The sequence below is a fragment of the Crinia signifera genome, chromosome 9, assembly GCF_055691185.1.
Source record: "Crinia signifera chromosome 9, ASM5569118v1, whole genome shotgun sequence".
Lineage (NCBI taxonomy): Eukaryota > Metazoa > Chordata > Amphibia > Anura > Myobatrachidae > Crinia > Crinia signifera.
This window is the reverse complement of record NC_139225.1, coordinates 131,477,660-131,590,101: the sequence shown is the minus strand read 5'-3', so window position 1 is coordinate 131,590,101 and position 112,442 is coordinate 131,477,660. Positions and strand designations below refer to the sequence as shown.

Below are 112,442 nucleotides of genomic sequence, written 5' to 3'. Positions count from 1 at the left end.
TGCGTGATAGGCCTTGCTTGCCAGGCTGTGACTGCCTTCTGTACTCTTAGCAGTGTCCAGGTCGCAAAGGGGTAGGGGTACTGTCCTTACGCACTATCACCAGGATGGGCCTCTGGGACAGGCGTCTCAATGTGGAGACAGACTATGTGTCTTACTCAGCGGGCAAGTGGCTGCTAAACGGTGCCCTTTGGGGAAAGTTGTCACCAGTATACCGCGGCTGGGTGCCCAGAGGGCTGACTTACAGTTGGCGTCTTCATAGAGGGACAAGATGGCGGCCAATGCGATCAGCGGGGTATAACCTGTCTTGCGCTCTCTCTCTATATCACTCTGGTTGGGACAGCGGAGGTCGCAGGGATCACCACCTTCTCTGCGGCGTGTCTTAGGCTGGACTGCACACTCTGCTGGCTGCTTCTGTCTCCTTTGATGGGTGCCGGCGTGGGTAGTATGCCTCCACGCTGCTTTCTCTCTCAGCCTGTCTCTGGGGGCGACGGGTGCCTCACGCTCTCGAGCGCCGCGTCACAGGTCCGGCACGGATACTGGAGGTCGGCGGGGGTCACTCACCCGCCCTCCGTTATGTCTCTCCCCGGCGCGCATCTGTCCTGCTGCCCGCGCTGCCGGTCCTCGCCTCCACGCTCCGCCATGCTGTTCCTGCACGCGTGTGTCCGGCCTCTTACTACCTCCTCCTTCCTTCCGGCTCCCTCCTAGTCTCTCTCCTCCAATCAGGTACGCTCCCTGACCTGTCCATCACGGGCTGGCGCCGGATTAACTCTATTTGCGCTGGCACTGACAGTTCTGGGGTTTACAGATGCACATGTGTCTCGTGTGCGCGCATCCCCTTCCGGCAGCTGGCGGTGACTGGTGGCTATCGAATCTACCACCAGCCCCTGCCTGAATGAGAGGAGGTCCATCTGTACATCAGAGGCAGCCATCTCCAGTCCTCGAGAGTTACCAACAGTTTTCCAGAACTCCTTTACAGAATCACACGTTAAGTAATTATCTCTACCTGTGGATCTTTTGTCATTTGGCAGTGAGTAAAAAGTGCACCTGTGCACCTGTTAGGTGGTCTGGAAAACATGAACTGTTGGTAGCTTCAAGGACTGGAGTTGGCTACCCCTCAGCTACATAAAATACTCCGTAAACAAATGTCATTGCACATAGTTTAATGCATGTCTTTGTTTACATTTAAAGCACATATAATGCTCTGCAATAATTATACAAAGTACAGTAATGATATACTGTAATGTAACACTGGTAAAGTCACAACCTTGCTGTACCTTATACCCTTCCCACAATTCTAGTCCTATCCTGTATAAAGAGTGAACTGCAAAAGACTCAAGAACTCCACCCGGATTCACCAGACAATTTATTGCACAAGGATGTATCTGCCAGAGGATGTCACTCTCCTCCTCGCATCGGCTTTTTTCATTATTATTGTGAGTATTAAACTACTCTGGAGAAGACGGAACCTACCACCAGGACCTACCCCTCTGCCTATATTGGGGAATGTTCTACAGTTAAGCAAAGGTGACATCGTACAATCTCTGCTGAAAGTAAGTGTCACTGGGAGTACTGCATTATATTGGGTATAGCACTGGCTGAGTGAAGCTGTCACCTTAGTGTTTTTGAGCCTTGTTGTCACTTATTTAATTATTTTATTATTATTTTCATTATTGTTTAGTTATATGGCGCCACAAGGGTTCTGCAGCGCCTGATAATAATGAATTACAGTACAAGGCAATTTAGGACAATTACATGGTAATTAAGGATAGCTGAATCAGGGGACAGGACACTGATGCACCTATCAGGGTGGCAGAGATGGTTACGGTACAAATGGTAGACAATAATAGGTCTACAATACACACTGAGCAATAGGCACCTAGTCATAAATGACATACTGTAGGCAAAACTTGTGATTCTGTGAGAGGAGACCTGCAGAACATGCAATGTATCCGGACATGTGTCCGGGCAGCCTCCTACTGTGCTGCCCGGACCAGTGACCTCTTCCTCCCTAGCCCCGTACTTCCCCTTCCAGGTGCAGGGAGGAGGAGCCAGCGGAGTTCCTGACCCTGCAGCAGCCTTGTAAGGGAAGGGGGAGCTGCCGGGGACCCGCTGCACATCACCGGCTGCATCGTCCGTTCAGTTGAATGGCCAATATATATGCCAGTGTGTAGGCACCTTAAAACAAACCCTGTAGAATAAATTATGGTTAGAAAGCCCTGTTTCAGTACATTGGGCCTGATTCAGGTCTGAGCACATGGCTGTGATTTTCATAGCATGGGCAATTATCAAATGGGCGCACATGCACACATCCACCATCACAGGCTGCCGACAGAGTGATTGACACCCTGCCGACAGAGTGATTGACACCCTGTGGGCATTTGGAGATGGTAACACAGTGGCCTTCTTCTCCCCGCTGTCATCGCTTTCCTGAGATAGTCAAACTGTACAAATAGAATGTATTCATTGTGGGAAACTGTATACAATGACCTGATAATATTTACAATTTTCAATTCAGTTAAGTGCCAAATACGGAGAGGTGTTTACCATTTACCTGGGGTCCCGTCCGGTCATTGTGGTTACTGGATACAGATCTGTGAAAGAAGTCTTGGTGGACAGAGGTGATGATTTCTTAGCTCGGGGAGACATGCTTTCATTCAATTATTACTACGATGGATACGGTGAGTAGTCTACATCTATGCTTTTGACTCAGGGCTGGTGGTGTATTATATGGGTCCTGTCTGTCGCTGTTGTATGAAGAAACACCTTGATGTATAAATTTATCATGAGGGGTGTGCAGGTGTATATGGGGTGTGGCAAACAAAGGGGCAAATATTTAATGGGTTCTAAGGTGTTATGGTGTTGTTAGGTGGACCAATTCTGGTTGCTTGGCAATAGGTCAATACCTTAAAAAAGGATGACATACTTGGTCAAAAGGTCTACACCAGCAAATGGTGGACATGAAAAAGGTGGACATAAAAAAGGTCAACATTAGTTTTTTTGTCCTTCCCAAAAAAGGACTTGTTCATACTGTACCATCCTTCATTCTTTTTGTTAGTAAAAAAAAAAAAAAACCACACAAACAAAATGGCAAAATGGAATACTGTAAATAGGGGAAAAACACAACCTCCAAACATACTGACTGTCAGGAACCCCGGTTCTCACACCGCTCGCATGCGCCCCTTACCGGCACGCTGGGGTAATATTCTCCGTAGATCAGCTGCCGGCACAGTCGGCAATCCCTGGCGTGATGTCTCCTGCTTCCAAGTCGCCCCTGCGTCACTGTGAACTCCAGATGTATTCCCAAATCAAACTGCGGGTCACATGATCCAGGTAAGCTCCAACTCACTTCCTGGTCTGTGAGCTGCTGCTGCGGCTAATCCCATCACCTGCGTCTGATTCCCTAATCACCTGGAGGGACAGTGGCGGAACTAGAGAGTTGTGGGCCCAGGTGCAAAAAATGCTTTGGGCCCCCATATATATATATATATATATATATATATATATAAGTGGATGCGGCCTGGCACACCCTCAGCCAGTGTCTATATGCCCTGGTGTGTATATTTTTTTCACAGAATTGTACAGGGAATGGTTTGATTTATTAATATAAATATAACTTTTTCTGTGCCCCCTGATATTTTCAGCAGCAGCCTTGTGCAGTGCGGCCCCCAGCCCCTGTGTTTATCTGTGCTCAGCGTCAGTTGTGCGGCCCCCAGCCCCCGTTTTTATAATGTGTGCGCTGTGGCACTGCAGTCCCCAGCCCCTGTTTGTATCTGTGCTCAGCCGTCAGCTGTGCGGCCCCCAGCCCCTGTTTTTTTTTAATGTGTGCGGCCCCCAGCCCCCGTTTTTATAATATTTGCGGCCCCCAGCCCCCGTTTTTATAATATTTGCGGCCCCCAGCCCCCGTTTTTATAATATTTGCGGCCCCCGTTTTTTTAATATTTGCGGCCCCCAGCCCCCGTTTTTATAATATTTGCGGCCCCCAGCCCCCGTTTTTATAATGTGTGCGCTTTGGCACTGCAGCCCCCAGCCCCTGTTTGTATCTGTGCTTGTGCTCAGCCTCAGTCGTGCGGCCCCCAGCCCCCGTTTTTTTAATGTTTGCGGCCCCCCCAGCGCCGTTTATGTGTGTGCTGCACTGCGGCCCCCAGCCCCCCGAAATTGTACTTACCTAGAGTCTGGGTGCCTGTCCTGGTGCTGGTGCTGTCGCTCCTCCGCTCCGCCTGCATGCTGCTCAGCCTCAGAGCAGAATAACTTCCTGTTCCTGCTCGGAGTCAGAGCAGCAACAGGCAGCCGTGCGATTGGCTGCCTGTTGCTAGGCTACCGCAGTACACCAGTCCCGGGCCGGAATGACGTGCAGGCAGGGTGCTGCTGTTGCATCCATCCATTCCTGTATACCCCGGCGACTGAGACAACAAGCTGCTGCTGCTGCCTGCCACTCAGCCGTGAGTGACACCCGTGATCCCCGCGCTGCCCGCTTACACTGTCTCCTGGCTTTCCCCACATACGGCGCACCGCGCGCAGCACACATAAAAAAAAAATAATTAAATGTCATGCCGGGCAGACGGCGGCATCGGGCCCCTTTAACCTCTTGGGCCCCGGTGCACCGGCGGTAGTTCCGCCCCTGTGGAGGGATAAAAGCCTGGTTCACAGTCTCCTCGTTGTCTTGAACAACTCGTCAGTTTACCTGTGAGTTCTCCAGCGTCAGCTCCTGTCAAGACTCCCCACTTGCTCCAGAGGTCCGGTTCCCTGAGTCCGCTGTCACCTGTGCTATTCTCAGCGTCCTGGTTATTTCACTCCTGCCAGAAGTCTCCACAAGTTCCATCTGCAGTGTGATCCTGTCTTCTCGTGCAGTCCAGGTTATCTACTCAGCGTCCGGATATCAGTGGGTCCTATGCCCGTCTCCCCTCGGCTCCCAGGCCGCTCCAGCGATCCCCAGTGATCCCCAGTATCGGCTCCCAGGCCGCTCCAGCGATCCCCAGTGATCTCCAGTATCGGCTCCCAGGCCGCTCCAGCGATCCCCAGTGATCTCCAGTATCGGCTCCCTAGCCGCTCCAGCGATCCCCAGTGTCTCCAGCGTCTTCCTGTGCTATCCTCGCGTCATCCCCGGCTCCCAGGCCGCATCTCATGGTACTCAGTCCCCCAATACTGTGTACTCCCTGCTATTCACATCCCTCCGTACCCTCCGTGTTGCTGTATAGCATTCAGTGCCATCGATCACCATCGATGGTTTAAGTACCCCTCGAAAGACTCTCGTATTCAAACCCTGCCAAAGCCACAGGGGAACCTGGGCAGAGGGCCGCGACCTGGTCGGCAGTTGCAGCGAAGTCCATATCCCCTTGCGGGGGTCCCTGGTGAATACCACTGTCGGCTTAGACCCCGCACCTCTGCTTTAGGTCTCAGCCAATCCTCTGTGTCCCCGGCAGGTCGTCTTCTTCCAGCCTCCGTGCATGAGCTCCAGCTACCTCAAGCCTCCTCGCTTCCAGTTCCCTGCGCCCTCCACTGGCGCACCCAGGTCAGTGCCGGGGACACAGACAGTCCAGGCCGTGACACTGACTCTTGCAAAGCAGTCCCGATTTCGAGTTCTATTCCATGTACCACCTGCCTATTGCTCTGCATAGCTGATTGGATGATGCGCACATGGACAGTGCATGTAAATTATTAAAGGGAGCTGCTAAGGGTCAGACCATGATAGAGGGTTAGGCTGTGTGGGTGGCGGTTAGACTGCATGAGGGAGGGTTAGGCTGTGTTGGCGAGGTTAGACTGGGTGAAGGAGGGGTAGTCTGTGTGGGGAGGTTAAATTGTGTGAGGGAGGTTAGGATTAGGCTGTGTGGTGGAGGTTAGACTGCATGAGGGAGGGTTAAGGTGCCCATACACGTTACAATTATTGTATACAATATTGTATAGAATATCGCTTCTCATTGCATCTCGGTTTTGCGATGAGATGATATCTAGTACAAGTAGTATGTGCTGCACATACTTTTTGTACTAGGTCTCATCTCATCGCAAAACCGAGATGGGATGAGAAGCGATATTGTATACAATATTGTGTACAATAACTGTAACTTGTATGGGCACCTTTAGGCTGCATGGGTGGAGGTTAGACTGCACGAGGGAGGGATAGGCTGTGTTGGGAGGTTAGACTGTGTGAATGTGGGTTAGGCTGTATTGGGGAGGTGAGACTGCGTGAGGGTGGGTTAGGCTGTGTGGGGGAGGTTGCAGTTAGGTTGTAGACTGCGTGAGGGAGGTTTAGCTTGTGTGGGGAGGAGGTTAGATTGTGTGAGGGATGTTAGGGTGTGTGGGGAGGTTAGACTGCTTGGGGGAGGGTTAGACTGTGTCGGGAAGTTTAGGGTTAGGCTGTGTGGGTGGAGATTAGACTGCATGAGGGAATGTTAGGCTGTGCGGGGCGGTTAGGGTTAGTCTGTGTGGGGGAGGTTAGACTGCGTGAGGAAGGTTTAGGCTATGTGGGGAGGTTAGGGTTAGTCTGTGTGGGGGAGGTTAGACTGTGTGAGGGAGCTTTAGGCTGTGTGGGGAGGTTAGGGTTAGGTGCCCATACACGTTACAATTATTGTTTACAATTTCGCATCTCATCACATCTCGGTTTTGTGATGAGATGACATCTAGTATAAAAAGTATGTACAGCACATCCCATCTCATCGCAAAACCGAGATGCGATGAGATGTGATATTGTATACGGGGTGGGGTGGAATTTAGTTCCACCACCTGTAATGATGAGGTGAAAAAAGTACAACCTCTTCCTTGGCCCTGCACAATAATGCCAACAGAAAAACATTGTAATTTGCGGGAGGGTGTCAAAAGCCTACAGCTGGCTCTGCCTAATGGGGAGAGGGAAGGGTGGGGAGGGGGGGGGGGGGTAGTTAGGTGGCAGAGGGGAATGAGTTTCAACACCTCTCTGGGATCACTTTAAGCCCTGGCAGGGGCCATTACTGGATGTGGGTCATTAGGTTGACATGCACTGGGTTGCCCACTGAAGATCAACATGGCTTAGGCTGACACATGAAATAGGTTGACATGACTATGGGTTGGATGGTATACCCAATTACTTAACCATCTTCACCTAAACCTATTGTTATTGTGTCTAATCGGTAACTGTAAAAGTCGAGTTGCATGTACACCACAATAGAATGGTATGGTCGCCATCTTGGTTCGCAGAGTTACACAAACAAAGTATCGGAACAAAGTTTTATAATAAGGCAAACCACGTGCGCAGCCATACCGATACACATAAATTCATATTCCACACTTACATACTAATAAAATATAGATAACTATTTTTAATCCACAGCACATATTTTAAATGGTAAAACACAATCTTTCTTGTACATATTCCGCAGCTGTGTGTTCCGTCTCTCATGCGCAGCGCTCCGGTTCTGGTTTAAAGTTCACAACTTGTAACAGCAAAAAGTTATGGAACAATCACATATTAAATGGTCATTTCACCATGAAGACAGTGTAACTGGAAGATCCAGATGTAACCGGTTTCACAGACAAAGAGACTTAGGTGCATTCCCCTGCACCAATCCAATAGAAGCGACAACCGATCTTCTGACCACGGATGACCCTCACTGCCCCCCTCTACCTAAACACTATAAGAGTTCAAGCACATCCTAAACTGTCTCTCTGTCCCTCTTCTATTTTGTAGTGTGGCTGATTGTAATGATATCGGTTGTTTTTCCCTTGTTAGCTTAGATTCCATTGTTTTATTGTATTACAGAGTGTATATCTTGCTGACCTTAATCCAGTGCCCTATGTGCACAAGGTATCTTTAGGTCATCTGCTTCCTCTTGGACAGGTAAATACTGTAACAATAGCCTGGTCTCCTCACCTCTATAAGGTCCCCCGCTGAGGAGACCAGGCTATTGTTACAGTATTTACCTGTCCAAGAGGAAGCAGACGACCTAAAGTTACCTTGATGTGCACATAGGGCACTGGATGAAGGTCAGTTAGTAGGGTCCCATCATAAAACTACTAGACAAGGGGATACCATACAGAGAAGTTGGTGTACTTGACCAATTACCAAAAGGGATACAGCGCCTATGATTTTCCAATTTTTTGCATTGTATTTGTTCTAAGATTAAAGGAGTCTTCTGGATAATCAAGGGCTGCAGTATTTAGGCGCAGTCATTATTCTTAATTGTATTTCCAGAGTATATATCTTGTTCTGTACATTTATATATATCTGTAACCCCCTGTTGTCCGCTAGGGACCAAAATACTTGGTACATGGACTTTATCCCCTTATTCCGTAGCTTATAACGAGTCTTGGCTTTTATTCGCATTTAAAGACAAAGGGTTATAAGGAAATTGTCCTTAAAATTGTACTCACATTTGGGCACTAAGTACTGCGAAAAGATACCGCTTCATAGGTATCGGTATAGCGTGTTTTATACATGGACGAGGTTCGCTACGCTTTGTTCGCACGTAGCTAGGAATAAAAAGGTTAGTGGTTCACGGACACAGTACGTAAACTGCGCACTTCACTTATTATCCATCTGGTTATTCTAATATTGACATTGATAGAACATAAAGGTAAACCATATTTACAGATATTTGCACATAAACTAATGTATTATAAGGACAACATTAAATGTACACATTCTGTGTGATACAGAGATCGATGTTTTACTCGTGGTGCTTTTATGTTTCACAAATCAGGAGTTGCTTTTACTAGCAACATTGATCGTTGGCGGGAACTCCATCATTTTTCCCTTGCTACAATGCGAGACTTTGGCTTGGGAAAGAAGAGCACGGAAACCCATATTCAGGAGGAAGCTCAGTGTCTGGTGACAGAATTAAGGAAGACAAAAGGTTGGTGCACAAAAGGACACACAAGACATCAAATATAGGGGCCGCTTCAGACCCCTTTGTATGTGTCCAAATTCTGCCCCTTTTCTGATGGTGGCGTGTAAATTATGCATGTGCAAACCCCCCTTTATATTGCTGTTTACACCACAGTCAGGTGTCCCTAATTCAGTTCTGGAGAGAAGCAATAAATGTGCTGATCCATTAGAATGTGGGATTGTGTTCTCAAATGCGGGCTGTTAGAACCGTAACACTTGGGACGTTATTTGCTAGAACCAGGTTACTTTGTAAACCAGAAGATGGGAAGTAACTGCTAGAAATGGGACACTTCGGAAGTTTGTGTTAGAACAAGACATTTGGAAAGTACTGCTAGAAACAAGACACTTGAAGTATGTGCTAGAATTAGGACATTTAGGAAAAATCTGTTCGAACCGGGACACTTGGTAAACTGTTTGCTAGAACGGAACACTTGGGAAGTATGTGCTAGAACAAGACACTTGGAAAGTATCTGCTAGGACTTGTACACTTGGGAAGTATCTGCTACAACCAGTACACTTGGGAAGTATCTGCTAGAACCGGGACACTAGGGAAGTATCTGCTAGAACGGGACACTTGGGAAGAATCTGCTAGAACGGGACACTTGGGAAGTATCTGCTAGAACGGGACACTTGGGAAGTATGTGATAGAACGGGACACTTGGGAAGTATGTGCTAGAATTGGGACACTTGGGAAGTATCTTCTAGAATGGGACACTTGGAAAGTATGTGCTAGAATTGGGACACTTGGGAAGTATGTGCTAGAATTGGGACACTTGGGAAGTATGTGCTAGAATTGGGACACTTGGGAAGTATGTGCTAGAATTGGGACACTTGGGAAGTATGTGCTAGAATTGGGACACTTGGGAAGTATGTGTTAGAATTGGGACACTTGGGAAGGGGCTCTTAATCTTTATTTCTAAATTTGAATTTTCTGTTTGTTCTGTGTCTTTTAGAATCATTTTTTGATCCTCGTCAGTGCCTAAACAAAGCGCCATGCAACATTATTTTTAGCATCATGTTTGGAAATCGCTATGATTACGATGATGAAGAGCTCCTTGATGTGTTGGCTTATATACATAATTCATTTGTTCTTGTCAGCTCAATCTGGGGGCAGGTAAGGACCAAAAAAAAAAAAATCATTAATATTAATTTCTAAGATCTATTTTCCAACACATGACCTTGCTGTGTTTTGTTAAGGAAATTAGAGATAATTGTTCCTTTTTTGCATATAATTTGGTGTGTTGGATTAAAACAATTAAAATACATTCTATTTCCTTTTTCAACACTCTAGAAAATGGGTTCCTTTTTATTTTCTTGACATTCAAAAACTGGATGTTCATAATGTTGATGTGAGAATGTGTACATGGTGGTAATGTTGACACTACACTGTGCCCCAGTGAACCACTTCCTTGTTGGTTTATTGAAGTATAACAAGTATATCCATTCTGATGATGGTAGAGCTTGAGCGAAGTAGATTCTATACAGCTTAAAGTTAGTGGTGCAGGATAGTTAAAACAGCTTTATATTACAGGTGTCTCTGGAGCTAAGAGGGAGAATTGTGTCACTACCTTGTCTATTCTCACATTGGGCGGTATTCAATGTGAATACCTGCGAGGTGCAGCGAATCCTTTTTAGGATTCGCTGCACATTCGCCACGTTCCGAAACCTTGCCGGCTCCGGTATTCAACGAGTCAGGGGCTCGCTGCCCCTGACCGGCGAATATGAGCTCCTGCGGCGAACGCCGCAGGGAGCCTGAGGACGGTGGCTGGCAGAGAGATAGAAGTCTCTCTGCCTGCCCCAGAGCGTTTGTGGGGGGGAGGTGGGCTCCCCGGGTGCCAGGCAGCACAGGCTGCCACCCGGGGGTGCCAGCAGGGGACCGGGATATTCACTACACCCGATCATAACGATCGGGTGCAGTGAATATATGAATATCTAATGAGCGGCTCGGCTCCGGCGCCCCCTGTTGGCTGCTTACAGCACATGAATAAAAATAGCATGCCCCTCCTCAGAATAAAATTCCTGATTTTTTTACACCAAATGTAAAAAACAAAACACTATTTTAAAAGTTCACATTCCACTTCTCCATAAAAAGATAGCGATTGCTACTCGGTGAATCATGATGAAAAAAACCTTCAAATGTATTCGCCATCTGGTCATTGAATAGGGTGATTCACCGTTTTAGTCAAAAATTCGCCAAACAGCACAAATTCGCCTTAAAAACCTGGCGAATTAGGCTCATTGAATACCGCCCATAGTCTAAATAAGTACTAACAAGATTTTGTCAGTCACATTTGCAACAGTACATCAGATTGGAGGACAGACCTCCCTGGCTCCTAGTGACCAGCATGTATGTGCAGTAGTGCAATTCTTTCTACCCCCCCCCCCCCCCCCTCCTTACTACAAGCTTCTCCATGTTATGCACACATTTTATTTCATCATTCTCATAGTGACTTGTAAGTAAGGTAGGGTCAAACATATAGGGTAAAAATAGGCTATGCTAAAACCTCCAAAACCAGTACTCAAAAGGTCAACAGGTAAAAAAAAGGTTTATACAGTCAAAAGGTCAACATGGAAATGATCAATACAAAAAAGGTCAGCACAGTTTTCTTTGTTTTTTTTGGATGCCATTTACCTGTTTAGTCAGAATGTAGCCCCAGTTAGTGTAACACAACCCCTTGCATGGCTCACTTTGCTCACCATGCTTCAGACAGGGTGCCTCCCTCTGCTACTGCTGCACTCGGCACCAGCTACTCCCCCACCAAATAAAATATATTGTGTTGATATGACCGTACGTGTGTTGACCATTGTCATGTTGACCAAATGCCAACTGTTTGCATGTAAACCTACAGTATGAACCAGGTTGTCCTAACACATCAATCTAGTGACTGTTGACCTAATTGGGAATTATGTATGTGCAGATGTGGTTGTTTGCAGAGCTCTATAGGCACACTCCAGTTTATGACTATATAACTTGCACAATGGGCCCATCCATCAGTGACTTCCAGCTTTCAAGGAGTGATTCCGGTGGTGAAAAACAGTACCCATAATCCTAAACCTAACCCTCCCTTCCTCCAGCTTACCCAAACCTTCCCCCTAGTGCAGGGCTGGGCAACACCGGTCCTCCAGATGTTAATGAACTACCGATCCCAGGATGCTTTGCATTAGTTTTGCTATGTGGCCATGCTGAAACTGATGCAAGGCATGCTGGCATGTGTAGTTCATCAACATCTGGAGGGCCGGTGTTGACCAGCCCTGCCCTAGGGCCTATGCCTAACCCTTCTATCCCGCAGCCTATGCAATCCTCCTCCTAGTGTCTGTGCCTAACCCTCCCTTCCCAATCCTTCCCCCTAGTGCCTGTGCCTAACCCTCCCATCCCACAGCCTAATCCCAGTCCTCCACTCCATGCAGAATTCAACATTTCACCCTTGGATAAATGTGCAGATAATTTTGAAATGGATTCTCTGATTTCTTCCTGTCCTGGAACTTACTATAAGAATTGAAAATGAGACCAACAAAAAAGTTGACGGTACTGCGTGCAACATGCAAAATTGCAGGTTCTTGAAACTACTGTACTCTGCAAGATAAATCTGCGTATGGTTTGAATGAGTTTTGAACATAGATTACCAAGATTCTAAAATATGTAGTACTCTGAAATACTGTTTTTTTTTTTTTTTACTAAGATCACAACACATTTGCATTCAGGTGGAACAGTCTACACAAACTTTGTTTAATGATTAACATTATAAACAATAGTACAAAAATATTCCCCAGGCTGTGTATATGTAAACATACTGTATATGCATTCGAGTGTCAGTTCCGGAGTTGGTGATGCAGCACAGTCCAAAATTCAAATGATGGAGCCATACCTACCGCCAGTGAGTCAGTTTGGAATGGCAGTTGATGGCACTTATTGTACCTCCCCCCAGTACGATACAGCTCCCCCTCCGGAACCTCCACTGATTAATTGTTTTTAGACTTGGGTCCAATCCCCATTATGGTATGCAAATATTCCAAAATCTGATATCCAAAATATTTCTGATCCCAAGCATTTAGGATATTGAAGTCATTGAAGATTGAAAATGGGTGAAAGTAGGGAAAATAACATTTACATTTTGCCAAAAAAAATACTGCTTGGTTGAACTTTGTTACTTGTGGATCAAAGACGAAAAGCAGCATGGAGAGAGAACAGCATTATACGTTTTTATGTGTTTTAATTATTTATGAAACTATAGTCATTATTAATTGGGCTACCGATTTAATATCTAATATTTTCCCTTTAGCTGTATGAGATGTTTCCCAAAATCATGAATTTCCTCCCAGGACAACACCAGAAGATTTTCTATTACATGAGAAAGCTTTTGTGCTATGTGAAACAGAGGGTTGAGATGAGTAAGAAGACATTGGACCCCAATAATCCGAGGAATTATGTTGATGCTTTCCTCATTAAAATGGAGAAGGTAAACAAGGGGCATTTATGGTATGTATTGTACAGGTGGTCAGTGGTCAAGTCACACAAATAGTCCTCAAACAACCTTATAGTAAGTATTTAGCAAAGTCGTAACTAGACTTTTTGGTAACCCGTGCCAGAAAGGGAATTGGTGCCCCCCCCTTGTTCCAATGGGGACATAAAAAAAGGTTGCCCTCGCGGGGAATGGGAATGACAAAACTGATCCCAAAGAAAGTCCATGCTATGATGCTTCTTTATATATATGCCTGATGATAATGCCGTTAGAGCATTGAAACGTTGCTGAATAAATAGCTACTGTTTTACCATATTGAATGTGTTATTCAGGGAGTGCCGCACCACATCGGTCACTTATATCTACATACTGTGCTGGCACCCGATCTACAAGCAGTCATAGGAGGCTGTGCCGAGCACCACACTCTGTCTATATATGTGTGTGTATATATATATATATATATATATATATATATATATATATATATATATATATATATATATACACACTGGGGTGTCAGCCTGGCACTCTCAAAAAGGTACAGCTGCCCCAGTGTCCTCCGGAAAAAGTAGATTTGTACAGGATGCCATCAAACTGCGGCACTCTGAGGACTTGTAACAGGTACAAGGTGTACCGACGTTTCGGGGCCTCTACGCCCCTTCTTCACCCTCACCTTGAAGAAGGGGCGTAGATGCCCCGAAACGTCGGTACACCTTGCATTTTTAATAAATGTCATATTCTTGAACCTGTTACAAGTCCTCAGAGTGCCGCAGTTTGATTGCATCCTGTATATATATATATATATATATATATATATATATATATATATATATATATATATATATATATATATATATATATATATATATATATATATATATATATATATATATTAGGGCGGAGTGAAAAAACTGAAATTGAGAAATTCAAAATCGGCTAGTGTGGAAAAGTTGTGACTTGACTTGAATAAGAAACGTGCAAAAGCTTTTTGATCTGAGTGAACATCTTCTGTTCTGGCAAGAGGCCTGAAGTTTCAATTTTTTTGGTGAAAATGACGAAAACTATGAAGATGCTCCGATCTAGTTAAAATTATGTCAGGATGTCTTAGCGTGGTTCATTAATATACTTTAGCATAGTAAAAGAGAGTATGAGATTGTCCTAGTGCAAAGTGACTGACTGGCGGGAGAAAAAATCCCTAATAATTGACCCATTTTCATGGTCACAATTGTGACTATTGTGTGTTTTCTCCTGAACGTGTTTATAATAGAAGAAGCACAAATACTCTAAATGGAATTTCGGTGACACTGTGTGAAATATAACACTGCATAATAGCCCTTAATCAGACCTGATCACAGTACAAATTTGTTCTCAAAATGGGCAAAACAAATGCTGCATTGCAGGTGGGGCAGATGTAACGTGCTGCGAGAGTTAAATTTGGGTGGGGTGTGTTGAAACTGAAATCTAAATTACAGTGTAAAAATAATGCAGCCGGTATTTATCTTGCACAGAAACAAAATAACTCACACAAATCTAAAGGTGGCCATACATCTACAGATCGATTGTCAGATTGAGCCGGTTGGAACAAACAACTGGTAATATCTGAATGACAGTTTTTCAGCATTTCAAAGCAAATGGTCAACTGTCATTTGCTCTCATCTTTTACTGGGATTTTGTTCCAACCAGACAGATCGGACAATAAATCTGTAGATGTATGGCCACCTTAAATCTCTCTGCACATGTTACATCTGCCCCACCTGCAGTCCAGCATTTTTTTGCCCATTTTGAGAACAAATTTGTACTGCGATCAGGTCTGATTAAGGGCCATTATGCAGTGTTATATTTCACACAGTGTCACTGAAATACATGAAATTGGATTTATGCTGCTCTCTTGCAGTGAATATACAAAGATAGACAATACTGTGTATATAAATAAGAAATAACTGTTGCAGTCTGTTATTGAAAAACAGTAACTGTTACAATAAGTATTACAAGTAAGTGTAAACTGCCTAATGTATCATTTTACATATCACTTCTGTTTATTGACAGAAAAACAGTGTTGCATCCCCTATACTGGGAACATGATTGGGCTGCATTACAGCATATAATTATGCCAAAGATAAGCCAATATATTAACTGTTAAATACGTTGAAGTGTATTATGATGTAATAAATTGTAAGCTTGCAGCAGGGCACTCTAACCCCCAAGTCTGTCTGTCATTACCCAGTTTGTTTTATCACTGTCTACTATTGTAAAGCGTAAAGGAATCTGCTGAGCTATATAAGAAACTGTAAATAAATAAACAAATACATCTAATGTTTAGGGGAAAAAAAACAAGAACATTGATTCTAAAAATAACAGGTTAATCATTCTATAAGTGGTGTCCAGCAGTACATATATGCCAATCACTGTGTTCATTTCTAGGCAGCAGGGCCGTCTTAACAGCAGTGTGGGCACCTGGGCAAAGCAATGCACTGGGGCCCTTACCAATTCTCCCCTCCTAGGGGCGGGGGGTGATATCAGCAGCAGCTTTGATGTCCCACGGGTGGCAGGGGGTGCTCTATCTTCCATTCAACATGTAGGACCTGAAGCAGTAACTTCTGCTAATTACTCCTTTACTGCACAGGTGGTGGGAGGGTGAACACTAACGTGTGGAAGGGGGCACTGAGCTGTATGAAGGGTCCCTTGTAAATGACTTCCAGGGAGGTAGGGGGTGTTTTATACACAGGGGACGGTTGGATAATGGAGTGGGCTTAATATTCGTCATTTTCCGGTGGAAGGGCAGCTTGTTTGACTGCAGATATCGCCATTATCTGGAAATAGATTTCTTAGCCTTCAATAGTATAAAAACCTAGAGTCCCAATTTTCAGGAGGTGCTGGGAACTTGGGTATCAGAGATCAGGAGCCAGAGCAATCCATTGACAAAAATATAAAACTACACCAGACGTTTGGAGCTGGAGCAGGGACCGGCTGCTTGAAGGCTGATATCTCTGGTTCTGGGCATGATAGAGACAAGCCGCTAGTGTCAGAGAGAACCTGAGAAATATGACTGGAAATTGTAATTAACAGGTCGGATGTGGACTGCTGCTTTGAAGTTGGATATCTGCAGTTCCCCAGGGCCGATTTTCAAAATTCTGGTATCCCTGGAAAAAGGGGATCCTCAGCTATCAACGTAGAGCCCTTATACGCCTGGGGCCCCTGGGCAAGTGCCCATTAAGCCCATACAAAAAGACAGCCCTGCTAGGCAGGATTGATCAGCAATACTTATTACAGCATAATGCACTTTAATGTATTTAACTGTTAATATATTGGCTTATCTTTGGCATAATTATATGCTGTAATGCAGCTGCAGGTGGGGCAGATGTAACATGTGCAGAGGGAGTTAATGTGGCCATACATCTACAGATTTATTGTCCGATCTGTCTGTTTGGAACAAAATACTGGTAATGGATGAGAGCACTTTGCTTTGAAATGCTGGAAAACTGCCAAAAACTGTCATTCAGATATTACCAGGTATTTGTTCCAACCAGCCAGATCTGACAATCGATCTGTAGATGTATGGCCACCTTTAGATTTGTGTTGAGTTATTTTGTTTCTGTGCAGGGTAAATACCTGCTGCATTATTTTTACACTGCAATTTAGATTTCAGTTTCAACACACCCCACCCAAATTTAACTCTCTCAGCACGTTACATCTGCCCCACCTGCAATGCAGCATTTGTTTTGCCCATTTTGAGAACAAATTTGTACTGGGATCAGGTCTGATTAAGGGCTATTATGCAGTGTTATATTTCACACAGTGTCACTGAAATTCCATTTAGAGTATTTGTGCTTCTTCTATTATAAACACGTTCAGGAGAAAACACACAATATTCACAATTGTGACCATGAAAATGGGTCAATTATTAGGGATTTTTTCTCCCGCCAGTCAGTCACTTTGCACTAGGACAAGCTCGTACTCTTTTTTACTATGCTAAAGTATATTAATGAACCACTCTAAGACATCCTGACATAATTATAACTAGATCGGAGCATCTTCATAGTTTTCGTTATTTTCACCTAAAAAGTGAAACTTTAGGCCTCTTGCCAGAACAGAAGATGTTGACTCAGATCAAAATGCTTTTGCACGTTTCTTATTCAGGTCAAGTCACAACTTTCCCACAGTAGCCGATTTTGAATTTCTCAATTTCAGTTTTTTCACTCCGCCCTAATATATATATATATATATAGCAATGTAGTAGGGGCGGCACTCCAAGCAGATGGTTTAAAACGAAACAGTTCAGCAATGATGCGTTGCCCTCCAGTATGTGACAGTGTTGCTGACACCGATGTATGGTTGTGGGGGACGGCGGCACTCGCAAAATGAAGACACAGTAGACCACTTTCTCACAACGTTTCGGGGCAACACAGCCCCGAAACGTTGTGAGAAAGTGGTATCCTGTGTCTTCATTTTGCGAGTGCTGCCGTCCCCCACAACGAGAGAGAGAGAGAGAGAGAGAGAGAGAGAGAGAGAGAGAGAGAGAGAGAGAGAGAGAGAGAGAGAGAGAGAGAGAGAGAGAGAGAGAGAGAGAGAGAGAGAGAGAGAGAGAGAGAGAGAGAGAGAGAGAGAGATGTACTAAAGGGAAAATGCGGTAAAACAGGGGTTTTTCCGCATTTTCCTATGTACCATTAGCCGTCCGCCCCGTCTCCGCCTATGGGCTTCTATTGCCGCCCACCATCCGCGCGACCCCCCCTCCCGTCCTCCATCGATCTCCTCCTCCCCCAGCAGGTGTCACAGCCAGGAGGACATCCGGCTGCAGGGGGAGAGAGAAGAGAGAACAGACTTTCAAGCCACAGAATTTATGAATATTTTACCTGGGCTGCCTGGCTTACAATTTCCCCTGTTGGATAGGGAAAGGATAGGATATAGATAGCAATTGTAAGATGGCGCCCTTTGTGATGACCTTAAGGATTAGATCAATGAATACTTTGAATGAATTTAAAATTTTCTAAAACAAATAAAGTAAAGACCATAAATTTCAAAAATGTATTACAAGTCTCTTTCTCCACTCTTTCTTTAAAATCATATAAAAATACAATACCAGCCTTTACAGGCCTTTGGTCATAACATAGGACTACCCCCTTGGTTTAGTAGATTTTCTTTTTAGCTGCAAGTTTCCAGATTTTAATCCAATGGTAAACTAACGTTTAAGAAGATTAGGTCTACAGCCATCTGGTGCTCTGTATGTGCTTGTTCCAAGTGTAGAATGCAGATACAATTTCATGTGCTTGATACATACATTGAGCACATTGCACCCACATAGATTACTATGGAATCAGTAATCCCCTTAAAACTGCATTTTTTGGGATTAATACATCCCACCCTAAATATTCAATATTGTTTATTTATCTCCTGTGTCTCCAGGAAAAGATGAATCCTAAAAGTGAATACCACCTCACCAACCTAGTGAACAGCACTTTACAGATCTTCTTTGCTGGTGTGGAGACTATGAGCACAACTCTGGCTTACTCTCTCCTTATTCTTCTGAAATACCCGGATGTCCTTGGTATGTAACATTTACACTTTTCATCTACTCTTTCCCTAAGAATATATATTAACATTTTTTTTTTCATTTTATAAGTTAATATAACATAACCTAATGAATATTGCTATATATAGGGGGTATTCAATGTCAGGCGCTATTTCCGACAGGGAAAATAGTGCCCGCCACCTATTCAATGCTGTCCTTTCCAACAGCATTGAAGGCAGGTTTTGTTAAAACAGATCCGACTTTTAAACCAGTCCAATCTGTTTTGTCAGAAACGGACATAAATTGTCAAATTCACGGCTGTTTCTTGACAATCCACAGCTGTTTTAGCTGATATGGACACTTTTTTGACACTCGACGAGTGAAACATTGAATTCTATCTGTCAAGTTGCAGGTGAGCGTTCTAAAAACGGCCCAGGAGTCAGACTGTCGGGATGGTCTGAGAGTCAGAATCCCACATTGAATGCACCCCATTGTCTACATCATCGTCCTCAAACTGCGGCCCTCCAGATGTTGTGAAACTACAAATCCCAGCATGCCTTGCCACAGTTTTGCTATAAGAGAGTGTTAAAACTGTGGCAAGGCATGCTGGGATTTGTAGTTTCACAACATCTGGAGGGCCGCAGTTTGAGGACCCATGGTCTACATGTTCAAGTAACTGAAAAAACAAATGATAAGACACATATTATCATTTCTGATTAATAGCCAAAGTTCATGAGGAGATTGACCAGGTTATTAGTCGAAACCGGAGCCCCAAGGTGGAAGACAGAAACCAGATGCCCTTCACAGATGCTGTGATCAGTGAAATACAACGATTCATAGACCTCCTCCCAATGGGTTTGCCACGAAAAACCACAGGAGACATCAAGTATAGAGGGTACTCTATACCCAAGGTAGATGTCCCACTCCAAAATGATGGTGCATATTTGTGAAACTTTCAGAAGTTACAAATAAACAGATTAGTGGATTACAAAATAGACAGAGTAGGCACTGGCCTATGGGCCTCTCAACCTTTTAGGGCCCCCTTGACACAAAAAAAAAATACTGTGTTAAAGTAATGTGCCTTATACACAAAACACAAAGTCGGTGCCAATACGCATTTCCCTAGGGCAGCTTCTTCAAGGCCCCTAGTTTCTGGCGCATGCTACAAATAGGGGTGTCAGACCAATCAAAAGTAAGCATTGCCTCCCATTTGTCCAATCACCTCTTCTCTCGAAGAGTTTGAATTTAACATGAGAGGCTCCCTGATTGTATAAGCAGGCTAAGCCATTTCATTAATAGGGATTAGTCCGTTGTTGAGACTAGTATGTCATTGAATTCCATATCTGGTTAACCAGACCTAACCAATCAGAGTCAGATCTCATCCTCCTGGGAATTCAGACTTTATTAGTTCCATATTGAGTATATTGCCAATGAATTTTGGTAGAACAGGAAAATTCTGAATGAAACAGAGAATAGCAAAAGGTTATTGAGTTCCAAAAACTATATACAGTATATACTGTATACTTTGTGTGTATATATAATGATTCTACTTACTGTATGGTCTTCTATATTTTTCAGCACACCAATGTGTTTCCAATGTTATCCTCGGTACTGAAAGACCCCACCTGTTTCCCATACCCAAATGAGTTCAATCCCAAGAATTTCCTTGACGAAAATGGAAAATATAAAAAGAATGAAGCCTTTATTCCTTTATCATCAGGTATAATGACTTGATAATAATATGATCCAACCATATATACCGTAAATAGGCTTGCACAAAGTCATATTAAAAATCATTAAAAAATTACCTTCAGTGTTTATGGATTTGGTGTATATATGATACATAAATACCTTTTGTGTTTAGACTTTGGTTTCATAACCAAGACATGTACTGTATTTAGGGTATGCAGATATTCCCAAATACAGAAAAAGCCTAAATCCAAAATACATCTGGTCCCAAGCATTTCCGATATGGGCCACTCTACTTGTATTCAAACAATAAGGGCAGTATTCAATGAGAATTTTGACGATGTACAGCGAATCCTGTTTAGGATTCGCTGCACATTCGCCACTGCCCGCCGCGTTCCGGAGCCTCGCCGGCTCCAGTATTCAACGAGTCAGGGGCTCACTGCCCCTGACCGGCGAATTTTAACTCCTGCGGCGATGCCGCAGGGAGCCTGAGGACGGCGGCAGGCAGGGAGATGGAAGTCTCCCTGCCTGCCCCAGAACGTTTGTGGGGGGGAGGTGGGCTCCCCTGGTGCCAGGCAGCACAGGCTGCCCCCCGGGATAGCCAACAGGGGACCGGGTATTCACTACACCCGATCGTGCATATGTAATGATCGGGTGCAGTGAATATATGAATATCTAATGAGCGGCTCGGCTCCCAGACCCCTGCTGGCTGCTCTGTGTAAAAAATAATAATATATATTTTTTTAAATTAAATATATATTCATGTGCTTACAGCACATGAATAAAAATAGCATGCCCCTCCTCAGAATAAAATTCCTGATTTTTTGACACCAAATGTAAAAAACAAAACACTTTATTTTAAAAGTTCAGATTCCACTTCACCATAAAAAGATAGCGATTGCTACTCGGTGAATCATGGCGATAAAAACCTTGAAATGTATTCGCCATCTGGTCATTGAATAGGGTGATTCACCGTTTTAGTAAAAAAATCGCCTTACAGCACGAAAATAGCACAAAAATCGCCGTAGAACATGGCGAATCAGCCTCATTGAATACTGCCCTAATAATCCGTTACTAAACATCATTTTCATTTGAGGAAGCCGTAAATGTGTAAAAGTCATGAATGATACATTTAGTAATACTGTATATTTTTATTTTGTTGCAGGGAAAAGGATGTGCTTGGGAAAGGCTTTGGTTCGGATGGAGCTTTTTATTTTCTTAGTTACAATTTTGCAACATTTTAACTTGAAGTCTCCCATTCCACCTGAGGAACTGGACATCAGGCCGAATGTATCCGGACTGGGGAATTTTCCGAAACCCTACATAATCTCTTTTATTCCTCGTTAACTATAAATATTTTAACTTTTTGCAGTCAAAAACATTTTTTATTCAAAAATGGTCTACATTGAACGATGAACGATGTTGGGAACTGGGTGTACTCCCTAATTGTGGAAGCTACTAACATTTGGCTACTTATATTGTCTTAACAGCTGGACTGAATTAAATAATTACTAATCAGTGATTGTTTAAAATGAATAACATGATTTTTTTCCTGATAGTCTTGGTCAGTATTGAAGTTAATTTATTGGACTCTTTTGCTAGAAATCTGTCATACAATAAGCCACTTGAAACTCGGACCAATACCGTATTCTTGAATACATTAATAACTATTTATATCTTCACAGTTGGGAAATGGCCTTTCTTTTACTAGTGCTGCTATTGTGATAGTTCATTCTTTTTATTTATATTTTTTTATTTAATTCCTAAATATCTCTATGTTGATTTTATAGAATACACTGTCCGTGTGAGTCAGATTTGTTTTGTATGTTTTGAGTTGTACTAAGCTAATAAATCTTCAGTGAGTGACAGCGCTCCTGATACTTTTTGATTCTGTTTGGCCATACTGGATACTTGTCAAAGTGGATGAGTTTCCTGCAGCCTCCCCGCTGCCGGGCACTTACCGTGCAAAGTGGTTAATGTAGGATGCTTGTTGATGCGATTCATACTGAATTCCATGAATGCAGCCCTGTCCCCAATTTACTATGTATAACACACCCCACACTACCCACTTAACACCCCTGCCCCATTTCTGGGCTGCTCGAGGGGGCAGACGCAAAGTCAGCAGGAATGAAGCATAAGTAATATACAGTAAAGGTTAAATTAAACTCGAAAAATGTAAGATTAGAAAATAACTCCAGACACGTACTCTTGTAAGTGAAGGTCAATCCGACTAAACTAACTGGTAGCAATGCTTTATCCCTTGCGAGCAAAAACAATTGGGGGCGGGTGCTGATATCATGCCAGGTCAGCTGGGCGGGAAGATACCCAATCCTTCCTGCCTGCACTACTGGTAGGCACAGTGGACAGGTGACACTCTCAGGCGTGCAGGCAGGGGAGGTTTCCGAGTATCTAGAAACTCCCACTGGTTGCTGATGGTCGGATGTATCATGTAGTGGTGGTGGTGTGATTTTTTTTTAAAGCCTAATGCCAGACAGAGCTAAGCGGCACCGGCACTGTCTGTGACTCCCTTCCTGGCTTCAGCTGCAGTCTCGGTAAGGGTGACATGCAGCCGATGGCAGAGCATCTTCTCTCAGGCTGATCTCACACGTGTACAGCCTGAGAGTAGGGAAGCAGCAGTGCCGTGTTCTTTCCACTAATGACACATGCTGTGAGGTGAGTGGTTATAGATATAGAGTGATTATAGTTCTACAAGGGATCGCACTATAGGGATCGTAGTATAGTTCTACATGTTTGGATCGCACAGCACACTGTGGGGGAGGGTGGGGAGTTGTATGTGCCTGCGATTTCTGCATAAAACTGAGTGTGGGACATACCTGTCTACTTTTGAAATCTCCTCTCTGGGAGAAGTCCGGAGAGGAGTGAAAGGGGGGCTGGAGAGGCTCCGTTTTTAGGGCGGGGCGAGGCTGATGGGTACTTGTTTAGTTTCACGGCGGCAGTATGGAGTTAATAGAGTTAATAGAGTTAATTTTAGATAGCGTGGCGAGCGCGCAGCGTGGGCGAGTGAAGCGAGCCCCGCAAGGGGACTCAGACGCACGGCCGCTGCCGCCGTGAAACTAAACAAGTACTGACTGATGTCACTAATCCCCGCCCCGACGACCAGCAGCTGCATTAATTTGTGGGTCTGTGGATGGGGGAGGGGCTAAATTATGCCAAATGACGCAAGTCGCGTCATTTTGCTCTGCCCCCTCCCTGCGGACCAGCAAAATTCAGAAATTTATACTGCGGGGAAGGGGGGATGCAGGGGCTGGGAGGGGGACCTGATTTGCGGGACCCTCCCGGCCATTCCGGGAGGGTAGGCAAGTATGGTGTGGGGGTGGAGGGGGGGGGGGGGTATTCCACTGAAATGTCCACCTGGAGGTGCTCTTTTGTCTATGGGGGGGGGGGGGGGTTGCTCTTCTGTCTATGGGGGGGAGTTGCTCTTCTGTCTATGGGGCGGGAGGTGCTCTTCTGCCTATCTACAAGGGGCTGTGCTGACTATCTACAGGGGGCTGATCTGTCTATAGGGGGGCTGTGCTGACTGTCTATGAAGAGCTGTGCTGTCTATGGTGGGCTATGCTGATTATCTATGGAGGTGCTGTACTAGCTATGGGGGGCTGTTCTGTCTATGAGTGGGACTGTGTGCTGACTATAGGGGTTCTGTTCTATCTATGGGGCTGTGCTTACTATCTATGGGGTCTGCCCTGTCAATGGGGGCTATACTATCTATGGGAGGCTGTGCTGTCTATCTATGGGGGAGCTGTTCTGACTATGAGGGGGGGGGGCTGTTCTGTCTATATGGGACTATGCTGACTATGGGCAGCTGTGCTGCGTTTCTTTGGGTGGCTGTGCTGACTATGCAAGGGCTATGCTGTCTATGGGGGGCTGTGCTCGCTATCTATGGGGCTGTGCTATCTATGAGTGGCAGTGCTGTCTATCTATGAGGTCATTCTGTGCTGGCTATCTATTGGGGGGCAGTTTTTACTGGTTCTATAACCAATTATTTGGAAACTCCCCTTTCAAAAACGGGTGTGGTATAGGGGTCCGACAGTTGGGATCCCGACGTCGGGATTCCGACTGGCCGGACCCAGACAGCATGGCGAGCGCAACAAAGCCCCTTGCGGGCACGGTGACTCGGTACACAAGCCACCAATTCTATTCTCCCTCTATGGGGGTCGTGGACTCCCACGAGGGAAAATAGCCGACGGCCGTCGGGAACCCGGTTGTTGGTGTTTTGACAGTCGGGATCCCAACGTTGGGTGAATGCCTGTCGGGACCCCGTCCGGCACCCTCAAAAACCTGGGTTTGCCACTAACTCTCCAGAGAGCCATCTTACTGCAGCAGAATCCCATCCAGAATTTGGAGCTGAAAGCAGAGGCCATGCCCCTGGTACCCACGCCACTTCATGGACCTGGAATACATTCTTAGCAGGCCATAGCAACAGCAACAGAGATTCTGTACAGCCCAGCAATCCTCTCTGGAGCTCTTTGCCAGACTCAGATGGCCAGTAACAGTTCCAGCAGTGCAAGCATCTAGCACTATGTTGGATTGGAATGATTTCAATCCACCCAGGACATAATATAACAATCAGCCATATGATGCCATTGTATCTGCTACTCTGGATCCTAAAAACATCAGCAAAGTGGGACAGGATGAGTGAAGAATACCTGTGATTGGGGGATATAGTGAAAAAAAATAGAAAAAATGAGGCTAAGGAAAGAGAGAAACATTGATAAGGGGATGCACTAATGCCTGGTACACACCAGGACGACTAGGGCCCGATCCCCTCAATCTAGATTCAATTCCAACCAATTGGATGTAGATTGTAGGTAGATTGGGCCCTTTTTTTCCCTGTTCTGGTCCGATCCCGATCCGATGCGCGGCCCCGCCAGGTAGGATCTTAAGAACGACCATACAGCCGGGTGCGGGTCGCAATCGAATCGGAACCGCTCATGGTGCACATCGTGAGCGGGTCGTGCCCCCCCCGCGTCACCGCGAGCGGGTCGGACGAGACACTAACAACCCCCTCATGATGTGCATCATGAGCGGGTCGTCGTGGTGTGTACCCTACATAAGCTTCAAAAGTGATAAAATGGAGGGTGATAAACCACCAGCCATGCAGCTCCTGCCTGACATTTTTCAAACACAGTCTGTGACATGGCAGGTAGAAGCTGATTGGCTGGCTGTTTATCACTCTCCATTTTATCACTTTTGAAGCTTAGTACATCTGGCCCTGAATATGATAAAAAAAACAAACAGAAAGATCAGAAGAAATACAAACCAATCACTTGCCTGTAGCAGCACACACTTGAGTGGATAGTTCACTGAAAATAAGTAGATCCCTGCTTGGATATAATATAAGACGTATAAACCCTCATGTCTAAACCTGCCTATACTTCAAGCAGAAAAAAACGAAACCAAATTAACTCTTGTGCCCTGACAGTCCTGCATGAATAGCTCAATCTCTCCTTAGCCTAGCACACTGGTTCCAAAACTGTGTGCCTAGGCACCCTGGTGTGCCTCAGGACACTTGTAGGGGTGCCTTGGGTTGGCGGACCAGGATCAATTCATATTATTTGTTGTCAATGTACCAGGCAAAACCATTGCTTGTGGCTGCCAATCATAATATATGAGGACAAACAGAAGCAAATCCTGTCCCTCACCAGATAACTGTGACATATAAACACAATGCACCTAATTTAATTTTTTTTTCTGAATTTCTTGATAAGAAGCATTTGGCCTAGGGGTGCCTTGAAAATATTTTGATGCTCTAGGGCGCCGTGATTCAAAAAAGATTGGGAACCCCTGGCCTAGCAGCATAAGGTCTGTTGTTCATCAGATCAAATATTTTTGCTAATTTATTTCCATTTTGATTTTAAAAAAACCTTTTGTACAACAACATAAATATTTAAAATCAGTGATGATATATATCCACCAGTATGCACTATTTAAATAAACCTCTTGCTGACAATATATTTAAGGATAAAATATTGGAAGACATCAAATGGGAAGCAGATTACTTATTTGCAACATGCACTGTCAAGGCATTATACACCTGCATAGATCATACAGAAGGGTGTAATACTGCCAGAATAATACTGGATTAGATGACAGATTACAACCAGTACAGATCAACTTTTTTGTAGAGGGGATATGATTTATATTGATTTACATTTTGTTTTGGTTCAGAGAAACATTCTATATACAAAACAATGAGACAGCCATGGGCGCAAAATGTGCCCCTTCATATGCGTATATATTTCTTGCACAGTGGGAGAAAATTCGAATTTAGCCAAACATTAATTACAGTGCAAACCTTGTATTATGGACACGTTATCTTGACATAGTAATCATCTGGTAGAAAGCAAAAGATATATATATAAAAAAAAAACAAATCTCTGTAATTAACTATAAGTAGGAAAAATCTATAGTTTACCAGTGAATTCAGCCGACATACAATCAACTTTCTAGAACTGACAGTCTACACTCAGGAGAAATACAAATAAACTAAAACTTTTATTAAACAGTTGATTGTAACCAGTGGCGGTTTGTATCTATGGGCTGCAGGGCTGTAGCCCCCCAGGTAAAATCTGCCACTGTTCCCTGACTAAGTGAAGCCAGATGCAGTCTGTGGGCAGTATTCAATGCCGCTGATTCACCGCTTATTACGGTGAATTTGTGCTATTTTCATACTCCATGGCATATCTTTTGACTGAAAAAGTGATTTGCCCTATTTAATGCTCAAACTTCGCCGACGGCGGACAGAGAATGACGGCCAATTCGACGTCTGTTAGTCGCCGCAAATCGCTGCTGTTTTCCAATGGAATTTTCACTGTGATTCGCCCTGATTTGTCGTGAGTGTATTCAATGCTAGAATGGCGAATTGCTTTCAGCGTGATTTTCGCTGTGCTTCACCGTGTAGCAATCGCCATCCTTTTAAGGTGAACTTTCCTTTTGAAAGTCCAACCTGCCAGTCACCCATGGCAGTCCCATTGAGAGGTGCTGCCTCCCTTCAGGATGCCTCTATATGGGCTGCTGAGTGGCAGACCATAAAAACCGGGTTCCGTGCATGCACAGTACGAGGACAATACTGCTCATGCGCTGGACCAGGGACCCTGAATATGTCTCTGGGGGCTGTTGAAAAAGCAGCCCATAGAGGCTGGGGTCCAGCGCATGTGCAGTACCGAAGAAGCTACTGCACATGCGCTGGCCCCGCGACGGGGGCCGGTACCTAGGACATGCGGTGGTAGCTGGAGGGGACCATGAGCACAGTAGCGGCAGTGGGGGAGGGGGCCTGCATCGTAGCTGCCCCACACCTCCGCAGAGGTAAGACAGAGTTTCCACTGATTGTAACAGTTACCTGTAAGCTGCAAGTAATCATCATAAGAGATGGATAGAGAACATTCCTGGGGTACAGCTAAGGCACCTCAAACAGAATTGTTTAAAAAGTATGGACTTCCAAAAGAGCAACCACACTTATATCGGACACTCTCCCTTCTTTAATTTGGCAGTGACACAGGCACAAAATAAAAGGGCTTTATGTAGCTGCTCCTAGTGATTACATTGGAAAATGAGACTGCAGTCTGAGGGATGGTAGAGAGCAGTGATAGGGCATAGAGTGGGTGGCAATGTGGTGTAGGGTGGTGCGGTCCGGTTCTTTTGGGGGGGAGGGGCAATTCACAGCAGCTGCATGACATCACACTGCATGACATCACACGCAGCTGCTGCAAGACAGAAAATGGTGGCTCTGCCTTGCATCACTTCAAAGAAAAAGCCCTGCTTGAGGGCAAAACGTGTTAGAAGCCAGCCATCCAGATTACCAGCCAACTTCTTGCTTGCCAGCAAAATACTGGGCGATTACCATCTGATATATCACTCCATCTTCATCGCCGTGCGTGGAACAGTGCATCCGCCAGCCCCTGTCCATTGTGCAGAGTGGAGAACGCCAGCAGGAGCCGACACAAGCACCCGTGAGTGAAAGTCACGGTGGTGCACTGCAGGACCCTAACATCTCCGGCAGCGTGGGTGAGAGACACGCATACCGGCCACTACATCCAGGTCCGCACTGTCATTCTCCTCAGACGGGACACTCCACCAAGCAAACACCGCACAGGACTCTTACCATCCGGCAGCACAGGTGATGTATGCGCTCACTGTGCTATGATCCATTGCTCCTAAAAAGGACATTGGGGCAGATGTATTAAGCTTTAACAAGAGATAAATGCAACGGTGATAAGGAGAGATAAACGCACAGCCAATCACCTGCTAACTGCCATGTTACAGCCTGTGTTTGAAAAAAGTCAGTAAGGAGCTGATTGGCTGGACGTTTATCTCTCCTCATCACCCTTGTATTTATCTCTTGTTAAGGCTTAATACATCTGCCCCATTGTTACTACCAGCATTCTACTAAAATATCCCCAGTATGGTCTGACACTAAACCCAGTCGACACAGTGTCAACATATGCAAGATTGTCAGTTTTTATCATTACCTTTTTTTTTTTTATCCAGAGCTAAACATTTAGCTTGTTTTTATGTGCACATTGGTATTATAGCATATGCTAATATACACGTTTAATTTTTTAGGTGGCCACCCTATAAATAGCTATATTTATGTATACTTTGTATGTTAATTAAATTGTTTTTTGATACATCAGTTTGAAGCAGTCTCCAGTCTTTTGCTATAAATGTGATCCCCTCCATGGTGCATTGGAATTTATTGTATATATTAGCGCAATCTTCCTATTTTTCCTTTTGGATAATATACATTTTGCTGTACAAGTTTGTGGTCCAGGCCATAGACTTCATACATATTTTGCACTGACACTAGTGCAATTTTTGAAGATTGCTGCTCATTTTTTCATAGAAAAACCCTTTTCCTTATAAGTGTTCATTCATTTTAAAGGGATATTAGCGCCCAAGTCCACCTCCGCTTTTGCGGATGGTAATAAAAGGAAAACAAATGGGAATTACTCCAATACTTCTTTGAGGCAAAGTCACTGGCTTAACTTAAGTTAAGCAGGTCCTTGCTTGCTAAAAGAATTTGGGGTGATTACTATAGGGGAACTGAGGATGAGAGAGGCTTGAGAATAATGATGGATGAAGAAGAAGGTTAGAGTTGATATGCGGAAGAAGAATGTTTATGGTGGCGAGATAATTGGATCCAACGATGATGTCACAGAGAAGACTGTAAATGACTGGAGTGAATCAGGAAGGTACTGTGAAGGTACGATGGGAACCCATTAGACAGGCCCGGAGAAAGCGAACTGGGTATGCTGTGGGCATGCAAGGAATATGAGTCCTAATGGAGATGACAGACAGGTAGAGCAGAGAGTAACAACAGGCACTAGGAAAGTCAGAGGTCTTCCCCAAGAACTGCATGGCTGAAAAGACTCTTTGTACTGACCCAGATCAGCCTAGGCAGATCCCCTAAGTACCCTAAGGGCGGTTGACATTGGCTGACTGGGCAGAGATGCAGGAAAAATTATGACCTGGCCCAATCACTTATTTGCCCACAACCAAGATGGCTTTGCTGGTCTCCCTGCGCCGCCTAGTGCTGTCAATCCCCCTTCTGCATGCCCCGACGTCCCCTGCTACAGCACAGCCCCGCTGAATCCATTGCCCCCCGCTTGCTGCTGGGAACCCATGGGAAACATGACAGCCGGTGATGGGCACGGACGGGTGAGTAGCATGCCCGCCGTGACCCGCCGCGGCTGCATGTGACAGATGAGTATGCAATGCTTGTGAGTGTATGTAATGTGTGCATGAGTGTAAACCCCCAGAGCTGGCCACTGGGAGAACTACATCCCCCAGCATCCCGTATTTATTAACATATTCCACAGCAATTTACATAGAATATTTAAATATTTACATCAATCCCTGCCCCAGTGGAGCTTACAATCTATATTCCCTACAACATGTACACACAAACACACACACACACACACACACACACACAGACATTCTAGGGTTCATTTTGTTGGGAGCCAATTAATCAGTATAGTTTTGGGTTGTGGGAGGAATCTGGAGCACCCGGAAGTAACACACGCAAGCTCGGGGAGAATATACAAACTCTGCACAGTAAGGGTCAAGGTGGGAATTGAACTCATGACCTCAGTGCTGTGCAACAAGAATGGTAATCATTTCATTGTTCCGTGCTGCCCATCCCTTCAATCTCCCAACACCCTGAAGCCTATCAGCAGACCCCACCCATTCCAGAGATGGAAGGGAACTGTGGAGACCACTTGAGACTCCTGAATGTTTTATTATATTTAATTTTTTCAGTGCTGAAAACCCAACAACCATTTTTTTTTCTAAATTAGATACTGCGGATATCAAGGGTGCACATACCCGTGCTAATCCAAAATTTCTCTCTCTCTTTTTCCCTATATACACTGTATATATTATAAATTAAATGGCCAGTGTTATTTAAAGAACTTTTTTAGGTAATAACTTTGATTGTTTTTATTTTTTAATTTATTTAAGATTGTGTTATTTTGCAAACTATTTGGATGATGATACTATAAATGACTAGGATATATCATAACTCAAATCCATGAAGAAGACGGTGATATGACGAAATGCATTGATGACACCTGTAACTAATTCATGCACACAGCCGAATGTTCTAAAGGAAATACTTGTCTCAAAAGCGCTCGGAGCGGACTTACAGTATAACACCTCTGGATGTTGCATGAGTTCAGTATTGTGTCCAGGCATTCAAAGTATGAGCAAATAATGACTTTATTCATTGTCTAATCATTGACCAAAGGTCTCATGTTTTGAGTGCTTTAGACGAAAGGGTATTATTAAAGGAATTGAAGTCCAAACTGTCTCAAATGTTTCAACAATTGAAACTAATATTGCCTGTTTTAAAAGAAGAAGATACAGCTAAATGTGTTAATAATGTCTAAGATGAGTTCAAGCATATATTTACTTTGTCTCTCTGTCTATCATTTATGATTTGTTGGATCCAGATGATAGATCTACAATAAAAACATCAAAACCATATGGGTATCATGCTTTAGGTCCAAAAGGTCAATATGAAACCTGAGGCGAGTGCAGCAATAGCTGAGTGATCTACCTTGCTCAAAGCAGTAGAGTGAAGGGAGTCCGTGAAGGTCTATGTTCCTACTGATGGTGGTCACAGAACATGAAATATACAAGATGGAGCCAAAGCAAACCAAAAAGTTTCAACCTTTCATTTGTAGACCTTTTTAAACCTAACAAAACACAATAATGTTCCTAATCCACCAATGTGTCTCACGAGATATGTGTGATGTATTTAAACACACAGTCTCCCGACCCACAAAGGGAAACAGAGAAGGAGTCACTAGATCGGGCGCACAAATAACAATAAGAACAGGTGTCAATTATTTATAGTGTCAATTGCAGCTCCCAATTGAGGACCTCTGTGTCTCTCAACATAGACCAAAATTTATACAGATTTAAACAATATCTTGTTTAAGAGAGCGCACATGACACTAATAAATTTCAAACAGGTTTGTTCATTTATTAATATACACAATCAATAATAAAATACCATAAAATGACTAGACAGAATTAGCCGTTTAACCATTTAATCCCCCCCACGGCTAATTCTGTCTAGTCATTTTATGGTATTTTATTATTGATTGTGTATATTAATAAATTAACAAATCTGTTTGAAATTTATTAGTGTCATGTGCGCTCTCTTAAACAAGATATTGTTTAAATCTGTATAAACTTTTTAAACCTGTTACCTAATTCATGTTGACAATATGGTTTTGACGTACTGACTTACTGTCTATACAATGTAGATCTTCTATACCACACCTGGTGTTGTCTGTATGTTTTCTCTCTATGGACGGAATGTAATGACACCTGAGTTAGGAATTATTTTTAAAGGGGCAATTACTTACAAGGCAAAAACGATGCCTTGTAAGTGATTGTCCCTTTAAAAAAGTCAGAGTACCTGGCCTCGGGCAACATTTAGATCCCGCATATATCTGAATATAAAACATTTTTAGTATTTACTGTGTTACAAAATAATCTTTGTTGTGTCTATTGTACATTATTTAACTATTGTGAATATTGCACTACTAGAAAGAAGGAAGATTATAGCAGCTCTTTGAATTATTATTTCTTGAACTGCTTGGATATTGTTCCACACCTACAAGTTCTCTCTTATATTGGTGAGGTTGACTGAACATGCTGTGTCTTGGCAGACTGTCAGTCGCACAGAGAACACACGCCAGTGGGAACTAACTCAGGATGGATCTACAACAAGATCTGACACTGCTACTGATTTTATGTGCCTCTTGCCTCATCTTGTATCTAAGTTTGAAGAGACGATGGAGCTGTCCGAACCTTCCTCCTGGACCAACGCCACTTCCACTGCTAGGAAATGTCTTAGAGATAGGATTGGGAGGTTTAGTGGACTCTCTGATGAAAGTAAGTTCTCTCTTAATTAATATTTTCTAATGTTTTGTAATATTACTCTATTGTAATATTAGATCACTTTTGCTAATTATTTCAGTCTTGTATTGCAAATGCAGAACTGAGTACAAGGTAAGGCAACATGATAGATGCTTGTAGGACAGAATGACTTGCCTACCACGATACTTTAAAGTACAAGCCTGGAGGAAGCTAGATGAGACACTCAGAAGTCACTCGTGATATCATTCGCTGTTTGTCATAACATGTGCCCACTATGGGGGTTATTCTATTTTAATCGTTCCCCTGCGCGTTCGCATGGGGGAGCGATTGTTCGCAACTGCACATGCTCATAGGTTTTTATGCGCATGTGCAGCCACTGTGTGCGAGCGCTCACTGCTCGCACACAGAGGTCCAGGCATGGAATGTAGGGTGGCGGGCCGGGGAATGTGCCTATGGGAACACCCAGTGTTTCATGGGTTTGCCCATGAGAACGTTGGGCATTCCCATGGTAAGTCCCCAATGATGCGGGTACGGGGGGTGGGCAGCTGACGTCAGCGGATGTTAGCTGCAAACCTGCTTCCCGCACAGGGCGCTCCCAGATCAGAGACAACATAGAGGTGTCTCGGATCTGTGAGTGCTGAAGAAATCATTTGATGGTCGACGATTGATTTCTCCCCGGCACCCAAGGCTGTGAATGGATGATTATGCAAATCATCCATTTGCATGCCTGTGGGAAGGGCCGCCAGCAGGGGGGTGTTCTGGGGACAGCTGTCCCAGGCCCTGGCTTCTGGAAGGAGCCGGGCTGCTCATTTTGCCCACCACAACCCCCCCACCGACTGCCTCCACTGTGCTGGCTGCTTCTTTAATGCAGGAAGCCGACGACCAATTAAAATGCTACACCGGCTTTTGAGCCAATCAGAGCTTGTGTACCATTAGCCAATCAGAGCAGCTGCCGGTACACAAGCTCTTATTGGCTCACCAGCCGGTGCTGCATTGAAGAAGCCTGTGCTTCGGGACCTGCAGCAGGATTCGTGCGGTAAGTAAAGGGAGGGGGGATGAGGGGTGGAGAGATGGGGAAGGAGATGAGGGGGTAGGAGGCCCCAGAGTGGAAATCAGTCCCAGGCCCCAAAATTCCTAGTGGGGTTTCAGGGGGGATGGGATGTGTGTGTGTGTGTGTGTGTGTGTGTGGGGGGGGGTGTCTGGGGGACTTACAAAGCTGTGAAATTTGCAGCCTTTGGAGTCAACCAGAATAAGGACCTATGTGTATTTGCAGTTCTGAGTATGGTCATTTGACTTTCATTGATTGCGCAGATGGAGGTGTGGGGTTTGATTGCGCAGATGGAGGTGTGGGGTTTGATGGCCTGCATGTGTTTAATATGCAGTTGTATTTAGTAACATTTGCCGGGCGCATGAAAATAAATTGTGAATCACTACACATATTTAAATAAACAAATCTGTATTACTAAAGAATTTTTAGATTATTCCCAGAGTGCTATACGTGAAAAGTTCCTTTTGGAATAATGTAACTTTTCTTCTCTTTCTTTCTTTCTTTTTCTTCAATAATTCCTCACGGTGTTATATGAAAAAAAGAAATGGACATATGTGTAGGATTGTCTAAAACAAAGCAAATTAGGATGGATGTTTTTCTATAGAGGGTAGGTAAAACATACCACACTCACACCAATGGATATTGACATACAATACCAATACACAATTATCCAGGATGGCAATATCTACTTCATAATCTGCAATGGTCTTTCCCTTTTGTATCATCTATGCGCAGTGGGAGTCTTTGCATGTCCAACCCTTCCTACGGCTGACCTAGCGTACCTGCTGGGAATGAGTTAGCATATGCACCAGCATGAGGGAGGGGGCAGAAGAGAGCAGGGCATAGGCCAGTGGGCAGGGCTTAAAAGGCTTCTTAGTACTCTAGACAAAACTTCAACCTAGTGATTGCCTCCCCTAAACACATGATAAGAAATCCTGACATAAATTAATATACAGTATGTTATCATTGTCATCCTTGCTGGCGGGTCGCCAGAACGTACGCGCTGGCGACCCGCCAGCAGCCACGCCAGCGAGGAGACTGAGACGCGCGTGCGTCTCACGCGCACGCGCGTCTCAGTCTCCGTCGCTAGCGCGACGGAAACCCTGTCCGTCTCCGCCTCAGGGAGACGGACAGGGTTAGGGGGGGTTAGGGGGGGGTACGGGCAGGTGGCGGGGACCCCGGGTTACCGCCGGCAAGCCGGCGGGGACCCGGGGAACGGATGGAAGCGCCGCCGGAAGGGGACGCGCCAGCGCCATCCCCTGCAAAGATGGGACCTGACCCATCTGTACTGGGGCAATTTACTTAGATGGGTATTCTATTTTAAATGGCATGTTGCTATGGGTTGCCACTCAGAATCTACTTCTTATTTAATTAGCAACTTCTAGAAGATAATACAATAACAATACGTATTGCAGCTGAGAACAATAGAATAGCCATGGCTAGCCATGGGTAAAGGAGCAAAGATGAAACTTGCTCCTACTGTAGTATCTGATTGGTTTCCCATAGCAACATCCCATCTGAAATATAACTCACATATTTGTAAATTTCCCCACGGAGTCATTCCAACTCACCGTCAATATTATCCATGCTGTGATGTCTGGAGAATAAAGGGAAAGGAAAGAGGAATTTTATTGCCTCTGTTGCCGTATCCGGGAAACAGACCTCTCCATTTTACTATTTACAGGAAGCATTTTTTTTTTAAAGTGGGTTTATCTTCTTTAGACAGTTGATCATGATTGTTTGCTATTAAAATACATTTTGAAGGAACTGGAAATTCCATTGAACATATTAACCTTCTATTCCAAAAACTAATATTTTATCTCATTTAGCTCAGTGAGAAATATGGTGATGTGTTTACCATCTATCTGGGGTCCCGTCGAGTCGTGGTGGTCACTGGATACAACCTAGTAAAAGAAGTCTATTTAGACAAAGGAGATGACTATCTGAATCGGGGGGAAATGCCGGCCTGGAAACCGTTCTACAAGGATTATGGTCAGTAACTAATCTCTCTTTATTATGGCATCTTTTTCCATATTGTGATGTGTGCAAGAATAAAACTTGCCAGTTACAGTTACTATAACTGTTAAAGAGCTATTTTCTTACAGGATTTAAATGATAGTTGCCTAACCCCCTTCATTCTGCAGGACACTGTTTGGTACAAGAGAGAAAAAAGGGACTGCTTTCTGGGGAGCGCACTGAAAAAATGGAATCATAAAATATAACCTTTATTATATTATCGTTAATATTCCCAAATTTGCTCAATTTCCCAGCACTTTACAAAGTACAGTAGTTCTTGCTAACTGCTTTGGGGCTCATCTACATTTGTATATAAGTAATTTAAAAAGATTCCTCTCAGATGTAGCAGTACACACCCACGCTTCTAGGTGCCACATTCACAATCTCTCCATAAATGGAACTAGACACGCCCTTTAAGTGGAGCATGACACACTCCCTCAATGGGGCGCCTTGCAAAATTCTACTACCAACTATAATCTCCCTGAAACTAGTTTTCAAAAGTAGGCAAGTATGATTTAAATATTAGGGCCTGATTAAGAAGGGTGGGGTGGGGTGGGAGGGGGGCTGCTGCTGCTTAGACTGCATACAGCTCAGTTCAAAGCAGCTCAAGAGACTGGCCTCATCAGTATCACATGACTCCCGTGCCGCTAATGAAGGACTAGGAAACTGCCCTGTGAAAGAGCACAGACCCAGATGCTATCATGGGAGAATTGCTTTACCCAAACTTCAGATCTCTCTGTTGAGTCATCTAGTAACAGCAACAGGGTAAAGCAAATGAATCACTCTCTATGTGCCTACACTGCTGCTGTCTCTTACCTTCTAATAAAGAAAGAAACAACAGCAGTGTAGGCACATAGGGAGCGATTAAACTGCTTTACCATGCTTCTTTCACTAGAATGCCCAACAGAGAAACTTGACATTTGGGTGGCCAAAACAAAATTTTAGAAGAGTTTAGCCATGCAAAGCGGGGTGTGCAACCAATGAGTGAGGAACAATTGCATTGCTCTGATGGACACATTTGGAAATCCACAAAACAACTGAATTCCCTCAAAGAATCAGATGCACCTTTTCAGTGATCTGTACCTAAGCATGTATAACCTTAAATCTGGACTTCATTGGTGGAGATTGGGAAACTCTGACCTCAAGGTTTCCTAGAATTTGGTAGATGTCACAGCAAACATATCTTGCATGGTGGGTATGCAGGGGTGTGGTATAGGGTACCGACAGTCGGGATCCCTACAGTCATTAGCCCAACGTCGGGATCCTGACTGCCTGGACTCAGACAGCATGGTGAGTGCAACAAAGCCCCTTGTGGGCATGGTGGCTCGCTACACTTGCCACCTATTCTTTTATCTCTCTCTCTCTGGGGGTCATGGACCCCCACGAGGGAGAATAGCTGGTGACCGTCTGGAACCTTCTGTCGGAGTTTTGACAGTCGGGATCCCGACTAAATGGCTGAAGGGATCCCGACTGTCGGGGGCATGTCCAGCACCGGGTATGCAGAGCCTTCATCAAAACGTCTAGGTCTACAGGCACACAACCTAGACTGCCTAATAAGAGATAATACAGTTAAGCAAGAGAGCATGGCATGGAAAAACACTGACTGAGGGAGCAAACACTTGGCAGGAGTCCTGACTCTGAGTCAGACAAGTGTGTAGTAATTAGAAATCTGGAGAAACCGGAAAGATCTAGTGTGCAACTTACAGTACAACAAAGAATCTACAGTACAACCATGCATATAATGAGTAGTTTATATTTCACTAAAATGTAAAGTTATTCCAACACAAGGTCCAAATTAAAACCAGTGATGCCAGAGTTAAAAAGTAGAATGTTTAAAGACAAGAATAATGCGTTTAACATTGTACCAGGTACATAATACAGTATAATGTGGGAAAGATTTTGAGTATTTCTCCCCTTTTCCAGTTTGTACCATAAATTGGGTCTTCTTTTCTTTTTGTGTTGAGTTACATATCTTTTAGATACCTATTTACTATATTGCTTCCCTGACGTATATTTTTTCTACTTCCTTCAGTTCAGGAATACATTTGTAATGGTTTAGATTTTGGGGTGCATACCGTAACTTGCCATAAAATATAATTGCACTGAAACTAGTAACACCTATGGGTCCTAATGAGTCACTAGATGTGAACATTGTAATTTAAGCCAATTTACAAATGCAGTTTTAACGAGTGATATTCTTGTTATCACTCATTGTAAATGTTAAACAATGCTCCAGCCAATTAGCTCCTGTCATTTTTCAAACACATGGCAGTTACTGAAGGTGTTGATTTGTTGGAACACCTTTTATCATTCACCTTTTATCCTCACTTTGTCTTTTCCTGTGGTAGATATGCAGACATATCATAAACTTTTTCAGCTATGACAGGGGCGGATTGGGGACTAAAAGTGGCCCTGGAAAATTTCTGGAAGTGGCCTCATGTCAGCGGCAACAAATCAATAATTGCCACTCATACATACATTCATACACCCGGTCCCTGCCGCTCTCATACATACATACATACATACTGCCGCTCTCATACATACATACATACATACATACATCCTGCCACTCTCATGCATACATACACCCTGCTGCTCTCATACATACTTACATACACCCTGATGCTCTCATACATACATACACCCGGTCCCTTCCGCTCTCATACATACATACATACATCCATGGTCCCTGCCGCTCTCATACATACATACACCCTGCCGCTCTCATACATACATACACCCTGCCGCTCTCATACATACATACACCCTGCCGCTCTCATACATACATACACTGGTCCCTTTCACTCTCATACATACATACATGGTCCCTGCCGCTCTCATACATAAATACGCCCTGCCGCTCTCATACATACATATATAGACCCTGCCGCTCTCATACATACATACACTGGTCCCTTTCGCTCTCATACATACATACATGGTCCCTGCCGCTCTCATACATACATACATGGTCCCTGCCGCTCTCATACATAAATACGCCCTGCCGCTCTCATACATACATATATAGACCCTGCCGCTCTCATACATACATACATGGTCCCTGCCGCTCTCATACATACATACATGGTCCCTGCCGCTCTCATACATAAATACGCCCTGCCGCTCTCATACATACATATATAGACCCTGCCGCTCTCATACATACATACACTGGTCCCTTTCGCTCTCATACATACATACATGGTCCCTGCCGCTCTCATATACACATACATACATACATACACCCTGCCGCGTTAATACATACATACGCCCTGCCGCTCTCATACATACATACAACCTGCCGCTCTCATACATACATACATACACCCTGCCGCTCTCATACATACATACAACCTGCCGCTCTCATACATACATACATACACCCTGCCGCTCTCATACATACATACATACAACCTGCCGCTCTCATACATACATACATGGTCCCTGCCGCTCTCATATACACATACATACATACATACACCCTGCCGCGCTAATACATACATACGCCCTGCCGCTCTCATACATACATATATAGACCCTGCCGCTTTCATACATTCATACACCCTGCCAGTCATACCACCACTTTTATACATACACTCATATATACATACATACAAGCACCCACCTCCACTCTCATCCATGTATATGGAAACATACACTGCCTCTCATTTATCCATCCAATCATATATACTTCGACACACCTCCTCCAGCTCCATTCATATATACAACAACCCCCCCCCCCTCCCCAACAAAACAACAAAATGCCAGTGCAGCACCATACACAATTACAAACACCAATTCCGCCCATTACAAACTTAGTGCGGGTTCATATGAATATAGTAATTCCCCACCCCACATTCACAGTCACACTGACACCACCTTCCCCGGGTGGTGACTTCAATCAGCAATCAGCCACTACTTCGGGGTGGGCCTCAGTTTGCAGAAATGGCTCATTACCTCCCTGCTAATGGCACTGCTTCTGCTTCTTACGATGAGGCACTGCTTCCCAATCCTGTATGCTCCCGGCTCCATAGCTCCATAGTCCTGCGGCACATCTGTGGTCTTGCTGTAGGGGGCGGGGGCTACAGTGGCACCTGCACAGTGCACACAGGAACCTGCGTGTGACAGCAGGTTGCCCTCATTTGCTGATTCGCGGGCCACCTGAAACGGCCGGAGCCAGGGGCGGCCCAAACAACTGAAAATGGAACTGGGGTCTGCTTCTACTGGAAGCAGCCCCGCCTCCTCCGCCTGCTGTTCTCTCTCCAACAGTGCTGCGGTCCACTGCCCTGCCTCCTCGAGTCCTCTCCAGGACTATGCTGTGTAAAATAAAATCAATGTATAAAAAAAATATAAGGACTGTTTGTTGGCAATTCGGCGCTCCCAGTGTGAACAGTAAAATTATGCCGCCCCCCAAATTAAAAACATAGCAATTTATGAAGACCCTATGGAGTGCCCATTCCAAAAAGGGTGTGTAGCAATGCTTATTAGACAATATGCCACACACTGTAATGCACATTACAGAATATGCCACACACTGTAATGTCTATTAAAGTACATATTATACCACACACGATAATGACCCTTACACATTATGTCCATTGTCATAATGCCTATTACACATTTTACCACATGCTGTAATGTCCATAACCCATTATGCCACATACAGTTATGCCAAATACACATTATGCAACAACATAATTCCAATTACACATTATGCCACACACCGTAATACCCAGGGGCGGATCCTGAACAAAGTGAAAGGGGGGGGGGGGGGGGTCACCATGACAGTGGGAGAGGTTATTTGTGTGAGCTCCTGGAACAGTGGCCATGGCCTCACAATGGTGTTGTCTCAAAGGGAATGATGTAGAGAGGCAGTGCACAGTGAAAAGGTAACAGCGAGAGGCAAAGAGTGATGTCTGAAAGAGGCAGAGACCAACAGGAGAGAGAGGTAGTGACAGTCACACCGGGGAGAGGTAGAGGGTGATGTAGTGGAGAAAAGGCAGGGATAGTGGGAGATAGAGGGGCAGTGATTAACAGGGAGGGACAAAGGGTGACAGTGAGAAGCATTGGGTGACCTCAGGGAGACCATAAAAGAGGTAGTAAGTGGGTGATGCCAGGAGAAGGCAATGTGTGACAGAGGATGGCAGGTAGAGACATTGGATGACATGAGAGGTGACAGAAAGAGATAGTGGGGAAGGAGGAGGGGGATAGAGGAGAAGGCGGGGAGGGAGAGAGGTGGAGAGAAAGGAGGGGGATAGAGAGAGTGGGGTAGAGGGAAATGGAGAGGGAGAGACAAAGGAAGAGAGGATTAGAGTTAGGAATCGATAGAGGCTAAGGAGGGAGAGAGAGAAAAGGGGGGAGTAGGAATGGGAGAGAGGAAGAGAGAGAGATGAAGAGGGAGAGAGGAAGAGTGAGATAAGGGGAAGAGAGAGAAATGGAGAGGAGGGAGAGATCAGGGGTAAAGGAAGGGAGAGAAAGGAAAAGAGACAGATGTGGATAGAGAGAGAGAGAGAGAGAAGGAGAGACGGAGAAAGAAAGATGGAGTGATGTAACATTGATGCAAGTGTGGTGTGAAGCAGCTTGTGAGGTAGAGGGCCATACGGCCACATTCTAAGCTGCGCTAGACCTCCAACTTACCTGCGGCTGTAAGCTCCAGGCTGCTGCACGGCTCCCGCTTCTGGTTGCCAGCTGCGAGGGTCAGACCCCCTGCTTCTAGATGTCAGTTTCCGGCTAGCGCAAGGATCATACCACAGCTCCTGGCTCTTGCTTCTGTTGTCAGCTCCAGGCAGCTTCGAGGGTCAGGCTCCTGCCTCTACCTGTCTTCTTCTGGCTCCCGCGAGGTTCAGACTCCAGCTCCCGGCTCTTGTTTCTGGTGTCAGCTCCTGGCTTAAACTAGATTAAAAAAAATAATCACCTAAATGACAGGGGGGGGGACACATGCCTTGGTTCCCCCCCCCCCCTGAATCCGCCACTGGTAACACCCATTACAGAATATACCACACACGTAATGTCCATTTTCCCCATCACCGTTATCCATACATGCTGGGCAAAAATTTCCAGTGTGTATGAACCTCTATCTATCTATCTACCATTGAAAAGGGAATAGGAACACATTGAAATTTGTAAAATATATAAAAAAGGACCAGACTCCCCCCTTGCTTACCACCACCACCACCCGACCCAGAGTAGCGGAGGAACGCATCCTGGATTAAATGTGCAGTTACAGTAGCAGAATTTTTACCTGTGTGCATGCCAGTGCACAGCGGGCTCTCTGCAGCGGCCAGTGACAGAAACCATGGGGCCCCATACACTGTTATCCCTGCCCCCCTCCCCATCAAACATCATCAATTTCTTCCCATGCTGAAACATAAACTGGACACACTCCCTCCCCCTTTGGCCTGCGCTCTATCACACCGACCCTCTCCCTGCGTTCTATCACGCCGAAGCACTCCCTCACCCTGCAGCCGTATTCTCTCTATCACACTGATGCACTCCCTCACCCTGGGACTTGCGCTCTATCACACTGACGCACTCCCACATCCTGATTCTCTCACACTGATGCACTCCCTCACCCTGCGCTATATCACACTGACGCACTCCCTCAGCCTGCGCTATATCACACTGGCGCACTCCCTCACCCTACGCTATATCATACTGGCGCACTCCCTCACCCTGCATTATATCCCACTGGCGCACTTCCTCACCCTGTGCTATATCCCACTGACGCACTCCCTCACCCTGCGTTATATCCCACTGACGCATTTCCTCACCCTGCGCTATATCACACTGACGCACTCCCTCACCCTGCGCTATATCCCACTGACGCACTCCCTCACCCTGCGCTATATCACACTGGCGCACTCCCTCACCCTGCGCTATATCACACTAGCGCACTCCCTCACCCTGCACTATATCCCACTGACGCACTCCCTCACCCTGCGCTATATCCCACTGACGCACTCCCTCACCCTGTAGCCTGCGCTTTATTACCCTGCACGATATCCCACGGCACACTTAATCGCCCCGCGCCTGCACTCTATAACGCTGACGAACCCTGTGGCATGTGTACTATTATGCCGATGAGCTCCCTAACCCTCCGTCTTGACCCACCACAGGATAATTCTGACCCTCCCCCCTAGTGCTTAACCCTCGTACCCTGAGGCCTAACCCTTACCCCCCCCCTCTCACCTAAAACTTACTACCCCTTCCCTGAGCCTAACTCTCTCAGCCTAACCCACCCCCCAAATATACACACATACCATAACCCTTACTCTTACCTTTTAAACATCCACAGAGTCTGGCTGGTTCTGGGCAGGCCTGAGACTGTGGTTAGCACTGCAGCATCTCCTTCCCCTCTTGCTCAAGCAGCAGCAGCAGCCACCAAACTATGTAGCTCCGCCCACCGACCGGGGTCCGTTTAGCTCCGCCCCTCCGGTCCGCGAAGCCACGCCCACCCGCCGGGCAGTTGAGCTAGCACTGTGTAATTTACAGTGCGATTAAGTGGGATGGGGGGCTGTTTTGGGGACCCCCTGTTGCCGGGCCAGGCAGCAGCTGGCTGCCGCTCTCTAATGCACATAGTGCAGAAGGGGGAGCGGTGGCAACAGTGGAAGGGTTGCGGGGCGCCCAGCGCCGGGCAGGGTGGAAGGGGGGGCAGCAGGCACTGGCAGTGAGGGAGGGGAAGCGAGTAGACTCTGGCTGTCTGTGTGGACGCATCGCTCAGTGACCCTCCCCGTCAGAGTCACTGAGGGTCCTCACACAGATAGACAGCTAGATAGAGGTAGAGAGAGAATTACTGTCTGTATCCTATTGGCTGCTGCTGCTGCAGCAGAGCATAAGCCTTGTGGGAGCTCTACCTCCGGCTCTGTGCTGCTGTGGCGCTGGCTCCTCCCCGCCACCGCAGCCGGCGGAGGCATAGTTACGTCACTGCAGGCCACACAGGGACTGGGCTGAGGCTGGCAGTGACGCCGTCTGCCGCTGTGCGGCTGAGCCCAATGACTGAGCCTGCTCAAATTTCGGCCTCACTAGCGTCGGCCTCCCGGGAAAGTTCCCGGTGGCTATAATGGCCAATCCGCCCCTGGCTATGAGAAGGAACATTTTAACTTTATTTATACACTCGTTGTAAGTCTGTCAAAATGATGGCTCAGTCCCTATCTGCTCCTACCTCCAATCTCTGTCTTCACAGCTCCCTCTCTCCATATTCAGAAAGTTTGAAACATATAATTTTGGTTTCACTTTCTGTTCAGGAGTAATTTGGTCCATTAAGTGGCCTCTAGTGTTTACTGGTGGTACTTCGCCTCAAAAAGGTGAGGGGGATTTGCATTTTATATATAGTGATTCATATGTACAAACTTTTCAATAAATTTAGCTATAGATTTAATTTTACACCAAAGCTCTTTTTTTTTGGACAATTATAAGGTTCATTTTCAAAATGTCATGGTTCGGTGAGTTTTTTTCTTGTTGGAAGTTACAAGTTATTACACTCAGCTAAGTATTAACAATATGACTCGAATACTATTATGTAATATATTTGTCTTCTCTTCCTGATTTTTATTGTTTTCTGTGTATTTGTTATGTTATTGAACAATGAGATTATGAAGGTGTTACCACTGACACAATGGGCTTGTTTAATTAACCATACAACTGAATTTAATGAGTTCATTGACATGTGAATAAAAGCCCCATGGACAGCCATTCTTTTCACATTAGCAAATGCTGTAGTTTACGTTTGTGTGTTTAATTAAATGCCATTATTTTCAATAACATTTCCTTATTTTTATATTAAAACATGCTGAGTATTTCCAATGTGTATTATATCAAAGAAATGTAACATAAAAAATCATGACAATCAATGTTATAAGGAGATGATAAGGGATCGGTGCTAGGGACTTTTCTATTTGACATAATTATTAATGATTTAGAGGAGGGAATACTCATACTTTGCGGATGACTCAAAACTGTGTTGGGTGATTAGAATGGAAAATGACTAGATGAATGGTTGGAAAGATGGAAAAAGAGGTCCAATGTTGGTAAATGTAAAGTTATGCATCTTGGGAGACACAACTAGAGTGCTACTTACAATCTAAATGGGGTAGAATTGGGTAAATCATAACTGGAAAAGGATCTACAAGTCCAAATCCAACAAAAAAACTGTGGTGCAGTGGTCAGTGTCATGGAGCAGCCAATAAGGCCATCAAGATTCTAGCCTTCATAAATGCCACTGTACAAGGCACTGGTTAGACCTCATCTAGAATTTGGAGTGCAATTCTGGGCTTCTCGCTACCAAAAGAACATTATAGAACTGAAAAAGAGGGTGGGTTGGCAGATGGGGACCGAGAATGGGGTGCGTGCGTCTCGTGCGCGTGTGCCCAATTCTGGGTTTAGGCGCGGGACGGCAATGGTGATAGTCGCACCGGGAGCCGCTTTAATGAGAGCTGCTCCATCTGTACATCTTATTTCAACCTATACTACTATGTTACTGAGATATTATAGATAACATATAAATATGTATACAAATAAAAACACATATAACACTATCTACATAACCAATGTTCCCTCTATATTGAGTAATATGCAAAAGGACAGAGTTAAAATTGTAGCTTGAGGAATGGGCCACATTGAGGAATGGGCCACATTCCCTCCTTATGGGCCACATTCACAATCTGCTGGACTTCCATATCTAGTTCAGGTTTACAATATTTAAAGTCGTTTATGTTTATGGATATAATGGGACTTATTTTGCTCCTCTCAGGCATAGTTTATACCACCAATTTGGAGAGGTGGAAGGCGCTCCGTCGTTTTTCTCTCCTCACTTTGCGGGATTTTGGCTTTGGGAAAAGGAGCACTGAAGATCACATCCAGGAGGAGGCTCACTGCTTGGTGGCAGAACTAAAGAAGACTGAAGGTTAGTACAAAGGGCACACAATTAGAGTATACTGTAGATTTTAGACTATTATTAACAAAATATTAAACACCCAGTAGAGGGGGAAATTGCTATTGCTAGCAGCATTGGGCTGTTTTATCCTACAGGGTTACCTAAAGAATACAGCCTTGTGCTGACTGGCATAGGGCTTGGTTGGCACTACAGTAAGATGAGCTCATGTTGCAGGTTTTGCTAGGATAGTGCCACCAGCCCTATCTGGCATACCTACTGCTAGTAGCAGCAAATTTGGTGAAATTTGTGCCAAATGTTTTAGATCACAGTGCTAATAATGGTTAGAATTTTTTGAAGGGTTGGTATAAAAATGTCTCTCATATTATTTTTATAACAATGTAAAACAAGATCTGTACTGGTGATCATCATCATTGTCATTGGATCTTGGACCAGGAACAGACAAGTGCCACTGACATGCCACATAAGATGTGTATCTGCGGTATTATCAAATCTGAATGGGCCATATTGTAGTACTTGGGCTAATACAGACCACCTATTCACTATTGCATCCTAACTGTGCAAAAATTCCCAATGGGCAGAGACTTTTCAGTCTACATGGCAGTAGTAGATGACAAATGCATTTTAAATGGAAAAAAAGTCTTTATGGCCAACTATGCTTTTCAAGGCCCCCATACACTGCAACAACTTCTCCCCTCATAGGATTTGCACACAGTGCTTCCTTGAGCCACCCAGGACCTTCCTGGGTGGCAGGAACGGATGCGATATATTGCATGCAATCCCCACTAAGCTTGCCCGGAGCCGGGAGCAATTCTGCAGATTGCTTCTCCTGCTGGGGCGACTCAGAGAGGACCGCGCATTGCATCCAGTGGCGGATTCAGGGGGGGGGGGGGCACCCGGGCACGTGCCCCCCCTGTCATTTCATTTTGTAGCTGAGGACCAGGGCTTTCCAACGAGCCCAGCCCCGTGTCTCTAGTCCCCCGGGAACCGGAGATATCGCCTGGCAAAGCTGTAACTTTTTTCCCCATAGGATAATATGGGACCCGTCAATTCCGACCCTCACCCGGTTCCGACGGCTGCCAGTTCCCGCCCTGGCATCACAGAAGCTTGTGGTTGATATCATTCAATTCCAAATCGCTGGGCCTTCAATATGATACCAGGCTGGTCCATATCGCTCAATCGGTTCCAGAGATATTATGTGTAAACCGATTTTTTTTATTTTTGAAATGTAATTTCATGGCTGTTCATGTTCTTTGAGGGCAGATTACTCTGGAACCAAATGTTCCAGTTTCACTGGACCAAAATCAATCAAAGCCCACTCAAAAGTTCTTCAATATGATACTCATGAAAATGGGTCAGTTGCTTCCGAAGATATAGCCAGTTAAATGAGATAACTGGTTAAAGGGTTTAAAGGGTGGGGGGGTGGTTTTCTCTCCCCCTCGCGGATCCTGAACAAAGTGAAAGGGGGGGGGGGGGGGGTCACCATGACAGTGGGAGAGGTTATTTGTGTGAGCTCCTGGAACAGTGGCCATGGCCTCACAATGGTGTTGTCTCAAAGGGAATGATGTAGAGAGGCAGTGCACAGTGAAAAGGTAACAGCGAGAGGCAAAGAGTGATGTCTGAAAGAGGCAGAGACCAACAGGAGAGAGAGGTAGTGACAGTCACACCGGGGAGAGGTAGAGGGTGATGTAGTGGAGAAAAGGCAGGGATAGTGGGAGATAGAGGGGCAGTGATTAACAGGGAGGGACAAAGGGTGACAGTGAGAAGCATTGGGTGACCTCAGGGAGACCATAAAAGAGGTAGTAAGTGGGTGATGCCAGGAGAAGGCAATGTGTGACAGAGGATGGCAGGTAGAGACATTGGATGACATGAGAGGTGACAGAAAGAGATAGTGGGGAAGGAGGAGGGGGATAGAGGAGAAGGCGGGGAGGGAGAGAGGTGGAGAGAAAGGAGGGGGATAGAGAGAGTGGGGTAGAGGGAAATGGAGAGGGAGAGACAAAGGAAGAGAGGATTAGAGTTAGGAATCGATAGAGGCTAAGGAGGGAGAGAGAGAAAAGGGGGGAGTAGGAATGGGAGAGAGGAAGAGAGAGAGATGAAGAGGGAGAGAGGAAGAGTGAGATAAGGGGAAGAGAGAGAAATGGAGAGGAGGGAGAGATCAGGGGTAAAGGAAGGGAGAGAAAGGAAAAGAGACAGATGTGGATAGAGAGAGAGAGAGAGAGAAGGAGAGACGGAGAAAGAAAGATGGAGTGATGTAACATTGATGCAAGTGTGGTGTGAAGCAGCTTGTGAGGTAGAGGGCCATACGGCCACATTCTAAGCTGCGCTAGACCTCCAACTTACCTGCGGCTGTAAGCTCCAGGCTGCTGCACGGCTCCCGCTTCTGGTTGCCAGCTGCGAGGGTCAGACCCCCTGCTTCTAGATGTCAGTTTCCGGCTAGCGCAAGGATCATACCACAGCTCCTGGCTCTTGCTTCTGTTGTCAGCTCCAGGCAGCTTCGAGGGTCAGGCTCCTGCCTCTACCTGTCTTCTTCTGGCTCCCGCGAGGTTCAGACTCCAGCTCCCGGCTCTTGTTTCTGGTGTCAGCTCCTGGCTTAAACTAGATTAAAAAAAATAATCACCTAAATGACAGGGGGGGGGACACATGCCTTGGTTCCCCCCCCCCCCCTGAATCCGCCACTGGTAACACCCATTACAGAATATACCACACACGTAATGTCCATTTTCCCCATCACCGTTATCCATACATGCTGGGCAAAAATTTCCAGTGTGTATGAACCTCTATCTATCTATCTACCATTGAAAAGGGAATAGGAACACATTGAAATTTGTAAAATATATAAAAAAGGACCAGACTCCCCCCTTGCTTACCACCACCACCACCCGACCCAGAGTAGCGGAGGAACGCATCCTGGATTAAATGTGCAGTTACAGTAGCAGAATTTTTACCTGTGTGCATGCCAGTGCACAGCGGGCTCTCTGCAGCGGCCAGTGACAGAAACCATGGGGCCCCATACACTGTTATCCCTGCCCCCCTCCCCATCAAACATCATCAATTTCTTCCCATGCTGAAACATAAACTGGACACACTCCCTCCCCCTTTGGCCTGCGCTCTATCACACCGACCCTCTCCCTGCGTTCTATCACGCCGAAGCACTCCCTCACCCTGCAGCCGTATTCTCTCTATCACACTGATGCACTCCCTCACCCTGGGACTTGCGCTCTATCACACTGACGCACTCCCACATCCTGATTCTCTCACACTGATGCACTCCCTCACCCTGCGCTATATCACACTGACGCACTCCCTCAGCCTGCGCTATATCACACTGGCGCACTCCCTCACCCTACGCTATATCATACTGGCGCACTCCCTCACCCTGCATTATATCCCACTGGCGCACTCCCTCACCCTGTGCTATATCCCACTGACGCACTCCCTCACCCTGCGTTATATCCCACTGACGCATTTCCTCACCCTGCGCTATATCACACTGACGCACTCCCTCACCCTGCGCTATATCCCACTGACGCACTCCCTCACCCTGCGCTATATCACACTGGCGCACTCCCTCACCCTGCGCTATATCACACTAGCGCACTCCCTCACCCTGCACTATATCCCACTGACGCACTCCCTCACCCTGCGCTATATCCCACTGACGCACTCCCTCACCCTGTAGCCTGCGCTTTATTACCCTGCACGATATCCCACGGCACACTTAATCGCCCCGCGCCTGCACTCTATAACGCTGACGAACCCTGTGGCATGTGTACTATTATGCCGATGAGCTCCCTAACCCTCCGTCTTGACCCACCACAGGATAATTCTGACCCTCCCCCCTAGTGCTTAACCCTCGTACCCTGAGGCCTAACCCTTACCCCCCCCCCCTCACCTAAAACTTACTACCCCTTCCCTGAGCCTAACTCTCTCAGCCTAACCCACCCCCCAAATATACACACATACCATAACCCTTACTCTTACCTTTTAAACATCCACAGAGTCTGGCTGGTTCTGGGCAGGCCTGAGACTGTGGTTAGCACTGCAGCATCTCCTTCCCCTCTTGCTCAAGCAGCAGCAGCAGCCACCAAACTATGTAGCTCCGCCCACCGACCGGGGTCCGTTTAGCTCCGCCCCTCCGGTCCGCGAAGCCACGCCCACCCGCCGGGCAGTTGAGCTAGCACTGTGTAATTTACAGTGCGATTAAGTGGGGTGGGGGGCTGTTTTGGGGACCCCCTGTTGCCGGGCCAGGCAGCAGCTGGCTGCCGCTCTCTAATGCACATAGTGCAGAAGGGGGAGCGGTGGCAACAGTGGAAGGGTTGCGGGGCGCCCAGCGCCGGGCAGGGTGGAAGGGGGGGCAGCAGGCACTGGCAGTGAGGGAGGGGAAGCGAGTAGACTCTGGCTGTCTGTGTGGACGCATCGCTCAGTGACCCTCCCCGTCAGAGTCACTGAGGGTCCTCACACAGATAGACAGCTAGATAGAGGTAGAGAGAGAATTACTGTCTGTATCCTATTGGCTGCTGCTGCTGCAGCAGAGCATAAGCCTTGTGGGAGCTCTACCTCCGGCTCTGTGCTGCTGTGGCGCTGGCTCCTCCCCGCCACCGCAGCCGGCGGAGGCATAGTTACGTCACTGCAGGCCACACAGGGACTGGGCTGAGGCTGGCAGTGACGCCGTCTGCCGCTGTGCGGCTGAGCCCAATGACTGAGCCTGCTCAAATTTCGGCCTCACTAGCGTCGGCCTCCCGGGAAAGTTCCCGGTGGCTATAATGGCCAATCCGCCCCTGGCTATGAGAAGGAACATTTTAACTTTATTTATACACTCGTTGTAAGTCTGTCAAAATGATGGCTCAGTCCCTATCTGCTCCTACCTCCAATCTCTGTCTTCACAGCTCCCTCTCTCCATATTCAGAAAGTTTGAAACATATAATTTTGGTTTCACTTTCTGTTCAGGAGTAATTTGGTCCATTAAGTGGCCTCTAGTGTTTACTGGTGGTACTTCGCCTCAAAAAGGTGAGGGGGATTTGCATTTTATATATAGTGATTCATATGTACAAACTTTTCAATAAATTTAGCTATAGATTTAATTTTACACCAAAGCTCTTTTTTTTTGGACAATTATAAGGTTCATTTTCAAAATGTCATGGTTCGGTGAGTTTTTTTCTTGTTGGAAGTTACAAGTTATTACACTCAGCTAAGTATTAACAATATGACTCGAATACTATTATGTAATATATTTGTCTTCTCTTCCTGATTTTTATTGTTTTCTGTGTATTTGTTATGTTATTGAACAATGAGATTATGAAGGTGTTACCACTGACACAATGGGCTTGTTTAATTAACCATACAACTGAATTTAATGAGTTCATTGACATGTGAATAAAAGCCCCATGGACAGCCATTCTTTTCACATTAGCAAATGCTGTAGTTTACGTTTGTGTGTTTAATTAAATGCCATTATTTTCAATAACATTTCCTTATTTTTATATTAAAACATGCTGAGTATTTCCAATGTGTATTATATCAAAGAAATGTAACATAAAAAATCATGACAATCAATGTTATAAGGAGATGATAAGGGATCGGTGCTAGGGACTTTTCTATTTGACATAATTATTAATGATTTAGAGGAGGGAATACTCATACTTTGCGGATGACTCAAAACTGTGTTGGGTGATTAGAATGGAAAATGACTAGATGAATGGTTGGAAAGATGGAAAAAGAGGTCCAATGTTGGTAAATGTAAAGTTATGCATCTTGGGAGACACAACTAGAGTGCTACTTACAATCTAAATGGGGTAGAATTGGGTAAATCATAACTGGAAAAGGATCTACAAGTCCAAATCCAACAAAAAAACTGTGGTGCAGTGGTCAGTGTCATGGAGCAGCCAATAAGGCCATCAAGATTCTAGCCTTCATAAATGCCACTGTACAAGGCACTGGTTAGACCTCATCTAGAATTTGGAGTGCAATTCTGGGCTTCTCGCTACCAAAAGAACATTATAGAACTGAAAAAGAGGGTGGGTTGGCAGATGGGGACCGAGAATGGGGTGCGTGCGTCTCGTGCGCGTGTGCCCAATTCTGGGTTTAGGCGCGGGACGGCAATGGTGATAGTCGCACCGGGAGCCGCTTTAATGAGAGCTGCTCCATCTGTACATCTTATTTCAACCTATACTACTATGTTACTGAGATATTATAGATAACATATAAATATGTATACAAATAAAAACACATATAACACTATCTACATAACCAATGTTCCCTCTATATTGAGTAATATGCAAAAGGACAGAGTTAAAATTGTAGCTTGAGGAATGGGCCACATTGAGGAATGGGCCACATTCCCTCCTTATGGGCCACATTCACAATCTGCTGGACTTCCATATCTAGTTCAGGTTTACAATATTTAAAGTCGTTTATGTTTATGGATATAATGGGACTTATTTTGCTCCTCTCAGGCATAGTTTATACCACCAATTTGGAGAGGTGGAAGGCGCTCCGTCGTTTTTCTCTCCTCACTTTGCGGGATTTTGGCTTTGGGAAAAGGAGCACTGAAGATCACATCCAGGAGGAGGCTCACTGCTTGGTGGCAGAACTAAAGAAGACTGAAGGTTAGTACAAAGGGCACACAATTAGAGTATACTGTAGATTTTAGACTATTATTAACAAAATATTAAACACCCAGTAGAGGGGGAAATTGCTATTGCTAGCAGCATTGGGCTGTTTTATCCTACAGGGTTACCTAAAGAATACAGCCTTGTGCTGACTGGCATAGGGCTTGGTTGGCACTACAGTAAGATGAGCTCATGTTGCAGGTTTTGCTAGGATAGTGCCACCAGCCCTATCTGGCATACCTACTGCTAGTAGCAGCAAATTTGGTGAAATTTGTGCCAAATGTTTTAGATCACAGTGCTAATAATGGTTAGAATTTTTTGAAGGGTTGGTATAAAAATGTCTCTCATATTATTTTTATAACAATGTAAAACAAGATCTGTACTGGTGATCATCATCATTGTCATTGGATCTTGGACCAGGAACAGGCAAGTGCCACTGACATGCCACATAAGATGTGTATCTGCGGTATTATCAAATCTGAATGGGCCATATTGTAGTACTTGGGCTAATACAGACCACCTATTCACTATTGCATCCTAACTGTGCAAAAATTCCCAATGGGCAGAGACTTTTCAGTCTACATGGCAGTAGTAGATGACAAATGCATTTTAAATGGAAAAAAAGTCTTTATGGCCAACTATGCTTTTCAAGGCCCCCATACACTGCAACAACTTCTCCCCTCATAGGATTTGCACACAGTGCTTCCTTGAGCCACCCAGGACCTTCCTGGGTGGCAGGAACGGATGCGATATATTGCATGCAATCCCCACTAAGCTTGCCCGGAGCCGGGAGCAATTCTGCAGATTGCTTCTCCTGCTGGGGCGACTCAGAGAGGACCGCGCATTGCATCCAGTGGCGGATTCAGGGGGGGGGGGGGGCACCCGGGCACGTGCCCCCCCTGTCATTTCATTTTGTAGCTGAGGACCAGGGCTTTCCAACGAGCCCAGCCCCGTGTCTCTAGTCCCCCGGGAACCGGAGATATCGCCTGGCAAAGCTGTAACTTTTTTCCCCATAGGATAATATGGGACCCGTCAATTCCGACCCTCACCCGGTTCCGACGGCTGCCAGTTCCCGCCCTGGCATCACAGAAGCTTGTGGTTGATATCATTCAATTCCAAATCGCTGGGCCTTCAATATGATACCAGGCTGGTCCATATCGCTCAATCGGTTCCAGAGATATTATGTGTAAACCGATTTTTTTTATTTTTGAAATGTAATTTCATGGCTGTTCATGTTCTTTGAGGGCAGATTACTCTGGAACCAAATGTTCCAGTTTCACTGGACCAAAATCAATCAAAGCCCACTCAAAAGTTCTTCAATATGATACTCATGAAAATGGGTCAGTTGCTTCCGAAGATATAGCCAGTTAAATGAGATAACTGGTTAAAGGGTTTAAAGGGTGGGGGGGTGGTTTTCTCTCCCCCTCACACCTGAAAATGCAGGGACTAGGCTGGTGTAAAAGGGGCCAAACTGGGAATGCATTTTCTGGTGTGAAAGGGGTATTATTTCAAATAGCCGGTATCTGCAGTGCTCTGAATACAGCCAGGCTCTGCCACTGTGAGTGGCTATCACTTCTGTCTGGCGGCGGCTGTCCCCCATTTACCGCGAGCATGTATTCCCCCTTGGCAATGAACATGTAATCCCACATGGCAACGAGCATGGAACCTCTGGCAATGAGCATGGAACCCTTGGCAATGAGCATATAGATAAGCAGCATTTATGTAGCATAATTTATGGTACTTATGTAATATCTGGGCTCCCGTTTTTCTTATGAGACCGCGTCCCCTCGTGGGGCTCGCTGCGCTCGCCACGCTTCGGGCACTATATAAAATCAACTCCATGCGTAGATGGATAGTAGGGGTATGAAAAAATGGGGTGCATTTAACATGGGAGCCCAGATAATACATAAGTACCTAATTTTTAATAGGCATTATGGTGTTTGGCATAATACATAATGGACATAATGGCGTGTATCTTAACGTGTAATGGACATTATGGTGTAAATGTTTAATGCGTGCCTTTGGTGGACAATGTCCCTGTTTATGAAGCGTACTGTGAATTTTGGCTTAATCTTTGTGGCATTATGTGAATTCTGGCTCAATCCGTGTGGCATTATGTGAATTTTGTCTCAATATATGTGGCATTATGTGAATTTTGTCTCAATCCGTGTGGCATCATGTGAATTTTGGCTCAATCCATGTGGCATTATGTGAATTTTGGCTCAATTCGTGTGGCAGTATGTGAATTTTGTCTCAATCTGTGTGGCATTATGTGAATTTTGGCTCAATCTGTGTGGCATTATGTAAATTTTGGCTCAATCCGTGTGGCATTATGTGAATTTTGGCTCAATCCATGTGGCATTATGTGAATTTTGACACAATCCATGTGGCATTATGTGAATTTTGGCTCAATCCATTTGGCATTAAGTGAATTTTGGCTAAATCCGTGTGTTATTATGTAAATTTTGGCTCAATCCGTGTGGCATTATGTGAATTTTGACACAATCCATGTGGCATTATTTGAATTTTGGCTCAATCCATGTGGAATTATGTGAATTGAGTTTCATTCCATTTGGCATCATGTGTAAGGGGGAAGTATAAAGGGGTCTAGTATTTTGTTGCATAATGTGTAGAAGTTGTATATGGTGTTGTAGACTACACTCAAGGACACACCTCTGTTGAGTGGCCACACCCCTTTTCCGGAGCGCGCCTTCGGCGCGCGTACAACTACGTCCTTCGCTTTTGTCGCCATGTTGGGCCTGCGTACTTTAAATGCCAGCGCCTATTTTTAATCCCTTTCCCACCCTCTCTCTGCCACTCTCTTAGCATGTACACTGGCACCACTAACACCGCCCCCTCCCCCACCTAAACCCTTTTATCATGGTGCCCCCCCCTTTCATTTTACCCTGGATCCGCCCCTGGCGCTCAGCTTGTCTATCTTTTATAAACCCACCCCCAGATTCCAGGGAAAGTAGCCTACCGGAATCTGGGGGTGGGCTTATAGAAGACAGTCAAGCTGAGCGCGGTGTCCTATGCTGCGGCAAGGTCAGCGAAGCAGAGCAGTGCTGCTGTTCATTGGGTATGACAGCCAGCATATATATTAAACTAGCTCAATGGTTGCCAAACTTACTTGAATCACTGTACCCTAGAGAATCATCACTTTTGTTTATGGCATCCCTAGGATAAAAACTGTTTTTATTGACAAATTTGGTAAAAATATTAAATGAAGTAAATTTTGCCTACCTGTCATTATTTAGTTCTGTTGTGGTTGATAGTTGTGCATCTTTTTGTCCACATGTTTTATCATTGGCAGCCACTAGCGCTGGTTTTGCCAATAGTTTTAACCATGAATAATTAGATTTGGAACTTGACCACCAACCTACTGCAAGACGACACCCCTGCAGAAGTCAGGTGACACTCAAGCAAACCACTGTTGGGAATCACTGCACTAGCTGAAGTAGCCAGCGTTGCCTGGGTTTAAATATTCAGGTTATTAAGTTACCAACAATATTTTTAAAAAGAAAGAGAGCGCAAAACCGAAATCTGAATATTTGTTATAGGTTTATTAACCAGTAAAAAACAATTAAAATATGCATTTGTAAATATATAGAATAAAATACATTATTTATTTTATTTAACAGAGTCACACTCTTAAATAGATGGGCACCAGTGAGTAATAAATGTATTTTATTGTATATATTTACAAATGCATATTCAAATTGTTTTTTACTGGTTAATAAACCTACTGTATAACAAATATTTAGATTTTGGTTTTGCACTCTCTGTCCTTTTAAAACTATTTCTGCAAGTAATCTATTCCAATTACTTCTGGGAGCTGCACTACCAAATCTTCGGTGTGATCATCATAATTCATTTATTTGGTGTTATTGTTTTAATTTTGGTACTAATTGACATATCGGAACTGCGACTGATTTTTTGGTATTATAAGTTATCAACAAGTTAGATGTAACTGTCAACATTTTATAAATAATTAGCAGCTCTTCCAACACACCCATGAGGTGGCTGCACTGTGTCGTTTTTTTTAATGGGGTTTCGCCAGTAGCCCTAATCCCCAGGTGCTGTATGTGATGATCTCAGGTGTTGAATCTCTGTTCCAGGATAATGTGGTGCAGCAGAGGGTGTGTAAGGGGCAGGGGCTTCAATGCTCATCTCTCAGGTGTGGAATGTCTGCACCTAGATGAGCTCAGCCTTGCGACTTCAATGCTCATCTCTCAGGTGTGGAATGTCTGCACCTAGATGAGCTCAGCCTTGCGACTTCAATGCTCATATCTGAGGTGTGGAATGTCTGCACCAAGATGAGTTCAGCCTATCCCACGGACAAATCTGATCTAGTATAGGAGCTGGGAATATGTCATTCCCAGACATTGATTAATGTCTGTCTCAGCCTGTGGGCCTGCTTCACCCTCTGTAGTGAGGAAATAAGTGCTGCTGCGTCTTCTGAATATATTGCGCACTGACCCTCTAATGCTGCTGACGAAGCCTCGCCAGCCTGAGCGTGGGGTCTTTTCTTTTAGAATGTCATTTAAACTTTCCTTCACTTGATGGAGTTCTCTAAGTTCAGCTTCTTTCTTTTTTATTTCCTCCTCCACTTCTCTTTTGAGCTGTAATGCGTCCATCATGTCGTCATTTGGAGTCTCTTGTATGTTTTCCTCCAGCTGTCCGCTCCTTTCTCTGTCACTCCTATCATCGCCAGTCACGTCCGTGCTGACAGTATGAGGCAGTAGACTTTCTGTGAGCGTCCACATGGCACTATAGTTATGTGCCTCTTCTATCCAGCCTAAATAACGATCATAGCTCCATGCTTTTGGAGCACCAACCATCTCAATCTCTGTAGAGCCATCCCTGATAGTCACCATCAGTTGGTCCTCTTGTAGATCTCCTGGGTGAATTATTTCACCATCATCACATACTCGCTTTGAAACTGAATACACCAAGTCAATCTTTTGGTCATCCAAACATAAGGTACTGTATACCACTACGTTGCAGGGTATTTCCGCCATGGTTTGAGAAGATAATAAGACAAAATCTGTCAGAGCTGCTTCTATGTCCCGTGACTCTGCAACAATAATGCTCTCTGTGCAGTGCGCTGCTTTTTTTTTACCCTCCAAGCTCCATCGTGACATCACTAGCTGTTGTGACATCACTAGCTATTGTGACATCACAAGCTATTGTGAGATCACTCTACCAGTGCCTTGCTGACAGTTTGTCCCTCTTTATATAGTTAATGAAGTTTACGTTGTTTTACACTAAAAGTTATAGAATAAAGGTTTAATTTGATTTATATTTGATCTTTTCATATCTTGTTATTTGGATCTCCATTACTGCAACAGTATATCTCATAATTTTATCCTTATGAATAAAAAGAAACATTTTTCAATAAAATAATAAAACTAATGTCATATAGAAAATAAGATTTTGGAGGAGTGGATGTAGGAAAGGTGTTATTATGTATGTAGTATTCAGGGGCGCCAACAGGCGCCCCTGACTACTACATTTTTTTTTTGCATCTATCCATTTTAATATTCGATGGCCAGGTGCAGGGGCTACCTGGGGGTGGGGCCTGTGCGGCATGACCCAGGAAACTTGTCTATTGCCCCAAGGGGCTGGGAGGGCTACCCAACCTTCGGGAGCCTCCCAGTTGTTCCTGGAGTGTATGCAAGAATGGCTAATGGAGGGAGATGCATTCGGTGCAGAGGCAGCAGGTGGGTCATGAGCTTACAGGGGAAGGTGATCGAGGAGCAGTGGCTGCTGCTGTCCCTGATTTGGAGTACCGACCACACATTGCATGAGGGAGCCAGTTAGCATATGTACATGTAATGTTGTATGTTTTATATATATATGTGCTGACAACCATACCCAGTGATCCGCAGCACCGTGTTTTTCAGGGTATCCGGTTAGTGGATAGCAGAGGCGTAGGGAGGGCGGAGCCACCGGAGCTCCTGCTCCGGGCGCCGATTGGTCGGATGGCGCCGCCGGCCCGCCCCCCCTCCGCAAAAATCAACCCTGCAGAAGAAAGCGCGCGCCGGCGGTTGCCCTGCCCGGCGGCTGCTGCTTATTGTGCACGGCCGCCTCCCGCGCTTGTCGGCGCGGGCGCGGCCATGACAGGGTATCTGTCATTAAAAAAAAATGATTGCCTGCACTCCCCTGTCTCCCGATCGATGGTGGTAAAGTGGTACTCCGGTACACAGGGAGGCATCCACCTGCGTCTCCCCTTCAGTGCGCACTGTACTACCGTGTACCAGGGGTGGATTTGTGTCACCAGGGATGGAGCCTGCTGCTACCAGAAGGAGAAGGTGGGCGGAGCTGCTGCTACTCTGCTGACGGAGGATGAATCTGCGGGGTGCTGCCTGCTGGGGACATAACTGCTGCTGGATGCCAGAGCTGCGAAGAGGGGAAGAAGCTGCCGGATGGAGGAGTGGAAGCCTTTGCCGGGTGCTGGAGGTATGAGTTGAGGCTAAGCCAGCTCTGCTGCCAGGAGCATTTTTTTCTGGATCCGACCCCTGCCCAGTACTGCACTGCTGCAACAGCCGCCGCTTTTCCCCCCTCCCCATGTCACCACTGCCACCATGTCCCCCTTTCCATCGACACAGTAACTGCTGCAGCCCCCAACACATTACCCTTGTTATTATAAATAAATAATATATACAGCTGTGTCTGCCCCTGGCTCTCTCACCCTCCCTTTGCTTTGTCCCCCTTATTGCCTTGCTGTGCTTACAGTACTGCTCCCCCAAACACTGTCCCTACTACCCTCAGCCTACTTTTGTTGTGTGGAGTTTGTATGTTATCCCTTTTGACAGAGTTAATAAAGGGGTGTGTGGGCTTTGAAATGTAAGTCGATTGCTGCACATGTTTTAATTCAGGCATTTGTATAGATCTGCTGAGTGCTTTACTACTTCTTGCTGTGTTTGTGTGTGTGTGTATGTATATATATATATATATATATATATATATATATATATATATATATATATATAATATATATGCTATGTGGGGGGCGCCACAAACTTTTAGCAGGGGGGAGCAAACTTTATAGTTACGCCACTGCTCCTGCCCCCTGCCCGGTCCCTGACGCTTGGTGACTCACTCCAATGTAAATCGTGCTGCTGCTGCTCGGACCGGCTTCCGGGCAGCGCAGCGCAGCAGCACTCGGATTCCTCCCACAGTCGCCTGCCTCTCACTCCCTCCTCCGTCATCAGCCACAGCCATCCCAAGCGCTAATGTGGATAGTTTCTGCTGCCGCCCGTGCCGCCCTGCTATCATTATTCAAGGTGGATTTTTTTTTTGTTTACAGCTAATTAATGATGTAATAAGATTAATAATACACTTGGGGTTTGGGGGAGGGGAGGAGGGGGGGGGGGGGGAGTGAATCTCTCTGGCATCTGCTGCTGCCCTGCTGTGCTGTATATATATTTATTTATTTACAGCTGTCAGCATGTTATATAGCGCAGCAGATTCCGTTACAGCGTCTTATATAGCGCAGTAGATTCCGTTACAGTGTCTTATATAGCGCAGTAGATTCCGTTACAGTGTCTTATATAGCGCAGTAGATTCCGTTACAGTGTCTTATATAGCGCAGCAGATTCCGTTACAGCGTCTTATATAGCGCAGTAGATTCCGTTACAGTGTCTTATATAGCGCAGCAGATTCCGTTACAGCATCTTATATAGCGCAGTAGATTCCGTTACAGTGTCTTATATAGCGCAGCAGATTCCGTTACAGTGTCTTATATAGCGCAGCAGATTCCGTTACAGTGTCGATGCTTCTTTTATTGAAGATTTCATCCATATGTACAAAAATTTAAAAACCAGTATATACATAATAAATAAGGAAAGTAATGAATACATATACCTAGAATCAAAATAGCACAAGAACAAAACATATAGCAATCTGCCTCATATAAACTAAAACATATATATATATATATATATATATATATATATATATAGAATTATAAATGAAACTATAACATTAAAGAAAAAAATTTGAAACCCATTTTTTACTAAGAGAATCACTTATCCATCATCTTGTATCCATCATTCATCCCCATACTCCCCATATATTCATCATTCAAGCCTCGAGGAAACCATCAACATGCAAAACAATTTAACCACCCAACCATCACCACACCCTTGATACCCACCACCTTGAAACATAAATTTATATAACCCATGCCCACAAGACATTCATTTAAATCAAACACTCCCCCCTTACATTCAATTCACCAACATAAATTAAATAAGACTTATGCTAGGGATGTGTATATAAACCTTTCCTTTAAAAAAAAATGAAGGAAAACATGCACTACGTGTTTAAAGAAGAAAAGTTCCCAGAAGGTCCGGGATTACACCAGACGCCACCTACTAAGGAGGTTTCAGCTGGCCCCACAGGCGAGACCAGCTGATAGCATCTAGCTTTTCCCTTTCCTTATCCATCACCACCTTTACATCCTGTAGGATAAGATCCACCACCATCCTAAGAGGAAGGACCTTTTTCCTGATTCCAATATGACACCGTGCATGCCACGTGTGGTACCTAACAACTAAACTAACTATATAAATGGTGCACAAATCAAAATCCCCATATCTCTTGAAAGCACCGTAGGCCCATTCCGGGTAACTAAGCCCCGAAAGACAAGGAATGCCCAGTGAGATTGACACCGATCTATAAACTTCAACATTGAAGGGACACTTAAGAAAAAAGTGGTCTATAGTCTCCTCCTCCCCAAGACATTCCTCCCGTGGACAACCACGATCATTGGTCCTTTTAAACTTAAGGTTCCCTCCAACATAGAGCTTCCCTTGGAACGAGAGCCAGGCAATGTCTCTAAACTTCAGAGGGATCCGTCGGTCATTGAGCAACTTCAACCCAGCTGAACAGACGGTGCCTGGACAATCTCTCAAAGCCAGCGGGGCCAGGAAGTAGATTTGCAAGACCCTCTTCCCCAACTCCTTCCTCGAGAGGTCCCTTACATCTCCAACTGCCACACCCCACTTGGTAATCATCCTAATGGCCAGAATCACGTAGATCGGAAGGTATCCTCTGCCAGTCCAGGGCTTTTTCAGTCGGCCTCCCTCTATCCACGCTCTGGAAAAGGGATTCCACCACTCCAGAAAACCCTGTACCCATCGAGGGGGGTCTTCCATAAAGATGCTACCAATATTCAGCTTTAGAAAAGCTGTTGTGAAGAAGACTACAGGGTTGACCATATCTTGGCCTCCCTCTGCCCTCGATCTGTACACAATACCTCTCTTGACCATGTTCATCTTGTTTCCCCAAAACATGTGGAAAAACAGAGAACATAGTCTGGACCACAGCGATTGTGGCAAACAACAGACGTAGCTGACATACAGGAACATTGGTACCAAATAGGTCTTGCATATGTCCACCCTTTCCCTCAGGGAAAATTTTTTACTTTTCCATAGGTTTACTTTCTTGGTTGCATCCTCCAGCTTCCTTTCCCAATTTGCTGTGGCATAATCACCATGGTCGAAATGGATGCCTAAAACTTTGATGCTATCACTGGCCACGGGGAAGGTGTCCGGGAGGGGAAACTCCTTCCCTCCCTCCCCCATCCAGAAAACTTCACTCTTGTCTTTGTTCACTTTTGAACCGGAAGTCACAGAGTAATTCTGGACTAGTTGGTCAATGACACCCGCCTCTGCCACAGATGACAGAATTATGGTGACATCGTCCGCATAGGCTGTCACCCTTAGCGTGAAATCCGGAGCCAGCTGCAGTCCCTCCAATGCGCTGTTCTCAATCCTCCTTATCAGAGGATCGATCGCAAAAACATAGAGAAGAGAGCTCAGGGGGCATCCCTGACGTACTCCCGAGTCCACACTAAAGGAGGGCCCTACCCAACCATTGACAAGAGGGAAGCTCTCGGCCTTACTATATAGAATTTTGAGCCAATCTACCATCTTCCCCGGGAAGCCATACCTTTCCAGTAAAGCCCAGAGGTACTTATGGTTGACACGGTCAAAAGCCTTGGATTGGTCCAAAGCCAGCAGATATTTTCCAAACTTTCCAGCCCTACACCGCTCCACGGCCTCCCGGACACCAAGGACTGCACTAAAGGTGCTACGCCCTTTCACGGTGCAATGCTGGGAAGATGAAAGAAGAGCTTTTGAGAACTCTATTATTCTGTTGAAAAATACTTTTGCCAAAATCTTTCTATCTGTATTGAGGAGGGCGATGGGGCGCCAATTCTCAATACGAGTACGATCCTTACCTTTGAACAACAGAATAAGCGCCGACCGTCTCATGGAAGGAGACAGTTCACCTTTCTCCAAACAGGTATTAAACACCTCCGTAAGACGGGGAGCGATGACATCAGACAGTTCTTTATAAAATTCCGATGTTAGACCATCAGGTCCGGGTGACTTCTTTGGTGACAATCCACCAATCGCTTCCCTCACTTCTTCTACACTTATTCTGTTGCACAAACAATCAAGAGAGGTACCTGGATTCACCAGACCTGGGGTCTCCCTCAGAAACGATTCCATCTTTTCTCCGATAAGTGATTTCTCAGACAGAAGGTCAGAGTAATAGTCCTTCACAACTCTCAGGATGCCTTCTTTCCCCTCCTGAAGCACACCCTGATTGTCATGTAGACCTCTGATTTCCTTAACTTCAGTCCTCCTCTTACAATCCTGGTAGGGATCCGGCGAGTGGTATGTACCGAAATCCCTCTCCAGGGTCAAAGAAGCTAACCGATTATATTGGTATTCCTTCATCTGAGCCTTCACTCTGGAGATTTCCCCACCATCTCCATTCTCAGAGATCAGGAAATCTAATTCCCTTTTCAGAGCATAGTAGGTATTTTTTTTTATCAAGTTCTTTTTCCTTACCAGCCTCTTGAAGAAACCCTGGACTTTCTTTTTAAAAACCTCCCACCACTCAGATCTACTCCATCCTGCCTCCAACAGCGATTCATGATCCATCAGGAGATCTCTGAGAGACTGCATCACGCCCTCATTCTTCAGGAGTTCAGCATTCAACCTCCATAGACCCCTCCCTTTCTGGATGGTCTCTGAAGCATTCAAGGAGAAAGAGAAAAAACAGTGGTCAGAGAATTCTACTGGCTCTACCTTGGGGGGCAGAGTTTTCGAACCTCCTTTAACAAAAAATCTATCTATTCTAGACCTACGCTTACCACAGAAATAAGTGAAACCCGTGAGGTCTGGGAAATGCTTGACATGAACATCCTCCAGACCAGCCTGTCCTACCATGCTAACTAAGAAATTTGCATCATAGCCCAGGGTCTTATTATTTTTGGGCCCTCCTCTATCTTTTGGCCTGGTGACAGTGTTAAAGTCACCACCAAAAATGACCTGCTGAGCTGTGAACAGAAAAGGTTTTATTAACCCGAAAAGACATTTCCTGTCCCAAGGTGATTGGGGGCCATAGATGTTAATTAGCCTCAGGTCCTGTCCCCTAAGGTTAACGTCCAAAACTATACACCTTCCTACCTCCAGTTCTACAAATCTATTTATGGTTACCTTGTCGGTAAAAAGAACCGCCACCCCACTGTAGGGCTCAGCCGCAAGAGACCAAAACGAGGGACCCCTGGTCCATTCCCTCTTAGCCCTATGCAGGACCTCGAGGGTTCTCGTTCTGGTCTCCTGAAGGAAAAGTATGTCAAAATCCTTGCCATTCAAAAAATCATAGGCCATAAGCTGGGCCCTACCAGATGATATTGATGCCACATTAAGAGTGGCACATTTAATGAGATGGGGATCCATAAATAAATTTGTAAAGGATTTAACATAAGCTCTTATTTATTTCACCATTACCATCACCATCCATTCTCTCTCCTCCACCCATGTCATTCGTGACCACTTCCATACCTTCAGACAAACCATCTGGGTTTACGCTGATGTCTGGCGGTTTACTTTCCTTATCTATTTCTGGGTTGCTTTCAGTTGGAATATTTGCCTCAGGAGTTTTGCTCTTTTGAAGTTTAGATTTCCTAAGGGCATCTTCACCTGATACTTCCGATTCTTCATGGGCTATTCTTTTATTAGCTTTACCTTTTGTGGCCCTGATATTGGTACTAATATTGCTTGCCCCTTTCCTATGCTTAGAGGTCTCCTTCTCCCTCTGTTCACTTTGCCTGTCTTTAATTTTGTCAATTATTTTCTCAATTTTATTTTTTTTTCCACTTGGTTTGAAAACTAGGCCTTCTTTTTGTTTAACTATATCACCCTCACCAATCCCAGACTCCTCTTCATCCTCACTCTCAGAGAAAGCTAGGAATCTGTTTGAAAGATTTAGGTTGGTTTCTATCACCTTTTTACAGGACTTTTTCCCTTTTTTTACCATTTGAAAAGGTTCCTCTTCTCCTTTTGAGTCTGCCACCCACTCTACTTGCTGGTCTTTATTAATTATGGCTTTTGCATAATTTTCGTTACTCTGTGGATTGTTTGTGGGATTCTTAGCAGAATTTGGGCACCTGCTGTATGGGTGTCCCACCTGGCCACACAGGTTGCATTTCACCTTATTGCACGTGTTTGAAGCATGGCCGACTTCATTACACATGTTACATTTCTGTTCCCCACATTCACTGCTATTATGACCAATCTGGCCACATTTGAAACACGTGCGGGGCTGGCCAGGGTAGAATACTTGGATCCTATCTCTACCAATATACGCCGCCGATGGTAGGTGCAAGGTCTTTCCCTCTATCTGATGTAATTTTACCAGGACCGACCAAGCACCTCCCCACACTCCAAGCGTATACCCAATTTTAGTGAGTTTGCTCTTGACTGTGCAATTTCTGTTTAACCAAAATTCAATATCCTCGGCTGGAATTAAGTCATTCCTGACTAAGATCTTAATTCTCACATACTCAGGCCTGGAGGATGTGGCCGTCACTATAAAACCCTCATATTTTTCCTCTGCTTTTTTCCTCTCCCATTCTTCAAACACTTTGTGCATCTTATAAGGGGATAAGAAACTCACATCAAAGAAGGGAGATCTGTCGGGGTGTATACACGCCGACAGATCACCGGCATGGCAATTTAGAGAAAAAATCATATTTAAAAAGTCTGACTGCGAGGGGGTTTCTGTTTTGCCAATCCATTTAAATTGGAGCAAGTGACGCCTACCATAAGAACTCTTTACAGGCCCTTCATGATTTAAGACATTTTCTTTCATGCCTTCATTTTGACAAACTGCCTTTGCATAAGATATTGGTGTCGACACATCATTTGCAACATTTTCAATACTTTTCTGTTTGTTAATTTGACTAGAAATTAGCTTTAAGGCACCCCTTGCACCTTCAGGTGCACCAATGGCCCCAAAAACAGTCTCAAAAACAACCATTTCATTACTGTTTAAAGTGTCCACATTTAGTCTTTTTTGACCCTGTGTCAGCATTTCACATGTCGACTTTTTCCCAACATTACCTTCTGCTGTTATAACAGGTTCACAAGAAATCACCACATTATTACTTTTACTTGAGAAAGACACTTTCTTTTTCTCAGTTTCACATGCATAACTTGGCCCTGCAACTTGACTGTCTATTACATTTTTAACAGCCTTTCCTTTTTTGTACTTTAAGACATCAGAAATCAGTGCCGCTTTTTCCAATACTGCTTCACATTCTGAGGCTGAAAGACAGTCTGGTAAGTTACTCTGGTGTTCCTTGAAGACCACAGGGGTCCCCAGGAACGCACTGTCCTCCTCTGGCTCATTCATCACATAATCAGTACTTACAGTGTCCTGGGGATCCCCTGCCTTGGTCTTACTCACTGCTGCTCCTGTTGTGATGGACCCAGACGGCACCTCTCTCTCTCCTCCGATCACTGCCGGTTTCACACTCGCTGTTTTAGCCACAGTTAGCATCTTGCCTGCAGCCTCTGTCCTGTTCAGTGTTTCCTTGTCAGATTCCTCTAGCATAGTAGCTGCCACGTTCTCAGGTTTCACTGCAGGTGTCTTCCTGGTTCCCTCACTGCTGGAATCTAGGTCAGAGCACAGCTTGACAGCGTGGGAAAGATTAACCACCTGGTGTGCAGTTGACTCATGCAGTGCTGGAGATTTTTCACAGCTGATGCCATCCATCTCTTTAAGCTGTATACGGCGTTCTATCTTATTCAGACTTTTTAAATGTCTTGAGACAATGTTATCCAGTGTGCACTGATCCCATTTGGAAATAGCATTGCGTTTTTCCTTGGCTTTCTGCAGCTTACGGTTAACAAACACTATTTCACGTCTCAAGTCCTGCAGACACATCAAATCAAAGTGCCTGTCTTCATCTTCATCAAAAGAAGATTCACTCAACAGCATGAAACTTGTACCCCCCACGGCAGTTGTTTCTTTGCCACCGCTGGATGCTTTCGCAGCAGGTTCTCCCATCTCTTCTCCCCGCACCAGGCTAGGTGCAGGGGTACCTCCGGGATCTTCTGGGGGGTCCTTCATGCCACTGTTCTCATCTGCAGCCATGATTTCAGGTACTGGGTCAGATCTTCTGGACCTTGTAGCTGCACCAGTCCTGGGGGTCTTAGGGCCAGCTTTGCGGGCTGCTGGTCTCCTGCTGACACCCTTCACCATTATGCTCTTTTGCTCCAGGCAACCCCGCACCGGGTGCTTGCCTTTTGCTTTTCCCAGGAAAGGTGCCCCAAGCCTGGGGAAGCTGGGGGCGGAACTCTCACTGCACTGGAAGGCTGGAGCTCACACTCTGCACGTCTGCTCAGGTAGGCTACAAACGTTACAGTGTCTTATATAGCGCAGCAGATTCCGTTACAGTGTCTTATATAGCGCAGCAGATTCCGTTACAGTGTCTTATATAGCGCAGCAGATACCGTTACGGCGTCTTATATAGCGCAGCAGATTCCATCACAGTGTCTTATATAGCGCAGCAGATTCCGTTACAGTGTCTTATATAGCACAGCAGATTCCGTTACAGTGTCTTATATAGCACAGAAGCTACAATTACAGTGTCTTATATAGCGCAGCAGATTCCGTCACAGTGTCTTATATAGCGCAGCAGATTCCGTTACAGTGTCTTATATAGCGCAGCAGATTCCGTTACAGTGTCTTATATAGCGCAGCAGATTCCGTTACAGTGTCTTATGTAGCGCAGCAGATACCGTTCCGGCGCCTTATATAGCGTAGCAGATTCCGTTCCGGCGTCTTATATAGCGCAGCAGATACCGTTACAGCGTCTTATATAGCGCAGCAGATACCGTTACGGCGTCTTATATAGCGCAGCAGATTCCGTCACAGTGTCTTATATAGCGCAGCAGATTCCGTTACAGTGTCTTATATAGCACAGCAGATTCCGTTACAGTGTCTTATATAGCACAGAAGCTACCATTACAGTGTCTTATATAGCGCAGCAGATTCCGTCACAGTGTCTTATATAGCGCAGCAGATTCCGTTACAGCGTCTTATATAGCGCAGCAGATTCCGTTACAGTGTCTTATATAGCACAGCAGATTCCGTTACAGTTTCTTATATAGTGCAGCAGATTCCGTTACAGTGTCTTATATAGCACAGCAGATTCCGTTACAGTTTCTTATATAGTGCAGCAGATTCCGTTACAGTGTCTTATATAGCACAGAAGCTACCATTACAGTGTCTTATATAGCGCAGCAGATTCCGTTACAGTGTCTTATGTAGCGCAGCAGATTCCGTTACAGTGTCTTATATAGCGCAGCAGATTCCGTTACAGTGTCTTATATAGCGCAGCAGATACCGTTCCGGCGCCTTATATAGCGCAGCAGATTCCGTTCCGGCGTCTTATATAGCGCAGCAGGTACCGTTACGGCGTCTTATATAGTGCAGCAGATTCCGTTACAGCGTCTTATATAGCGCAGCAGATTCCGTCACAGTGTCTTATATAGCGCAGCAGATTCCGTTATAGTGTCTTATATAGCACAGCAGATTCCGTTACAGTGTCTTATATAGCGCAGCAGATTCCATTACAGTGTCTTATATAGCACAGAAGCTACCATTACAGTGTCTTATATAGCGCAGCAGATTCCGTCACAGTGTCTTATATAGCGCAGCAGATTCCGTTATAGTGTCTTATATAGCACAGCAGATTCCGTTACAGTGTCTTATATAGCGCAGCAGATTCCGTTACAGTGTCTTATATAGCACAGAAGCTACCATTACAGTGTCTTATATAGCGCAGCAGATTCCGTCACAGTGTCTTATATAGCGCAGCAGATTCCGTTACAGCGTCTTATATAGCGCAGCAGATTCCGTTACAGTGTCTTATATAGCACAGCAGATTCCGTTACAGTTTCTTATATAGTGCAGCAGATTCCATTACAGCGTCTTATATAGCGCAGCAGATTCCGTTACAGCGTCTTATATAGTGTCTTATTTTTTAAGTTTTTTCTTTTCAAATGTAACATGCAAACACATGTTAGCCACGCCCCTAATTCATTACCGGGGTAGGGGGGGCACAAAATATGCCCTTGCTAGTCTAGACATAGTCTAGCTATGTCTAGGTCAACGGTCACTAGGTTGACCACTAATGGTTCGACAGGGACTAGATGGACACCTTGGACAGTGACTAGTGACTTATGGTCGACATGAGGTTTTCATGATTTTTTTCAGAAAAAAGGTGGATTTTCATACTTTACTATCCAAGTGGGCATAAAGTGGGAATATAATAGTATGGCGAGCAAAGCGGTACATATATGGTCTCCATGTCGATGTATGATTACATAGACACCCAAAAAATCATGTAACCGTTATACAGTACCCGCCTTTTAACTATTGACCTTGCCTATGTTGACCATAAGCTTGTGTCGACCTAGTGACTGCCAACCTAGACATTGTCTATCATCTATACCGTAACCGTGTTTCACTGACCTGCTGTAGCACGGAACACAGCGCTCAGCAGTGGCGGATTCAGGGGGGGGGGCACCCGGGCACGTGCCCCCCCCTGTCATTTCATTTTGTAGCTGAGGACCAGGGCTTTCCAACGAGCCCAGCCCAGTTGAATGTAATTTCATGGCTGTTCATGTTCTTTGAGGGCAGATTACTCTGGAACCAAATGTTCCAGTTTCACTGTACCAAAATCAATCAAAGCCCACTCAAAAGTTCTTCAATATGATACTCATGAAAATGGGTCAGTTGCTTCCGAAGATATAGCCAGTTAAATGAGATAACTGGTTAAAGGGTTTAAAGGGTGGGGGGGTTGTTTTCTCTCCCCCTCACACCTGAAAATGCAGGGACTAGGCTGGTGTAAAAGGGGCCAAACTGGGAATGCATTTTCTGGTGTGAAAGGGGTACTATTTCAAATAGCCGGTATCTGCAGTGCTCTGAATACAGCCAGGCTCTGCCACTGTGAGTGGCTATCACTTCTGTCTGGCGGCGGCTGTCCCCCATTTACCGAGAGCATGTATTCCCCCTTGGCAATGAACATGTAATCCCACATGGCAACGAGCATGGAACCTCTGGCAATGAGCATGGAACCCTTGGCAATGAGCATATAGATAAGCAGCATTTATGTAGCATAATTTATGGTACTTATGTAATATCTGGGCTCCCGTTTTTCTTATGAGACTGCGTCCCCTCGTGGGGCTCGCTGCGCTCGCCACACTTCGGGCACTATATAAAATCAACTCCATGCGTAGATGGATAGTAGGGGTATGAAAAAATGGGGTGCATTTAACATAGGAGCCCAGATAATACATACAGATGGGTCTTGTCCCATCTTGGCAGGGGATGGCGCTGGCGTCGCCAGCCGTCATCCCCCGCCAGCGCCATGGCGATGGTGAGAAGGGGACGCGCGCGCACGAGAGGCGCGCGCGTCCCCTTCCGACGGCGCTTCCATCCGTTCCCCCGGGTCCCCGCCGGCTTGCCGGCGGTAACCCGGGGTCCCCGCCGCCTGCCCGCACCCCCCCCTAACCCCCTCTAACCGTGCCTTTGGTGGACAATGTCCCTGTTTATGAAGCGTACTGTGAATTTTGGCTTAATCTTTGTGGCATTATGTGAATTCTGGCTCAATCCGTGTGGCATTATGTGAATTTTGGCTCAATATATGTGGCATTATGTGAATTTTGTCTCAATCCGTGTGGCATCATGTGAATTTTGGCTCAATCCATGTGGCATTATGTGAATTTTGGCTCAATTCGTGTGGCAGTATGTGAATTTTGTCTCATTCTGTGTGGCATTATGTGAATTTTGCCTCAATCTGTGTGGCATTATGTAAATTTTGGCTCAATCCGTGTGGCATTATGTGAATTTTGGCTCAATCCATGTGGCATTATGTGAATTTTGACACAATCCATGTGGCATTATGTGAATTTTGGCTCAATCCATTTGGCATTAAGTGAATTTTGGCTAAATTCGTGTGTTATTATGTAAATTTTGGCTCAATCCGTGTGGCATTATGTGAATTTTGACACAATCCATGTGGCATTATTTGAATTTTGGCTCAATCCATGTGGAATTATGTGAATTGAGTTTCATTCCATTTGGCATCATGTGTAAGGGGGAAGTATAAAGGGGTCTAGTATTTTGTTGCATAATGTGTAGAAGTTGTATATGGTGTTGTAGACTACACTCAAGGACACACCTCTGTTGAGTGGCCACACCCCTTTTCCGGAGCACGCCTTCGGCGCGCGTACAACTACATCTTTCGCTTTTGTCGCCATGTTGGGCCTGCGTACTTTAAATGCCAGCGCCTATTTTTAATCCCATTCCCACCCTCTCTTTGCCGCTCTCTTAGCATGTACACTGGCACCACTAACACCGCCCCCTCCCCCACCTAAACCCTTTTATCATGGTGCCCCCCCTGTCATTTTACCCTGGATCCGCCCCTGATTGCATCGGACCCACTGTCTGTCACCTGCAGTTTGTGCTCTTTTCCTGCAATTGATAGCTGCAATCGCAGGAAAAGAGTTCAAATTGCAGCTGAATCGCCCAGTGCCATAAGACCACTTTTGCACAAGACCTAATGTTTTATCTTCTTCCTTGTGGGTTTCACAAAATACTTTGTATATTTTTAATTCCCTTGGTAATTGCACCCAATGTATTAATAGATGTATCCAGGCATTAAAGTGTGTGTGTGTGTGTGTGTGTGTGTGTGTGTGTGTGTGTGTGTGTGTGTGTGTGTGGTGGTAGGGGGAAGGTGGGGGGGGGGGCAAGGTACAACTGAGTTCTGTTTCACAACCTATAATGAGGATGGGAAATTAGTTCCAACTCCACCCTGTAGTTCACAGGGGGTGCAAAAAACCCTACCACTGGCCCTGGTTCTGCCTTATGTGGGGAAGGGAGGAATTAGGTTTCATAGGGAAATTAGTCCCACCACCTCTCCAGGACCACTTTAAGTCCTGGATGTATCTGTGATGCATGATGCTTAATGCTAAACTGTATCAGTTAATCATTCTGATTGATAATCTAATTCATGGTGAATCATCCTATTACACCGCTGTACATCACAAATTGAACCTCCTCTCTAGGATCTCCTTGGTCAATTTTATACTAATACCCCTCTAAGTTTATATTAGCTTTTAGCATATGTTAGAACTCTGGACAGTTATGTTTCCCCAGCACCAGGGCTCCTGAGCTGTACAGTTATAAATCTGAGTAGAGACGATTCCTTCCCAACTCTAGCCTGTGGCCCGGAGTTGGGTAATTCATCACTTTTTACCAGCAGTGACTACACCTGACACCTTCCTATATAGTCTAGTTCAGGGGTCTTCCACGTTTAAGACAGTGTGGGCCACATTAAAAAATTCAACGAAGCCCGAGGGCCACTAAGCTCTACTTTGGTATTTAGCATAGCTCTTCACAGATAGACATCACAGCCCCCGCATAGATAGTTGGCACAGCTGCCCATACACATAAACCCTTTCCCCCAATATATAGTAAGCACCAGGGCTATTTCTAGATACAGAATAAAAATGCAGCACCTGCCATACATAATTTGATGGCGCGCGCTCCCAAAAAAGGGTGTGGTCTAATTATAAGGGGCCTGGACTAATTATAAGAGTATGAACTAGCAGGAAAACAATTACCTGACACCTCACTTTTATAACCTGCATGACCAGACATTGGTTACCACAGGAATGGTTGTTGTCCTTCCACGCTTAAGTTGGCTGAAGGCTGCACAGTGAAATATAAACATGAAGGCCCATTACACCATGATGCCCATTACACATTATGCCACACACCATGATGCCCATTACACATTATGCCACACACCATAATGCCCATTGCACATTATGACTCACACTATGATGCCCATTGCACTATAATGCCCCCAATACTGCTGCTTATACATATGATGCCCTCTGCAGTGCCTTTCAGAAAATGCCACCAGTAGTGTCCCTCATAAAATGCCACCAGTAGTGTCCCCCACAAAATGCCACCAGTATTGCCCTCCATAGTCAGAACTGCATTGCACAGCCTGCCAGCCCTCCCATAGTCAGCACCACATTGCACTGCCAGCCCCACCAAAGTCAGCACTGCATAGCCAGGCAGCCACCTAACCATAGACAGGACCACATTGCACTGCCAGCCCCCCCGCCATAGTCAGCACTGCACAGCCATACAGCCAGCCTCCTCCCCATAGTCAGCCCCACATTGCACTGCCAGCCCCACCAAAGTCAGCACTGCATAGCCAGGCAGCCACCTCCCCATAGACAGGACCACATTGCACTGCCAGCCCCCCCCCCCATAGTCAGCACTGCACAGCCAGACAGCCAGCCTCCTCCCCATAGTCAGACCCACATTGCACTGCCAGCCCCCCCATAGTCAGCACAGTCAACCAACCCCCCTCATAGTCAGCACCCAGCCATCCCCCCCCCCATAGTCAGCACCGCATTGCAGCCTTCCCCCTCCCCCGTAGTTAGCACTGCATTTAGCCAGCTTCCCCTTCCCTAAGAAACCTGCCTGAATCTTCTGCAATGTCCCTGGCAGAGGTCTCAGGAAACACAGCAGCTCCGCCAGAGGGCTGGTGGTGGCTGTCACTTGTGGCTGTCTTCTCTGAAAGAGCGCGGGGGCGGGACGGGTGCGCGGCATCAGGAAATACACAATGTGCATGTCCGCGCACTGTCCTGCCCGCCCCAGCCACTACACATCCACCTCCGCCCTGTCCCACATGCAAAGGGGACTAGCGTGGATTTTTTTATTTTTTTATTTTACACTGCAGGCAACGAGCCACTCAAAACAACTCAGGGGTTGAAGACCCTTGGTCTAGTTGATCATAGCATAATGGATATATCATGTTTTCTTCTGTGCTTCTGGAATTGGTTTACTGTAATATCTTGTTATTTGTGTATGCTAAGCTAAGGGAAATCTGCTGCTTATCAGGTGACTATCTACCTTTATTTGTTCAGTTATACAGGATTATGTTTAGCATCATTTATTTGATCATGCTCTTCTGCATGTAAAGGATTCAAGTTTATCTTGATTCCCAAGGATAACGGCTTTTCCAAGTTTGTCTGTATTATCAGGCTAACCTGCACTCCCCTGTTCTTGTACTGAATATGCCATCAATAAACATCATTCCTAATTTATTACTACAATCTCTGACTTGTGATTAAGCTGAACCCAAGTGTTTCATAACAGTAAAGCAATCATTTTTAAGAATAAAACTTTCCAATCTATAGAGACTCTAGATCAGCAAATCCACTGTTTCATTGTGGTCGGCACTATGGAGATATCACTTACTCCTCATCAATGTCAGCTGACACACATGAGGAGCAGTAGCATATCAATCTGCTGATGCCGTACACATACCTGTACTCCTACATACCTTCACAGATACTCTCATCCCAAGTCTGCAGGCGGTCACCCTGCAATGGTAACTTTCTAGACAGGGCACATAGGCAATCTTTGGGACAGCAGATATCCATCTGTTTTTATTACCTGATGATTTGGAGAAGTGCAGTCTCGCTCACTCATTAATTCCTGAGAATCTATGACTATCGGTTGTCTGATCAAACACAGGAAATTAATGGGCATTTTAGGAACAGCAGCAGCTACACTCAGGGCCGCCGATAGGGTGACCAACTTATCCCTTTAATCCGGGACACATATTAATTACACAGGTTCTGTGGCAGTTTAAAACCAGGTGAAATGGAGTCTTGAGGTGTGGCAGTTTAAAACCAGGTGAAAGCCAGCCACAGAACCTGTGTAATTAATATGTGTCCCGGATTAAAGGGATGAGTTGGTCACCCTAGCCGCCGAGAGGTATGCCGGGCCCCGGTAAAATGTTTGAGGTGTGGCTTAATCGCAGGAGACATGGCCACATACTGCGATTAGGCAACGCCCCCAAAACATTTAGGGGGTGAAAAAACACTAACACTAAAACCCTCAGCAGCAGCACATGCCTACAGCATGTGCTGTGCTGTCAGCAGGCTCAGCATGAGCTCTCATGCTGTAGCAGTGGGCTGCCCGGGAGGGATGGAGGGGGCGTCAGACCAGAGCCCCTCCAGCAAGCCCGAGCCCGGGTAAATATATAAATATACTAATACCATCATGAGTGCAGCTGTAGGATTACTGTGAACCATTTGTATTGATTGTTCAAATGGTTATCTCCATATAACAGTTGATTACAGGGTGCAGTAGCCTTGTTCTAAATATTGTGTTACTATTTCATACTTTCATAATTAACATTATACACAGGCTACACTTTTTGTCTTTTAACCCTTTCAAGTTCAACAACTAGTCATGCTCAACAGCCCTAGCACTAGTTGAAGATCCAATGGTGAGCCACTTTAAAATAACAACAATAACAGCATTGAACATTCAATGTAGACCATTTTTTTATTTAAAAAAAAAATGGACTGTAAAAGGTTACGGATCTCTATGATTATACATGAGACCAATAATATGTGTCTTATCAATTGTAACATTTTCACTGATTTTCTCGAATTTACAAGTCCAGGTGCTTAGCCGCCCGATTTTCATTGTTGCAACCATTACTGTTGACTGATATAATTAACTTAGCAGTTTGAACTGGAGCTGCTATTTTGCAATATCGCTGGGCTCGATCAAAACTGAGTTTCATACAGAGTTCTTTTCTTTCTTGATTTACCAATCTTATAATCACCTTCTAGGATCATTCTGTGACCCTCGGCACTGTCTCAGCAGAGCTGTTTGCAACGTCATCTTCTCCATCATGTTTGGAAATCGTCATGAATACGGGGACAAGGACATAGATACTGTTTTGTCCTATATATATGAAACATTTGTGATAGTCAGTTCGGCCTGGGGACAGGTAACAATGGAATTATATTACTTAGTATATTTATTAAGTATAAGATGCAAAAACTGACACTTGCTTTGTCTGATACATACAGACAGGCATATTATACTTGCACACCGTCAGGCTGAAGTGTTAAGCCACTTGCATTTGTATATTATGTATGCCCAGAGATAAAAATGGCCCCCAAAATATGAAAATGTAAAGTTTAACGCATTGAGGGGCTGATTCAGACTCATTCGTTTGGGCCCGTTTTTTATGCTGGGGATCTGCGCATGCACATGTGGGAATATGCGCATGTGCGAACGCTTTTGGTGAGTATCACACTCGCTGAGGCATTCCCACAGTAAGGGGGCTCAGCAGGGGAATGCGCAACTTTTTATGGGCGTCCATATAAAATAACTGGGCATTCACCTGCTAACACAGGTGCGGCGGAGTGGTAAGGCAAGGTGGGGCATGGGCGGCGAGGGTTGCTAACTTTACTGGGGGGGGGGGGGGGCTGCCGAAATTTTAAGTGGGAGGGGCGCATATATTATAGTTACGCCACTGGGGTGTTTTCAATGTCAATTCAGATCAACATGTTTTGCCTCTTATGACACTGTCTATCCCGCCATATTTGTGTTGTTTTCCATGTAGGATGATTACCCCAATGTAGGCCTCTAATTTTACCAGCTGTATTATAAAATAGCAATATATTGAATTCATATCAATCCTTAATGGGACATCCATTGCACAACTGACCAATGACAGGTGCTTCATGTTACCTGGAATAAATTGTGATTGGGAACTGGCTACGGTTGCTCATTATTCTTACTGTTGTAGCCCCTCTATAATGTCTATGTTTTTATGGCACACTGTTCATTATTGTCTCCAGGTGTATGAGATGTTTCCTGGGCTGATGAGATTTATCCCTGGGCATCACCACAAGATAACTCTTCTTCTTAAGAAGCTTGGTCAATATGTAGATAAGAAAGTTCAACTAAACCTGAAGACTTTGGATCCGGATAACCCGAGAGATTATGTTGATGCTTTCCTCATTAAAATGGAAAAGGTAAAATGTGAACGCGCCATGGAGAAAGCCAAGTTAGATTTTATGGGTGAATGAGGTCATTCTGGTTGGCTCGCCCGTCCGAGTGTCCGCCCCCTGCCGATTCGTCTATGCATCAGGAGAAATCATTTGATGGTCGACAACCATCGAATGATGTCTCCTGCCATCGCAAATAAAAGTCAGTGGAAAGGAACAGAACCTACAATGAGCAACCAAGCAACAATACAGCTAATAGATGACACAAGCCACAAAATGATCACATTGCTGTAATTCCCCTTCTGTCTCTCAAAGGAATAATTAAAAAAGCTTTTCTGATTCTCTTTCTGATTGGTTAATTTTTGAACACCAGTCTGATCATTTAATTTCCATCCTACAATCAAATCAGCCATGGAGATGAAATTAACAGATATCTGCGCCGCCTTAATTTGTGAACATTTGTATATGAGAAATATGGTTAGAATTGTATGTAAGATGCCTGTATTGCAACTTGAGTTATAGGTGAAATGTGTTAAATAGAGAGCATATGATTTGGAAGGGGGTGTGTATTGTTTTGTTTAATTCAAAAGCGGTTACAGAGTAAGATGTACATTGATAGTGTGGATGGTACAGTGACATTTGTGGGTGTGGGTGGGGGTGCGTGTTCTTGAGGTGTGTGTGTGCAATAGTATAGTAGGGTGTTTTTGAGTCAGCGGCTCCCCACTGGCGGAGGTCACGACACAGGAAAACAGGAGGCTGGGTAGTTATAGGGGTGTGTGGGCATGAGGGGGACTAAAGAGGAGGGTGGGGGACACTGTGCAGCTTCTGCCAGTGGGTGATAGTCCAGCGTGGCAGCACAGGAGTACAGGACGGTGGCCCTGAGTCAGTGTCTCCTCCCACTGGGTGGGAGTTAGGGTGCATGAGAGCAGGAGGCTGGGCTATGAGGCATGATAGGGGTATGTGGGCAACACAGCGTCAGCGACTCCCCAGTGGTGGAAGTTACGGTTCAGGAGAGAAGGAAGCTGGGTAGTGATAGGGGTGTGTGGGCATACGGGGGACTAAAGAGGAGGGTGGGGGACACTGTGCAGCTTCGGTCCAGCGTGGCAGCACAGGAGTACAGGACGGTGCCCCTGAGTCAGTGTCTCCTTCTACTGGGTGGGAGTTAGGGTGCATGAGAGCAGGAGGCTGGGTGGTAAAGCATGATAGGGGAATGTGGGCAACACAGGGTGAGCGGGTCCCCACTGGCAGAAGTTATGGGGCAGGAGAACAGGAGGCAGGGCAGTGATAGAGGTGTGTGGACATGAGGGGTAGTAAAGGTTTTTGGCTGTTGCTCAGTAGGGATAGGCATTGGTGCAGACGCCATTGATGGTTGGCATTGATGGTGATTTTGCACCCTGCCATCGATAGTAGTAACATATTACTTGGATAACCATCTATTGTTGTAGCTATCGATGGTCATCCATTATATCTGACTGAATAGGCCGTGGGTCAATCAGAACTTGGTGGCGGGACTTCCGGGTGTGGGGGGCGGAGCTATGCTCCGTGTCCCGGCACCTTAAAAAAATTTGAAACTTGATTGGTTCTCCTTTGCCATCAATATAGGGAAACCATCTGGTCCTCCCACATCGATGGCAAATGTATTCAACATCGGCCATAAACCATCAATGATTTGAAATCATTGATGGTCGATGGGCATCCCTAGAACTGGAGGAGGGTGGGGGACAGTATACAGCTCCCGGCAGTGGGTGAGCGTCTCCTCCCACTGGGAGGGAGTGAGCATGCATGAGAGCAGGAGGCTGTATAATAGTGGTATGTGGGCAAGACATTGATAAAAGTTGTGGCGCTGGTGCAGAGGACCGTGGGGACACTTCTGGCAGTGGGAGAACCTGCAGCACGGCAGCAAGGGCCGGATTTCCCACCTAGGGGCGGCACCTGCTTGTGGCAGTACAGGATCCCCCATTGTCACGGGGGTACGTGAAATGTGGGAGCGGGGTCGAGGGGGTCCGCTGGGGGGTGGAATTGCCAGAAGGGGGTCAGGGGGGTCTGAAAATTGCGGGAGGGGGGGTGCGGGGATCCGCGATTAGCGGGAGGGGGCGGGGGTCCGCAAATCATGGGAGGGGGCGCGGGGGGGCTTGAATCGCGGGAAGAGGGGTCTGCAAATTGCGGGAGGGGGGTTGTCGGGATCAGTGAATTGCGGGAGGGGGGTTGTGGAGGTCCATGAATCACGGTAGCGGCGCAGGGGGGTTTCGTGAATTAAGGGAGGAGGGGCGCAGGGGGTGGTGCGGGGTCCGTGAATCGCAGGAGGGGGCATGAATCACGGGAGGGGGGGTCGTGGGGGGCTGCGAATCGCAGGAGGGGGGGTGCGAGGGGCGCCGTGAATTGCGTGAGGGGGGGCGTGAATCGTAGGAGGGGGAGTCCGCGAATCGCGGGAGAGGGTCTGCAAATTGCGGGAGGGGGCACTGGAGGGGGGGGGGGGTGAATCGCGGCGGGGTCTGCGAATGGGGGGAGGGGCACGGGAGGTGCCGAGGGGGTCTGCAAATCGCGGGAGGGGGTGCTCTGGCTAAATATATGAGATTATTTTTTTTTTTATTGCTTTGTTTGTGCCTTTAACACTATATGACATTTTTAATTGACTGGAGATGCTCAGATTGAATTTGTACATAACTGTTATCTTTAATTTCTTCTTGTGGTCAGTGGAGCCCAGGATGTTCGTCCATGCCTGTGTGGATGATTTTCACACTTTGCTCTACCAGGGATGAGATTTCATGATGTCTCATTCACTCCCCACTGCAGTCTTGGAGCAGGAGAAGGGGAATTATCTTTAGGACAGCTACTGTTGGTGGCATCATGTGTAGCATCCATTGCATGTAATTGCTTCCAATGTTAGAATTAAGGGCTGGGGCAGCGCTCAAGGCAACGTCTTTTTATGGCCCTGGAGTAATAGCAGTTGTCCGTAGGTTAACACAGTATAAGGAGTATATGGATTATTTATAGGGATTATTTGCTACAGTATATACTAATCAATTAAGAATACATCATGGGATCAGTTCTATTTACCAACATATTCTCTTCTTCACTAGGAGAAAAATAACCCACACAGTGAATTCAACATGGAGAATTTATTGGCATGCACCTTACAGATCTTCTTTGCTGGGGTGGAGACCGTCAGCACAACGCTGAATTATTCTTTCTTAATTCTCCTGAAATATCCCGATGTTCTTGGTGAGTGATTTAATAAAAAAATCATCCCCATCTAAGGTTTCTATTATCACATTGATTTCTGGCAGATTATCTTTTTATAAGGGCTCTAGTATATAAAACGCTTTGTGCGCCATCTACAGGATTGATGTGTAAACTGAAACTTCCTGAGTCAAGATAACCTACCTGATTAATGATTGATATATAGTTGATACTCATGCAAAATAGATCTTGTATATTTGGGTGTGTTATATATGTATACATTTGTATATACAGTATTTATAGTATATACTGTACATACAGTATAGCCATTTTGGACTTGAGGAGCCTGCAAACTGCACGCGTCAAGTGACATCTCCCTGATGTCTCATCATACATACCTCAGTTTCTTTCTAGATCACTAAGCTATATAATAGTGAAAATGAAATCCAAATTCATCATATAGTTTTTGCGGGAACAAGCAGACAAAGGGCGGGATTCTCTAAACTAAAAATGTGGTAAAAACCCCGTTATCTGGGGTTTTACTGCATTGTGGGATGCTCTAAAGACCCCCCGCCGGTTTACAGTGACAGGAGGCATCACCACCAAAAGCCCCATAGAAGCCTATGGGCTTCTACCGCGACCCACTGCCACCTCGCACGGACCCCCGCCGCCCCGAACGGACCCCCAATGACCCCCCCTCACCTGTGTCCGTGCAGCACAGCTCTAGGCCTGTGACCTCCTCCTCCCTGCACTGTAAATCCTCTTTCGGGTGCAGGGAGGAGGAGGACAGCCCACCCACCCGCAGAAGCAGCACATAAGCCGGGTAAGGGAGGGAGGGGGAAAATGCCGGGACCTGCTGCACAACGCTGGCTCACTGTAATGGACAACTCTTAATGCAAAAGCTGTCCTTTGCCATAATTCTCACATATGTTACTGCATGTCCGGCGATGTGCGGCGGATGGGGGGCACGGATATTAGAGAATCCCACCCAAAAACACAAAAACTCATAGTTCATAAACAGTCCCTAAAAGTATATTTCACAAAAATAATTCTATATACAGACAGAACCCTTACACATACCTCCACACTGTCCAGATTTTTACAGGTCATTCTCATTTTTTGGGACTATCCTGCGTTCCACCCGGGGGTGCCCAGAGCCGAATTTCCCATTAGGCACGTGAGGCACGTGCCTAGGGGTGGCACATGTTTGGGGGCGGCACTTGGATAGTACTGTCAGCCCAAAATGTACCAATAACTGCAAAATATCCACTGTACTGTACTATATTCCATCTTAAATAGAGTGTAAATGGATAGGACATGCAGATACTGCCCCTATAAAATGTCCTACTTAGTAAACATTATTGTTGTGCCTAGGGGCGCCCTCATCCCTAAATCCGCCCCTGGGGTGCCGGATGACCTCCCGACAGTCGGGATTCCAACAGTCAGTACACTGACATCGGAAACCCAACTGTTAAATACCCGACAGTCAGGATCCTGACTTACAGGGTCTATTCTCCATTGTGGGGGTCCACGACACCCATAGAGGGAGAATATAACCTGTGGTGAGCGCAACGAGCCAGCAAGGGGATTCCATGCGCTCACCCCCCTGTTGTGTTCCGATGTCAGTATCCTGTCGGAATCCCGACTGTCGGACTGCTATACCACACCCACCTGGGGCCAGCATTGTCAGTTGGGGGTCCCCCCTGTCAGTGTTTTAAGTGGACCTGTAAAATGTGAATTGTTTGGGTTCCTGAGACCCAAGTTTAATAACCAATGGATAATTATCAAAAGATTACACATTTCACATTAATATCCTTGTTACAAATGTTAATATTATCATTTAATTTCTTTGTATTTTTCCTCTTCACCAGCCAAAGTTCAGGAGGAAATTGACCACATCATCGGCAGAAATCGCAGTCCGGTGGTACAAGACAGGAAAAACATGCCTTACACAGAAGCAACAATCCATGAAATGCAAAGATTCATAGATCTGATTCCAATGGGTGTACCACGGAGAACAATAAGAGAAGTGAAGCTAAAAGGATACACAGTACCAAAGGTATAAATCTATCAGGTTTGGTATGTGAGTTTGACTTTAAAAATAATCACAATAAGGACAGAGACACATAGTGATATGCATCACCTTGACGATGTACAAACACATTGATGGTTGCACACAACACAAACCAGAGTGAAGTGTCCCATTGGAGCGGTTATCTGCCATGTGTTCCGGAGCCTATTTTTGACTGTCTTATGCTATTGTGCAACAGTTGTCTGGTACTATTCTTCTGGTACTGTAGGTGGAATTGACCTCATTTGTTATATGTATTGTATTGCATTTTTATATATGTGCATCCAATTTATTTTATATATATTTTTTATAGTGTCGCGCTGGGGGCAGGGGGTCCCTGCAACTCCGGGGCACTGTGTCCTGCCCTGCCCGGGGTGAGAGCGGGGGCTGCTGCACTGCGCCGAGGAGGTGAGCGGGGACTGGCGGCTCTGGCTGAGGTGCGGGCGGCTGTCTGCACTGTCTCACCAGTTCCGGAGCGGGGCAGCAGCGGAGTGCGGGCAGCGGGAGCGCGATGTGGATGTCCCGCTGCCTCTGTGGTGGGGTGGTGGTGAGAGAGATGGTGCTGAGAGACAGTCCGACATTGGCAGCAGCAGCAGTAGCGCAGGGTGTGCTGATGATGAGAAAAAATGGGGGTGGCCCAGACCACACTAGGTGGGTCTGGGTTAAGGTGCGCCTGGCTCGAGAGGTTAATCCCTAGCTGCTGCTCGGTGACAGGGTAGTTGGTCCTGTATTATGTACACAAGAAAAGACAAGGGGGTTGAGCAGCGCTGGAAAAAAATTATTTTGGATGATTGTAAAATTTCTATGAAAAAATGTAGATGAAAGATTGGTTGATCTAGTACAAAATGATTTATTAATCTAAAAGGAAATGCATATAGCCAGATTGCACATGTGCTATTAAAAAACAACAGTGGTTAAAAGTTCATATCTCACCATACCAAACTGGAGGGTGTAGAGGCCCCGGAGAGTCCCATGAGTCCTGTGTGGGTCAGTGGTAATGAGCCCACTATGGTAGTAGGGAGGGAGGACCAGATGGACTGTTTAGGAGCGGCCCAAGTGCCGCTCCTGGAGGGAGCCGGCTAATCGTGTCAACTTGGGCCGCTCCTGAACAGTCCATCTGGTCCTCCCTCCCTACTACCATAGTGGGCTCATTACCACTGACCCACACAAGACTCATGGGACTCTCCGGGGCCTCTACACCCTCCAGTTTGGTATGGTGAGATATGAACTTTTAACCACTGTTGTTTTTTAATAGCACATGTGCTGATGATGAGAGGGATGGAGAGCAGCCAGCGGTGCAGCTGATGGAGAGCGGGCAGGGGGGCGCATGGTGAGGTGATGCCCCCCATCACCTCAACATGTGCCCCCCCTGCCTGCTCTCCATCAGCTGCACCGCTGGCTGCCTGCTCTCTGTCCCTCTCATCATCAGCACATCCTGCGCTGCTGCTGCCTGTGTCTCAGCGCCGTCTCTCCGAGCATAGTAGGTAGGGGGGGGCTTTACCGCTTTTCACTATAGCTTTCACAACGCAAACCTGCTTTAGACCAGGTATTTACATGCGAAAGGGGTTAAACTTGTTCTGACCCATATCAAAAACTGTTTAAAATACCTGGTCTAAGCAGGTTTTGCAGTGTGAAAGCAGCATTACTGTTGTCCCCTGCCGCCGCTGCTTGCTTCTTCCCTGGGGAGGGGAGCGGAGCGCATCTTCTGTCTCTCCTGCCCCTCCGTCTTCTATCTCGTGGGCTGGCTCCTGACTGGCTGCCAGCCCGCGAGCTCTGATTGGTGTCTGTGTCACAGTGACACAGGGAGGGGAAGGAGAGACGCGTGATGCGCTCCCCTCCCCTCCGAACACTATCAGCAGTGGCGGGGCGGCGGAGGCCACGCCCCACCACTTACATATGCGCGCATGCGCATTTACAACTTTTAGGGGAATTAGTTATGGCGGTACGGGGTACCGGCAGTATATCTTTTAACGGTACGCCGCACCGCCATACTTGCACCACTGGTGTCACCCCACTAACTGGTGACACCCGGTGCGGGCCGAAACCCCCGCACATGCCTAGTGATGCCACTGGTCCTGGCTGAGGGCTTTGTCCACCACCGCACGCACCCGCCTTGTTACACACTCCCCCACTATGCCATAACATCCTTGCTGTGATACAGGTGCTATGCAGCAAGGATATTAAAGGACATATCTGTAGATTGCAGTCAATGTTTTTCTACCTTAAATTAATTTGATATAATTATTTTTTGCAAACACTTTTGGGATACAGTAACTTCCGGGATACATTTACATTTAATGCTTCAGTAAACCGAGAGGATACAGTAAACGTATGATACAGATGATGGGTCAACAATGTCTAGGTCATCAGCCAATAGGTTAACACCAAATGCTTGACATTAACAAGGTCAACATACAGATGGAGCCGCTGCAAACCTTGGCCGGTGCTCTCCAGATCAATTTCATTTCATCACGCGCACGCATGTCCCAGTATCATGGCGGCTGAGCAGCGTCTCCCTGCCGGTCTCTGCTTCAGGAAGATGCTGTCTAGTTCAGGTGGGCGAGGGGAAGGGGCGGCGGGGGGGACGACGATGACCGGTGGTGATGGCGGGGGAGGCAGCGGGGACCCCCGCCAAGCTCCATTGCCACGGGTAGCCGGCAGCTGGCAGGGCATGGCGATAGAATTGCCTTCCCCTGCAAAGATCTGTAGACAAAAGGTGAACACAAGCATACGGGTGACTTTGCTGTCATTGACACATAAAAAATGTATGCCATGCACATTGATAGCAGAGGGATGCCACTTGCCCAAATCCTTGCTAGTGATGTAAGCCAAATCTAAAAATTGATAAAAAAAAACAGAAAAACCCCATGTTGGCTTTTCATGTGTTGACCATTTTCGTCTTGATGTTGACTTTTTGCTTGTCTCGTCCTTTTGCTTATGTCGACCTTGTGCCTCTCAACCTTTTTGGATGGATCTAGACAGAGTCAACCTTTTCATAGTCAACATAATATACCACACACACTTTAGACGAACGCGTTGTAGAACACACAGGTGCTTCAAAGTTTGGGAACCCTTCCGAGTAGATAAAGAGAACCAATTTAACAAATGCGACAAACAAATTAGATGTGATTATTTTTTTATTGAGGAAAATGATCCATTAATGTATATCTTTGAGTGGTAAAAGTAAGCTTCAGATTATTTCACAACAATTTGATTGGATTAAGGTTTAGGACTTTGATTTGGCCATTCCAAAACTTTAAATGTATTCTTCTTTATCCATTCTATGGTCCAATGACTTGTGTCCTTTGGCTTGTTGCCTTTCTTCATGGACAACGTTCTATTGAGATGCAGCTCTGTCCATATTCTAGTACAATTAAGAATTAATTGTCCCATCATTGATGGCAAGTCATCCTATACCAGATGCAGCAAAACAGGCCCAAACCATGCTATCACAGATAGTATGAGGTTTTTATGCTGGAATGCCGGGGGCCGGTGGCTGATGTAGCATGGCTTCAGTGCCCGCCCACTCTTTGGTGGACTCCAACGGAAATAAAAGTCATTTTAGGGGAGAGAAATCATTCAATGGGCGTTTCAGCTCTCGGTAGGCAGTGAATTTCGCTGCTTATCGTGCCAACCAGAATCACCCCAATGATTTAAACATCATAGAAAGCAGTGCAATTTAAACTTTTTGAGTGCCAAGGGAATTTGTCAAAATAGGTGTGAAAATTGGCAAGCAAATCTTTTTTATTAACCATTTGAGTGCCAACGTTGCTGCGAGAGATTCTCAAAATATCTGTTTAAGTGCCAGCGCCGCTCACAGCGACTGTTCTTTTTTGGGTGCAATATTTAACCAAACTTCAATTAATTGACTTGGCTGTATTTGTACTTACTGTATTTATACTATAAGAACAGTCGCTGTGAGTGATGCTGGCATTTCTAGCCAATATTTTGAGTATCGCTCTCAGCAACATTGGCTCTCAAAGTTGTATGTATGTATGTATTCAGTTGAAAAATTAAGAAAATAAAGAACCATATGAAAAAGCAAACGAAAAGAGAGAAGGAACAGGAAAAAAAAGTACAAGTACCCCAATAATACAGACTATGGGTTAAGAGTAATTTCTGTCTGAAATATCTCTCTTAAAAGATACTCAACTCTGGACCAATAAGGTCTAATCTTAGGGCAGTTTCACCAAATGTGGCAAACGTCTCCCTTAGAGCTACAATTGCACCGACAAAATGGTGAGGCGGATGGAAAAATGTTATCAAGCCTGGCGGGGACCATCTCGTATAGATTTTATAAAAATTTTCTTTGATAAGGGAGGAATTGGTGGAGTGTGCTACATTATATCTAATAATATATCTATATCTAATAATCATTCATCTATATCTATATCTAATAATCATTCATCTGTTGGGGGAGGCAAGGTCTCTCTCCCAACGACTTTCATTGGGGTCTTGTATAACTTTATACCAATTATACAATGTCCAATAATTTATCTCATAAGTAAATAAAAGCATACTAAGAAGCTTTAGGCATGTTTTCTATGATACATTTAATTATAAATGAATTTGTTTTATAAAGTATTTTTTTATTACTCATGTTTCCAGGATACTGATGTATTGCCGATGCTAACATCTGTACTGAAGGATCCGTCCTGTTTTAAGTTTCCAACAGAGTTCAACCCTGAAAATTTTCTCAATGAGAGGGGAGAGTTTCAGAAGAACAACGCCTTCATGCCTCTAGCTGCAGGTAAGCGCCTTATTTGTGACACTTCCACAAACAATTTCACTTTAAGACAAATCCAATTAACATAATGGTCTATAGCAGTGGTTCCCAACCCTGGTCCTCAAGAACCTCCAACAGTGCACGTTTTCCAGGTCACACGGCAGGTGCACTCATTATTCAAACACATTTGAAAAGATCACAGGTGGAACTAATTATCTCACCTGTGATTCTGTGTGGAGACCTGCAAAACGTGCACTGTTGGGGGTACTTGAGGACCAGGGTTGGGAACCACTGGTCTATAGGGTCAACTTAAGAAAGTCCCTGCCACAGAAATGTCATTGTCAAAACTATATACTGAAGTATATATATATTATATAAAATATAAGGGACCCCATTGTCTGCAGGTTCATACTCTATTGCTCAAAATAATTACAATAAATATAGCTGTCACATTAGTGGTAATCTGGGTACACACTAGTACAGGGGTGGCCAACCAGTTTGAGGCAAAGAGCCTAAAAATATCTTTAGCCAAGCTAAAGAGCCGATATCATGTGCGGCAGCAAAAATGTGGTGTGGCCTAGCTGGTACAAGGTCATGCCCCATTTTCGTGCAAGCACCATCACATAAAATACACTGAAACAATCCAGATCAACATAAAATAAACTAAAAGAGCCAGATCCACATAAATTACATTTTAGAAGCCAGATCCACATAAAATACCTTTTGAGGCACAAGTCACGCTGCGCAGCTGCATGACCCCGGGATCCTCACATTGGCTGGGCTTTCTGCCCACTGATCCGATAATAGCATCAATTTGCCACGAGGATGCAGGGCTTAGTTATATTTTGCCCAGTCTCTCTCTTTTGTTGGTGGGGTTCTGCTCCGGCTTTGGAGGGCCGTCACAGGACTGGTACACTGATCCCCGGGGGTAGCCTACATCTACAGGACCGCTTCAGTGACAAAAATGGTGAACCGGTCTGGGAAACCACACCCCCTATCTGAAAAGCCATGTGCCCTTTTGCTCCTAAGATGATGGAAACCATTAATTAATAGGGAACTTATCCATAAAGTGTGCATATCCAAACATTGTACAGTAGGTGTTCACTAATAGAAATCAGTAACTGTAGCTACAGTATTGTTTGGCTATAATTTATATGGTTTAGTGCAAAGTTTGCAAATAAAGGAATCAGAAAATTAATCCAAATGAGTCGATTTAACTTTTATAAAGATGTAAACATTTGTAATACAATAATTTAATATATTTTAGCAAGATTTTGCCTTTATTTATTTTTTTCTACTGTGAATAAATGGGTGTTATGGTGTGTACACAAGGGGCAATTTACCCCTCGATTTTGACTATATAGACAAATACAAATCGGTATCGCATAGACATCGAATGGAGATTAAACATGTTTTCAGTTTTCTATCCCAATTTGATGCTGATGCGTGCTCCCGTTCATCTGAAATCGAATAGCTAAATAGTCAGTGCAGCAATGACTATATAGTGCAAATCTGTACTATATAGTCAAAATCAAAACGTGCGTTAGGCTTGCTGTGCAACTTGATCCCGATTTGATCCCAATCGAATCGGGATCAAATAGCAAGTCTATCGCACCATGTGTACACAGCATTAATGTAATGCCACGTACTGTACACACGGTTCGATTGGGTCTATTTTTCTATTTGATTTTGCTTATATAAGCACAATACAATTACAATTGAATCAAAATCGAATGGACAGCAGTTTTTAGCCGCATTCGATGCCGATTTGATCCTGATGCGCGGCCCCGCTGCATCGAAATCCAATAGGAAAATAGACTGTGCAGGCAAGACTATACAGTGCAGATCTGTAATATATAGTCCAAATTAAATGCGTTTTGCTTCCCATTCCATGCAAAACCGCACCGTGTGAACACCCTTTTAGACTCTTACATCCAATAATGAGTTATTACTTAAACTGTGTGACAGGGACTGACCATTTACTTCTATGTCATCACACTTCTTAGGAAAGAGAATCTGCCTCGGAGAGCCCCTGGTACGAATAGAACTGTTTCTCTTCCTTGCCGCCATACTGCAAGATTTTAACCTGAAGTCCCCTGTGCCACGGGAAGAACTGGACATTACACCAAATGTATCTGGACTGGGGAACTTTCCCAAACCATACAAAATTGCCTTTATTCCTCGTTAACTGTTAAAATGGGCTCAGAACTTAGAGGTTGCCGGCTTTAACTTACTTTGGGGTGAAGGTGAAGAATTTAGTTTGTCTTATTCTTTTTTGTTATTCTTTGTCACATTTATGGTACTTATAATGTGTGTGAATGTATAATATACACTGTACAGTATGTGTAGAAAATAGGGGTGCACCTATCATTTTAGTGTTAAAGCTATTTCATAAATTGATCAAAGCATTATAAATATCTCATGCTTCAGTCGTACCCAAGGACCTTTGGCATGAGGGGGCACTGTTCTCTGATGAGAACATGGGCCTTGACCGGCGATTAATTAGATTTATCCAGCATGCTGGATATTAATCGCCGGGCGAAATCGGCAAGCAGAGCCGTGCATCGCTAACACTGTGGCCCCTACACACAGAGCTATGTAGGGGTATTTTCTAAGTGATCTAGTGAGATCGCTTAGAAAATGCCCTGAAATCGCCACGGTGCGTAGGCCCATTAGTCTACCACCATATTAACAATTTGAATAATTCAATTAGCCATCAAAAATACATTTAGTCAATACTTCAATACCAATTCCACCTTGTTATGTGTCATTAGTTATTTAGTTGACATTTGTGATGGGTAGATAATTATTACAGGAGATTGGAAGAAATGGGATATAGACAAACTGGCGCAATGAAATACTTGAAGGTTTACGTTCAGACTCCTGCTTTTCCAAGATGGACTTTCTCTCAAACAGGATATTGGTTATCAGACCATGATGAGTCGTGAAACATAAAAATAAATAAACAATAATTAAAATACAAATATTGTGTGTGTGTCTCTTAATATAAACCCCCTAATGGGTGGTGTGTTCAGTGTGAAGATGGATTTGGTTCCACGAGGCTGTCATGAACCTGACTTGGTTCAGTCAGTTTCTGAGGTTTCTATGCCTGTTTGCTCCTAGCTGCTGCTGTTGCAGCTGCCCTGCATTCCCAGTGATTAAGTCTCCAGTGAACTTCCCTGAGTTCTGCAGCCTGATCCCTGACCCACACACACCTGTGCAGCAATGTTCCCTCTAATTTTACGAAGGGTGTGTGCGGCTAAAGATTTTGGCTGTGCAACTTTGGAATGAAATTTAAATTTTTGTGCCTCACTTATATATAACTGGAAAATTACGTTCAGTTAACTTTACTTCAAAATTATATTAAACATTTAAACATTCAAAATACAGTACACAATGTAGTTAATGGGTGAAACACACATTAATTGAGTCCACAACTGCAAAAGGGACCACTGCTGCTTTGTGCGCTCAGTTGTAATGTCTGTGCGCACGCTCGTCAAGGTGTGTGCGCGCGCACGTGCGCACAGCTTAGAGGGAACACTGCTGTGCAGTAATCAGGTGTGTCTGTCTTTCCCCAGTGTTGATTAGTGCTGCGGCTGGCAGCCAATCACAGAAAGGCAAGGGGGATATAACTCAGGCCCTGGCCTTTATTCCTTGCCTTGAACAATTGCTTACCTGTTCCCAGAATCTCCTGTGTCAGAGAAGTTTCCAAGGCTCCGAGATCTCCAGGTTCTCCTGTGTCTCAATCTCCAGCGTACACCTGCACCTGCGATACTTACCTGGTTCTCTCCATCTCCAGAAGACTCCTGCGATTCCATCCCTGCAGTTGAGTAGCCGGTGTTCCGCTACAAACATCATTTGGCTTTTCAGCCCATCAGTGACTTTTCCACCTTGTCCTGAAAACTGCCGACAGACTCTGTCGACTCCGGGGTTGTCTACTCCCTGCTGTGCTCATAGTGACTTTATCATCTCGTCCTATACTTCCAGCAAGTACCCTGGGGCCTTCCCTCATCTGTTGACACCACGGTCGACATCACAAGTCGACACATCCCAGTAATTCCCCGATTGCACCTCCCTCGTGGGACTCTCCACGTTCAAGTGTCATCACCCCAGCCTGCGTCCAGAGGGCCAGGGCAGGGGGCCGCGACCTGCCTGTCAGACGCAGCTAAGTCCAAAGCTCCTTGCGGGGCTCCCTGGTGAATACCGCTGGCAGGTTAGACTCCGCGCCCCTGTTCCTGGTCTCCGCCAACACTCTGGTTCGCAGTGCCCTGATCCCCCCGTGTATGTCTCATATCAAACCTCCTGCGTTCAACTATCCAGCGCCCTCCACTGGTCCACCACGGTCACAGCCGGGAACACAAAATACCCCTGCGTTGACAGTTTGTTCAAGGCCGATGGACTCGGCTCAAGACCCCAGTGTGGGACCAGCGGTCATCCAAAATGTTACCGCTCAGATAGAGAATCAAGAAGCCACTCAGCAGCGAGTGATAAAATATCTTCAAGAGGTATCCAGTCGATTGGATACAATGCAGCAGTCATTGTTAACTCATGTGTCGACTGTCCAAAATTTTTTACCACCCGCTTCCCATTCCAGTCTCCAATTGCCGGTACCAAGCAAATACGACGGTGATTCCAAAACCTGAAGGGGGTTCATTAATCAGTGTCAAATTCAATTTGAACTGTTACCTCACAACTTCCCCACAGCTAGAATAAAGATTGCATATATCGTCTCATTGCTTTCCGGATCTGCCCTCGAGTGGGTATCACCGCTGTGGGAGAAGTCTGATCCTCTCCTTGCAGACTATGACATGTTTATCCAGACTTTTCGCCGTATTTTTGATAGACCAGGTCGCTCAGCCTCTGCTTCCACAGATATCCTTCAGGTCAAACAAGGATCTCGGCCCATGGGGCAATATGTGGTTCACTTTCAGACTTTGGCATCCGAGTTACTGTGGAACAATGAAGCCTTGACAGCTGCGTTCTGGTTAGGAGTATCAGATCGCATCAAGGATGAGCTGGCAACCCGGGATCTTCCAGATCGGTTGGAAGACCTTATCTCCCAATGTGTCAAGATTGATTTACGCCTCCGTGAGAGAGGTCTTGAAAAACAAAAGAAGTTAATTCCCAGAGAGATTCCTGAATCACGTTCTGTGTCTCCTGACCGTGAAGAACCCATGCAAATTGGTAGATCACGCCTGACTCCTGTCGAACGTGCCCGCAGGCAGCGCAATAGATTGTGTATATATTGTGCTGCTTCCAATCATTTCATTGATGCCTGTCCTGAGCGTTCAGGAGGACGCCAAGGCCTGACCTGCAATGGAGAAGTCAGGTTGGGTCAACTTGTGAAATCTCCTCACGATAATGACTTTGTCCTTTCAGTGTCCCTCGAGACTCCAGCCGGACCCATACCCAGTTCTGCCCTAGCAGATTCCGGGTCAGGTGGAAACTTCATCTCTTATGACCTTGTCTCCAAGCTGAAAATTCCTCTGGTACCCATATCTCCGCCTATCTCTGTTACAGCGATGGATGGCAGCAAGATTTCCGGCAGTGAGGTTCATTTCCGTACTGAACCTGTCCTCCTAAAAATTGGTACTTTGCATCAAGAATTAATAAAATTCTTTGTGATTCCCAAAGCATCCTATGACACTGTGCTGGGGCTTCCATGGCTCCGACTCCATAACCCTAGTATCAACTGGTCCACTTTACAGTTGAAGCATTGGAGTCCATATTGTCATCAGCATTGTACTATTCTGGCGCTGCTAACCTGCTCCACGCATGTCGCACCATTTCCTGGTCAGCCTGACACCTACAGAGACCATATAGATGTGCAGCCTGTCGATACCTTGCCACCTCATTGGGAGAGGGATTGTTCCATCAATTTGCTCTCAAGGAAAAATCCTCCGAAAGGCCGTATCTACCCGGTATCAGTCCCTAAGAATCAGGTCCTGCCATCTTGCAATAGAAAGACTCTTCAAAAGAGATTCGTCCAACCTTCTAATTCTCCTGCTGGTATTGGGGTTTGTTCTGCGAAGAAAAAAGGTGGTCTCCGACCTTGTATTGATCCCAGAGACATCGAAACCCATCGTCCTCCAGTAAAAGAGGTTATGTGTCAGCTCAGACAAAACAAGCCCTATGATAAAATCTTGTACCGTCCTGACCCTCAGAGTATAAAGACATTTGTGCCCCCTGAATTCCGTTCAAGACTGTTGTCAGGGGCTCATAAATCTTCGTTCTCCGGGCATCCCGGTGCCCAAAACACCCTCGAGATTCTGCAACGCTCCGATGGATGTCCACAGATTAGAGAAGACATCAAAGAATGTGTGGCATCCTGTCCAGAGTGTATACAGCATGAAATTCCTTTCCAGGGAGATCCTATCCTCCACGACCATGTTTTTCTCCAAGATGATACTCCGATAAATTCAGTTTCCATCGATGATGGATGGTCCACCTGTTCCGAAGATGGAGACTGAGAAAATCTGTGGAAAACTCAGTTGTGAGTTCTTAGCTCTTCTACCAAGTTCATTGGGGTGTTCGGAGTCCAACCCTAAAGGAGGGGGTACTGTCATGAACCTGACTTGGTAAAGTCAGTTTCTGAGGTTTCTATGCCTGTTTGCTCCTAGCTGCTGCTGTTGCAGCTGCCCTGCATTCCCAGTGATTAAGTCTCCAGTGAACTTCCCTGAGTTCTGCAGCCTGATCCCTGACCCACACACACCTGTGCAGTAATCAGGTGTGTCTGTCTATCCCCAGTGTTGATTAGTGCTGCGGCTGGCAGCCAATCACAGAAAGGCAAGGGGGATATAACTCAGGCCCTGGGCCTTCATTCCTTGCCTTGAACAATTGCTTACCTGTTCCCAGAATCTCCTGTGTCAGAGAAGTTTCCAAGGCTCCGAGATCTCCAGGTTCTCCTGTGTCTCAATCTCCAGCGTACACCTGCACCTGCGATACTTACCTGGTTCTCTCCATCTCCAGAAGACTCCTGCGATTCCATCCCTGCAGTTGAGTAGCCGGTGTTCCGCTACAAACATCATTTGGCTTTTCAGCCCATCAGTGACTTTTCCACCTTGTCCTGAAAACTGCCGACAGACTCTGTCGACTCCGGGGTTGTCTACTCCCTGCTGTGCTCATAGTGACTTTATCATCTCGTCCTATACTTCCAGCAAGTACCCTGGGGCCTTCCCTCATCTGTTGACACCACGGTCGACATCACAAGTCGACACCTCCCAGTAATTCCCCGATTGCACCTCCCTCGTGGGACTCTCCACGTTCAAGTGTCATCACCCCAGCCTGCGTCCAGAGGGCCAGGGCAGGGGGCCGCGACCTGCCTGTCAGACGCAGCTAAGTCCAAAGCTCCTTGCGGGGCTCCCTGGTGAATACCGCTGGCAGGTTAGACTCCGCGCCCCTGTTCCTGGTCTCCGCCAACACTCTGGTTCGCAGTGCCCTGATCCCCCCGTGTATGTCTCATATCAAACCTCCTGCGTTCAACTATCCAGCGCCCTCCACTGGTCCACCACGGTCACAGCCGGGAACACAAAATACCCCTGCGTTGACAGAGGCGTACTCACGTTGGGTTAAGGTGGTATTCCTCTTATAAAGGTTTCTTTGGTATGGCCCCATGGAACTCGATTTCTCAACATCTCAACACAGCTGGACGTTTTCTTATATATATATATATACTAGCTGACCCGCCCGGCGTTGCCCGGGAAACCCTTAGGGTTTCTTTATTTCCAAAATTGCTGAAATATGTCATCTTACAATATGCTGTGCCAAAGACCTAAGATTGTAATTTGTTATAGATTCCACCATAATGTTAGAATGTGTTTGCATTGATACTCAATGACGGCAATGAAATCAGGTGTGGTGTTGTTGTTTGAAACACAACGCTCCTGAGTTGATAACTTGTATGTGTTGATGAATTCCACATCCACTCCTGAGATTTAGCACCTACTGTATGACATATCCTCCAACATCTGAGGGTCAGAAATCGGTACAAAATCAGAAAGGGACGTGGCCACACCTCCATTTCTATACTTTCAAATTGTACAGTTTCTAGGGTGTGTAATTACAGGCGCTGAGTGCGAAGGGACCGGGGTGGGCGTTACTTACCCCGCCATAATTAATTAAAAATTCACTGCTCCCTGCCACTGCCACTCCCCTCACCGAACCTGCAGCAGTCTCTGAGGTCTGGGGATCTGTAAAGCACATGCACCGGGCATCTCTACCAAACAGTGGGGCAGCCCCTGAGTGTGGGAGCAGGTCCACGGGCCTGGCCACATGATGTCATGACGAGACGCACGCTACCCGCACCACTGTAATGCCCCACTGGGAATGGGTGCAATGGGTCAAATACTTCCCTACACCCGCCGAGCCAATCCACTGATCCAGCCATCACAATCATCAATGGGTGCATTGATAAGGTTTGAGCGTAAGAAGTTGAAGAATAAGACTGAGAAAAAGAATTGCCATGTTACAAAGTGTACAATTTACTCAATAAATCGTGAAAAAAATGTAAGTGTACATAGAAGTACAATCAAGAAATGAAAGTAGGATTAAAAAATAAGTTCTGATTCAAACTGATAATTGTTTGGATGGGGTGGGTTGTGAAACAAATCTATAGGTGGGGGTATGTATATTGTGGGCATAATTGGTGTTTGTTACACCTACATGGGGCCCTCAATTGATGGGATTTTCACTACAGTGTCACGGTCACATTGTCACCATAGGGGGATTCCCAATTGGGGTCCAGGTGGTCTTTTAGGGACCCTTTACAATCCTGTAGGTCTCTTCTCCTTGAGCTTACGGTCTCCCTTAATGATAGTCAATCACTGAGGGAGACCATAGGCTCCAGGAGAAGAGACCAACGGAATTGTAAAGGGGTCTCTAAAAGACCACCTGAACCCCAATTGGAAATTCCCCTACGGTGACACTGTAGTGAAAATTTCTCATCATCTGGGTACCCCCTGTTGGTGTACTAAACACCAATTATGCCCACAATATCCATACCCCTCCACCTATAGATTTGTTTCGCAACCCACCGCCATCCAAACAATTATCAGTTTGAATCATAATTTATTTTTTAATCCTACTATCATTTCTTGATTGTACTTCTATGTACACATATTTTTTTCACGATTTATTGAGTAAATTGTACACTATAACATGAGAAATCTTCATCTCAGTCTTATTCTTCAACTTCTTACACTCATAACATTCAAACAAATGCATGCAGCGCTCATGCCCATCGACCAAGCATTATCTATGAACCAAAAGAGTCTGGGAAACCCTTAAGGCACAGCAGTGCCTGATATCCAACTGACTAACAGGGTAAGTGCAGTGTACCCACTTTGTATTGATCAATGGGTGCATTGGCCAGGACAAAGATTTCTCAGTGCAACTGGAGGACTGGAGAGACGGATATGGGGAACAAAGTAGGGTACTCTTTACCTAGATGGGCGCCAGCGATTGAAATCGCGGGCGTCGGGGGTAAAAATCACGGTCATCGCGGGTAAATCGGGATGCCCGCGATGCCCGCGATGACCGCGATTTTCCCATAGGGAACAATGTTAAAAAGGCTGATTGACCGCGATTTTACTGTTAAATGCCTCAATGGACCCGATTTGGCCATAGGAATCAATGTTAAATGGGCCACAGAGCCCAAATAGGCACAATTAACCCTTAAATGTCCCCCCCAATTTTTAACGCCACCCCACGATCCACGCCAACCCGAAGTGTGGCGAGCACAGCGAGCCCGCGAGGGGCGGCGGTACGCGTCCTCCGACCTTTTCATGCCCTACTATCCACTAGGGCGTGGAGTGAGAATAGAATAGTGTGGCGAGCGCAGCGAGCCACCGAGCCCGAAGCGTGGCGAGCGCAGCGAGCCCCGCGAGGGGACGCGGATACCTTCACAGGTAGACGCGTCCCCTCGCGGGCTTCACAGGTGTCCGTGTCGCCACGGACACCTGTGAAGCCCGACACGGATACCTGTGAAGCCCGCGAGGGGACGCGTCTACCTGTGAAGGTATCCGCGTCCCCTCGCGGGGCTCGCTGCGCTCGCCACGCTTCGGGCTCGGTGGCTCGCTGCGCTCGCCACACTATTCTATTCTCACTCCACGCCCTAGTGGATAGTAGGGCATGAAAAGGTCGGAGGACGCGTACCGCCGCCCCTCGCGGGCTCGCTGCGCTCGCCACGCTTCGGGTTGGCGTGGATCGTGGGGTGGCGTCAAAAATTTGGGGGGACATTTAAGGGTTAATTGTGCTTATTTGGGCTCTGTGGCCCATTTAACATTGATTCCTATGGCCAAATCGGGTCCATTGAGGCATTTAACAGTAAAATCGTGTCCATCGGGCCTTTTAACATGGATTCCTATGGCAAATCGGGAGCATCGCGTCGCGGGCATCGCCGGTACATTTATGGCCGGACGCGACCGACACGATTTCCATGTTTAACATGGGTTTCAATGGGAAATCGCGGGCATCGCGTCGGTCGCGTCGCGGCCAGACATAAATGTACCCGCGATGCCCGCGACGGGCGCCCAACTAAGTAAAGAGTACCCAAAGTAGAAATGGTACATTAGGTACAGTTTTTATTTGCCGGTACAGACTGTTAAATAAACGGCAAATTATTTTTTATGTGTTCTGTGTGTTTGTGTGTGTTGTACTGTTTTTGTGTGTGTGTTGTAATGTATGTGGTTTTGTGTGTTATATTGTATGTATCTGTCCAATGCGTAAGTGTGTGAGGTGTGCTATGTATATACAGTATGTGTGTGTTGTGTCTTTGTGTATCTGTGCAAAGTTTAAATGTGTGTTTTGTGTGTGTTGTACTGTTTTTTGGGTGTGTGTGGTGAATGTGGGTGTGTGTTGTGCTGTTAGAGGTATGTTATGTGTGTGTATCTGTGCAATGTTTAAGTGTGTGTTCTGTGTATTGTACTGTTTTGGGTGTTTTGTAGTGAATGTTGGTGTGTGTTGTACTGTGAGTTGTGTGTTATGTGTGTGTGTGTTGTGTTGTGTGTATATCTGCCGAATGTGTAAGTTTGTGAGGTGCGCTACGTATATATGTGTGTGTAGTGTGCTGTGCATATCCTGGCAATGTTTAAGTGTGTGTGTTCTCAGTGGCGTAGCTTGGTTTGGGGCGCCCCCCCGCCGTAAATGGGGGGACGCCTCCCCACCCCCACCGTTAATGGGGGGGCGCCTCCCCCCCTCCCCACCCCGGCCGCCGGTGCCACCCCCCCCCCCATCAACGCATGCTTACCTGTCTGCGCGTCCCGGCTCCCCTCCTGGCTTCAATTAATAATTCTATGCAGACGGACCACGATAAAATGGCCGCCCCCATACCGCAAACAGTTTCAGAGAACGGTCTGCTTTATGGGGCGGCCATTTTATCGTGGTGCGTCTCCCTAGAATTGATTGAAGCCAGGAGTTGTGTGTTTGTTGTACTGTTTTTGGGTGTGTGTTGTAGTGTGTATGGATTTGTATTGTACTGCATGTGGTGTGTTTCCAGCGATTTCAGCCCCTATCTCCCCCGTGTGTACACAGCTTAAGTGTGTGAGGTGCTCTACGTATAAATGTGTGTGTTGTGTGCTATGTGTGCGTATGTGGTGTACTGTGTGTGTGTGTGTGTGTGTGTGCGTGTACAATGTGTACGTGTGTGTGTGTTATGTGTGGTCTATGTATATCCTCAATTATTTCCTAATTGTTTAAAGCCTTCACCATAATGTTAGAATGTGTCTGTCATACTCAATGACAGCAATGAAATCAGGTGTGGAGTTGTTCCTTCGTCCACGGTTTCCCAGATCGTCGGTCTTTTCCCCAGATCATCAATGAAGGAAAATTAAAACTTGGTGTTTTTTAAAATTCTAAGTGAAATTTCCCAAAAACGGCTTCGAGGTGCACACCACCGGGTCCAGAGGTATCTTGTTGCCAAATTTGGTGTCTCTGAGTGCCACGGTGTGTCCGCAATGCGACGGACACACACACACACACACACACACACAGACTCTTCAACTTATTATATAGATATATATATATATCTGGGTTGCGGCCCGGCACTCACCCCTCCTGTTCAGCTACCCGGGTGCCCGTTCAAATGGGTGAACAATAGACGGAAGAAAGGACTGGCACTCCTGGGATTTGTGAAAAGTTTTGTATTTCAAAAAGTAACGACCAAAGTTTCGGGGCAGATGCCCCTTTGTCAAGGTGTAGGTGATAACATAAGAATAACAAAAGTGAATACCTTAAATAGGGAGGGTGAGATCGTGCTGGTTACCGAATATATATATATTCACATAAAAAAAAAAAAAAAAGAGAAACAGTGTCTGGAACTATACTGTGACCTTATATTCTTTTTTTCTTTTACACCTAAGTGAGGAACACTGCCAAAACATATTATTTTTGTTCAGCTGACCATCTATATAAGAAAACGTCCACCTGTGTTGAGAAATTGAGTTCCCTGGGGCCATACCAAAGAAACCTTTATAAAAAGGAATACCACCTTAACCCAACATGAGTTTCGGTATGCCTCGTGGAACCAAATCCATCTTCACACTGAACATACCACCCATTAGGGGGTTTATATTAAGAGACACACACACAATATTTGTATTTTAATTATTGTTTATTTATTTTTATGTTTCACGACTCATCATGGTCTGATAACCAATATCCTGTTTGAGAGAAAGTCCATCTTGGAAAAGGAGGAGTCTGAACGTAAACCTTCAAGTATTTCATTGCGTCAGTTTGTCTATATCCCATTTCTTCCAATTTCCGTGTTTTGAAGTAAAGGTGTATCTTCAGGAATTGTAATTGTAGGCAACATTGCGCCACGTATTACCTGTCATTTTTTTGTTGTGAATTATTACAGGAGGGTCGGAGCGACACTCTTCAACTATTATTGGGTTTTACGTATGCTCAGACAGTTTAGAATACACAGCACAATTTTGAAATCTTACTATATATCCAGTGACAGTAACATAATAAAATCCACTTCCCCTTCTGGGCTCTACATTGGAATGCAAGGCACTAATGACAGTGATAGTATAATTGACAATGCGATCAGAAGTGTCATCTGCTTTGTAAATTCTAGTGATGTTGTGACCCACATTACAGTACTATTGTCAAATCATAACCAATATTCAATCAATTTGGAATTAGTACAGAAAGATCCATTTTCCAGCAATGCTATGAAGTTGTTCAAGGTACACTACTGATTTAACACTAAGGGGGTATTGAATCCAGGATTCCGACTGTTGGAACGCCCTGAAAGTCGGAATCACAATCCGTTGTATGTTCTTTTGACTGCAACTCGACAATCAAAATTTATTGTTCCGGCTGTCGAGTGTTAGATAGTCCAAGGATTGGCGAAAATGGCCACGGATTGGTGAAAAACGTCCGTTAATTCGAAAATCCACGCCCGTTTCCGCCAAAACAGATCTAATCTGTCATGACTGAAACTGGTCCTCAGTGAGAACACTGACCCTGACAGGTCGCTCAGCACACAGCATTGACACATGGGTGTGCAGCGCTGTGTGCTGAGCAATCTTGCTGAGTGATCTAGCATAATCCACTGGAGGGCGGCACTTGGGAGCCCCCCTCATGGAGCAAGTGGATAGGTAGTGCCACAGCGGCGCCTGCACCACCCCCCCCCCCGTGGAGCCTTGTGAGTTTAGCGGCGCCCGCACTGTCCCCAACCCCTTTTGAGCCAGGTCCGCTGCGTCTGGTGAGCGCCATCCCCACACCCTGCCCCTATTGGAGTGTCTCAGCAGCGGTGGCCGCATCCCCTCCCCTTCCCCTGCTGCAACTCTCCTCCCCCTGCCATGGAGCGGCGACTCAGCGGCCGCATCACCCCCGCCTCCCAGAGCAGGTGAGCGGCGGGGGGCTCCAGCCCCCCCCCTTGTCATGGAGCAGTGCCGTATCTAGCACCAGCCCTGCCACCACCACCACCAGGTGCCTGTCCGGGGCAAAGTACACCCCCCCTGGCCCAGGGCACGGAACAGGTTGAGCAGCTCCCAGGTCTCCCGCAGCACGTGCTGGCCCAGGCTGCGCTTGGTGTGCTGGTTGTTGATGGAGAAGGCTCTGACAGTGGAATGCGCCCTTCCGATACGAAGCTGAAGGATGGGAATGCCTTGCAAAGTCTCCCCCGGTGTGCAGCAGTGCGTGGCGGATTGTGCGCCCCCCCCCCTTGGAGCAGTTGAGCGGCGGGCGGGCGGCGGGGCGCTCTCTCCCCCCCCTGCCTGGGGCGGTGCCGTACCTGGCACCGGCCCTGACCATAACTCAGATAGCTCAGAACAGTCGGCCATAATGGTACGGGGGGGGGTTGGACAGTGCCCGTAATGGTACTTGGGGGGGGGGGGGACCCAGACAGAAGGTCAGTCCCGGGCTCTGCGATTCCTAGTGGCGGCCCAGCTCCTATGTGCAATGGTCCACAGTGGAGCTGATCTGCACCTGCATGCCCAGATACACTCGGCTCCCCTATCAGGGTTGCGGGGATGTAATGTCATATCAGTGTCCAGGAACACCTAGCCCTTTTGGAACAGGGAGCGGGTGTCACTGATGTGTGACAGTGCCCCTGTAACGGTGTGGTGTAAGATGGTACCTGAATCTGGAGCTGATTACGGCGGCAGCTTCTGGATTCCTCACGGCTTCTTCCGGAGAACCTGTGGCAGGGAATGGCACAACCCAAGGAGAACCCACAAAAGACAAGGCTACTACGGCTAGCAGCAACAAATATTTATTTAAAGGAGATATGTAAATGGGTTGCTGCAATACACTCACGTACTTATGCAAAACAGTCACTTTATACCATTCAGTAATTAAAACTATAACTAATCAATGACCAGATTAATGAGAGAACGATTACGCAATAAATTACATCACAACAATAACAATATGACAGAATAATATTACGTCACAACATGTCCGCCAGGTGGCGCTACGCACCCTATATACACTGCGCGGTAGTCCCTGGTGCAAAACAACACAGTTCCTGAATTTGAATAACGGTCCCGCGAAGGAAATCCTCACAAGGTGATTAGGCCCTAACTTAGTGTGCACACTACTTTTATGTATATCAAAAGTGATCAACAATCCTCTCTAAGAGGGGCAGGCAGATCCCCATCCCTTAGGGCAATCTCCTGTATCAGAGGCAAACAGGCAGTCCTGTTAGTTGGGGTATCCAACACCCCAGTACCTAAACAATCAGCTGCAGTTGCCAGCTCCTGCTGGTCACGACTCCTGGCTGGCTACTGCCTGTCTTGGGTGCTGTGTGGTCCTCTGGGTGACTCCCAGATGGGCTGCAATGTCCCTCTCTGCCTAGTTCCGTGCTGTAGGTCTCTGCAGTCACTCCTACAGGGCTCTATCTCCCTTCACATGCTGCTCACCCCTTCTTCTGGTCAGCAGTGCTGGCTGTCATTCACTGCTGGGTCCTTGCTCCCAGTGCCTGGTCTCAGATGTGGGATTCTCTCTGTACAGCATCTCTGTCTCTCCTTCCAGCCTGCATCAGCACATGTCTCTCTCTCTTCCTGCTTCTCATAATGCTGCTGCTGAAATCTGAACTCTTCCTCACAGGCCCTGGGCAGCCAAATCAGGGGAGGGGATGTCATGCTCCCTGCACATGCATAGGAGCTGGGGTCTTGCTGGGTCTGTTAACCCCTCACAGCCCTGCAGCTGCACATAGGAGGAAGCTTTCTCTAAGCAGCATTGGCTGCAATTAAAAGGGCTCCATAGAAGTACAGGGATAAAAGGGGGGTACAGGAATAAAAGGGGTACCCTCTGCAGCAGGGTACTACAGATGCTGATCAGCATGACAGTCTCAGCTACTCCAATGTTAGAGGCTCAGAGCAAGGATTTAGGGGTGAACTGTGTCAAATTGACGCTCCACTCTGTTTTGCTACTCCTGTGCCTACACCCAAGCTAATCATAGTATTACTCATGTATGAACCGAAAACTGGAGAACAAGGTGTTTACCGCATTTTTAAATGTATCAACGCAGAACCTCCGCATTTTTGGTGCGGAGGGTAACGCCAGATTTTTCTGTGGGACAGCGCATCGCCATCGCTATGGGTCATACACACGGGGCAATCTGTGTTGAATTTCTAGACAGATTGCTTAGAAAACAGCCCAAAACCACCCCGTGTATATGCCCATTTTACCGCAGCATAAGGGTTGCCACTATCTACCTAGCCTCTGGGTGACTGGCATGGAATTACACCACTTACAGCATCGTTTTACCAAGTTTAAAAGTATCTTGTTCTTTTTTGTTTTGCTTCTATATCAGAATCAACCCTTTAATAATAAAGACAATGCACATGAATCTTTATAGCAGTGTGTGACCTTTGCATTCTAGCACATTCGAAATAAACAAAAAAAACAAAAAAACATTTTTTGTGTTAATATTTATTCTATCTGCATTATCTGATTACAGGTTTGGCTACTAGCTGGTGATTATCTCAGAATACCTAGTATAATAATTAACTTGTAGCAGCCAGCTTGCTATCCAGAAAAACATACAGATGGATACAGCTGTCCCTTGCCATAATTATCGCATATGTTCGTGCATATGCGATAATTATGAATGCTCAGCTTCTGGACTTCCTTGCCAGTGGCAGTGGCAGTTGCAGCGATGGGGCAGTGAATCCCACACTATTTGATTATTGGCCTGCCCCACCTTTGCAACTTCTGCTGGCATGAAAGTCCAGAAGCGGAGCATTTCATCCCTCCTGGAATGGGTCATGTTGGGAGGTATGCATCTGTATAGGGCATGCATTCCTGAAACACATAATAGGGGTGATGTTTCAGTAGACACAGGGGTAAATTTATTAAGACGGGAGCTCCATTTCAGATGAGATGTTGCTACATACTTGCCTACCCTCCTGGAATGGCCAGGAGGGTCCCACAAATTGGGTCCCCCTCCCGCCCCCCCGGAAAGGTGGGCAAGTCTCCTGCATCACAGCCACAGCCCCTGCTCCCCCCTTCCCTGCGGTATAAAATCACGAATATTGCAGGTCCGCAGGGAGGGGGCGGGGCTAAAATTACACGAATTGCATAATTTCGTGTCATTTTAGCCTCTCCCCCAATCCATGGACCCACAAATTAATGTGGCTGGCTGTCATGGAGGCAGGGCGGGTCTTGGTGACATCAGCCTCATCCCGCCCCCAAAACATAGCCTCCCCCCTTTCACTCCTCTCCGGGCTTTTCCCTGAGAGGAGTTCTAAAAAGTAGGTAGGCATGTGTTGCTATGGGCAACCAATCAGAATCGACTTCTTGTTTATTTAGCACCTTCTAGAAGATAAAATATAGTATCTGATGCCCTTAGCAGTAAATTAAACTGAACAGAGAGTTTTAATGCAAAGTATTTGCAGCAATACGTTTGAATATTAACCCCTTCCCGCCGCAGCCTGTTTTTGCCTTCCTGACAGAGCCCTTTTTTTCAAATCTGACATGTATAACTTAAGTGGGGATAACTTTTTTTTGCTTTTACTTATCCCAGTGATTTTGAGATTGTTTTATCATGACACATTGTACTTCAAGTTAGTGGTAAATTTTGGTCGATACAGTCTGTGTTTTTTTGTGAAAAATACCAAAATGTCGTAAAAAACCCGAAAGTTTTGCAATTTGCAAAATGTTAAATTTTCTGCTTGTGAGACAAATAATCATACCACTCAAAATAGTTAATAACAAACATAGAATATATGTATACTTTATGTTTCCATCATTATTTCAACCTCCTTTTAATTTTTTTGGACACTAGGAGGCTTAAAATATGAATAGCAAATTCTCAAATTTTCAAGAAAATTTCAAACACTGATTTTTTTAGGGACCAGTTCAGTTCTGATGTGACTTTGAGGGACTTGTATGTGAGACACCCCCATAAATGATGCCATTTCAAAAACTGCACCCCTCACAGTATTCAAAACAGCATTTTGGAAGTTTGTTAACCCTTTAGGTGTTTCACAGGAATTAAAACAAAGTGTAGGTGAAATTTCAAAATTTCATTTTTTTTTGCAGATTTTCAATTTTAATACATTTTTCTAAGGAACACAGTAGATTTTACTAGAGAAATGTGACTAAATTGATTCCCCCAATTCTTTTGTTTTCATAAATATCCTATATGTGGCCCTAGTGTGCACGTTGACCAAACCACAGGCTTCATAATAGAAGGAGCACCTACTTGATTTTGGAGCCTCCTTTTTATGAGATTATTTTTTAGGCACCATGTAGGTTTCTAGGCACCATAAGATGCTAAAAGTTAGGAACCCCCCCACAAGTGACCCCATTTTGCAAACTACACCCCTCAGGGAATTCATCTAGGGGTATAGTGTACATTTCAAACCCCCAGGGGTTTCACCAATTGTGGTACAACTGGGCAGTGAAAATGAAAAATTTAATTTTTTACACAAAAATGCAGTTCTGGCTCAAAATTTTTCATTTTCACAAGGAATGAAGGAGACAAAGCACCCCAAAATCTGTGCCCCAATTTCTCCCGAGTACGGCAATGCCTCACATGTGACCAAAAAATACCATTTGGGTGCATGGCAGGACTCAGAAGGGAAGGAGTGATATTTGGATTTTGCAGCACAGATTCTGGTGGAATGTTGGTGGGTGCTATGTCGCATTAGCAAGACCCCCGAAGCACCAATACAGTGGAACCCCCCCTAAAGTGACCCCATTTTGCAAACTACACCCCTCAGGGAATTCAACTAGGGGTATAGTGTACATTTCAAACTCCCAGGGGTTTCACCAATTGTGGTACAACTGGGCAGTGAAAATGAAAAATTAAATTTTTTACACAAAAATGCAGTTCTGGCTCAAAATTTTTCATTTTCACAAGGAATGAAGGAGACAAAGCACCCCAAAATCTGTGCCCCAATTTCTACCGAGTACGGCAATGCCTCACATGTGACCAAAAAATACCATTTGGGTGCATGGCAGGACTCAGAAGGGAAGGAGTAATATTTGGATTTTGCAGCACAGATTCTGGTGGAATGTTGGTGGGTGCTATGTCGCATTAGCAAGACCCCCGAAGCACCAATACAGTGGAACCCCCCCACAAGTGACCCCATTTTGCAAACTACACCCCTCAGGGAATTCATCTAGGGATATAGTGTACATTTCAAACCCCCAGGGGTTTCACCAATTGTGGTAGAACTGGGCAGTGAAAATGAAAAATTAAATTTTTTACACAAAAATGCAGTTCTGGCTCAAAATTTTTCATTTTCACAAGGAATGAAGGAGACAAAGCACCCCAAAATCTGTGCCCCAATTTCTACCGAGTACGGCAATGCCTCACATGTGACCAAAAAATACCATTTGGGTGCATGGCAGGACTCAGAAGGGAAGGAGTGATATTTGGATTTTGCAGCACAGATTCTGGTGGAATGTTGGTGGGTGCTATTTCGCATTAGCAAGACCCCCGAAGCACCAATACAGTGGAACCCCCCCACAAGTGACCCCATTTTGCAAACTACACCCCTCAGGGAATTCAACTAGGGGTATAGTGTACATTTCAAACCACAAGGGGTTTCACCAATTGTGGTACAACTGGGCAGTGAAAATGAAAAATTAAATTTTTTTACACAAAAATGCAGTTCTGGCTCAAAATTTTTCATTTTCACAAGGAATGAAGGAGACAAAGCACCCCAAAATCGGTGCCCCAATTTCTACCGAGTACGGCAATGCCTCACATGTGACCAAAAAATACCATTTGGGTGCATGGCAGGACTCAGAAGGTAAGGAGTGATATTTGGATTTTGCAGCACAGATTCTGGTGGAATGTTGGTGGGTGCTATGTCGCATTAGCAAGACCCCCGAAGCACCAATACAGTGGAACCCCCCCACAAGTGACCCCATTTTGCAAACTACACCCCTCAGGGAATTCATCTAGGGATATAGTGTACATTTCAAACCCCCAGGGGTTTCACCAATTGTGGTAGAACTGGGCAGTGAAAATGAAAAATTTAATTTTTTACACAAAAATGCAGTTCTGGCTCAAAATTTTTCATTTTCACAAGGAATGAAGGAGACAAAGCACCCCAAAATCTGTGCCCCAATTTCTCCCGAGTACGGCAATGCCTCATGTGTGACCAAAAAATGGCAGGACTCAGAAGGGAAGGAGTGATATTTGGATTTTGCAGCACAGATTCTGGTGAAATGTTGGTGGGTGCTATGTCGCATTAGCAAGACCCCCAAAGCACCAATACATTGGAACCCCCCCACAAGTGACAGCATTTTGCAAACTACACCCCTCAGGGAATTCATATAGGGGTACAGTGTACATTTCAAACCCCCAGGGGTTTCACCAATTTTGATACAACTGGGCTGTGCAAATGAAAAATTTAATTTTTTTACACAAAAATGCAGTTCTGGATCAAAATTTTTCATTTTCATAAGGTATGAAGGAGAAAAAGCACCCCAAAATCTGTGCCCCAATTTCTCCCGAGTATGGCAATGCCTCATATGTGACCAAAAAATACCAGTTGGGTGCATGGCAGGACTCAGAAGGGAAGGAGTGATTTTTGGATTTTGCAGCTCAGATTCTGGTGGAATGAATGGTGGGTGCTATGTGGCATTAGCAAGACCCCCGAAGCACGGTGAAGTGATGAACCTAATAATCCGTAGATGTGTGGTATATTTTAAAACACTCCTTTATACATAGGCCGGGTTTGTCGGGGCAAGTTTCACAGTGGAAAATAGTATCCTTTCTTATTCCCTTTTTATAGCAAACTTTGCACCTTTTTTGTGTCCTGCCCTTTTTTGCAGTGGAGGGGATTTCGTTAGGAAAATGCTGCCCTGGTACAATACGGGGGCCAGTACTAGAAGTACTGGGGCCCTCTGCCTGCTGGTTCCCAAATATTAGGCCCTTTATGACTTCCTCTTGAAAGTGCATAAATGTCCCCCTCTGGCTGGTAGAACGGAATAGCACGTAAGCGTTAGACAGTGCCATCTGGATGATATACACGGCCAGCTTCTTGTACCAGATTTTTGTTTTCCGCAGGGCACTGTACGGCTTCAGTACCTGATCTGAAAGATCCACTCCGCCCATGTACTTATTGTAATCTAGGATACAAATAGGTTTTGAGGTGTGGGTACTGGTACCTCGTACAGGGACGGAGGTGGTACTGTCTCCATGAATTGTTGTCAGTATAAGGACATCCCTCTTGTCCTTATATTTGACCAACAACATATTTTCGGTGGATTGTGCCCTGCTTTCACCCCTTCTCAGTACTTGGGCAATGTGCGTTTTTGGGAGGCCTCTTTGGTTCTTGCGCACAGTACCGCAAGCTGCTGTACCTCTTGAACCAAGGGCCTTAAACAGGGGGATGCTAGTGTAAAAGTTATCCACATAGAGGTGATAACCTTTATCCAGGAAGGGGTGCACTAAATGCCAGACAATTTTTCCACTAACACCTACGAGGGAGGGGGGGCATTCTGGCGGTTCAATTCTTGAATCCTTCCCTTCATATACCCTAAACCTGTGGGTGTACCCTAAGGTGCTTTCACACAGTTTATACATTTTTATGCCATACCTTGCCCTCTTACTGGGAAGGTACTGGCGGAATTTAACCCTTCCTTTAAAATGTATAAGGGACTCGTCGATACAAATACATTTTTCAGGGATGTACAACTCTGCAAATTTGGCACTGAAATGATCAATGACCGGCCTGACTTTGAATAGCCGGTCAAAGGTGGGATCATCTCTGGGTGGGCACTGTGCATTATCGGTGTAATGTAAAAATTTAAGGATTGTCTCAAAACGAGTCCGAGTCATGGCCATACGGTAAAGTGGGGTGCTGTACAGAACATCTGTACTCCAATATTGCCTAATTTCTGGCTTTTTTACTATGCCCATATGTAACACCAGACCCCAAAACGTCATCATCTCTACTGCATCTACAGGGGTCCACCTAGCAAATGATGACGTGGGGTTTTGAGCAATAAACTGCTGGGCATATAAATTACTTTGGTCCACCATTAAATTTATAAAATCATCAGAGAAAAATAATTTGAAAAAGTCAAGTTCTCTGAGACCTGTTGAATCAAATTGGATTCCTGGGATGGCCAAAAACTCAGGAACCTGGGGCTCAAAATTGTCTGGTGGTGGGGTCCATACGGGATCAATCATTTGGGGGGGGGGTCTCAGCTGCTCTACGGGGGCGTCTTTGAGGGGGTCCCTCATCACTAGAGGAGGAAGAGGAGCTTAAGACGAATCCTTCAAATTCCCCGCTTGCATCACTGGCTGTGTCAGAGTCAGAGGCAAGCATGGCATATGCCTCCTCCACTGAATACATTCTTCTGGATGACTGGGATGACATTTGGGATGACATTTGGGATGCCATTTTTATTTTTGTGTTTCTGTAAGTGTAATGTTTCAACACGTGTATAGTGTAGGGGGGGTACAAACTTTATTTCAACACGGGGGGTATGTAGTGTGTAGTGTGTATGTAGTGCAGAAAAAAAAATACTTTATACAGGAATTTGATCCCAATAAAAAAAAAAAAAATTAGATCAACCCTGTGGCAAAAATGCTGATCTGTGATGTACGTCACTCAGCAACTTCAAGGCAGCTTTTGGTACAACCTTGAAGGGGTTTAAAAAAAAAAAAAAAAAAGGTCCTGCGCCAAAAATTGAGCACAGATGTTGGTCAGTAACGTCTGTCACTGAACAGCGCTCAAAGGCAACAGGAATTTGATCCAAAAAAAAAAAAAAATAGATCAACCCTTTGCCGAAAATGCTGATCAGTGATGTACGTCACTGATCAGCGCTCAGCGGCCACAGGACACCCACAAAAGCAACGTGGGTGTAAAAAACAATTTAAAAAAAATAAACCACAGCACTCTCCAAAAAAAAAACTATTTAAAAAAACTGCAGAAAAAAAATTATATCAACCCTGTGCCAAAAATGCTGTTCAGTGATGTACGTCACTGATCAGCGCTCAGCGGCCACAGGACACCCACAAAAGCAACGTGGGTGTAAAAACAATTTAAAAAAAAATAAACCACAGCACTCTCCAAAAAAAATAACAATTTAAAAAAACTGCAAAAAAAAATTATATCAACCCTGTGCCAAAAATGCTGTTCAGTGATGTACGTCACTGATCAGCGCTCAGCGGCCACAGGACACCCACAAAAGCAACGTGGGTGTAAAAACAAAACCCCACTGCACTCTCCAAAAAAAAAAACTGCAGATCAGTGATGCAGTGATGCAACACTGATTAGCAGTGAGGGGCAGCAGGCACACAACTGTGGGTGCAACCTGACAGGGTATATATAAAAAAAAAAAAACCTGGACCCCAAAAAAGGTGCTGATCACTTAGTTTATACTGATCAGCACAAAAGGGGGGGCAGCAGTCAGTTGCACAGGCAGCACAACCTTTGGTGCAACTGACAGGTATATATATATAAAAAAAAAAAACCTGCAGCCCAAAAAGTTGCTGATCAGCACAGATATACTGATCAGCACAAAAGGGGGGGCAGCAGACACAAAATATAGCACTCTCTATCACTCTCTGTCACTCTCTCTCACTATCTCTCACTATCTCTCACTCTATGACACTGCAGCAGCAGCACACAGGAAGTCACAAGATCCAGGAAGCATCAAGCTGCTGGCAGCACGCTACCAGTGGTGATCAGGTAAGTATCAGGCAAGGATCAGGTCAGTATATCACGACAGATTGGCACGGTGACCGCTCTGCACGCAATTGCAGACCGGAATGGCGTCTGCAGCGCAGTCACCGTTAGTTTAAATCACGCGCCATGGCTGTGATTGGTCCGTCGGTCCGACGGACCAATCACAGCCTTGGGGGCAGGTGGGGTGAGGTGTGGTCATCACCTGTGACCCCCTCACGCCCCCTCACACCCGGCGGTGATTGATCCCTGTGTTACCGAGCGTCTGATTCGCCGGTAACACAGGAAAACGCTGCGATTGCCTGTTCACATTGAACAGCCAATCACAGCGATCGCCGACGGGGGGGAGGCATCGCCGCCCCCCCTGGGCATGCAGGGACATATCTGCTGTCAGGGACAGCAGACATGTTTAAACTGTCACCGCGTCTATAGACACGGTGACAGTTTAAAGTCATGACGTATATATACGTCATGTGTCGGGAAGTACATCCCGGCCATGACGTATATATACGTCAAATGTCGGGAAGGGGTTAAAAAAAGCACAGTTTTTAGTTTTACGGCATGGATTAATCCTGATGTATTCTGTATTGGTCAATGTTTGGTCACTATTGGTCACAATAAATGAGGTATTAGGCTATTGGGTATTGCAACCATGTAATCTAGGGCACAAAGGATGGAAAACCACATGGCAAATACCCCAATCTGGCATGTAGGTGGGTACAACTGGCAATGAGAAAGCAAAGGATAATATACCAGTCTCCACTCTCCAGTATGTATAATAGTAACTACACAAAAAGAAACCATGAAAAATATCTATAATAATAATAATAATAATAATAATAATAATAATAATAATAACAATAATAATAGGGATGCCAATCCCGGAGAATTTTTTAATCCCGGGATTGGCATCCCTACCGGGGATCATAATCCCATAGACATCCCCACATGGGCCGACCCGCACAATTACTTGCATTAGCGAGTGGGCGGGCGGCTGGGAGTGGGTTTGGAGGTGCACGGTGCCTCCCGGCAAGTGCACCTCCTCAGCAGACAGCAGGCGGAGGCAGGCGGGCGGGCGGGCAGGCGGACAGAGGTGAAGAGGTGGGCGGGCGGAAGAGAAGAGTGGGCGGCGAGTGATGACGGTGAGGCCTGTGCAGCGTGACCTCTACTGTCACGCTACGCAGGCCGCACGCCGGGGTCGGGATTCGGGAACAGACGTGCAGCGTCTCAGCGGGTGCTCAGACGCTGCCCGGCATTGGACTGCGCATACGCAGTCTAATCCCGAAATCCCGGGATTTGATACTCCAATCCCAGGAATGTAATCCCGGGCTTTTTGAGGCCAAATCCCGGGATCCCGCCGACCCCGATCCTGGATTGGCCACCCTAAATAATAATAATAATAAAAAAAAATACAGATGGTTTAATACATTTCTTTTAATTCTGGAATGCAACAATAAAATATATATAACTTACATTCATTCTTTCAAAACTGAACATAATGCTGCAGAATTAAATTTGGGTATTACCTCTCCGAAAACTCAGTGCACTACAGACAGATATGGGCCATAGGGTCGAATGTATGAAGATCAACCATTAAAGATTGTTTCCCGGGCCGGATTTCATTGCCAATCCGCCCCTGTTTGTCGCTGCCACCCGAGATCAGTGACTGTGACCGATAGATTTGAAAGGACAACAGAAATAAACGTTCAAAGAGCATGGGTTATAATTACATTGGGGCTAGTGCAGAGTGAGTACAAGGCCAGGTGGTGTAAAGCAGGACTGGCCAAACCGGCCATGTTTTCCAGACCATCTATCAATAATCTTTTCTAGCCCACAGGTGCAGACATGTTTTCCGGATCAGAGGTGCAGTCCATACTTGCCTACTTTTGAAAACTAGTTTCAGGGAGATTATAGTTGGTAGTAGAATTTTGCACAGCGTCCCATTGAGGGGGCGTATCATGCTCCTCACAAAGGGCGTGTCTAGTTCCATATATGGAGAGATTGTGAAATTAGATTGTGAACGTGGCACCTAGAAGCGTGGGTGTGTACTGCTACATCTGAGGGGAATCTTTTAAAATGACTTATATCCAAATGTAGATGAGCCCCAAAGCAGTTAGTAAGATCTACTATACTTGCTAAGGTGCTGGGAAA

General features: G+C 45.6%; 2 protein-coding genes across 4 annotated transcripts; both read left to right on the top strand.

Moving 5' to 3' along the window:
- Nucleotides 1-1,376: 1,376 nt before the first annotated feature.
- On the top strand, nt 1,377-21,984 carry LOC146036926 (cytochrome P450 2A5-like). The gene is made up of 9 exons (XM_083160764.1): nt 1,377-1,550; nt 2,516-2,678; nt 8,670-8,822; nt 9,808-9,968; nt 13,135-13,311; nt 18,715-18,856; nt 19,544-19,731; nt 20,399-20,540; nt 21,675-21,984. The coding sequence occupies exons 1-9, from the start codon at nt 1,377-1,379 to the stop codon at nt 21,854-21,856; spliced, it is 1,482 nt and encodes a 493-aa protein (XP_083016890.1). The 3' UTR covers nt 21,857-21,984.
- Nucleotides 21,985-22,882: 898 nt separating this feature from the next.
- On the top strand, nt 22,883-89,626 carry LOC146036048 (cytochrome P450 2G1-like). Of its 3 annotated transcripts, none has more exons than XM_083159819.1 (11): nt 22,883-23,182; nt 32,710-32,935; nt 35,798-35,960; nt 45,733-45,885; nt 52,326-52,478; nt 75,536-75,696; nt 76,556-76,732; nt 79,786-79,927; nt 81,757-81,944; nt 86,622-86,706; nt 88,689-89,626. In XM_083159819.1, exons 2-11 carry the CDS (start codon nt 32,756-32,758, stop codon nt 88,868-88,870), a joined length of 1,584 nt encoding a protein of 527 aa, XP_083015945.1. In that variant the 5' UTR covers nt 22,883-23,182; nt 32,710-32,755; the 3' UTR covers nt 88,871-89,626. The 3 variants fall into 3 exon arrangements, with proteins under 3 accessions (XP_083015945.1, XP_083015944.1, XP_083015946.1); XM_083159818.1 differs by having other exon boundaries at nt 86,565-86,706; XM_083159820.1 differs by lacking the exons at nt 22,883-23,182; nt 32,710-32,935; nt 35,798-35,960; nt 45,733-45,885; nt 52,326-52,478 and adding an exon at nt 66,162-67,198 and having other exon boundaries at nt 86,565-86,706.
- Nucleotides 89,627-112,442: the final 22,816 nt, after the last annotated feature.

Coding starts and splice junctions, on each gene's coding strand:
- LOC146036926 (XM_083160764.1), top strand. CDS start 1,377: ATGTATCTGCCAGAGGATGTCACTCTCCTCCTCGCATCGGCTTTTTTC. Junction 1,551..2,515: donor TCGTACAATCTCTGCTGAAA/GTAAGTGTCACT, acceptor TTTTCAATTCAG/TTAAGTGCCAAATACGGAGA. Junction 8,823..9,807: donor AGAATTAAGGAAGACAAAAG/GTTGGTGCACAA, acceptor TGTGTCTTTTAG/AATCATTTTTTGATCCTCGT.
- LOC146036048 (XM_083159818.1), top strand. CDS start 32,756: ATGGATCTACAACAAGATCTGACACTGCTACTGATTTTATGTGCCTCT. Junction 75,697..76,555: donor TCAGTTCGGCCTGGGGACAG/GTAACAATGGAA, acceptor TATTGTCTCCAG/GTGTATGAGATGTTTCCTGG. Junction 79,928..81,756: donor GAAATATCCCGATGTTCTTG/GTGAGTGATTTA, acceptor CCTCTTCACCAG/CCAAAGTTCAGGAGGAAATT.